Below are 142,945 nucleotides of genomic sequence, written 5' to 3'. Positions count from 1 at the left end.
TATTTCACATTCCTTTCAACCAGCAGGCGTTGTCTGTTCCAAGCGCACTCTGTTCCTGGGAGCAACAACTGTGTCTCAACTCAAAGCTGCTCTGATATTGCACCCTTTGAGCTGAAATTTGCAAAACCGTATTTCTCCGTTTTCCCCAATTTCAGTTATTTTCCCACTCCCCTGAGTGGAGGTTAAGCTGATGTAATGCTCTGATATGTTGAAGGATTCCTGATGTTTAGGAAGGCAAGTTTTAGTTAGAGGTCCTATGGAACAGGAGTCTGAATGTGCACCTTTCTTCTTGGATCTTTGTTCTAAAATGTTTGGCAGCAATACTTTGGGAAAGTAGGGCTTTATAAGACAAAAGAATGCTCTGAGATAACAGGTAACAAAGTCTTACTTTGTTGGAGAAATTTGTAAAGATGAAGCATCAAAACCATGAGCTTTGATCTTCAGGAAACATCATGAGACTAAACCTGCTTGTTTGCAGCAAAAATGCTTTGTAGTCTGTCTTAGTGTTTGTTTTTAATACAAGACCACTGAGTAATCTTTCTGCGAGGATGGGGTAAAGCCAGTCATTTTAGTTAGCCATATTTTTAACAGGCCACATATGTAAGTACGTAAGTGTGATATCAAGGGATCCTTTGAAGGACCAAATTGATCAGGTATTCTGTTTTCCATTTTGTAGTGTTGTCCTTGAGCAAAACCCACTTTCTAGAATTTAGCCCTCTTTTGAGCCCAAGTAGTTGGTTTCCCTCTCCTTCGTTACTTAAACCCCATGAAAGGCGTCTTCTAACAAGAACATTTAGTACTTCTGTATCCCTTTGTGAAGATGAATTGCATCTCAAATGACCAAAAATTTTTGCTAATGTTGCTCCTAAACTGGCTCTGTGCATTTAGAAAAGAAAGTAAGTAGCCTCTAAAATGGCTGGGTGTCCGGGCATTGATTTTAAAATGGGAAACGGAGTCGGCAGCCAGCCTGCGTTTCTGGATCTTTCATCCAGAGAACAGGCCCAAAAGGCATCTCTCAAATTTATTACGCTATACCAAGCATGCTTGGGGGGGGTATATTACTCAGTAAAGCATAAGAATTTGTTACTACAGGGAATTTAGTGATTGTTCACTGATTTACAGCTCTCAGGTCTTGTACCATTCTATATGACCCATCTGGTTTCTTTAAAGGGAGGATGAGTTCATCATGAGGTGACATACATGGTTCCAAAGTTCCTTTTTCTAAAAGTCTGTCAACTATGGGTTTTAAGCCTTTTTGACCCTCCATGGTTATAGGATATTGCTTGATTCTAAACAGGTGATGTAGATTTTAACGCTTATGGTGTCCATTTCTACTTTTCTAATTCCTTTTTCTTCATATTTGGGCCCCTGTATCTATTAAAATAAAACTTCCTCTTTATGGGGATTTATTAATAATTTTATCAAGGGCTTTGTTGATGTTGAAGTCCCCAGAAGATATAGCCCCTAACACCCCTATTCTTCTTTAAACTTTTTTTCTGTCTTGTCCCCGCTTACGGCAGCTCCTCTGAACATGTCACCTCTTGTTACAGTAGTAACAGACGGGAACTGTGAACCTTTCTCGAGAAGATTGTCCCTGGGGTGTGTGGTCTATTTTTTCTTTTCCTCTCCAGACGGAGTCTTATCTTTCTGACTCTCTTTTACTGCTGCTATAAAGATTTTGCTCTCCCTTTCTGTTTTTCTTCATCTTTCCTAACATCGACTTTCTGGGCTTCTCTAAGTAATTTCCTTCTTATATTCCCCCCCTCCAGGATTTAGCTACAAACTGTGTTCTCAGAAGTGCGGTCCCAGCCACTGTATCCGGATCAACTCCAGAATACATTTGTAGGCTTTTTCTTAACCTCAGGGAACTGCTTCCCTTATGCCCTGTATGATTAGTGTTCTCAGATCCCTCATATTCTGTCTCCCCTGAGGTTGTTGATGGTCCCAGTGGGAACCCACTTAGGCCTAGGACTAAGCTGGCCAACAAGGGGAAAGCGTCTCCCGGGCCAGCAGCCAAATAGACTTCCTCCTGGGGAAACCCTCTGTTGGAAATCGGGAAAGGAGAGGCCCCCACACCCACAGTTGCCTAAACACAATTGTACTAATACCAATCAAAAGCTGCGGTTTGATCTACAAGGGATAGATTAGGGGGGGAATTTTTATGAGAAAAATCAATAGCAGTGCAAAACAGGTAGGACATCTCAGTGATACCGAAATCCAGAAACTGAACGGCACTACACGCGCACTACAGGAGACTGAAGGGTGTCCAGACCCAGTCATTGTGGGATTCAATCGCAGCTTCCTGTATGAATACGTACCAGTCGGACTGCAGTGGCTACATGGAGATGGACGAGGCCGGAAATCCTGGCCCCAGTATCGGGAAGGAATCTATATGACGAGTTACCTTATACCCCCAGATAAGATGGAGAGTCAGACCGGCTCGTTGACTGGTACCTGGAGAACACCCCGCTGGAGATGCATATGGCAAATGCTAAATCCTCTAGTCGAAAAGGGTACTGGTTTCCACGGTTTTATGAAATGGCTAATTCCTTTGTTAGGAACAAGTGAATTGGAAAAAACAATGGTTAACATTTCGGCCACATTGCAACAAACGGAAAAAATCCCACTCTCGGCACGTTGCAAGGAGTACAGGAGGAAGCAAGTTCCTTAAGTAAAGTGGGTCTACAAAACCGACTAGGATTAGACCTTTTATTAACTAAAGAAAGGGGAATACGTGCAGTTATTAACCAAAGCTGTTCTAGTAAGCCGGACAAACGAGTGGGAGCAGATTGGCAGAAAATATGGAAAAAGAATCCAATTTTACATCGAGTAGCTCAAGATGATACTTCCTTTAGTTTCTCTGAACTTTGGGAAAAGCTCACCTCTTGGTTACCCAATTTTGCCTGGCTAAAGCGGCTCTATATTATACTTATCACAATTATTATGTTATCATTATATATCGTATGCAGCTGATCGAGTGGTCAAATAGAAAAGATGAAGCTGCTGCCCTTTCCTTAAGCACCAATAGGAAACTTGTCCCTTCCTCATTCTCGCAAAAGCCCAGCTCCCAAACCTTAAACGTCCAGCGTATTCTTCCCAAATCAAAGGCGCCAGGAGGGAAAAATCTTTGCTCGTTCTCACTCGCCCTTAGCTCTTTAGTGAATGCACCAAAAGAAATGGGGCTCTGCTTTCTGCACTGTCTGTAGTCATACAAAGAATGCTTCATCCAAAGAATGCTTCATCCAAAGAATACTTTTAATTTCCTCATTGTCTCAAAAGCCCAGCTCTGCTTTATGTCATATAAAGCACTTTTCTCTTTCTCATTCACGCCAAATGACTGCTCCAAATTTTTAAACGTCTAGTGATTCCTCCGACAGCAAAAGTGCCAGGAAGGAAAACCTTGCCCCATTCTCAGTAGTCCTCTCACCTTTCAGTTTCTCAGTCACGAAAAAGCAGAGTTCCAAATGCTAAACATCCAATGATTTTTCTCACACCAAAGCTGCTAAGATGGAAAATCCTTGGCTGATTCTTACTAGTCCTTTGCCATCTAGTGAATGCACCAAGAGAACTGGAGCACTGGCCTCTGCACTTTCCTTGGTCTCCATAAGAAAGCTTTTCCGTTTCTCTTTTGCACAAAAGCCCAGCTCCAAATTCTTAAACGTCCAGTGTTTCCTCCCACAGCTATGGTGCCAAAAAGGAAAACCTTGGCTGGTCCTCACTATCCCTTTGCCCTCTACTGAATGCAGCAGAGAACTGGGGTTATAGCTTTTGCATTTTCCTGTGTCACCTAAAGCACTTTTCAGTTTGTCATTCCCGTAAAAGCAGAGTTCCAAGTTCATAAACGTCCAGTGATTCCTGCCATTGCAGCACATGGACTTGTCTGTTATGTCACAGGCGCCAGAGCATGTCACATCCTGGCGCGCCTCTTCACTGCCCCATGGGGTCTCATCCCAGTGATGCCACAGATGTCTAAGCACATCCCAGCGTGGTGCCCCAGGTCAGCACCCTAAGGAGACTCGTCTTGGTGATGTCACCGGCGCCAGAGCACGTCAAAACCTGACACCCCTCTACACTGTCCCACAAGAGCTCATTCTGTTGATGTCACAGACGCCAGAGCTCGTCTCGGCCTGGTGCCCCTGGTCATCACCCCAGGGGAACTCGTCCTGGTGATGTCACAGGTGCCAAAACACGTCCCAGCATAAAGACCAGGTCACTGCCCTGCGGGGACTCGTTCCGGTGATGTCACAGGCGCCAGAGCACATCACAGCCTGGCACCCCTGTTCACCACACCGCAGGGATTCGTCCCAGTCATGGCAAAGGCGCCAGAGCATGTCCAACCTGGCACCCCCTGGTGAGTGTGATAAGCGGACTGGTTCTGGTGATGTCACAGGGGCCAGAACTCGTCCCAACCTGACGCCCCTTTCACCGCCCCACGAGGACTTGTCCTGGTGATGTCAAAGATGCGAGAGTGTGTCCCAGACTGGTGCCCTTGGTCACCGCACCACAGGGACTCGTCTCGGTGATGTCACAGGTGCCAGAGCATGTCACATCCTGGTGCACCTCTTCACTACTCCATGGGGCCTCATCCCAGTGATGTCACAGGTGCCAGAGCGTCTCCCAGCCTTGTTATCATTGTCACCACCCTGAGGGGCCTCGTCCCGGTGATATCACTGGCCTAAGAATGGGTCCCAGCCTGGTGCCTTTGATCAATGTACCACAGGGATTCATCCCGGTGATGTCACAGGGGCCAGAGCACATCCCAGACTGGCACACCTGGTCACTACCCCACAGGGACTCGTCCTGGTGATGTCAGAGGTGACAGAGCGCATCACAGACTGGCAATCCTGGTCACCGTCCTACAGGGACTCGTCCTGGTGATATCACTGGCACCAGAGCACGTCCCCGCCTGGCGGCCCTGGTCACCACCCCACAAGGACATATCCTGGTGATGTCACAGGTGCCAGAGCGCGTCTCAGCCTGTCGCTCCTGTTCACCGCCCCACAAGGGCTCGTTCTGGTGATGTCACAGTATTGTGGGTTAGGCCAAATCCCACACACAGCCCGTCACTCCCCCTCCCCCACCCCCAGGGATGAGGGAGAGAATTAAAGAATAAATGGGATGCCCGTGGGTTGAGATAAAAACAATTCAATACAGATGATTTAATACACAGTGTAGGTGCTCACCACCCCCTTGTGTGCGAAGCCCGTCTTGTCCCGAAACTGCAATCCCAGACGAACGCGAGGCCCCGAAATAGAGAGGGGCAGAGGGAGAGAGATAGTACTCCGAGAGTGAGAGTGCTGGAAGAAAGAGGGAAAAAAAGGCAATAGAGCAAAAGCGCAGCAAGCGCGAAAGAGCAAAAATGGTGAAAGAGCCAAAGCGCCAAAGCCCTTCTGTCCGGCTGCCCCTCACTTTTATACTGGGCATGACGCTGCATGATACACGAGATAATAGAATTCTCAATTCTAGGGGAAGTTAGGAGAGGGAACACTAAAACGGCCAAGCTGGACTTTGGGCGAGCTGACTTTGGGCTGTTTAGAAGTCTGGTTAACAAAGTCCAATGGGAGACAGCTCTCAAGGGTAAGGGGGTGCAGGAGGGATGGTTACTATTCAAAAAGGAGATTCTGGAGGCACAGGAGCGAGCTGTCCCTGTGTGCCAGAAGTCGAGCCGCCGGGGTAGAAAACCAGCTTGGATACCAAAGGAGATTTGGGAACATCTCAAAAGAAAAAGGGATGTCTACAAGTCTTGGAAGAATGGGCAGGCATCCAGGAATCAATACAGGGAGGAAGTTAGGGCATGTAGGGAGATAATCAGGGAGGCAAAAGCCCAATTGGAACTTAGACTAGCCTGCTCCGTAAGGGACAACAAAAAGTCTTTCTATAAATATATTAATAACAAAAGGAGGGCTAAAGATCACCTCCAGCCCCTACTGGACTCAGGGGGTACGTTAGTCACTAGGGATGAAGACAAGGCTGAGGTCCTTAATGCCTTCTTTGCCTCAGTCTTTAATAATAAGGTCAGCAGTTCCCAGGTGAGCTGGCCTTCGGTGTCTGAGTGCAGGGAGGGAGAGCAGATTGAAGCTCCTGTGATCCAAGAGGAACGGGTCAAGGATCTGCTCCTTCGGCTGGATGCCCACAAGTCTATGGGGCCTGATGGTATCCACCCGAGAGTCCTGAGAGAGCTGGCGGATGTCATTGCCAAACCCCTGTCCATTATCTCTGGGCAGCCTTGGCTCACTGGGGAAGTTCCGCTGGACTGGAGGCTGGCGGATGTTACCCCCATTTACAAAAAAGGGCGGAAGGAGGATCCGGGGAACTACAGGCCTGTCAGTCTGACCTCGGTGATGGGCAAAGTCATGGAACAGGTTATCTTGAGTGCTATTAATGAGCACATACAGGTTAACCGGGTGATCAGGCCCAGTCAACATGGGTTTATGAAAGGCAGGTCTTGCCAATCAAACCTGATCACCTTCTATGACAGGGTGACCCGCCTGGTTGACGAGGGAAGGGCTGTGGATGTAGTTTTCCTGGACCTCAGTAAAGCCTTTGATACAGTTTCTCATAGTGTTCTGGTGGAGAAACTGGTAACTGCTGGCCTGGATAGGCACAGCCTCCTTTGGGTTAAAAACTGGCTGGATGGCCGGGCCCAAAGAGTGGTGGTAAATGGGGCTAAATCTGGCTGGAGGCCGGTCACCAGTGGGGTTCCCCAGGGCTCAGTGCTGGGTCCAGTTCTGTTTAACATCTTTATCAATGACCTGGATGAGGGGATTGAATGTACCCTCAGTAAATTTGCGGACGACACCAAGCTGGGAGGCTGTGTCGATCTGCTCGAGGGTAGGGAGGCCCTTCAGAGGGATTTGAACAGACTGGATCGTTGGGCTGAGGCCAATGGCATGAGCTTTAATAAGGCCAAGTGCAGAGTCCTTCACTTGGGGTATAAAAACCCCAAGCATCGCTATAGGCTCGGGGAGGAGTGGCTGGAGAGCTGCCTGGCGGAAAAGGACCTGGGGGTGTTGGTTGACTGCCGGCTTGATATGAGCCAGCAGTGTGCCCAGGTGGCCAAAAAGGCCAATGGGATACTGGCGTGTATCAAGAATAGTGTGACCAGCAGGAGCAGGGAAGTGATCCTGCCCCTGTACTCGGCACTGGTGAGGCCGCACCTGGAATATTGTGCCCAGTTTTGGGCCCCTCGCTTTAAGAGAGATATTGAGCTCCTGGAGCGAGTCCAAAGAAGGGCAACTAAACTGGTCAAGGGGCTGGAAAATAAAACTTATGAGGAGCGGCTGAGGGAGTTGGGGCTGTTTAGCCTGGAGAAGAGGAGGCTGAGGGGAGACCTGATTACGGCCTATAAATACTTGAGAAAAGATGGTGGGGAGGTAGGGGAAGGGCTCTTTACATTAGTGATGGGAGATAGAACAAGAGGAAATGGGCATAAGCTTAGTCAGGGGAGATTCAGGTTGGATGTTAGGAAGTATTTCTTCTCTGAAAGGGTTGTCAGCCACTGGAATAAGCTGCCCAGGGAAGTGGTTGAGTCCCCATCCCTGGATGTGTTTAAGAATAGGGTGGATGAGCTACTTGAGGATATGGTTTAATGGGGATTAGGGATGGTTGGACTCGATGATCTCTAAGGTCTTTTCCAACCTAGAAATCTATGAATCTATGATACGGAGTACTAATCGGCCAGATTGGCCTCAATCCTAAGTTCCACCACAAATCACAAGGGGAATCGTGGCCCCCTTGTCCCAGCTATGCCCCCCCTTATCCCGCCGTGCTTCTGCACTCCGGCACACTGAAAAGTCCTTGGAGTCTCAAGCATCAGCTTGCTATCAACATTCTTCTCAGAGCGAGCCTCTGAATAAAACCAAAACATGAAGCTCTTCTAGCTGTTAAAAAGAAGAGCTAACACTGTCCTAGCTAAAACTAGGACACACAGATGCCAGAGCGCATCTCAGCCTGGTGCGCCTGATCACCACTCCATGGGGACTCATCCCGGTGGTGTGACAGGTGTCAGAACAGGTCCAAGCCTGGCGCCCTTGGTCACCAACCCACGAGGACTCATCGCAGTGATGTCACAGGCTTCTAGAGCACATTACAGCCTAGCATCCCTGGACACCGTCCCATGGGCATTTGTCCTGGTGATGTCACAGGCGCCAGAGCATCTCCCAGCCTTGTTAACATTGTCACCACCCTAAGGGGACTTGTCCCGGTGATGTCACTGGCCTAAGAATGAGTCCCAGCCTGGTGCTCTTTGTCACAGCACCACCGGGGCTCATCTCGGTGATGTTACAGGTGCCAGAGTGCATAACAGACTGGCGCTTATTTTCACTGCGCCAAGGGGACTTGTCCCGGTGATGTCACAGGTGCCAGAGCACGTCTCAGTCTAGCACCCCTTGTCACTGCCCCGTGGGGACCTGTCCTAGTGATGTCACAGGTGCCAGAGCATGCCACAGCCTGGCGCCCCTGGTCACCGCCCTATGGGGACTCGTCCTGATGATGTCATAGGCCTAAGATTGGGACCCAGCCTCGTGCCCTTGGTCACCGCACCACAGGGACACGTCCCAGTGATTTCACAGGCGCCAGAGTGCATCCCAGCCTGGCACCCCTGGTCACTGCCCCAAGGGCACTCGTCCCAGTGATATCACAGGCACCAGAGCGCGTCTCAGCCTGCCGCACCTTGTCACCGCATCACAGGCACCCGTCCCGGTGATGTCACAGGCATTAGAACGGGTCCCAGCCTGGCGTCCTTGGTCACCGATTCATGGGGACTTGTTCTGGTGATGTCACAGGTGCCAGAGCGCGTCTCAGCCTGGCGCGCCTGGTCACCGTCCCATGGGGACTCATCTCGGTGGTGTCACAGGCACCGGAGCATATCACAGCTGAGCTCGCCTTGTTACTGCAACAGGGGGACACGTCTCGGTGATGTCACAGGCGCCAGAGCGCATCCCCGCCTGGCACCCCTGGTCCTCACACCACGGGGACTCGTCCCAGTGATATCACAGGCGCCAGAGCGCACCACAGCCTGGCACACCTAGTCACCGTCCCACGTGGACTCGTCTTGGTGATGTCACAGGTGCCAGAGCATGTCACATCCTGGTACCTCTCTTCACTGCCCCATGGGGCCTTGTTCCGATGATGTCACAGGCGCCAGAATGCGTCCCAGCCTGGTGCCCCTGGTTAGCATCCAAAGGGGACTCTTCTCGGTGATGTCACAGTCACAAGAGCGCATCCCAGCCTGGCGCCCCTGGTGAGCACCCTGCGGGGACTAGTCCAGGTGATGTCAGAGGTGATAGAGCGCATCACAGACTGGCATCCCTGGTCACCGTCCCATGGAGACTCGTCTTGAGGATGTCACAGGTGCCAGAGCGTGTCATAGACTGGAGCCCTTTTTCACTGCACCTCAGCGACTCGTCCCAGTGATGTCACAGGTGCCAGAGCGTTTCCCAGCCTGGCACCTGGTCACCGCCCCGCAGGGACTCATCCCGGTGATGTCACAGTCACCAGAGCACATCACACACTGGCAACCCTGGTCATCGTCCTAGAGGGACTCGTTCTGGTGATATCACAGGAGCAAGAGCACGTCCCAGCCTGGCGGCCCTGGTCACTGCCCCACGAGGACATGTCCTGGCAATGTCACAGGTGCCAGAGCGCATCTCAGCTTGCTGCGCCTTGTCGCCACATCACGGGCACCCGTCCCGGTGATGTCACAGGCATTAGAACGGGTCCCAGCCTGGAGTCCTTGGTCACCGATTCACCGGGACTTGTTCTGGTGATGTCACAGGTGCCAGAGCGCATCACAGCCTGGCACACCTGGTCACCGTCCCATGGGGACTTGTCCTGGTGATGTTAAAGACGTGAGAGCGCCTCCCAGCTTTGTGCCCTTGGTCACTGCCCCACGGGGTCTTGTCCTGGTGATGTCACTGGCCGAAGGATGGGTCCCAGCCTGGCACCCTTGGTCAGCTCCTCGCGGGGACTCATCCTGATGATGTCACAGGCACCAGAGCTCATCACAGACTGGCACCCCAGGTGAGAACCCCACTGGGACTCAACCCAGTGATGTCACAGGCGCCAGAGCACATTCCATCCTGGTGCGCCTGGTCACTGCACCGCAAGGACATGTACTGATGATGTCACAGGTGCCACAGCACGTCCCAGCTGGCGCCTCTGTTCAATGCGTCATGGGGACTCGTTCTGGTAATGTCAGAGGAGACAGAACACATCACGGCCTGGCATTTGTGGTCACAGCCACACAGGGACTTGTCCCGGTGATGTCATAGGCGCCAGAACGCATATCAGTCTGGTGTCCCAGATCAGTGCACTGCGAGACTCGTCTCGGTGATGTCACAGGCGCCCGAGCACATCACAGGCTGGCGCGCCTGGTCACCGCTCCACGAGGACTTGTCCTGGTGATGTCACAGGTGCCAGAGCGCATCACGGTCTACCGTCCATGGTCACCACCGCATGGGGACACGTCCCAGTGATGTCACAGGAGCCAGAGATTGTCACGTCCAGACGCCCCTCTTCATCGCCCCACGGGGACTCGTCTCGGTGATGTCACAGGCACCAGAGCACATCTCAGCCTGGCGTCCCTGGTCACCGCCCCACAGGGACTCTTCCCAGTGATGTCACAGGTGCCAGAGCGCATCATTGCTTGGCGTTCGCAGTCAGTGTCCTACGGGGACTCTTCCCAGTGATGTCACGGGCGCCAGAGCGCATCCCAGCCTGGCGCACCTGGTCACCGTCCCACAGGTACTCGTCTTGGTGATGTCACAGGCGCCAGAGCGCGTCCCAGCCTGGCGTCCCTGGTCACTACCTTGTGGGCACTCATCCCAGTGATGTCACAGGCGCTAGAACACATCCCAGTCTGGTGCCCCTGGTCAACGCACCACGGGGACTCATGTCGGTGATGTCACAGGCGCCAGAGCGTGTCCCAACCTCATACCCCTGGTCACCACCCTGCGGGGTCTCATCCCATTGATGTCACAGGCGCCACTGACATGCGGAAACAGACTCCACAACTCAGAAAGTTGCAAAGTAGGTATGTGCGGGAGATGAATGAGGACACCTGACACGATCACTGTGATCAAACAAGTGAACCTATCTTTATTTACATTCAGTGTGTTTTATAACTTTGCAAGCAAATATCTCGCCTCTTAGTGTGATTGGTTGTACTGAAGGAAGCAGCGTCACTATAGTGTCCATTTCCTGTTCCGCATCCAGGAACATCCCCCTTCTTGTTTTTGAACAATCCAGACTTATTTTACAACCCGTTCAGTCATTTTCGTGAGCAAGTGTAACAGACAAAAGTTATCAAGAGAAACATCGTGTTAGCTACTAAAATGAATAGAAGGCTTTTCATTCTGGTGGAAATGTCGAAGCCTAAATTCTACTCTGGAATACACTAGCTATTACAAACATGCATGCTTTGCCTATTCCGGTTGTGCACATAAATCTTCCCTTATATGTGAAAAAAATACCTTGCCAAACTCTATCATAACCCTACAGAAACACTTACTGACATATTGTTTTGGTACAGCCTTGCAGAAGCAGTTGCTAACATTTTTTTTGGTACAGCCTTGCAGAAGCAGTTACTAGCATGTTGTTTCCGTTTCCAGGAGCCTTACTATTTCGACTATGCCCAAGATTCCGCTGAGCAGGAGAGTGTCAATCAGCAGGGTCATCGCGGAGAAGGGAGGCAGGCACGGCACCTTCAGGGCGTCCCCTGTTTATCCACACAGTGTGCTCTGCAGCCTCCTTCCGCCCCGCTCCGAGCCATCCCTTTTACACCCTCAGCAGAGTCCATGAAACAGACACTGACTGGGCATTGCTGCACGCGTGGCCAGTGCGTGCAACAAGGCTGCCCAGTATGTGCTCTGCTGGCCAACAGCGGATTTTGCGAATCGCAACATGTTGTTCAGTAACAATCCTCCCAGCTCCCTTTTTCAAAGTTACGTGCTCACAACTAAGTCCAGTTTGTAATTCTTTGTCATTAATTTGATACCAGTCAATTCTTTTCCTTCCAGCTGTTATGGGTGAAATCCATGCACCTTCCGAGCGGAAAAAACACACAAAGCATATATACAAGCAACTTTCACACACGTAATATACCAAAAAATGAGAAACATAAAAACAGTTGATATATTAACATGAAAACTTCTATTACGAGTCTGTCCATTTGAGCCATTCTCCTCATTTGGTGTTTCTGTGATCTCTGCTTGCTCTGCTAATTCTTGAATCTCCCCTTCTCTATCTGTAGTTTCAAAAGTCCTGGTTGGCTTTACATTTCTTGCTGGTAACCAGTATGGACCTGTGGGAAAGAGAACACAAGCACACCCTCTTCCCCATGTAAGCAGAGGCACAGGGCCATCCCATGAGTTGAGTCCAGTTTCTTATAATATACCGTTGTGTTTTTTGTACAAAAATGGCACTGGGTTTAAAATTATGATCCACAGCCGTAGAATGTTGCCTAGAAGCAGACAAATTAAGAACATTTAAAACATATGTAGCTTTGTCTAAGGATTCTTGTGGGGAAGTATACAGAAGACTGCCCCTTTTTTGTTCATCGAGCATTTGTTTTAACGTTAAATGAGTTTGTTCAATAACAGCTTGTCCCGTAGGCGAATGAGGGATACTGGTAGTGTGAGTCACTCTCCAATCCTGTAAATAGGTACTATACCGGACCACTGTCTGTCCCATGGTTTTCTCCAGTGTGAGCAGTAGCAACAACAAAGGCAGAAAACATATCAACAGTTACATACACCTATTTAGATCGATTAGACGATTGAATATAAGTAATATCAGTTTGCCACAATTCGTTGGCACATAAACCTCTTGGATTTACTCCTGCTGGAGCATTTGAAGGCACAATATGTTGACAGTCAGGGCAGACGTGTACAATCTGCTGAGCTTGATCTGCTGTCTGACCTGACGGAGAGCATCACCTACCACCAATTGACAAACTGTAGGAATATTCATCATTCCTCGAGGCAGTACAATCCAATGATATTGTTGCGTGAGTCGTTCATTGTTAAGCACTGGAACTGAAAAGGTAAATCTAGGACAATCGTTAGGGTGTAAATAAATAAAATAAAATTTTAAAAAAGTAAAAAAAAACCCCTAATCTTTTAAATCAATCACCATCAAATGCTAACATTCTCGAATCATAGTAGGATTTGATACACCCAGGTGGTAAAATGATTGCGTTAATAGCTCTTAAATCTTTTAACATAAACCTCCATTTTCCTGATTTCTTTGGGATAACAAATATTGGAGTATTCCATAGGGTAGTGGAGGGAATTATATGTCCTAATTTGAGCTGTTCATCGACTAATTTTTGAGCCCACATTCTGACACACCTTTATTAAATCTGCAATTGTTTTTGCCCAATTTCAGATAGGATCAAGAGCTCACCCGTGTAAAAAGTATTCATTTGATTCGTGTCAATATTGGACAATGGATGCGCAAACAGGTGGCGAGGAGCAGGGTGTGCCTATTCAAGATAAATGATTGTCTTAGTTTAAGATCTCTGTGAAATGCAAAAACGTAAACCTGTGAAATACCTCATGATGCTGCCGACCACCAGAGTGATACACAGAATGCTCTGTCACTGCAGAGCAGAGAGCTCTGGTGACAGTTCATCATGATGCAAAACGAGATAAAAGGAAATTGTAAAAAGTAGAAAAGGATGGAGAGCGTAAATGCTGGGAAGCTCTCTAGATGGTCACCTTCCGCTTCAGGATTTTTCAGTCATTTAAAACATCCTGTTATAATACTGTTAATAGCTACAGCTGCTTTAATATTGTTACTAACACTGCTGTACCTATGGGTTTGGCACATGTTTAAGAGGATATCTTCAATGCACAAAGTGTTCTATCAATCAGGAAACTTACGCAAGTAAAGGAATTTACTTGATCCAATAAAAAAGGGGGACTGATGGAGGGAATATAGGAATAGACATAAAATCACATAAGAACTATATATTAGTTATTGTTTAGATACTAAATACTAACTGCTACATTAACTGTTGTATGAATTTTGCTGTGAAATGTTAGAAGTTTTGAAATACTAACTACCCAAGGAGGAGGCTGGGGTAGATCCTGAGGCAGGGACTATGGAAATGATTTCCTGGGAGAGACTGACCTTCTGAGGGGGGTTATGAGTATGTTTGTACAAATACAAGAAAAACCGCTATGGCAGGTGTGCGTCTTGGTGGAGCAGAGACTCCCGGCGCACCCAGCGCTGTTTGCTTGCTTTTATTCGCCTAATAAATTGTAAACTTTAGTTGGCGTTCTGTTTGGGACTCATTTATCACACTGGCAGTCTGCATTAGCATCTTCAATTGCTAACTGGAATAGCAAGACATCTGCAGCAGCTGGATTTTCTACTTGTCTCTGAACTGCTGTTTGCAGCCGATCAAGGAAATGTTCATAAGGTTCCTGTGCTCCCTGCCGAATGGAAGCAAAGCAAGCCTCCCCTGTCCCAAAAATCAGGGACACGTCTTAATGCTCTCATAGCCAATTCAGTCAGTTGTTGGAAAGCCACTTGCTGTAACCCTGCCTGTGCCTGATTTTGACGTGTGACATTTTATCCATCACAAAATGTTTAGCTCTCGATTTAAGAAATTTAACACCTATAACACTTTAGCTATTGTTTCATTGGGAGATTTCCCCATCATTCCCCCTTTTTGTTTCAAAAGCATATTCTCCAAAGTGCCATGTGAGTATCCTATGATCGGTTGCCCAGCAGGATTGTAAGGAATACCAGTAACACACTCAATACCTCATGATGACAAAAATACATGTGTCTGATAAGAAGTGTATGCCAAAGTTCCTGGGAGCGTAAACCACGAGTATCAACACAATCCATTGGTGACATGATCATATTTTGACAGGTACTACACAATTGTACGATTGAGGGGGCTTGCTGTCGTGTTAAACTAAATTGTCACCTAATAGCGTCAGCATCCGGATGGTAGAATTCATGCGAGGTTTGTGCCTGCATTATCGAGTTTGGTACCAGAGCTGCACTGGTGAGAGGCTCAGCTCGCCTGTTCCCTTCTGCTACAGGCCCTGGCAGCGCGGTGTGCGCTCGCAGATGTGCAATGGAATGTGCATGTTTACGGTTTTGCAATGCTGATATTAACTGTTGGAATTGCTGGAACAGAGGAGGATTAGTTATTTCCCGCAATGCCAATCGAGATGATCCAAGTTAAGATGTGCTGTCTCGTGGTAAAACTTGGGCCACAGGTGGCGGCCAAGCGGCTGTGCTCCAGGCGCAGCCTGTGGGGCCTGGGGCGGGGGGGCTGGCGGCAGGGGGTCAGCCCTGCCTCGCCTCAGCTGTGCGGGGGGGCACGAGGGCGGCGGGGTGAGGACGACAACCCAGCCTCCCTGTGACGGCCACCGCGCTTGTTGTTGCTGTTGTTGTTGGTTTTGTTGTTGTTGTTGCCGTGGCTCTGGCTGCTCACGCTCCATAACTGCTGCCGACCCCTCCCGCCGAGGACCATCAGCTGCAAAAGAACCGGCACGCCAGAGGAGGGCAAAGCAGGGTTAAGTTTTGGGCGACAGGAGGCTCCTCCTTGGCCCGATGACAGCGATGATGAAGCCGTACAGTCACCACCCCCCGAATTCCCTTGGGCTGGCACTTCCGCTTTGTGCCCAGTTGGCGCTGGAGGGGCGGCGGGCACTTCCTCTGTTTTCCCTGAGCCAGCTGGGGGCCCCGTAGGCTCTTTAGACTCAGTTTTTTGTTCTGACACAGTTTCTCCCAGCCCCTCGGCTTGTTTCCACACCTCAGTGATAGTAGAACAGGTGGGAGCTCGCATGCCTTTTGTTGGGTGTAAATGTCCGACCCCAAAGAACTGCGCAATACTGGAGGGCGGCGGTGGCGGTTCGTGCGGCTCGCCAGAGGTGTTATCCGGCTGCAGGGCTTCTATGGCCGCAGCAGCAACTTTTCGCTCAGCTTTCATCTCTTGCAAAGTGTTAATTACGACACGCCACGTCCGTCCCACTTCTTTTGCTGTTTTTCCCTCTTTTCCTCCCACTAAGGTGGTCTCCCAGAGATGTTCCCCCACTTCATGCCATTCATCAACATTAAAGAGTAGCGAAGAGGTTTTACAATGTCCATTTGCTCTCGCCCACTTAACGAGGCTTTCTATCTCCTTAGGGCTAACCGTTTCTCCTCTCTTAGAGAGTACACTGGTTAACAACTTGATTGCTGCGTCCATTTCCATCGCGGTCTTACCTTGCAGAGGTTCGCTCGGCCGTTGCGAAACTACCAGGCTCCGGCGATTCTCTTCGTCCCGTGCCTCTCCCTGCTGTCTCATCTGCAGGCTCCCAATACCGTATTCACAATGTTATGGAGGCTTCCGCATTTAAGCGAGTTTATCCACGTTTAAGCAATTTCTTCCACATATAAGCAACTTTTTCAGGGTCCCTGCTCAGGTACCACTTGTAGCAGGATCCCTTCTGTGGACAAGACCCGAGTCATGACCGTACACCAATATGGTTAGAAGTCATGCTCGTTTATTACAACGGACACACAGGTTATATAGCAGAATATGGCATGACGCGACTACATTCTACAATTGGCTTGCTGTGATAGTTTGATGTGTGGGGGGGTGTTCTGGTGGCAGGGAGGGGATTTGCTCCCTGTGCCACCAGATCTGAGTCCCATCCCCCCCCGCCAGGGGGTTGAGCCAAATTGGCGCCTCTGCGAATGGCCCTATTTAAGTTGGGACAAAGGGGCGGGAAAGGGGCTTTTTGCTCAAGAGCGAGGAGAGAGCAGGAGGGCGCTGCCCTCGCTCCCGGCTCCCGGCCGGGCGGCTGCCCGGGCCCGGGCCGGCGCCATGTGCTCAAGATGGCGCCGGGGGAGCCGCATGGGGGGCTTGGGAAGCACCTCGCTCCCGGGGTGCCCGCCGGGCCGAGCTCCTCTAGAGGGGATTAAGATCTAAGAGAAGACAACCACAACGACCCGGTAAGTTAAGGATGGAGCAGGAGGAGGTGTACTGGAGCTGAGGTTTTCCCTTGCAATCGGTGTGAAGATGGCAAGCGGCCCCCCTGCAGCCAGGGTGTACTCGGCGGGGCAGAGACCCACTCGTGGCCTGTGGAGAAACCCACGTCGGGGAAGAGATGCCTGAGCCCAGGAGAGGTCGTGGAGCAGGGGATGCACGACGAGGTACTGTTAATAATGGGCATGGAAATGCACGACGAGGTCGTGGAGGCATCTGGAATCCGTGGGACGACCCACGCCGACGCGAGTGGCAGCAGCTCCCTAACAGGCCGAGACTGGTAAAGCCCGAACTGGTACAATCCATGGGGAAGGATTGCAATCCTGCGGGCAGGACTCACATTGGAAAAGTTTGGGGACTTTTTTCTTCATGAGTAGGGGATCCACTGAAGCAAGGGAAAAATGGTGTAAGGACTCCTCCTCCTTTAAGAAAGGAGCGGTAGTTAACAACATGGATGAACTGACCTGCACTCCCCCATTCCCTGTGCCCCTGCGCCGCTGGGGGGGAGGTTGAGCCAGGAACGAAAGGAAACGGGGTGGGGAGGTGTTGTTTTAAGATCTGGCCTTGTTTTCTCCTTTCTCCTCTCAAGTAACCGGTTTTGTTCCCCTGTGTCTCCTGTTAAGTAACTGTTAATAAATTGTTTTGTTTTATGAAGAAAGCCTGAGTCATGTTTTGCCCAGGACCATGGTTGGTGGGTGCTCCCTCTCAGTTCTTGTCTCGACCCTCAGTCCAAAAACCACAACACTTGCTTAACGTAAACACGCTCTCGTGGGTTATAGTGATAGGGCAGCGTTAGCAGACCACAGGTAATAAGCGCATCCCTTTAGTGTCCTCATTGCGGTCATCGAAGAGGCATCCAGGAGGCGTGCATCTTGGCAGGCAATCAATCTACATTTCCTTTTAAGGCCATTGAGTTAACTTGAAGGACAAAGGTAATCTAGTTGGTAACCTTGCGCTCTGGGGCCCAAACAGACACTGTCCATACCCGAGAGAATATTATGGCCAGTCTCGGAGAGGAACTCCTCCACAATGTTGAGCTTCGCATCTATAAGCACCCCCAAGTCCTTCTCTTCAGGGCTACTCTCAACCCACTCTGTGCCCACTTTGTATTTGTGCCTAGGATTGGCCCGACCCAGGTGAAGGACCTTGCATTTTGACTTGTTGAAGCTCATGCAGTTGGCACTGGCCCCTTTCTCAAGCCTATCAAGGTCCCTCTGGATGGCATCTCTTCCCTCAAGTGTGTCCACAGCACCACACAACTTGGTGTCATCGGCAAACTTACTGAGGGTGCACTCAATGCCGTCATCCATGTCGCTGACAAAGATGTTGAACAGCACTGGACCCAGAACAGACCCCTGAGGAACACTGCTTGACACTGGTCTCCATGTAGACATTGAACCATTGACCACAACTCTTTGAGTGCGACCATCCAGCCAGTTCTTTATCCACTGAGTGGTCCAGCTGTCAAATTTGTGTCTCTCCATTTTAGAGACAAGGATGTCATGTGGGACAGTGTCAAACACCTCACAAAAGTCCAGGAAAATGACATCCATTGCTTTACCCATGTCAACCAGCGCTGTAGCTTTGTCGTAGAAGGCCACTAAATTAGTCAGGCACTACTTTCCCCCAGTGAAGCCATGTTGGCTGTCACCAACCACTTGGTTATTTTTTATGTGCCTTAGTACAGCTCCCAGGAGAATCTGTTCCATGATTTTACCTGGCACAGAGGTAAGGCTGACTGGTCTGTAGTTTCCCGGATTGTCCTTGGTCCCTTTTTTAAAGAGGGGGGTTATGTTGGCTCTTTTCCAATCTGTAGGAACCTCACCAGACTGCCAGGACCTCTCAAATATGATGGCTAGTGGCCTAGCAACTTCAGCCGCCAGTTCCTGTGGATGTATCTCATCAGGTCCCACGGACTTGTGCACCTTCAGGTGTGGATACAAAAAGGCTAGAAGCAGAAATTTTCCAGCTACTGCAGCGTCCTGTGAAAGTTCTTTTTCCCACACAGGCTGGCTGAGAAACAGTTTGAGGTTTTTGTAAACTAAGGCTTTATCTTGCACCTGTAGCTTGTTATGCAGTCTTGTTTACGGCACACTGGGAAAGTTGTTTTGAAATGGGTGTTGTAGCATTTAGCCAATCACTCTGGGAGGTGGATGGTCAAGCGACCAATTGCCTTGGCCATCCTTGTGAACCATATTATATATATATACGGATTTGTAATTAATAAATGGCGGATGCTGCTGCTGCTGCCGCTGCTGCTCCTGCTGTTGGCTCTTTCTCCTGCACCTGAATTCTGTGTCGTTCTTCTCTCCGTCCCCGAGACGGCAGCGACATTCAGGTTCTCTAGGTGTTCCTGAACCTGATCTACTCTTACCCTGGGTGGTTCTTCACTCTCCTCGACCCAGCCAACATCCTCTGTGATTTGGGTGGTGTGATTCAAGTGGTTGCCAATGAAGACTGAGGCAAAAAAGTGGTTGAATATTTCAGCCTTCTCCACATCCTCAGCAACCAGGTCACCTGTATCCTTTCAGAGAGGCCCCACATTCTCTCTCATTTTTCTTTTTTCTCTCACACCCCTATAAAATCCTTTTCTGTTATTTCTAATATGGCTGGCCAGATTTGACTCTGTCAGGGCCTTAGCTTTTCTAACCTGGTCTCTGAGTATATGAGCAACTTCCTTGTAATCATCCCAGGTTACCAGTCCCTGCTTCCATGCTTTGTGTATTCCCCTTTTGTATTTGATTTTAGCCAGGAGTTCTTTGTTTATCCATATAGGTCTCCTGGTGTTTTTGCCTGATTTCTTCCTCTTAGGGATGTAATGCCTTTGAACTTGGAGGAGATGATCCTTGAAAGTCAACCAGCAATCTTGGGCTCCCAGTCCCTCCAGGGCTTTATCCCATGGCACACTACCAAGGAGGTTCCTGAAGCGGTGAAAGTCAGCTCTTCTGAAATCGAGGGTTTCAAGCTTGCTGAGCTTCCCCCTCTTAGCTGCCCTTAGGATCTCAAACTCCACCATCTCATGGTCGCTGCAGCCAAGGCTACCCACAAGTTCAACATTACCTACCAGCCCTTCCCTATTGACCAGAATGAAGTCTAACATGGCACCTCTCCTCATTGGTTCCTCTATCACTTGGATAAGGAAGTTATCGTTAATGCATTCCAGGAATCCTCTGGATTGCTTGTTCCCCACCATGCTGTTTTTTCCAACTGATGGGGTGGTTAAAATCCCCCATGAGGACCAGAGCTTGTGAACGAGCAGCAACTTTTATCTGCCTATGTATGGCCTCATCCACTTGGTCCTCCTGATTGGGTGGTCTGTAGCACCCCCCACTGTAAAGTCTCCTACCCTTCCTTTCACTCTGGCCCACAGGCACTCGGTTCTTTCATCATCACTTGCCAGGTGCAGCTCCATGCATTCTAGCCGTTTGTTGACATAGAGGGCAACATCCCCTCCTCGTGTCCCCTGCGTGTCCTTCCTGAACAGTTTATACCCCTCTAGTCCAACACACCAATCGCAGGAGTCATTCCACCATGTCTGTGATGCCGATCAGGTCATAGCACTGCAGGCTCATAAGCATCTCCAGCTCCTCTTGTTCATTGCCCAAGCTGCGGGCATTCATATAGAGGCATTTGAGTTGGGTCCCTGATGAGGTCCCCGGAGCCCCCTGATGATGCTCAGATGTTTCCACAGTAACCAACCCCTCAACAACTCCTGTGCTCCGTCCGCAACCTGGCATGACACCTTAATCCCTTGCTAATTCCCAAGACCGCACGATCTTGCCAGTGTATTCCTCCCCTACAAGCACTGGCATACTGTATTCTGGCTCCCTTCCAGCGATTCTGATTTCACCCCTCGTTACTGACTTTAGGAGCTCATCAGTGGTTAGCATCACAAATCTTACCAGACTGGGAACAAACAAACATAAGAGACCACAACATAATTGTAGACGCGATTGACAGGCTACAAGCTAATGTCTCGCTAGCCCTGAGTTGTGTTCAGGCCCAACTATGGATGCAATCAGTAACTGCCTCTATTATAAGAGAAGGAGAAGGGATATTTCCCACTGAAATCCAAAAGGTAGTCTGGGATGGTGCCACAAGTAAAGAAAGAGAGCTTCAATCCTGGTGGAATATGGTAAATTTTACTTATAACCCCACCACGCGCACAGTTACGGCCTTTGTACTAACCATTTGTAATGCTCTAGTAACTGTGATCCATCCCATCATAGCTTTAGGGATATACCATGACAGAACCCTGCTTTATCCTCTCGAACATAGAACATGGGCCCAAAGGGTAAGAGACAGATGGCAAACAGTAGATCTAAAATCCTGCATTGTGTGAGAACAACAAGGATTTCTATGTGAAAGTAATACCGTACTAGCACAAGATATCTGTCTTGATACTGATCAAAAGGTGTGTCATTTTGAAATGCACCCTGATGTTGGCTCAAAGACAATCGTAATATATGCAGGGAAAGGTCGTGCATGTCTACGAACAAAATGTAGCTCCATATTTATAGAAGGGCAGAAGTAGAAACTAAAAATCATTCAAACTCCTGCATCTGTAATTTCACTCGGATCACGGGATGTGACTTCCATTATTCTGCTCCCGTCACATCCCATCAAATTCTAAAGTCAGACTATACATTGATCTAGGAGTTATTACCCACACCTATAGGAACAAATATAACTGACAAAGAAATTGCTGCAATATCCTGGTTTATGCAAATACTGGAAAAAATTAGAAATAGTGGACAGAAAACTGGTGACAGTTCATTATGATGCAAACGAGAAAATTGTAAAAAGAGTAGAAAAGGATGGAGAACATAAATGGCGGGAAGCACTTTTTGGACAGTCATCTTCTGCTACAGGATTGCTCAATCATCTAATACATCCTGTTACAACACTGTTAATAGATACAGCTGCTTTGGTACTGTTACTAACTGCTGTACCTATGGGTTTGGCGCATGTTTAAAAGGGTATCTTCAATGCACGAAGCGTTAGATCAATCGGGAAACTTACACAAGTAAAAGAATTTACTTGATTTAATAGAAAAGGGGAGACTGATAGGGAGATAGGTATAGGAGTAAGCATAAGACCATATAAAACTATATTAGCTATTATTTCTATGGATAGGTATAAGAATAGGCATAAGAGTACATAGCTCTGTGAAACAGCTCTGTGAAATGTTAGAAGTTATCAAATACTAATCCCTGCTTTGAAACACCAACTACCCAAAAAGAAGGCTGGTAAGAGAGACAAAATAAATGCTAGCAAGGTGGTAACTTGTGACCCGTAGGGAGAAAGAAAAGTCAAACAGGAGAGATAAGGACTAACAAGAACTAACATTTGTCTTCAAACAATAACAAGTAGGAGACAACCAGATGTTCACTCAAGGTCAGGCCAGGCTGGGAACCAGTTGGGCTCTGCAAGCTCACACGAGTTCTCACAAGCTCGACACAAGTCCCCACGGGGCACTGACCGGGGCACCAGGCTGTGAAGTACTCTGGCACCTGTGACATCACTGAGATGAATCCCTGTGGGGTGGTGTCCAGGGGCACCTGACTGGGATGCACTCTGGTGCCTGTGACATCACCAGGATGACCCCCACAGGGTGGTGACCAGGAGTGTCTGTCTGTGATGTGCTCTGGTAGCTGTGACATCATCAGGACGAGTCCCTGTGGTGCATTGACCAAGGGCGCCAGACCGATGTGGACAAAATGCTGGGGAAGATGTAAGATGATGACAACTCAGGGAACAAACCCCTGGAAAAGCTCTCCAGAGTCCCTGGAGATAAGGCCTGACGGCAAAGCCTGAGCGAGAGCTGACGAAAAGGCTGAACGCACCTACTGCACTAAACCCGACCAATGGCGTTGCAATTCTACGTCATGCCACAAAGTGACATGGGCTCGATTGGCACCGTGCCAGTAACTCGAGAAGGAGACGCGACGCACAGGTACTGCCATCGCGGCGTGATGCGATAATGCTCGATGTGCCACAGGCGTGAAGGCTGAGACAGACATCAACACATGAGATGATCAAGAGACATACATAAACACACACTACACAGACTGCACAACTCTGTCCACTCACGCTAGAGCCACTTCGCCAGCGCCCGCATCTCAGTGTCTTTCGCTCCATCTACCTGAGTGAGGCCGACTCCCCGCAAACTACCCTCCCGTGACAATGTTTGCTCATGGACAGTCCCTGCCACGTGCCGCTTTGGCCCCGCAACTGAACTTTCGCGATGCCACAGGTCGCTGTGTCTTCGATGGCCGTCCTCGGTAGCAGCTGCCTCAGCTAAATGCGAGGTTTCCTTCGTCGCCTCGTGACCCTCGCTCAACTACAAATCAAACCACAAAGCAGATTAATACGCAGTTCATATGTGGGAGGTCGGCCCTCCAAAGCTCCATATGCCTCAAAAACAACCGTATGCTAAGATACTGCTCGAACCCTCGGCCTGTTTGTGGCACTTACTCTCTGCCACTATGTTTTTTTGTTTGTTTCTTCCCCCCTCTTCCCCCCCCCCCCCACTTCTCCCCTCTGCTCACCTACCACACAAACTGCTGCCCCAGGGAGCCTGGAATCCAGCCTCTGGCACTCACAAAACACTATGGAAATAACAAGAACTTGTCTACAGCTACTTGCCCAGAGATAGACTGTACGGTCTTTGCCAAAAGATTCTGAGTATATCAACATCTTACCTCACCGCTGTAAAGCTATGCTTCCCTTGTCTTTAGTATGGCTACACCCTGGGCAGGGCAGCTCTCACCCTGACACGCAGACTGATGCTGCACACGGACACTACAAAAAACATTGCCGTGAGATCTGAGAAGACTGGGAGTGAGAAGAATGACTCCCGTAGGGCAAGGGATGCTGACAGAGGACACCTACAGCACCGTGACACCACAGATGCTCTATAATGATGCCAGAAAAGAGATGCAATGGCTGCAGCCCATAAGAAAGCTACCGTCAAAGCCAAAACAATGGATGGATGCAGGAGAAGCTGAGCATCCAGACTTAAGATCATTAAGGATGTGGGGATGAAACCCCAGAAGAGAACTGTGCAAACTGAACTCAAGAATGGAGCTGTGCCTGCTCCTCGGCTCTCCGGCATGAGATGACCACTCAGAAACATCTAGGTTGTGACACATGCCAGACAGATTCGTGATTTAAGCTACGCTCGCAAGACACGAAGAGTTTGACGGGCGCTGTGCCGATGACGTGAGGCGTTCGAGACCTTCGAGAATGCTACCGAGGAGCCTCCTGATCACTGAGAGCTACAGAAACATCAAGACCTAACAAAGGTACAGGATAAGACACGAGACACTACAGACAACACACAACACAGACACAGGCTGTGACTACCCTGCCGGGCACACACTGCCATCATGCTGAAAAGTCACCCGCTTCCTGCACCTGCCCAGAGGGAACTGTTATTGAACAGCCTTCTCCCCTACACTAACTACAGAACTCCCTGTGATTCCCAGCCTCGTCCCCTCCTCCTGATCCCTCCTGCCCCTGGTCCCTTGACTTAGCTTTTGGGGGCCAAGCATCTGAGTCCATCCGCCACGAAAAAGCCATGTGGCCCGACTGGAACATTTGTGCGGTCGCCAGATTCCTCTTCCTCATATGCAATAAAACACAAACGGAGAAGAGAGAATGGGGCTGGCAGTCAGCATCACGTGGGAAGATGTCGATCTCTCAGGTGACACCCCCTTCCTCACAAGTCCTATGCTGTTCAGCTCACCTGCTCTGTGTCGATTCCAAAGTTGGATGTTGCAGCCAGCACTACAGGTGGCACCTGAGATAACAGGAAACATTGTGCTTCAAGAAGTCACCGGCTCCATGACTGCTCCTCACTATTACACAGCTCACCTCAACTGCTCGTCCGATTCCAAGCGTGGCCCACAAGGCCCCTGCAAAAGCAAGAGTAACTGTAAATACTTAAACCGATTGCCATGCAATACTTGGCTACTAGTCACCGACCCTGCCGATGACCACCTCACCTTCTCAGACCCCTCGTCAGTGTGTGGCTTCACTCCGCCGAGCCTGTGTGCGACACCTGTACAATCCAAACCAAGAAACACTTCCTGAGATACTGCCTGGAACTGCAGCCGGCCCACCACTGTTCCTCTTTCCCAACCCTTTACCTTGGCTGCTCGCTGGCCCCGCCTCTACCGGTTCCACTTTGCCACACTGAGGCTCAGGTACCACCTGTAAAATAAACAGGAAGGGGGGCTTAAAACAGCACCGACACTATGACACATGAAAACTAACTGCTACTTCACCCACTGGTCACTACTCACCTGCCCCAGTCAGCTCCGGTGCTGATATTCTGCTTCACTCATTGCTTCGCACCTTCAAAATAAAACAAAAAACCCAAACAGTCAGCAGTCACGGAGCCACCGGTGCCACCTTCCCTCTGACACCAGATGCTGACTCACCGTATCGCAGTGCTCCGCTCGACTCTCTGCGTTGCTCTCTGGCACGCGGCTTGTCCCTCTGCATTTGAAAACACAATATGGGACAAGTCATCCAGCTGCAGAGCGAGAGCTGGACCTTTTCACAGGTCTTCTTCCTATTACGAGAACACCGTTCAGATTCTAACTACAGCTGCCATTAAAAAAAAAGTTAAACTTCAAGCCCCACATGTTCAAACCGTAACATCTTTGAGATTCCATCTGCTTCACTGCAGATGAACAGTCCCTCCCAGACAGCTCCATCATCCCCATTCAAGCACTGTTGAAGTGTCTGTCCACACACCCTGCTGATGGCTGCTCCATCTGAGGGCTGTATGCACTCCTAGATCTCTGCCTGAACAGTCCTGGCATATCAACATACTAACCCCAGACTCTTACTGCTGTTCCACCTACCCCTGACACCACACCCCCAGGCAGAGCAGCTCCCAGACAGACACACATGCACAGACTGACACTCGACAGAATGCTACAGGCAACACAACTCCAAAAGGAAAAAAAAACACCTCTCGACAAGAACAATGACTCCCAGACCAGAGACCATGTGGGGCAACAAGACCTACGGGGCCGCAACAGCAAGGTAAGGAGGCTCCATGTCAAGCCCGGAAACAAGGCCAAATGTAACAGCCCACGATGAGAAGTTACTGCCAAAACGCAGACGATGGATGCACGAGAAGCCTCACTTCGAGTCAAGAACATCAGGATGCAGGCAAGAAGTCCCAGTCCTTGAAATGGACAGTAAGAGACCGGAGCTGCTGACACAGCCTGAAAGAACAATGCACACAAGGACCGACCGGAAACTTCCAAGATGCGAGACCAATCCGTGCTTTAAGCTTGTCCCGCCAGAGAAGAATTAACTGATTGATGCTCTGCCGACAAGTACAGGCATTTGAAACCCCAGAGATGGCACTCAGAAGTGCAAAGATCACCTTGAGACCTGAGGAAGGTCTGAGACACAGAAGATGGATGACACAAACCACGCAACACCAGACAAACCACACAATGAGGTGGAGCTGCCCTGCCCGGCACACACGAGTGTTGTGATGAAAAGTCACTGCTCCCTTTACCAGGACAACCCTCTCTCCTACACTGACTTGAAAACCTCTCCCTGCAATTCCCCACATTGTTCCCTCCTCCCAACCCGTCCCCAGCCCTAGTCCCTCAACTTAACTTGCAGAGGGCCAGGGGTCTGAATCCATCCGTGAAAAAAGCCACATCGTCCGACCACGATATTCCTCCAGTCACCAGGTTCCTCTTTGTCATCTGCAAAAAGAGTGCCAGCAGAAGACATCATGTTGGGTGACACTGACCTCTTCCACAACATCCCCTTCCTCAAAAGCACTGAGACATTCCACTCAGCTGCTCCATACCAATGCCAAAGTCAGATGCTGTGGCCATCGTCCCTTCCGGCACCAAAGATACTGAGAGACAAAAATTACTGATGCGCTTGTGAGAAATCACCAGCCCTGTGCTCCTCCTTACTCCCACCCAGCTCACCTCAAATGCTCATCCAGTTCCAGAGGTGACCCGCGTAGCACCTGCAAAACCAAAGAAGCGCTTTACTGAGTTGCCACAGGATACTTTGCTCTTAGAACCAGTCTGGCCAACACCTGCCTCACTTTCTCAGACTGCTTGTTGATGTGCGGCTTCACCTCTCCGAGTCAGCGTGCAGCACCTGAAAACAAGCAGACCAAAAGGCATGTGCTGAGATACTGCCAGAACCACAGCCTGCCCGCATTGCTTTGTCTCCTGCTCTTTTACCTCGGCTGCTCGCTGGCCCAGCCACTGCCATGTACAGGTTGCCACGTGGAGGCTCAGGTACCACCTGCAGACCACAAACAACAAGGCACGCTTACAACTTCACCGACAATACCACACCTGAAAAGTAACAGCTACTTCAGCCTGCCGGTCATTGTTCACTGCCTGAGTCACTTCTGCTGCTGTTATCCTCACTCGTTCCCAGCTTCCACCTTCAAAGTAAGAATAAGCAAACCAGAAGCTGCTCTTATAGCCACCAGTCACATCTTCCCTCTGACACCACACCAAAACTCACCTGCTTACAGTGACCGCTCGCTGCCCCTGTTGCCCTTTGGTGTACAGCTCGTCCCTCTGCATCTGAAAAAACAATATTGAACAAGTCACCCGGATGCTGAGCAAGAGGTAACCAATTCCAGAGGTCTTGTTTCCATTTAGGAGAACCATCTGGATTCCAACAACAGCCGGCCATAAAAAACAATCAAATATTCATCCCCACATGCCTTAACACCTTTGAGATTCAGTCTGTTCAGCTTCCACTCAATCAGCCTCTCCCAGATGGCTCCCATCATCCCTTCAACATCCTCACGTGCTACCGAGGGCTACTTGCTCTCAGTGGACTGTATGGCTAATAACTAAACAGCCTAGGCACATTAACGTTCACTATAGTCTCTCACTGCTTTTCTTCCCCTAACATTGCTACGCCCCTGGGCAGAGCAGCTCCAGCCCGGACACTCACACCGACTGACATTGCACACAAACGAGATTAACGACGAGACTCAGAGACCCGAGATGATGCTCGGCAAGAAGAATTACTCCTGGAGGGAAGACGTCTTTAGGCGAGAAGACTTAGGGGGCCGTGAGGAAGAATCTACGGCTGCTCCTGATCGGTGAAATGCCACAGCCGGTGACAAAGAGAGATGACTGCAACTGTGACGATGGATGTGTGAGAAACTGGGCTGTGAGAGCTCAGACCAAAAGGATGCAGAGAACACTGGAAAACAGCTCTGTGAGAATAGACTGCTTGACAGAAGATATGCCGATGCATCCTGGATCACCGCTGCGAGGCGACTGTCCCTAAGCTTCTGAGATGGGAGACACACAAGAAGTCTGAGTTGAGCTTCTAAGGCGAGAAAGGAAACGCTTCTTTAGCGATATGCTGATGAATTGAGGCACGCAAGACCCTTGGTACGGCTACCAGTGTGCCTACCCGGCACAAAGAACAACGAGAACATCAAGACCTGAGTAACATACGGTGTAGGACACAGAAAAATCAACACCACAAAATACATATTGACAAATACATGGGCTAGAACTGCCCTGCCCAGCACATGCTTTATGTTTTGTGTAAAGGATCCCAGACCTCCTCCTTACTCAAATGTGTCCTATTCTGAACTGCCCTCTACGCTACACTGAATTTAAAACCCCTCCTTGCTGCTCCACACAAAGATAGCGCTGGCCCCTCAACTTAGCTTTCGGAGGACTGGAGGTCGGAGTCCATCCTCGGCAAAGACCACCTGGCCACACTAGGATGTCACTGCAATCACTCCATTCCTCTTCATCGCCTGCAAACAAAGCACCATTGGTCACTTTCACAGCAGCCGACTCTGACCTCCTCTGCCATGTAAAACGTATAGAGAAGTAGAAACTTCGGAGCTCTGCAAGGTGTATTTCAGCGTAACTAATGCTTTCTGAGATGAGAATCGTCTGATGTTTAGCCCTACGTATTGTGACGCGGAGGCCCAGACGGTTCGTGCTGTGTCTCTTGTGACTTTGTTGCACCTCTTGATGGCTGCACGGACACTGAAAAAAGAACAGATCTTGTCAATACTCAAACCCAACAGCAAAACCCATCTGACAAAGGCAGATGAACCCACCACCACTTTCCCAACCTTCCCCCAGTTCTAAGACTTTAAAATCCCCTTTGCTTTCCTTGAACTATCAGGGAAGGAACACTGCTCCTTCCAGCCCTGTATTTGCACCCCTGAACACCTTGAGTCGACTGCTTCATGGGAATTGTTCTTCCAAGCCTTCCTCTGCATTCCACAGGCACAGCCTATCTTCTATCTTCCCACAGACTCTGAGCTCTGCTAGAGATTTATGTTAAAAGATTTAAGAGCTATTAATGCAATCATTTCACCAATGGGTGCATTACAACTGGGTGTACCAAATCCTACTACGATTCCAGAATGTTAGCATTTGATGGTGATTGATTTAAAAGATTGGGTTATTTCACCTTTTTACTTTTTTTATTTATTTACACCCTAATGATTGTCCTAGATTTGCCTTTTCAGTTCCAGTGCTTAACAATGAACGACCCACGCAACAATATCATTAGATTGTACTGCTTCAAGGAATGATGAATAATCCTACAGTTTGTCAATTGGTGGTAGATGATGCTCTCTGTCAGGTCAGACAGCAGATCAAGCTCAGCAGATTGTACGTGCCTGCCCTGACCGTCAGCGTATTGTGCCTTCAAATACTCCAGCAGAAGTAAATCCAAAAGGTTTATGTGCCAATGAATTATGGCAAACTGATATTACTTATATTCAATCGTTTCTTTGATCTAAATATGTACATGTAACTGTTGATATGTTTTCTGCCTTTGTTGTTGCTACTGCTTACACTGAAGAAAACCATGGGAGTACCAAAGAAAATCGGGACAGGCAGTGATTCAGTATGGTGCCTTTTTACAGGATTGGGGAGTGACTCACACTACCAGTATCCCTCATTCGCCTATGGGACAAGCTGTTATTGAATGAATTCATTTAACATTAAAACAAATGCTTGATTAAAAAAAAAAAAAAAAAAGGTGCAGTCTTCCATATATTTCCCACAAGAGTTAAATTTATTAGGATCAAAATTTGTAGGTAGTGCCAGCAACAACCATGTTACACAAACGTGTTGTTTTTAGCGACAAGTATGCCAGCATAGCAAGCCTCCAAAACCAAGCTGCTCAAATCTTGGGATGGCATTTTCCCTATAACGTCTTCAAAGATGGCAGCTGGACAGACGTGTCCCCAACTAATGATCAATACAAAAGTTTTGTGTTTAAGGTAGACGGATATTGCGGATCAGGCCTGGGAAAAATTGGATTACAGTCTAATCAGAAAATTAGGCTCGGCGCTTGTGGTGCCCCGTCGCTGTTTGATCGAGGCCAGCAAATTTTGCTGTTGCGGAATGGCGATGCTGCCAAGGAGTTACCCCCAGTGTTTTTCTGATTTGCGGTGACCGCGCTTGGCGGGGTATCCTGGGGAGTGCTTGTGGAGGGCCTTGCTGTCTTGGCCAGCTGGCAGTGTTGGCCCTAGTTGTAGGCGATGGCTGAATGTGCCGCGCCGATTGCGCCGAGCAGGGGCAGGTGCAGGTGCAGGTCCTGCGTCTGGCTGCGGCGATGGGGTGTGGCTGTGGTCTGTGGCAGCACGAGTCTCTGCATCTATGGTTGCGCCTGGAGTGGCGGCAGCCCAGGCATTGAAGCAAACTGAGGATCTGGCCTTCTGGTCAGAAGGACAAGCAGGTGTCACCGCTCAAATTTTGGAATGGCTACTACTAGACCAAAACAGCCTTAGGCACGCTATTTTACAAAATCGTGCGGCTATTGATTTTTGCTTCTGGCTCAAGGACACGGCTGTGAAGAATTTGAAGGCATGTGTTGTTTTAATCTAAGTGACCATAGTGAGTCCATCCACAAACAGTTGCAATGGCTTGGGGAGCATTTGGGGAGAACTGTGGTAGAGGATGGTTGGTTCGATTCCTGGTTAAAAGGCTTGCTCGGCAACCTGTCGCCATGGCTGTTAAGCCTAGTAAAAGAAGGCTTGCGATGGCTTATCATAACACTTTTATTACTGCTTGGCTTAGGAATTATACGGAAACTTATTCAGCGAGCTATTTCCAGTCTTGTGCACAAGGTTTTATTCATGCAAGAAAAAAAAGAAAAGGGGGAATCGTTGGAGCTTGGCTTATAGCCAATGGACATGGATCATTGGAGAGAATGCATGAAGAAAGCCATGCGTAAATTGTGTAAATGTGTAAAACTCCAGCGAAGTGAGATAGAGAAAGAGGGATCCAAGATTTGACAGATCAAACAGGGATGACAGAGACACAGAACGAGGAAAATGGTTCAAAAGAATTGTAATAGAAGATTGTATATTGATATGTAAACTGTCTTTATGTTTCTTATGATTTAGTATATTACATGTGTGAAAGTTGTTTGTATATATTGCTTGTATATATGCTTTGTGTGTTTTTTCCAATCAGAAGGGAGCTACTGGAAGGAGAATTAACTGGTACCAAATTAATGACAAAGAATTACAAACTGGACTTAGTTGTGAGCACGTAACTTTGAAAAAGGAAGCTAGGAGAAATATGTTACAACTTAAAAATCCGCTGTTGGCCAGCAGAGCACATACTGGGCAGCCTTGTTGCACGCACTGGCCACGCGTGCAGCAATGCCCAGTCAGTGTCTGTTTCATGGACTCTGCTGAGGGTGTAAAAGGGATGGCTCGGAGCGGGGCGGGGGGAGGCTGCAGAGCACACTGTGTGGATAAACAGGGGACGCCCTGAAGGTGCCGTGCCTGCCTCCCTTCTCCGCGATGACCCTCCTGATTGACACCCTCCTGCTCAGCGGAATCTTGGATATAGTGGAAATAGTAAAGCCCTCGGAAAGGGAAGTAATATGCTAGAAACTGCTTTTGCAAGGCTGTACCAAAACAACATGCTAGTAACTGAGGTTGACAGTCTCGTGCACAGGGTTTTCTTCGTGCAAGAAAAGAAAGGGGGAATTGTTGGAGTGCAGAAGAGACTGCACAAAGAAAACCCTGTGTAAATAAAGACTGGAGATTGAAAGTTAGGCCTCAAGGGTAGAATGCCCTTGAAGTTAAGGATAAGAAAACTATGCAGTATGATAAGGGAGTAGTGTTTGCTTAGAGCAGAGCTTCGCTAGGCGGGTGTCTGTTTGAAATAAGCTGTTAAATATGACAAGCGTATGTATCATCCAATAATGGTGTAGAAAAGGTGTGGTCTCAGGATTACTGGCAAATACTGTCTATATAAGCAATAAGAACTGCGCAATAAACGAGACTTCCTGCAGCTAGCTCATATTGAGTCGTCTCAGTACTTCTCCAAATCCCTTCTCCACAGGTCTGGTGGGATCTGGACATCTCAAGGAGGGGTCTAGGGGCTGTAGGAGGGGACTGAGGGCTCTAGGATAAGCCTGGGGAAGTGTAGAATGGGTCCAGGAGGGATCTGGATGTCTCTAGGAGGGGTCTGGAGAAGTGTAGAATGGGTCTGGGGGGATCTGGGGTTCTTAAGAATTGGTCTGAGGGCTGTAGGAAAGGCCTGTGGGCCATAGGAGGGGTCTGGGGGGGGCGTAGAAAGGGTCTGGAGGGATGTGGGGATCTCTATGAGGGGTCTGGGGGGGGCGTAGAAAGGGTCTGGAGAAGTGTAGAATGGGTCTGGGGGGATCTGGGGTTCTTAAGAATTGGTCTGAGGGCTGTAGGAAAGGCCTGTGGGCCGTGGGAGGGGTCTGGGGGGGGGGCGTAGAAAGGGTCTGGAGGGATGTGAGGATCTCTATGATGGTTCTGGGGACTTTAAAGGGAGTCTGGGGTGTGTAAACTGGTGCTGGGGGGATCTGGGGGTCTCTAGGATAGTTGTGGCAGTTTTATGAGGGGTTTAGAGGGATGTAGAATGGTGCTGCGGGATCTGGAGGTCTCTAGGATGGGTCTGGCAGCTCTAGGAAATGTTTAGAGGGATGTAGATTGTGTCCGGGGGAATCAGGACTATGCTCTGTAGCATAGGTCTGGGGTGGTTAGGTTTCACCTTTGGTGGTGTAGAATTGGTCTGGGGGATCTGGGGGCTGTAAGAGGGGTCTGGGGGGTGTAGAATGAATCTGTGGGGATGTGGTGGTCTCTAGCATGAGTCTGAGGGCTCTAAGGTTGGCCTGGGGAGTGTAGAATGAGTCTAGAAGGATCTGGGTGTCTCTAGGAGGGGTCTGAGGGTTTCCAAGAATGGTCTGGAAGCTCTAAGACAGACCTGAAAGGGTGTAGAAAGGGTCTGGGAGGGCGTAGAAGGGGCTCTAAGATTAGCCTGGGAGGGTGTAGAATGGGTGTGGGGGGATCTCAGGGTCTCTAGTAGGGGTTTGGGGGCTCTAGCATAAGCCTGGGGAAGTGTAGAATGGGTCCGGAGGGGAACTGGGGGTCTCTACGATGGGTCTAAAGGCTCTAGGAGGAGTCTGAAGAAGTGTAGAATGGGTTGTGGGGGATCTGGGGGTCTCTAGGATGAGTCTGAGGGCTCGAGGAGGCGTCTGTGGGCTGTAAGAGGGATCTGGGGGCTCTAGGATAATCCTGGAGGAGTGTAGAATGAATGTGTGGGCATGTGGTGGTCTCTAGGATGAGTCTGGGAACTCTAAGACTGGCCTAGGGAGTGTAGAATGACTCTAGGAGGATCTGGTGGTCTCTAGGATGAGTCTGGGTACTCTAAGACTGGCCTAGGGAGTGTAGAATGACTCTAGGAGGGGTCTGGGAGTCTTGAAGAGGGGTCTAGTAGCTCTAAGATAGACCTGACAGGGTGCAGACAGGGTCTGAGGGGGTGTAGAAGAGGTCTGGGGAGATCTAGAAGACTCTATGAAGGGTCTGGGGGCTCTAGGATTGGCCTGGGAGGGTGTAGAATTGGTCCAGGGAGATCTGGGGGTCTCTAGGATGGGTCTGGGGGCTTTAGGTTGGGTCTGAGAGCTCTAGGATTGGCATTGAGGGGGTAAAATGGATGTGGGCGTCTCTAGGATGGGTCTGAGTGCTCTGAGAGGGGTCTGGTGGCTCTAGGATAGGTCTGGGAAGGTGTAGAATGGGTCTGGGGTCTCTTGGACAGATATGGGGGCTCTAGGAGGGGTCTGAGGAGGTGCAGAATGGTTCTGGGGAATTGGGGGGTCTCTAGGAGGGGTCTGGGGGCTGCTTACCGCTGCACCAGGTGTGTGACACATGAACAGTCCCTGCTTCTTCCCCCACTACTCACTGACCCATCAGCTCCAGTGCCCATATTCTGCTGCGCTTGTTGCTTCACACCTTCAAAATGAACCAAACTCTCAACATCAGCAGTCACGGAGCCCCAATCCCATCTTCCCTGTGACACCCGACGCCAACTCACCATGTCGCAGCTTTTTTTTTTCTGCACCTGCTTTGCCTGCTTTTTACCAACCCACGTTAGCTGATGGAGGCTCCGAGCTCCCGGTGCTGTGTGCTGGTGTCCACTCTGTCAGGGACAGCTTAGGGAGATCCTCACTGCAGGGACTGCCTGTTCCTGACTGAAGCAGCTGCCTGTAGGACCCCAGGATCCACTCCATCAGCCCCCACGGACAGGTGTGCCCAGGCAGCCCCTTTTATAGCTACAGCCCCACCCTCAGCCTCACTGGCCACACCTGGGGTGCTCCCAGGCCCAGCTGGAGCCTGTTGGGACGAGGGGCCAATGCCTCTAGGATTTGCCTAGGGGGGGTCTGGGGGTTTCTAGGATAGGTCTGGGGGTGATGCAGAATGGGTCTGACAGAAACTGTGGATCTCTAGGATGGGTCAGGGGGCTCTATGACAGGTCTTGGGGCTCTACAATAGGTCTGGGAGGGCGTAGAATGCATCTGGGTAAATGTAGGGTTTTCTAGGATGGATTTGAGGGCTGTAGGAGGGGGTCTGGGAGTGTGTAGAGATCGGGGGGGTCTCTAGGATAAGCCTGGAGAAGTGTAGAATGGGTTTGGTGGCGAACTAGAGGTCTCCAGGATGGGTCTCTAGTCTCTAGGAGGGGTCTAAAGGCTCTAGAAGGGCTCTGGAGAAGTGAAGAATGGATCTGAGAGTCTTAAGAATTAGTGTGGGGACTGTAGGAAGGGTCTGGGTGCTGTAGAAAAGGTCTGGAAGGGGCATAGGAGGGATCTGGAGGGATGTGGGGGTCTCTACAATGGTTCTGGAGGCTTTAAGAGGGGTCTGGGGGGTGTAGAATGGGGCTGGAAGGATCTGGGGGTCTCTAGGAAGAGTCTGGGGGCTCTAAGAGGAATCTGGAGGCTGTAAGAGGGGTCTAGGGTCTTTAAGATAGGCCCGGAGGGTTGCAGAATGAATCTGTGGGGATGTGGTGGTTTCTAGGATGAGTGTGGGGACCTAGGAGGTGTCTGGGGCCTGTAAGAGGGATCTGGGGCCTCTACGATAGGCCCGGAGGGGTGTAGAATGAATCTGTGGGGATGTGGTGGTCTCTAGGATGAGTCTGGGGGCCCTAAGGTTGGCCTGGGGAGTGTAGAACGAGTCTAGGAGGATCTGGGAGTCTCTAGGAGGAGTCTGGGGGTTTCTAAGAGTGGTCTGGAAGCTCTAAGACAGACCTGAAAGGGTGTAGAAAGGGTCTGGGGGGGTGTAGAAGAACTAGGGAAGATCTACAGGCTGTAAGAGGGGTCTGAGGGCTCTAGGATTAGTCTGGGAGGGTGTAGAATGGGTGTGGGGTGTCTGAGGGTCTCTAGCATAAGTCTAGGAGCTCTAGGATATGCCTGGGTGGATATAGAATAGGTCTGGTGGGATCTAGACTTCTCTAGTAGGGGTCTGGGGGCTGTAAGAGGGGCCTGGGCACTCTAGGAGAAGTCTGGGGCTGTGCAGAATGGGTCTGGGGGAATCCGGGTGTCTCTAGGAGGGGTCTGAGGGCTCTAAGAGGGGTCTGGAAACTGTAGAATAGGCCTGGAGGTGTGTAGAATGAATCTGTGGGGATGTGGTGGTCTGTAGGATGAGTCTGGGGGCTGTAAGTTTGGCCTGGGGAGGGGAGTGTAGAACGAGTCTAGGAGGATCTGTGTGTCTCTAGGAGGGGTCTGGGGGTTTCTAAGAGTGGTCTGGGAGCTCTAAGACAGACCTGAAAGGGTGTAGAAAGGACCATCAGGAAAAGGAGATGAGGTGAGACAGAGAAAATCCTAAAGGCATCACAGGAAAAGAAAGAGAGAGAGGAAATTAAAAGTAGAAACGAGGAGCCTGGAAAAAGTAAAGAGAGAAGGAGAGTTTGGAAAAGCGACGGGGTAGGAGAAAGACGGGCAGGAATAAAAATGAATCGTAGAATTGTCTGGTTGGAAGAGACCTTCAAGATCATCGAGTCCAACCATTCGCCCTGCACTGTCAGGGTCCCTAAACCATGTTGCTCAACACCAAATCTACACAGTTTTTGAACACCTCCAGGGATGGGGACTCCACCACCTCCCTGGGCAGCCTGTTCCAATACTTCACAACCCTCTCTGGAAAGAAATTCTTCCTGATATCCAACCTAAATTTCCCCTGGCGTAACTTGAGGCCATTCCCTCTCATCCTGTCATTCATAACATGGGAGAAGAGACCGACCCCCATCTCCCTACAACTTCCTTTCAGGTAATTGTAGAGAGCGAGAAGGTCCCCCCTGAGCCTCCTCTTCTCCAGACTAAACAGTCCCAGCTCCCTCAGGACAAGTTCTCTAAACCCTTCACTAGTTTGTAGCTCTTCTCTGAACCCGCTCCAGCACCTCAATGTCCTTCTTGAAGTGAGGGGCCCAAAACTGGACACAGTACTTAAGGTGTGGCCTCACCAGTGCTGAGTACAGGGGCACAATCACTTCCCTGCTCCTGCTGGCCACACTGTCTCTGATCCATGCCAGGATTCCGTTGGCTTTTTGTCTGCTTGGGCACACTGCTGGCTCATGTTCAATCGGCTGTCGACCAGCACCCCCGGGTCCTTCTCTGCTGTGCAGCTTTCCAGCCACACTTCCCCAAGCCTGGAACGCTGCAGGGGGTTGTTGTGGCCCCAGTGCAGGACCCGGCACTTGGTCTTGTTGAATTTCATACAGTTGGCCTCAGCCCATCGATCCAGTCTGTCCAGGTCCCTCTGTAGAGCCTCCCGACCCTCAGGCAGATCAACACTACCTCCCAATTTAGTGTCATCTGCAAACTTGCTGAGGCTGCACTCGATCCCCTCATCCAGATCATTGATAAAGATGTTAAAGAGAACAGGCCCCAGCACTGAGCCCTGCGGAACACCACTGGTGACCGGCTGCCAGCTGGATTTAACTCCATTCACCACCACTCTCTGGGCCCGGCCATCCAGCCAATTTTTGATCCAGCGAAGCGCACACCCATCCAAGCCATAGGCAGACAGCTTCTGCAGAAGAATGTTATGGGAAACAGTGTCAAATGAGGTCAGGGAGAGGGAGGGAAAGGCAGCGGAAGAATGTGAAAGGGTTCAAGAAATATAGGCAGGAATTTAAAAACCCTCTAGAGCCCTCGAGAATCCTACAGAACCCTATAAAGCCCTCTAGACCATTCTAGAACCCTAAAGAAGCCCTCTACAGACCCATAAAGCCCTATAAACATGTATAGAAGCCCTATAGAGCCTTATAGAGCCCTACAGGCAGCTACAGAAACCCTATAGACCCTTATACAGCCATATAGAGTACTATAAAAAATCTCTAAAAGCCCTATAGAGCCCCATAAAGCTCTATAGACCCCTATGGAAGTCCTATAGAGCCCTGTAAAGCCCTATAGACTCCTATAGAAGCCCTAAAGAAGCCCCACAGAGCACTATACAACCCTAGAGAGCCCTCTAGAACCTTAGAGAACCCGAAGACTTTGCCCAGTCTTTCCCTTTTCCTGTCCTACCTGGAAACCGCACCCCGGAACTTTGATTCTTTTTGCGCTCTCCCCACCCCCCCCCCCCCAAACGCACCCCGGAACTTTGGTTCCGCGTCACAAAGGTTCCTGTCCATTACTGTTTTCCCTCAAACTGCTTTTACCGACTCTCCCATCTTTTTTTTTCTCCTGGCCTCCTTTTTATCGACCCACCCTGCTTTTTCTTTCCTCCTCACCTGCTTTTTAGGGACACACCTGTCTTTTTTTTTCTTCCTTGCCTGCTTTTTACCAACCCACCCTGCTTCTTTCTCACCAGCATATCCCCACCCTTGCTTCTTATTCACCCCGCCCATCCTCTCTAAACCGCCCTTCGCTCTGCGAGTCCTGCCCCCTGCTTCACCCGCACCCCGCCCTGTCGCAGCCCCACTGCCACCTGATTGATTGGCACCCTCCGCCCCACCCAACTGGGCCACCTGATTGATTGGCACCCTCCGCCCCACCCAACTGGGCCACCTGATTGATTGGCACCCTCCGCCCCACCCAACTGGGCCACCTGATTGATTGGCACCCTCCGCCCCACCCAACTGGGCCACCTGATTGGCACCCTCCGCCCTGCAAATGGCACTTTCCCCACCCGCTCGCAGCCCCGCCCAACCTAGCTCCCTGATTGGCACCCTCCGACCTGCAATATGCATACGCCCCACCTGCTCTATAGGGCTCTATGGTTTTCTATGTTGCTCTGCAGGGCTCTATGAGGCTCTGTGGGGCTCTATAGGACTCTCTTGGGCTCTGTAGAGCTCTGTAGGGCTCAGTGAGGATCTGTAGGGCTGTCTGGGGCTCTATAGGGCATAGTGAGGCTCTTGGGCTTTGTTGGGCTCTATATAGCTCTGTTAGGCTCTGTGCAGCTCTCTAGGGCTCTATGGGAATCTGTAAAGCTGTATAGGGCTCTGTCAGGCTCTGTGAGGCTTTATAGGGCTCTGGGGGGCTGTATAAATCTCCACAGGGCTCTGTGGGGCTCTGCAGGGCTCAATAGGGCTCCATGAAACTCTATAGGGCAATACAGGGCTCTGTAAACCTCTAAGGGGCTCTATAGACCTCTGTAGGGCTCTGAAAGTCTCTGTTGGGCTCTCTGGGGCTTTATAAGGCTCTGTTGGGCTTTGTGAGGCTCTGCGAGGGTGTCTGGGGCTCTATAGGGCTCTGTGACGCTCCATAAAGCTCTGTTGGCCTCTGTGGGGCTCTGTGAAGATCTAGAGGGCTTTTTGGCGCCCTGTAGGGCTCTATAAATCTCTGTGGGGCTCGATGGAGCTCTGCAGGGATGTCTGGGGCTCTATAAGGTGCTGTGGGGCTCTGTGGAGCTCTACAGGGCTCTGTGAAGATTTATAAGGCTCTATAGGGTTCTGTGGGGCTCTATAAAGCTCTTTTGGGCTCTATAGAGCTCTGTGGGTCTCTGTAGGGCTCTGTGGGGCTTTATAAATCTCTATAGGGTTCTGTGGGGCTCTATAGAGCTCTGTGGGTCTCTGTAGGGCTCTGTGGGGCTTTATAAATCTTTATAGGGTTCTGTGGGGCTCTATAAAGCTCTTTTGAGCTCTTTTGGGCTCTATGAGGCAATGTGGGACAACGTGGGACAACATGGAGCTGTCTGTGTCTCTTTAGAGCCCTATAGAGCACTATAGTATATTACAGAGCTCCATATTGCCCCACAGAGCCTCAGAAAAACTTGCTGAGCTTCACAAAGCCCCACAGAGGGTTCTGGGTGCTGTAAAAGGGGTCTAGGGACATGTAGAATGGGTCCGGGGAGATCTGGGTGTCTCTAGGATGGGTCTGGGGCTATAGGAGCAGACTGGGGGCTCTATGATTGGCCTTGGAAGGTGTAGAATGGGTGTGGGGGGATCTGGGGGTCTGTAACATGGGTCTAGGGGCTATAGGTTAGGTCTAAGTGCTCTAAGAGGGGTCTGGGGGCTCTAGGTTAGGCCTGGACAAATGTAGAATGGGTTCGGAGGGATCTAGGAATCTCTAGGAGGGGTCTGAGAGGGTGTAGAATGGGTCTGGGGAGATCTAGAAATCTCTAGGATGGGTCTGGGCTCTCTGAAAGGGGTCTTGGGGCTCTAGGAGGGGTCTGAGGACTCTAAAATGGGTCTGGGGGTGTAGAAAGGGTCTGGGGAGATATAGAAATCTCTAGGATGGGTCTGGGCTATCTGGAAGGGGTCTTGGAGCTCTATAAAGCTCTGTGGGGCTCTGTTGGGCTCTATAGGGCTTTATAAATCTCTATAGGGTTCTGTGGGGCTCTATAAAGCTCTTTTGGGTCTGGGTGGGACAATGTGGGTCTTTGTGGAGCTGTCTATGTCTCTATAGAGGCCTATAGAGCTCTATAGTGTATTACAGAGCCCCACAGAGCTCCACATTGCCCCACAAAGCCTCAGAAAAACTTGTTGAGCTTCACAGAGCTCCACAGAGGGTTCTGGGTGCTGTAAAAGGGGTCTAGGGACATGTAGAATGGGTCCGGGGAGATCTGGGTGTCTCTAGGATGGGCCTGGGGCTATAGGAGCAGTCTGGGGGCTCTACGATTGGCCTTGGAAGGTGTAGAATGGGTGCGGGGCATCTGGGGGTCTGTAACATGGGTCTAGGGGCTATAGGTTAGATCTAAGTGCTCTAAGAGGGGTCTGGGGGCTCTAGGTTAGGCCTGGACAAATGTAGAATGGGTTCGGAGGGATCTAGGAATCTCTAGGAGGGGTCTGGGAGGGTGTGGAATGGGTCTGGGGAGATCTAGAAATCTCTAGGATGGGTCTGGGCTCTCTGAAAGAGGTCTTGGGGCTCTACAGGGGGTCTGAGGGCTCTAAAACGGGTCTGGGGGTGTAGAATGGGTCTGGGAGGATCTAGGGGTCTTAAGAATTGGTCTGGGGGCTGTTGGAGGAGCCTGGGGACTCTAGGAGGAGTTGGGGGAGGCGTAGAATGGGTCTGGGGGGATGTAGGGGGCTCTACGATGATCTGGGGGCTTTAAGAAGGGTCTGGGGGCTCTTAGAGTGGTCTGGGGGTGTGTAGAATGGGGCTGGAAATAGCTGAGAGTCTGTAGGTTGGGTCTGGGTGGTCTAGAATAGGCCTCGGAGGGTGCAGAATGGGTCTGGGGGTCTCTTGGAAGAATATGGGGGACTCTAGGAGGGGTCTGAGGAGGTGCAGAATGGTTCTGGGGGATTGGGGAGTCTGTAGGAGGGGTCTGGGAAGGTGTAGAATGGGTCTGGGTGTCTCTTGGAGGGATAGGGGGGTCTCTAGGAAGGGTCTGAGGAGGTGCAGAATGGTTCTGGGGGACTGGGGCACTCTAAGATGGGTCTGGGGGCTGCTTACCGCTGCACCAGGTGTGTGACACCTGAACAGTCACTGCTCCTTCCCCCACTGCTCACTGCCCCATCAGCTCCAGTACTCATATTCTGCTGTGCTCATTGCTTCACACCTTCAAAAATCAACCAAACTCCCAACATCAGCAGTCACGAAGCCCCAATCCCATTTTCCCTCTGACACCCAACACCAACTCACTGTTTCGCAGCGCTGCGCTCCCCTCTCTGTATATCCAGAGCTGACACCACCCCGTCATTCCCAAGAAAGTTCGTAGTTCTTTCACAGTCTGTGGTCGGGGGGTCTGGCATATAGCTTCTTTCTGGGCCAGAAAATGCTGACCTGCACTAATTTCATACCCAAGGTATGTAACTTGTTGTAAGGTCACTTGTGACTTTTTCTGAGACACCTGGTATCCCTGGAGCCCAAGAAAATTTAGTAAACTTACAGTCCAGATAAAGCAGGATTCTCTGGTCTTGGTCGCGATAAGGTCCAGGTTTTTGCTAGTTGGTTCCCGAAGATTGTAGGGCTGTTCTTAAAACCTGGTGGCAACACTGTTCAGGTGAGCTGGGTCTTTCGACCACTCTTGGGATTTTCCCATTCAAAAGCAAAATTTTCTGACTGGCTTCATGGAGAGGGAGGCAAAAGAAGGCATCTTTTAAATCTAGAACTGTAAACCATGTCATATCAGGAATCAGGGTGGTTAACAGGGTATATGGATTAGCAACCACGGGGTATAGATCTTCCGTTATTTTGTTAATGGCTGCCAGATCTTGAACTATCCTATAGGTGCCATCTGGTTTTCGTATCGGGAGGATAGGAGTATTAAACTCTGATTGACATTCTCTTAATAAACCGAACTCTAGGAATTGTTCTATGATGGGATGAATCCCTTCCCTATCTTCCTTTTTTAGTAGGTATTATTTAATTCTTACCGCTTGTCGTGGTTTTAGGCTGATCCAGCAACTAAAACTCACACAGTCTCTCCTTCTCCAGTAAAGTAGAGAGGAGAGAAAAAAAAACAAAGGGACTGAGGGTTGAGACAAGAACAGAGGGAGCACCCACCAACCATGGTCCTGGGCAAAACAGGCAGAGCTTTTCTCAAAGCAAAACAGTTTATTAATGGTTACTTAGAAGGACAAAGGGAAATAAAAACCGATTACTTGAGAGGACAGAAAGAAACAAAACCAGATCTTAAAACCGACACCTTCCCCCCCCCCCTTCCTTTTCCTCCCGGCTCTACCTCCTCCCCCCAGCAGCACAGGGGCAGGGACTGGGGGAGTGCAGGTCAGTTCATTCCGTGCTGTTACTGCTGCTTCTCTCTCAAAGGAGAAGGAGTCCTTACACCCTTTTCCCCTGCTCCAGTGGATCCCCTACCCACGAGGAAAAATCCACAAACTTCTCCAGCGTGAGTCCAGCCCACTGGAAACAATCCTTCCCCACAGATTGCTCCGGTGTGGGCTATACCACAGTCTCGGGTACTTAGGGAGCTGCAGCCACTCGCTCCGGCGTGGGTCGTCACGCAGACTCCAGATGCCTCTCTGCCTTGTCGTGCGTCCCAACACGACCATCCTCAGGCTCAGGCATCTTCTCCCCACGGGCTGCGAGTGGGTCTCTGCTCCACCGAGGCCGTCCTGGTTGCAGGGGGCCGCCTGCCATCTCACCACCAGCCGCAGGGGAAACTCGGCTCCGGCACACCTCCTCCCGCTCCATCCTCACTGACCTGCTGTCGATGCGGCTGTTTCTCTCAGATCTCAGTTCTCTCCAGGTGAACTCAGCCCAGTGGGCACCCCGGGAGTGGGGTGCCCCCGAGTTCCCCAGCTGGCTCCGCCGCCGCCATTCTCCGTGGGCGGCGCCGGCCCGACGCAGGCAGCCGCCCGGCCGGGAGCCAGGGAGCGGGGGCAGTGCCCTCCTCCCTTCTCTGCTCCATCCTGGGCGAAGCACCTTTTCCGGTCCCTTTGTCCTGACTTAAATAGGGCAATTCGCAGAGGCGCCCTATTGGCTCAACCCCGAGGGGGATGGCAGTCTGATCTGGTGGCCAGAACTCAGCCTAACCCGGTTCCAAAACCGGGGAGGTCGCAGGGAGCAAAACCCCTCTCCTGCCACCAGAACCCCCACCCCCCCACATCAAACCATGACACCGCTCTGTGTTCGTTTTTCAAATTTATTACCACCAGCTGGGCATTTTTGGCCTGTCTTGGAACATCAGTTGCCCAAACTCCGGGATATACCTGGTCAGTGATTTCTGCGTTGATTTTTCCTTCTGTGGGAACATTAACTAAAAGCAAGCTCATTATTTTTAGGTACTGATGATCATTTACCTCCAGAGTAATTTCACCTTTTTTGAATTTTATCATGGCTCCCAATTGTTCTAATAGATCTCTTCCCAAAAGGGCTTTTGGGGAGTTTGGCACATACAAGAATTTATGAATGCCCGCTTGCTTACCCAGTTTATATTTTAAAGTAAGCCTTTTCACTCTGGCCAGTTGCTCCTTTTACTACAATGTAATCATTTCCTAAAGGCATCAAGGCCTGATTTAAAACCTAATATGTTGCCCCCACACGTATCCACGAGTGTCTGAAAAAGGTGTAATCACTGTTTCACACCACTAAGTGGAGTGAGAACGTTAGGGTTGAAGGTACTAACGAGCACAGCAAGTTGCTGGCTAAAAGCTGACATGCCTTAATGACTTCCAGTGCTGGAGATCAACAGCTTGTACAACTTCTTGCATAGTGCTTAAATTAACATGTAACAATATGGGAGGCCAAGGCTGGATTTGTTTTTTCTGTATATCAGATGTTAACAGGCAAGTCCTCTTTTCCTGTAACCAGCAGAGTTGGGTACTGCAGCAAACTCATCTAGAAAAATCAAAGCTTGTACGAGTGACAAGAATAACCCTGAACCTTCTACTACCCTCCGTGAAATAGAAAAGGAAGTCTTAGAACAATGGCATTTTATCTGCAATGTTTGTCTGGAGTCATTGTAAAAATGTATTTTTCCAATATGCATCACTCTGTTGTGTAATGATTCTACTTGTAATAAAATGCAGAACTAGATAATGCATTGTGAAGTGCATTATCTAGTTAAGATAGTATCTCCTGTAAAGACAGCTGCCCCTCTGCAAGCTGTCCTTTACAAGCCACAAGGAAAACTAGGGATATAACATTCAGTTGGGCATGACAACTTTTATTCTTTGTCCTGAAATTATTCCAGGTGTTCATTTTAATGTTGTGGAACTGCTACAACTGTTCTTTTGGCTGATAAGGTCTGGTGTTCTAATTTATACCATAGAGTCATCTTGAATGCCTTATACTACTTACAGACAATAATTACGAAACAATCCGAACTTCCTACAGGCCAGAGCTGGTTCACAGAATAAATCAGTTCTCAGCTCAGATGCACTTAAATGGACAAGCTGAGCTGACTCAAACAATTTGTGCATTCACTTGTATACTGGCAGGCAGCTTGGCCTCCTGGAAGAGCATGTATCTGCTGCAGCTTTACTTCAGGAAAAGGAGAGCTTCAGTGCAATAGCAAAAATGACCAAAACATCTTGGTGAGATTGTGATGCATTAGTCTTTTATTAATAAAACTTACTAAAGTACTGATTAACAGTCAGCTTTATTAGAGCAGTGTCTATGTTGACTTGACCCTATCACTATTTTCTTCCCACCCTTTTCTGCCATGGGAGAATCCAGCTGAGCTTTTGAATTAGAGTAGAAACAAGATAATTTTGGGACACTCCAGGTCACTGAGGGAGTCTCCTTGTTTGCTTGAATAGATGACTTATTCCTAGTGCAAGATGAACTCCACCACCTCACACTTCGTCCCCCGCAGTATTTCCAAACACTGAGAAATAAGCTGCAAATTGGTTTCCAACCAACTTTAAGTTAAAGCACTATCCCATCTTGCCTTCCTGCAGCAGCTTATTTGATTTTTGTGTAGCTCTTAAGATCAAAACCATCCCCTCAGCACTATTTGCTCCAGCATTCAGCAAGATGAAACTTGCTTAGAAGTTACATAGCTGACCCATCTTCACTAGGACTCCGACTTGTAACAATGCCTTCTCTTTTCAAACTACACTATTTAATAATCTGGAATTTGCCCCAACTTAAATACCTTAAAGCTTTTTTTTGAAGACACTTGCCAATCTGGTTTGACCTCTAAATGCAAGTTCTTGTTAAAGAAGGTATGTCCAAAAGCGAATGACATGCTGACATTTACAATGCCCATTAAGTTGTTGAGACTGACGCACTGTTTTGCCGCTCTTTCCTGCATATTTTAGACAGCTTTTTCTTTAGGATTGTTATGTGAAATGTGTAGCCCACTCCAGTCCCAAAGACGGCACAAGCCCATGGCCGAGTTTCAGTTCTAAAAACATGACTGCGGACTTGAACACTGTGTGATGGCTCTGCTGCTGCTCAGCTACACCTACAGCTTCCACTGATGACTGCAAGAGCTGGTACAGCTGCCTCAAAGTGCTTCGGAGGACTTCTCTTCAAGATTATGGTGGAAAAGGAACACAACAGGACCAGGTGGGGAAAAAAATATAATGACAAAACCCCGAAGTTTATTGCAACCACCAAGCACACGTTTAAATTGCTGTATGGCTCCTGTCCATGGCAGCTATGGCCTCACCTAAGCATCATAGGTGAAAAGTGCTGTCATGTGTCCTACTGTCACCGCACTGAAGGAACTGGCCTTGCTTTGAAGCAAGGCTGCCAGGCCTCCTGTAATCTCCCTAGTTATTAACTAATTACTTAGATTTGTGGGACTTTTCTTTGGAGGCGGTAGTAGCTCAAACCTAAAGAGTTTACAAAGGCCTCCCAGCTGTTTATAAATAGGTGGCAGCTCCCTTAAGAACCAAACACAGCTCAGCACAGGTCTATGCCACTGATGGACTGTGTAACCTGGGGGTGTCTCTTGATGCTGCAGCTACATCAGAAACTGATTCTAACAGTAGGCTCAGCTCCTGCTCCCCTGCAGCCTGGGATTTACAGCACCTAGGCCTTACGCAGGTATTCCCTCGTCCTTTTCAGCCCCACTCGGACAGGGCAGTAACTTGTCCTGCTCTACTTGGAGTTACTCATATGACTGAATTTTTGCCAGCTGTGATAAAATATGTACAGACTTTCAGGTAGCTGTGAGGATACATCCAGCCTCATGGGCTGATGGAAGTGTACCAGATGGGAGGAGGTCATATACCAGAAAGGAAATAGATTACAGCAGAGTGGTCACGTTGCCACATAACTCTTGTTATTGCCTATTTAAAACTACCAATTCCTGATCTGAGTAGTTTGAAAGTAGTGAATCACAGGACCAGGATGGGGAGGTTAATATAAAACAACAATCCTCGTAGATGGCTTCCACTATCTTCTTTGCACGCTATCTAACACAAACACTACATGAGGAAATACAGCTATGACCTTTGCCTTCTGTACTCCATGAATTTGATAAAGCTTGTGCATAACTGAACTCCACAAGTTCCTAGATACTACATACCTTAATTGTAGGAGAAATTTAGACTTCTCCCTGCTACCTTTAAACTCTTTGGAACACATCAGGTGACTGGGAAGGAGCACTAACACTACAACGCAGTACGCAGAGTTCAAGCGCCTGGAGGACTCCGCGTAAACTGAGGTCAGTGATGCTGCAGCAGTTCCTGTGCTCACTATCTCGCTGCCTTAAAACACGTGTTGCACCCACCACTGTGCAAACAAGCATCTATTTTCTGACTGCACAAGAAATCGGGTTTTAAATATAATTCAGGTTGTGTGTCCTACAGTTTGTTGCCAGATGTAAAAAAAACATAGGAATAAAGCACGACGAAAGTTAAGTATCCCATTTCTGATTTTTTAACCACAAACTTGGCTAAAGTGTTTCCTTCTTCTCTCATCTCCATTTCTGCACATTAAAAGTTGCAAATAACATGAAATTGTTATTGCTCCCTTTGCACAGATGGAAGGGAATGAAGCTGGAGCAGGCCACCCAAAGCACAGCGTTTCGTTGTAGGACTCTACGGCCCCCTCGGATCCAGCACTCGGAATCATGCTGTCAGGACACACTGCTCGGCCCATGGATGGCAGCCGTCGTATTCCGCCAGCTGAGGGTTATCCAGATCCCCTCTGTCACTGTGCTTGGTGGAGTCTGGCTGGCCCCACGGGGGACCAGTAGTCCTCACGCACACGCAGTGACTCCCCCTCGAACCAGGTCGGTACAGCTTCCGCGGCACTCCAGTCCAGTCTCTGTTCACTCCCCCACTAAGAATGGAAAATTAAAATAAATTACAATTCAAACCTGTGAAAATGCTTCCAGTGAATAGAGAATCATTAGATAAAAAACCAAAACAATGTGGGAGAGTTACAACTAACAATATATTCACTGAGGTAGACTTTGCTCCCGAGAGCCAACATCCATCCCATAGCTTTCTGACACCTTTTTATTGGCTGCGCTTCAGAAACCTGTGGCCTGAACCTGGTTTGATCCATGCAGCTATGTGCTCTCACCCTTCTGGAAGCAACTAACTTCTGCTTCCCGCGTTTTTCTTGCAGGAAAAGGACTCACAGCCCCGTGCAGCACAGTATGTTTAACAGCAAAACGCCTGTTCCAGGGAAAGCCAATTGCTCACAGATAACCACAGGCTGCGTTCTGTGCTGTGACTGAATACAATGATTTTGAGAACTAGGACAAAAGAATAAAAAAAGTCTCAATTACTTCCACAACTACTTCATAGTGCCTCTTTATGGGCCAAATCCTGCCTGTTCCCCTAACCACTGTATCTTTTAAACCTGTAAACTCTTACACAAGAGACTGCCACCCAACACCCAGTCCCAAGGCTGCACCCAAGCTCATTCACGCATAGAAGCGGATCCTCCAAAGTATGCAGTGCTACTGGTGTATCAAAATGAAGACTAAGCATTTTGCAATGTGGTCTGTGAAATTATTTCATCTTAAAACAAAACAGTTCCTAAACTGAGAGAGGTATACAACTAAATAGGCCAAGTAGGAAATTATTATTCAAAGCTCAACCTCATTTTTATGTGGCTTTAAATGAAAGCTGTTGTGGCAGTAGCCTGTGAGACAGGCTGTGAAACTGTCTGAAAAACATGAGCTAATCCTTGTGTGGGATATGACACCTTGCATTCCTGTTAGGTGAGAAAACTTGTTTGAATGCAGCAGATGGTCCTAGTGGGATTTCTGTCCTGTCTTCCTGAGAACAAGGCTGTGTGCACGTGGCAAATTCTGAAACCTGATTTTCATTCCAGTGTGACAGATTTGCCTCAGAAATAAAATTTCTAAAAGTATTAATGATTGGGATGAAACTTTATTTTCTGTTTACCTGCTGACCAGGTCAGTGAGCAGAGTTCCCTTCTGCTACCCTATGCTGAATAACATTTTCACTAGCCCAACCTACACCCCTGTGCAACACCAGACTGTGTGGAGCTGTCAGAGGTTGCTGGACTGGCAGAAAAAATCTAGGGACTCCGATTCACACAGCAGTAACAGCTCAACCCGGCACAGCAGAGAACGGCACCGCTGCTCCTTGCCCGTGGGCTCTGCCTCTGTCAGAAAGCAAAGCCCGAGGAATGCAGACTGGGCAAGGGACCATGCCTGACATATTCCAGCCATGTCAGCACTCAGCACATTAGGGCCAACTTATGCCCTTCTATGGAGAAGTCGGCTGACCTCACCTACAGACTACGGAGAGCAGTTGGCTGCAGGAGCCAGGACATCTTCCTATGCCACTCCTGCTAGGAGAGGCAACTACAAAGCTCAGGGCATCCAAAAAAAGGGCAGAAATGCTCTGCTCTAAAGGGTCCAAGCGTGATGGCAGGAAGACAGTGTTTACCTCTGTCTGGAGCACCAGAATCGGCTGCCCTTAGCAGAGCTCCACTCAGAGTTGCAGGGTGGAAACTGCTGCTTCCTCTGCTCGCTTTCTGCTTTGAACTTCAGAGCTTCCTCAATCGCAGCCTCCGCCTGCCTCAAGGCTTCTGTCGGTTCCCCATTTTCATCATAGAATCTGCCTACCAGCTTCCCTGGGAGAGAAGATCAATTAAGCCCACTGTGTTTTCAGGCAAGGAAAATGAATAGGGTTTGGGTTTTTTTTTTTAATTTGTTATTTAAAGAAAAAAAAAGGAGGATCTCACCATGGCCCAATTTTAAAACGGAACTGAGCTTACATCTCGTCCATTCTTAGATCACACAGCAATTTAGCCATATTAATAAATCCACGCGGGAGCAGCTTAGGCACACACTTGTTAAAGATCAGAAAGTCAACGCCACCTTCAGCTGCAGAACCCAGAATTCCTCCCACCCAGACACCTCATTCCCCAAAAGAGTTTCCCCGCGCTGCTGCTCCCACCGTGCCCCGAGCCCTGCTCGTTTCAGCACTCGCAGCGCCTTTCGCTCAGCAGACAGACACCAGCGGGGCAGAGGCTGCCGCGGGCGGCCGCGGGGAGCGGAACGGTCCAGCCCCGCCGCAGCGGGCGGCAGAGCTCAGACCAGGGCTGGCTGAGCAGCCGCTCCCGCTGACGGCTCACGGGCTGCAGCGCGCCGGTCTCCAGCGGCCCCCGCAGCCCCGGGGGGAGACCCCCGCCGGGGTGGGGTGTAGGCGAACCCTGGCGCCACGTCGCTGCCCGCCCCCGCCCACCCGTGCCGTCCCGGCCAGAACACGTACCCACGGGACGGTAGCGGTCCCTGTAGAAGTCCAGCCAGCCCTGGACGGCGAGCAGCTCGCCCGGCGACAGCCCCGAGACGTCGTCCACCAGCCCCGCCCTGGTGAAGTCGCCGGTGGCAAACGCTCTACTGGCATCTCTCCCTGCGGGCGGGCAGCGGTGAGACCCCCGCCAGCCCCCACCCAGCCCTGCCAGCCCCCAACTAGTTCCAAACCCGGCGCCCCGGCGGTCCCTCCCGCCCCGCTAGCGGTACCTGCGAGGCCGCTGTAGGCGCCGCCGGGGCCGTAGTGCCTGCGGCCGCGCTCCACATCGAAGACGCGGCCCAGCACGGCAAGGTAGAGGCCAGGCTCGCCCGCCGCCCCGCGGCACCGGGCCAGCTCGGCGGCGCGCACCAAGCGGTGGCGGGGCGTCAGCAGCCGGGCGCGGGGATCGAACCCGCGGCCCAGTAGGCAGCCCGCTCCTAGGCACAGCAGCGCCGCCGCCGCCGCCGCCGCGCCCCGCCGCATGGCCCCGCCCCGCCCTGCAGGTCACGTGTCCGCCGTGAACGCGGCCGGCTCCTTCACGACACTCTCCTCGCCGCACGGCAGCGTGGCCGGAGCGGGGTGTGTGTGTGTTTGCGGGTGGAACGGGACTATCTTTTCCACAGCTGCGCTTTACGGCGACTGTCGCGCAGCGCGATCGCGCCTTTCCGGAGCGGGGCGGGGCGGGACTTTGCGGCGCCGGGTGTCGCTTGGCGGCAGTGTGGTGCGGCCGCTGCCGGCCGCGAGCTGACAGGTGCGGCGCGCCGGGAAGTTGCTGACTAAGCCGGGCCGGGCGGAGCCGGGGCGGCGGCGGCCGCAGGAGGGGGAAGGAGAAGCCGCTCTGCCGAGCGTCGGGTCGCAGCGCCGGCGCCTCCGAGGGTCTCATGGGGACGGCGGCGAGCCACAGCAGCGAGGAGGAGGAGGAGGGAGTCGAGGAAGGCATGGAGGGGGCGGCCGCCGTGCCTCAGCCCGGCGCTGCCTTCCCGCCCGGCGCCGCCGCCAGCCCGGCGCCGCCACTTCCCCCGGCCGAGGTGCTGCTCGACCAGGCCCGGCTGCGGGAAGCCACGGCGCGGCTGCGGGAGGCGGCGCTGCCCGAGCCGCTGGTGTCGCGGCACCACAGCACGCTCGTGCGCTGGCTGGAGGAGCGCCTCAGCCGCGGCGACGAGGCCGTCAGCCTGGAGCAGTTCTGCGAGGTGCTGGAGAGCGTGTCCCGCCTGGCAGCCGGCTCCCGCGGCGAGAGCGAGGAGGTGAGGGGGCGACCGGTGGGGCCAGGCCGCTGCCCGGGCCGAGGGGCTGCGCGGGCGCGGAGCAGTGGCAAAACTAGCTCCTTCCGGAGAGGCCTGAGTGCGCGGGTGAGAGGGGGGGGAACGAGGAGAGGAGTGGGAGCACGACCAGCGGGAAGGGAGGCGGTGGAAACCCCTGGGGTGCTGCTGGAGGTGTGTCTCCCTGCGCAGGGGGCCCTTCCCGGGCCCTCGGTGCGGGTGCGCTCGCACCGGGTCCGTGGCATGGGGTTCGAGCGGTGCGGCCGTGGAGACCCCGGTCACCCTCCCGATAGCTGGAGCAAGGCCAGGCCGGAGGGCTCTGCAGCAAGGCTAAAGAAGGGGCTGCTGCTACTGGTAGGCAGGCTGTCAGCTCAGAGATCTCTTTTTCATTCGTGCCTGTCAGCAGTGACTACGCTCAGCAGCCACAGCGCATTAAACGGTTATTTACAACAATGCTTCTGCCGCTGCTACTAGTGCAGCTAGTGATAGTGCAGATAGGAAATTCTGTACTAGTAATTCCTCTGAGCTACTTCTTAGTGATATCAGCAAGTCTAAGTTTAGCAGGCTTAATTTTATTGTTGCTCTTCAAAATCAGCAGTGAAATTGTCAAATATCTCATTGGTGTCCCATTACTTATTGTAAAGTAAGAGTTTTGGAAGACTTATGAGAAAGTAATTTAACAGAGTTCCCTCTCCATAGACAGAAGTCTTAAGGTTTTAGGGGGTAGAAGGGAGTACAGTTTCCTTTCTGCTATGGGAAGGGGTATGAGGAACTTAACATCTAGAACATTTAATCTTTAGCTAGTGTCTAAAATGCAGTGGAATACTCTATTGGGAATTTCACACTCAGTTGAGAAAGTGGTTGTGTCTGAATTTCTTACTGCATGCAGTTCCTGTGTCTCGCCAGTGACTTCCTTCTGTCTTGTGTTGCTCCTGAGTAGTCAAATAACTTGGTGAACTGTTAAATCGCACATACGCTCCTTGAAATCAGTGCTGACATATTAACAAGTCTACTGGAAACTGGGAAGAGATTAATTTTGTTTTACAGATAGGTATGTTTATACCAGCCTGTTTTAAGTAACTTGCTAAAATGCTGTCTCCGTTTCCAGTTCCTTTATAAGAGCCAGTAAAGAACACTTGTCGTTTGCAATGGCAGTAAGAGCCAAATCAGTACATCAGGATTCTTTCTGTCAGCACATACAACTGAGCTTTGTAGGCTGCAGAAATATTGAGGATTGTCTGTATCGCACATCCTCCTCTGGATGAAAATACAGTTTGGTTATTCGATTTGTTTTGTTGTTTGGTTTTTTATTCCCCCGCTCTTGGTAGTGGGGAAGAAACTCGTCAAAGGATTTGTTGTGGTGTGGGTATGTGGTCACATCTTGTCTATCCTGTGAAGCTGAGATCTTGGGAGTTGTGTCGAAAACCTCGATGACGTCGTTTCTTTAACTGACATTAGCTCATTCACTGTAGTGTTTTAGATTTCCAGGATGTGTTTTACACTGATGAGACATTGGTTTGTGGGTGGCAGGTCAATAGGTTTCACTTCTTCATGTTCACAGAAACCTGTCTGACATAGGCTGAATTTTGATCTGCCCGTTAAGCTTTTCTACTCTCAGGGTGGGGCTTGTGAATCGCATACTTTGAATGCTTTATTGGCAAAATGAACCTCTGTTTAAATACAAAATCTGTTTTCTGGATGGACCGAACCTCTGAATCCTTTTTCATTCGTTAGTGCTTCAGCAGTTCTCATGTAACGTGTCCAAGTTTTGCTTGAAATGTTAGTGCTTCAGTTCTGCTGAGAGCGACGGGTGAAATACAGATTTTTCCTAAGTCACACTTCAGATATTCTGTCATGCTGTCTGAATCCTGAGCTGCCTGTGAAATGGGGGGGGTGATTTTTCCGTGTGCTGTGTTTCCTAGCGATCACCTTAGCCATCATTTCCCAGGAAAGATGTTTCTTTTACATTTCTTCATGTTCAGGGTTGAGCTGGGTAGGAAGTGCGTGGACTTAATGCTTTTATTTAGGATCAGAATACAGCTGGGTTGTGGTAAGTGTTACTGTATTTGTACCATGTCCCAGTCTTGAACACAACTCAAAAGCTCTGAGGACAGGTTTACATACTGGTTTGGGTTTTTTTTCTTTTTTTGCTCCATTGCACAGGGTAGCTTGCCTGAGCAGCAGAAACTGTATGTTTTGTGTCAAATATAGAGTTTAAGTTATATTGAACAGTCAAAAAATAATTTTAAAGTTCTAGGTTTGGTGTGATCTCCTGAGATTATAGTTAAAAAATAAAATAACAAAATACTACATTAAGACAAGCGTATGGGTGGTAATCTTTTGTTGCATGAAAGTACAAGGAATTTGTTTAAAGAGTTATGTTTGTTAAAATTAATTCTCTCTGTATGGTTGTCCTCGAGCAAAGGTCTTAGTTTTTTGTTCCAGTATCTACCTAATGCCCAGCATCAGTCGTCTGTACTGGCTGTGGCACCTTCTGGATGCCCAGCACTGGCCCTCTGTGCTGTTAAGAAAAGGGTTTTTTAAAGCTAATCGTTGTTAGCGTGGGTTCAGCTGTGTGTTTCACAAGAGTTTATAAAACTACTAAGCTAAAATTCAGCTCTGTGCTGCAGAAGTGCCGTTATATGAAAAAAATGGAGGTTCCTGAAATACTGCATTTCTTTTTGGGGTATGTTCATTTATTTTTTTTTAGCAATTAAACAGAAGTTTATTTCCAAACTAGATACAATTGTGAAAATACAGCTAGGGGTTTTTTAATAGCAGTATGTCACTGCATCGTGAATTCTCTGAAGTGGCTAGTTAAAAAAATGTACATTTATGATCTTAGTTCTGTTTCAGAGTCTTAGGTCAATAAAAATATCTTGTACTTTTGTTATTACAAAGGTGTGAGTTGTGGTTTAACCCGACAGGCAGCTGAACACCACACAGCCGTTCGCTCGGTCCCCCCAGTGAGAGGGGGGAGAGGATCGAAAAAAAGGTAAAACTCCTGGATTGAGATAAAGACAGTCCAACAAGACAGAAAAGGAAGGAGTAATAATAATGATAAAAGAACATATGAAACGAATGATGCAGAATGCAATTGCTCAACACCCACAGACCGATGCCCAGCCGGTTCCCGAGCAGCGGCTGCTGCCCCCCAGCCAACTCCCCTCAGTTTTATTCAGCGTGACATCATATGGTATGGAGTACCCCTCTGGTCAGTTGGGGTCAGCTGTCCTGGCTGTGTCCCCTCCCAGCTTCTTGTGTACCCCCAGCCTCCTTGCTGGCAGAGCAGTGTGAGAAGGTGGAAAGTCCTTGACTTATCAACATTATTCTCATCCTAGAAGCAAAACGCAGCACGATACTAGCTAGGAAGAAAATTAGCTCTATCCCAGCTGAAACCAGGACAATATGAAATGCAAAGCTGTGAGAGTTACTTTTCATACATGCTAAACACAAGTTTTTATATTAAAAATCTATAGTAAAGGTCAGAGTTAATAAAGCCGCAATGGTTCCCTTCAATAAGGGAAAAAAAGTCTTTTCAAACTTTCTCCATTGTTTTCACAAATACTTTGACAAACTATGTTTAACTGGTATTTTGTGTAGGAGGACAATAGATGGAAGGAAATACGCATTTTAAAAAATCTGATTCTAAGGACACTTTCTTAAAGAAAATATTTAAAACCTGAAATATTAGACTGGATGCAGTGTGAGATGGGTGCAGCATTAATGGGTAGTGGACAGTGTGGCTTTTAGAACGAACGCACCCTTTAATGGAAGAGCTTTTTAGTGTTCTTTTGTGAGTGCCTCCTTCACAGCCACGGGTGTCAGCGGATGGATACTGCTGGTTCACTGATGCAGATGACATGCTGTCTCCACCTAAGCATAACTACAGTTGACTTTTACAGGAAGGCAGTGCAATGCCTTCAAACTAGGTAAAGACTGCACATTTCCAACCAGGCTGTTTTCTGTTGTCATGAATTCAATACTACAGAAAATGAATTCTTTTGATTTTTATTTAATGGTGTTATAATGTTTACTGCTACGGTTTCTATGAAATACCTTGAGTTTCGGCTTCAGTAAAATAAAATAAATTTTCTTTTTTTGTTCCTCTTCAGGCCTTTGCACAATTTGATGCTGAAGGAGATGGCACCGTAGATGTGGAGAATATGCTGGAGGCTCTGAAGAACTCTAGTGGAGCTAATCTTCAAGGGGAGCTTAGCCATGTAATCAGGCAACTGCAAGCTTGTTCCCTAGTTCCAGGTATGAGAACAGCAACAAAACAAATGGTTTCCCAAATCCTGCCTTATATTAGGGGTGCTGCTTCAATAAATTGCTTTGATAGTGCTGCTTGTCCCGATCTTATCAAAACCATACTCCAAGGCATTCTCAGTTCTCTGGTATCAAACAAGTGAAGTTGCTGTAAATTAAAAATTTCCCATAATTGCATCCAGCTAACTTAATTTTGTAAATAACAAGTATTTTCTTCTCTGCATGACTGGGGAGCTGCTTATCCTTGTTTAGTTTATCTCACAGACAGAAAACAGTTCCTTGCAACATTTTGGTGAGTGGCTAAAGCAGTCTTGTACGTGGTAACCAGAGGAATAAATCCTCCATTGAGTCTGTTTCTGGTGATGAGTCATATACTTTATATCGTATTTAACATTTGAAATCCTGCTACAATATAAATCATGTTTTATAGCATATAGTTTGGAAGGTGTCAGTTTTCAAAATTTGATTTCTGGGATAAGTATCAGTTACTGGATTTCCTTCCAAGCTTTTGATGATAAGTGGCTAAAGGGGATTTTGCCTTAGAGGAACAGACAAGGAGTGTTGGAATTGGCTAACAGAGAAGTCAGAGGAGAGAACTTATGGGGTATTATTCTATGCATCTAAATGCACTGTGATTCGGAGTACTGCTGTGAAGGAGCTGAAATTTTTCACAAAGTTGGTGGAAAGCATTAGGCATCTCTTTGGTGCCTTTATTGGGAATAATCCACAATACCAAAGTGAGATGCTCAGCATAGTTCAAGGTGAGTGATGTGAGTACATCAACTTGTTAGTCATGCAGCAACTGTTTCGTGTTAGGTATTGAAGGTAAAGGATTGGAACTTTTGGCACAGCGAAATAAGCGTAGGAACTAAGATTTTTCGTTAATTGTTTTGAACCCCTTCAGGCATTTCAAGTGACTGGTAAAAATATTTGCCTGCACCTTTCACAGTCCTGTTGTAAAGGTTGCAAACTTGAGCTACTTCATACCGTGGAATGTACTTCCAATATTGACTCCCATGGTTAACTTGGATTTAACTAGTAGTGAGATGCAGAGGGAGAAAATGACGACTTAGTCAAGCCAGATGTTGCAACAAAGATAGAAATAATGTCTCTTTCTAGGTTTTATTGATATATTTTCCGAATCGAAAGAGCGTCTTGGTCTTCATGCTTCAATGATACTGAGATTCTTGCACCGGAATCGGATTTCTAGTACTGCCATCCCTTACCCAGTGTTGGAGTACTTCAACAATATCTGTACTATGCGGTCTTCTGTGTTGAAGGATTCCTTAGATAGACTTCTCCTAAAAGAGAGAGGTACGGAACATCTTTCTCTTTTTTTTTCAGGATGGTCATGTAACCGTAGCTTGAAGATAAACAGAAAAGAAAGTTTTTTATTTTAATCTTAACAGACATGACTTTTTGTGAAATTGATCTGCATGTTTATGTGTGTTTTTCTGAGGCACATTAATTGATTTTCTAACTGTCTAGCAATCTGAGTAACACACTGGGATGCTTTTCATCCTTCTCCTGACACGTTTCAGAATGACAATTACTAATTTACGGTATTCTCTGTTCAATCAAACATCTCTAATAGTTGCTGGAAACTTACTTTCCATGTAAAGGTGAATGTTTTCTGAAGTTGACTGTTCAGTATTAAAAAATAATTTGTTGTTTTGGAGTGGAGGTAGTGAATCTTTTATTGTATTTCAGATGAGACTGTCCTGGTGGCCTCCCTAGAGGGGAGGACTCCTTTTCTTCACAGATTGACTTGATATTTTCAGATTTCTGCACTTGTATTGAAACAGATCAAGTTACTTGGGGAAACTGTCTGTTTTGTCCCTTCTCTAGAATAGCTAAATTGAGGTTTTCTCCATTGTATTTTACTTTTTCTTCTCACATGTTTGTATTTTGGCATAGTAATAATAAAGCACTGATGAGGCAAATAATGAAAGGAGGAGATAAAGGCTGTTGAACTCCAAAGTAGGTGTTTTCCTACTGCAAGTGGTAGATGGAGATTATTGTGATTTCGTCTGAAATGAAACTTTGCTGTCTTCTAGTTTCTGTCAGAAACACTTCTTCAGGAGCTGTGCTCTATGCCAACAAGTTACTTTATATGAGATAGTTATTATAAAGGTATAACAATTCTCAGAACAAGCTAAAGAAGAATATTATGAGTGATTTCTTTTCTTTGCAGAATACCCCAGTGATTTGAATGGTAACGAGGAGTCGGACAAGCTGAAGTCTGTCACAAAGTGCTATACTCACATAGAAACCTCGTCCAATTCTGCTGATATTGACAAGATGACAAATGGAGAAACAACATCTTTCTGGCAGTCGGATGGGAGTGCTCGCTCACATTGGATACGGTGAGTGACACAGCAATATACTGCTGAGTGTTGGGGTAGTTAGTCCTTAGGTTTTACAGCCAGTGGGATGTAATTGAAAAAAATTGTGGAATTAACGAGTGACAGATGACTATAGTTGAAAGCAGGAGTCACTCACCTCTACGTAAAGTTTTACCAAGTCAAAGTGTTCACCTGTAAAATGCATTCATCTTCCACGCTGACACATACTCTTGTTTTGTAGTGAAGCTTTCCAAATGGTTTTACAGATGCAGTGGTCAATACTTGAATAGAAGTGCTTTGCCACTGTCTAGAAAGTTACTGCTCCATGAAACAGAAATGCTTAGTGGTTTTCGGTAGTAGATCTAAGAATGTGTACTTTAAAAAAAAAAAAAATCTCATTCTGAGACTACATTTTTATTACTAACGAATGAATTCTCAGTTGAAAAGCTGAACAGTAGAAAATTCTACAGTCTCACTATCAGAGATTACTGTCTTTTAGATCAATTACAAGTTTTCCAACTTGTCCACCACGATACAGGGTTGGTAATGCCTGTGAAGCATTAGGTAATCTCCAGTGGATTTATTTGTGTTTGTAAAAGTGGAAACTGAGTGAAGCTTAGCTAAAAGTGAAGTGCTTGACTTCTCTTTGCAAAAACTGTTTTATCTTCTTTGCTTTGCAGTTTAAAGATGAAACCAGATGTTGTTTTGAGACATCTGTCCATTGCGGTGGCAGCTAATGACCAGAGTTACATGCCACAGCAAGTTACGGTGGCAGTGGGAAGGAATGCCAGCAGTCTCCAGGAGGTCCGAGATGTTCACATTCCAAGCAATATCACTGGCTACGTAACACTGTTGGAAAACGCTAACATTAGTCAGATGTGTGAGTCACCAAAGATATCATTAGTATATTGTTTTGTTGCTTATTTGAAGGTGAAAGGTTGAGTAGATCATAGAACGATGTCTTGAAATGTCAATCATCAGAGTAGAAACTTTTGAACCTCGTCCTTGGGTCAGAAATTGTTTTAATTGTAGTTTAGTTTCTATCCTGTAAGAGAGTCTTGAAAGTCTTTCTCATGGCATCTGTCTGTAACATGGGCTAAGGGTTGAAGAGCTGGAATGACTAAAGATGCATTTTTAGCCTCTCAATTTGAAGACATGGGGCAATTTTAAAATAGCTGTGCTTGCAGAATGAAAGCATATATTGGATAATAGTATCTAGCAAAAAATCAGCTTCTGAGCAAGTTTTTTTTTTTTGGTAGCAAAACTCTGAAGTTGGTCAGATGATTTTTGTAAAGCAGGTTTTATGTTAAGGATTTTTAAGTAGTGTTATTTTTAAGTCTGTTAGATCTGTCAGTGCTATATTGGAATCAGTCAGAGGAAAGCTGCTCCTTCCTAAGATGGTTTCTGCAGCTTAAGGAATTTTGTCCCTTTAGTTCAAATAGGTGCTTTTCCCTAAGATGAACTTCCAGTGCCGCAGAAGCAGACAGCAAGGATGTTGTTCCTCAGAAGTAACTAGGACACTGTTATCTGTGCAAAATCACAGAATGTCAGGGATTGAAAGGGACCTCAAAGGATCATCTAGTTCAATCCCCCTGCCGGAGCAGGACCACCTAGATCAGATCACACAAGAACGCATCCCGGCGGGTCTTGAACATCTCCAGAGAAGGAGACTCCACAGCCTCTCTGGGCAGCCTGTTCCAGTGTTCTGTTACCCTTACTGGGAAGAAGTTCTTCCTCCTGTTTAAGTGGAACCTCCTATGTTCCAGTTTATATCCATTTCCCCTTGTCCTGTGATTGGATGCCACTGAGAAGAGCCTGGCTCCATCCTCATGACAGTCACCCTTTACATATTTATAAACGTTAATGAGGTCCCCCCTCAGTCTCCTCTTCTCCAAGCTAGAGAGACCCAGCTCCCTCAGCCTTTCCTCAGAAGGGAGATGCTCCACTCCCTTAATGATCGTTGTGGCCCTGCGCTGGACTCTCTCAAGCAGTTCCTTGTCCTCCTTGAACTGAGAGGCCCAGATGTGGCCTCACCAGAGAGAAACCTCTCTCAAAATGGTCAAAACTTATGTGAACATTTTTATGTAACTTAAAACTTTGCTTTTAGGCTTTACTCTTTTTCCCTATCTTCTCCACTGCCACTCCCTAGACACTTCCTATGTATGTAGGTAAAAAGGTACTGGTGAAAAAAATCTATAATCTGTTTTCCACTTTGAGGGTGTTTTCCTACTTTTTTCCTGATTTCTAGCCATACACTATGTAATGGCTGACATAGGCTGTTCAAAGTTAAATTTTCCAAATCACGGGATGCACAGTGAAGAAACGTATGTATAGTTGTCTATATGTGGGAGTACTGTTACATGTCTGCTGCTATTTTGCTAAGAGGTTTTGCAGTAATTATTGTTTTGAATATCTGGATTCTTCTAGATCTAATCCAACAGAAGAAATGGGGAAAAAAAATTCTATTTTGTGTTTTGACAGATGTACAGATAAACATCAAGCGTTGCCTTAGTGATGGATGTGACACTAGAATCCATGGACTCAGAGCCGTTGGTTATCAAAGAGTTAAGAAGGTGGGCGTCTCTGTGTGCGATGCTTCTGCTATCTGGTACTGGTCTCTGCTGACCTCTCTGGTAACAGCTTCCATGGAAACAAATCCAGCATTTGTTCACACTATTTTACAAAATACACAGTAAGTACCAAACTTTCATGGTGTGTGATTTTTATTTATTTTTTCAATAACTTCCAGCTTTAGTAAACAAATCTATCTTGCGTAACTGGTTACCGCTCCCTCCATTAGTGTGTTTAAACATCTTTTCAGCTATCACACTGTTTAAATTTTGATATTTCTCTTTTATCTGTTTGCACATATTGGAATAAGTATAATTCTTCTAGCTGTTTTATCTAATGTAGTTGTTAAGCCATGATTGAACAGACACTGAAAAATATGGTTTTTACCTATCCTTTGAATTATTATTTGGAGAAGCCTAAAATTGATGAATTATTTTCTGTGTTAATTTTATTGATTGTAAATATTGGACACCTTCCACTTATGAATGGAGCTTAATTTAGCTTAATTTTCAGCAAATTTTTGATTATGTAATGCCTTCTTATGTATGACAGGGGGATATAGTTGGGTACATGCAATATTTCTGCGCGGTTGTTTGCTTGTGGTGATGGGCAGTTTTCTGTGTAACATTTCCTTGTCTGACTGCCAAATGCTTCTGCTCGATGACTTGGAGGGTTGGAATCCCAGTAACGTTGCTACACACCCATATCAACGTTTATAGAGCTTAGTTAGCAGGATGGCACCAAATTCAGAACACTGCAGTCATTGGGTTAATGAATACTGCAGGCTAAAGTCCATTGAGCCTATCCTTAATTTGTGTAACCTATGGAACTTCTTTAAGGTTTAGATAACTCTATACATGCTTATGTCTGAGGAAAGTTCATAGTTCCAAGTTTTACTAAAACTGAGAGCCTTCAGTCTTGCTACAGTTTAGATATTTGTTAGAAGTATAATATGGATCCTGAGCTAATAAAGCCTAAAAAAGTTATGAAGGGGAAATCTTGACTGAAAACATGCGTTCGGGAATTAAAAATTCATTATTTGAAATTATAAAGTGAAAACCCAAACTTTAGTATTGGTTAGAGTGACTTTGATGAAACCACTTAAGAATCCCTGTTTTCAGGAATTATTACATTATCTTAGGAAACCAGACAAAAATTCTGATCTGAGTTAACTCTCTTAGTTTCTGTAATTGTTCTGAAATAATTTAAAAGCAATTTTCCCTTTATTAACGGACTCTTGCTCAATTCCAGAACTATTTAAAATGAAGCAGTACTTGGACACTAAGCTGTTTCTAATGCTGTCACAGATTTAACTCAAAACCAGTTGATTCGTCCCATTAAATCTGAGATTGAGGCCAAGATTCCAGACTACCTAGCAGTTGTTGAACTTCCTCTGCCTAGAATTTTTACCTTTTGAACAGATTCTTTGTGTAAATAGATCTTCTGCATTCAAAATCTATTTGTAGAGACCTGCTCATAAAATCATGAAGATTCAAATGCCTAATTCATTTTAGAAGGCTGTTTTCTCTGATTCTGTCTGTTTTTCTGATGTTATATTCTGTCCTTTTTTTACTAGGAAAGCACTGCAACACATGCCACCTCTGTCTCTTACACCAGGCTCTGCAGATTTTTCAAGCTTCTTATCTCCAAATGTTTTGGAAGAAGTCGATAGCTTCCTTATAAGAATAACAAGGTGAGATTGTGTTGATATCTTTTGATATAGTGCAAAATGGTTTAGAAGAATTTGTATAGCAAACATATCTCATTTTTACTCACCTGCTCTTTTTTAGTATCTTGAAAGATTCAAAGACATTAAGAAACAGGCACCTTAGATTTTTCCATGTGAGCATTATTTGTCTGTATTTAAAATAGTGTCTTGATTTTTCTTTTCATGCTGTTGTTTTTTCCCTCCCCAGTTGTTGTACTACTCCAGAGGTTGAACTTACACTCTTGGCCTTTGCCTTAGCCAGGGGGAGTGTTGCTAAAGTGATAAGTTCCCTTTGTACAATCACTGATCATCTGGACACTCCATACAAGGCTTCATCACTTATCGCTTCCATGGCAACAGTTAGACAGAACCTGCTGTATAAATATGGTAAATGAATAATTGCTGGATCCTTTTCTATATGTATTTAAGGCAATATGCAGCTTTCTGAGTTGTTTTACTTGTTGTTCTGCTGAGGTTTAAAATTATACAAAACTTCTAAATTAACAACTGTTACCAAGAAGATAGCCTGTGAAGCTGAACTGACCCAAAAGTTGGTGATTAGATCACCTTTCTGTGATCTAAGAATTGAATCAGGTGGCATCATCTTGAGGGAGAAAACATGAATTTTTAAGATAGTGCCTCCTATATCAAGATGGCGATAGTGGTTTTATTGTATAAAAGGCAAATGATATCAGATATTTTTATTTTTTCAATAACATGCTGAACTTTTTTCTATGTTTAGCCTCAGTAAGTGATCTCTCTTGCAGACATGCATGCGCATGAATTTAAGATGTTTTAAATGTAATGTCTTTAGCATCTATTTATAGTTCTTTTATTTTCACTTTAATCAATTAATCCGAATATGTCATAAGTGTAGAGCTGTGCATGGTCTGGCATAAGGCGTAAGATTTTGCTTTATTGACTGTACTTGTTTGATGAATCTGTATTTTCTCGAGTGTCAACTTCTGAGATTATCGTTAGTCTCTCATGAAGAATTTTTCCCTTTGTTTGCCTTTTAGTATGTTTTGTCAGGACATCTTGGCTTGTGCCAAAGAGTACATTAATCATTTTGTAATTATTATATCAGTGTTTACTTTCAAAAGTTTTGAAAATGGTTTTATTTTTTTCATAGTAGTTGCTGCTTTTTGCAATACAAGAGTGGTATTTCATGGATTGCGAATTCCAAAGTGTGCAAATAGTTGAGAGAACATTGGTTGCCATGATTTTCATTGTCCTTCTGTCCATGTCTAAAACTTTAGCTATGTTAGATTACCATATCTCTTACATTCCGATTTCTTCCTCCTTTTTTGTCCGACAGTGGTAAAAAGCTCAGAGTATTGTGTTTGTTTGTTTTTTTTTAATTCGTTTTCTGTGTGAAGAACTTAAAACTGGAAAATAGGCTTGCTATTTTATGACTTTGATAAACATGTTAATTTTCTTGTTTAGGAAAACCATTGCGACTAACTCTGCAAGCATGTGATGTAAAGGGAAAAGAAGATAAATCAGGGCCTGAAAACCTCCTTGTAGAGCCATGGACTGGGGATGGTAAGAACCTGGACTTAAAATCCACAATATTTAACCGGCACAAAGGCTCTTAACAAGGCTATGGTGCTGTTGCATATATCCTTATATGTATTTGGTGCTACTCAATAGTTTAGCGATGTGGAAGATCTGTTCAAACAAACAAACAAGCCAACAACAACAAAAACCTCTCTCCACAAAGCAATATGTAAATTCTATTTTACAAGAAGGTGAATTTCTCAGAGGCCGGTTTGTCAAAACAAAACAGCCGAAAAAAAGATTGGATTTTGAGGAGAATTATTGATATTCTATGTGGAAGTCAACAATGAGCTGTCACAAAGGAAATGATGCTAGAACCCATTTTGTAGGTCGAAGTCATGAGTCATTCACTGCTACTTTCCCAAATATTGATGGAGAGATGATAGAAATCATTGAAGTTTTCACTATTAATTCTCCTTTAAAGCCTGTCTTTGTTAATACAATGTTTTTATGTACTGAATACAACCTAAAGAAAGAGATTTGTATTTCTCGACCTCCTTTTTGAGTGAAATGCTACCTAACATTTTTTTTGAAAAGCTAATATGATAGAAAATCAGGCACATTCTAAATGCTTATTTGACGCCTTCTTTTGCTTGTGTTTGTTGTTTGAGTTCAGTTATTTTGTGGATTGTCTTCCGATGTTTTATGAATTGCAGTCTGAGGAGCAGTGAGTTGTGTCAGTGAACCATAAGCCAAAGTAATATTTGGGAGTTACTAGTAAGCGTCAATGGTGAAACACTCTTGAAAGAGCTGTAGATACTGCATTCCCTGGAAAGACACTGGCTGGAGACACATGTGTGTACTCTCCAGGAGCATATACTAACATGATACAATCTTTTTTAACTTGTCTTTTACTCTTTAATTTGGGAACACTTTGTTATGAGCATTGTGGGGTTTTTTCCCCCTTTAGTCCACAATCTTAGTGTTCTCTTTCAAACACCTCGTGCCAGCAGTCCGTCCAACCTCATTTTATTCCTACTCTTGCGTTAGGTTTTCTGACTGAAACTGGGAAAACCAGAGCAAGTATTATTCTTTCTACTGGAACTGAATCTTCATTTCAAGTGACACAAATTAGAATAAAGGTATGTAGTTCCTCTATGCTTTTGAAATAGAAGGCTTGCTTTTTTCCCTAGTGGTACAGTTGAATTAAAATATTTTTCGGTATGAACTGAAATTTTAAATTTGTCATGAAATAGTGTTATTTTAGAGTTTTACTTTGGTGTAAGTCTCGGGGAACTTAAGAAAAGGGAGGTCTTAAAACTGTTCCAGGGTGCCACAAGCATGTGATAAAGGCATTTGTTTTATATTGCTTTTGTCTGTATCTTGCAATATATTCAAGCCAGTGACTCTTAGGTATATGGTTTCTCTCTAAAGAGGATGGATTTGTTTGTAAGATCTTATATGTTATATTTAAAATAATTTTTAGACTTTGTGAATAGCAGGTTTCAAGACATATAGCATGTGAGTTCAGATTAAATGTAGAATCTTTCAAATTCTTTGAGACATCAGTGTAATTTGAACACCTGGTGTGATTTTGTCTGATTTAAAAGCAAGATCTTGTGATCTCATGGCCAGGACAAATCCTCACTGAGATTTCTGCAGCTGAATTTATTTAACGCAAAGCAGTAGTTTAATTCCTGGAACAGGGATACATATTTCGGTGTCAAAGAGAATTGAACATGGATGGACTTCTGGCAAATAAATTCTAACCAGAGCTGGAGAGACAGCTAAGCTGTTTTGTGTAGTGTAGTGATACCGGGATATATAGTTTTACTTTTGTTTGTTTTGTTTTGTTTTTTTTAAATAAAGTATACAAAATTAGAATGATAATTAATATGTGGAACTCTAGTTCATGTTAGGGTGCTAGCAGTGTGACAAATGTAGCAAATATTAACCACGTACATGATCCTGGTTCAGTGGAGTACAAGAGTTTTCATAATACTTCTCTAAATGTGTTTCATTTTTCTTTAGGTAAAAAGTGGAATTCCTGAGATCAGTGTTGTCAGTATCTAGTTACTTTCTGTAGCTTTTTTTTTTTTCTGTGAAAGCAGCACCTTATTTAACTGTCGGCTTTTTATTACATTGCTCTGGATTTGTTCTTTTAGGTCCGAAGAGGTGCCATTGGCGCCCAGTGTGGGCTGGTGTTTGCTTATAATAGCACTTCAGAAAAGTTCCATGCAGAGGAACACTTCAAAAGATTTGAAAGCTATGACAAATGGAAGCTGCAGGAATTCAAACAATTTTTAAAAAACAGGTATTGGTGGACTTTTTGTAACAAATTTGTGGAAAATGTTCTATTAGATCGTGTTGTAATGCACTTGAACTTCGGAGAATTGTTTCAAATGACTTTGAAATGATGCATCATTTACTTGTTGCTTGTTTGATTTTAATGAGCCTCAATTTGATGTGTTTGAGGAAATATGTATATTGTCGTTAGAATCATAGAATCATAGAATGGTTAGGGCTGGAAGGGACCTTCAAAGGTCATCTAGTCCAACCCCCCTGCAAGGAACAGGGATATCTCCAACTAGATCAGGTTGCTCAGGGCCTTGTCCAACCTGGCCTTGAACGTCTCCAGGGATGGAGCATCCACCACCTCTCTGGGCAACCTGTTCCAGTGTTCTACCACTCTCATAGTAAAAAATTTTTTCCTAATATCCAACCTGAACCTACCTCCCTCTATTTTAAAACCATTACCCCTTGTCCTATCATAACTGGCCCTCCTGAACAGCCTCTCCCCATCTTTCCTGTAGGCCCCCTTGAGGTACTGGAAGACCGCTATAAGGTCACCCCGGAGCCTCCTCTTCTCCAGGCTGAACAGCCCCAACTCTTTCAGCCTGTCCTCATAGGAAAGGTGCTCCAGCCCTCTTATCATCTTCGTGGCCCTCCTCTGGACCCTCTCCAACTGGTCCATGTCCTTCTTATGTTGGGGACTCCAGAACTGGACGCAATACTCCAAGTGAGGTCTCACGAGGGCAGAGTAGAGGGGGAGAATCACCTCCCTCGACCTGCTGGCCACGCTCCTCTTGATGCAGCCCAGGACGCGGTTGGCCTTCTGGGCCGCAAGAGCACATTGCCGGCTCATATTGAGCTTCTCATCCACCAAAATCGTTGTTTTCAGCCTCTTGATTTAAAGAATGTTTAAAAAGGGATATAAGAAACTTTCTACTTGAGGTGCAGATTGCTGATAACGGAAACAATTTATAGGAAGATCATATGTTAATCAGACTTTATTAAATTACTGTTGCTTAGGAATGAGAGGAGGTTAGGGACTATGACTAAAAAGGTTTCCTTAATTTTTTTGCCTCGCATGTGCTAGAGTGTGAGTATGTGAAAGTTTATATTGTCTCTCTCTCATCTTTAAAACATGCATAAAATATTTTGGTCGCGCATCAACAGCTTTGCAGTTTCTTTAAACTTTTTCTTTACAAAGTTCGTTACATTCTTTTGTACATAGAAGCAGTAGTTTGAGTGATGATTTGGGAGATGATGATCCTATTGGCTGGTTTGAAGTGGAGGAAGAGTGGGATGAAGTTGATGTCAAAATGCAGCGATGCAGAATATCCCAGGTAAGAAACCATGAAAATCCATTGGCCCTGTCACAGTGGTCAGAGGCTCCTCTCTGTGCTTTGTTGTAATGCCAGTTGAAATAAAAACAGCTCTTTTTTGTGCAGGGAGAACTCCTCTGGGTAGAGGTAAAAATCAATGGGCTTCTAGCTAAACGAATGTCTTGACTTTTGTCCTTTTGAGTTTTATTCTTTTTCTCTGTATAGCTGTAGTTAAATGGTGCTTCAGGATCAAATTTAATGCAAAATTATGTGATAATGTGCAGACTAGTGGTTTTATCATGAGGAAATATTTCTAAACAGGATTACGTGATTGTTGCTTTATTCTAAGACCTAGACGAAGTAACTATTGCATAGTTGCAGCGTTTATTCTTGCAGAGCCATGTTCTTCAACCCTTGTTTTAAGGGACAGACAGTTACTAAGTGGTTCCATCAGCTAGGTTGATTTCCTTGAGGAATGTGGGACTTTTCTGTTTCCAAAGTAACACAATATGGATTTTGATTTGTAGTGCTTAAGTAGGAAACTTTGCTTTTCAGACCCTGTGTTTATCTTGTTTCTGGAGTCAGCTGTTGTGTAGTTTCCCAATCCTGTTTTGTACTGTGGAAATTAGCAGAAGTGGTGGCACAGTTACAAGTCAACTGGGAATTTTTCTAAAACCGTCGCTGCTTGCTGAGACATTCTGCTGTTGTCTGTGTAAACCTTGGTCCCTTAGGCTTATGAGTGTGCAGAGTTACTAAGTTATGTTTGGATGGCAGAACTTGCTGTTCCCTTCAGCTTTGTGTTCTGTACCTAACTGTGGACAGATTGCATCAAAGCATGTTTTAAATATTAGTTATTGATCCTCTGCTTGCTTTTAAATGCAGCTAATAATTTTTTTAACCTGCAGAAATGCTGTAACTATAATGCCAAGCAACAGAATATGCAGAATGAATGGAACTGATAATGAATTAACTAACTTTTGAGATGCTTGTAGGTATCACAGAACCATCACTGACTTTTTTGGAAGTGAGGAGAGTTCAAGCATAGCCTGAATCTCAGGTTCAGTATTTTGAACTTATGGGGGTGACTGACAGAGAACAAGGCTTGCCTCCCCTACCTCACTTGCAGTCTCCTCACATATGTGCTCTCATGTCTTTTAAAAGCCAAATTTGTACTAACTTTTAAGACCAAATCTTGTGTTGTGTCTACATCCTTCTAGTACTTGATGATAAAGTTCTTGTGCACAAGACAAGACACAGCAGAACGGCTTGGAGTTCAAGGCCTGAATGTTCTTGGCTATCTTCGACCTACGCAAAACGAGCTCGATAGGAGCATGAACTGTTTGCAGTGCAGGAAAACTGATGATGATACAGTTTGTGGCACAACTCTTCTCCTGAAGACGCTTCATTTTATCCAGCAGCTGGCACAGGACTTGGTATTCTTACTTCTTAGTTATTTTTAAGCATATATTTACCATGCTAAAAGTAATAAGGCTATGCTAACAGTGATTGTGAATGGATAAAGAAAAGTCTTGCTACTAGGTACTAGTAACTGTTAAAGCCATGCTGTGGAGAAAAAAAATGGTTTCTGAAAAATAGCGTTCTCTGTATATTTATTGAAGTTGACTAGGAATATAGTCACTTTGGGCCCAAAAGAGAGTTAAGAGCTGTTTTTCAGCATCAGGTTACAATGCTAGGTGAAGTAGATGTAACAGAAGGATACTCTACTATTAGATAGTGTAGCTATTTCTGAAGCAAGCATGGGTGAAAGTGCTTAGAGAGATAGGTAGAAAAGTCGCATAAATTAAAACATGTCCTCTTTTTATATGAAATAATTTTGTAAATATCTAGGGTGAGAAGTATACAGTTAAAAGTTATGGCTGCTGTGTGCTGATGTATGTCAGCATGATGTACCCTGCTTCGGAGGATACCTGTCAGAATCATGTTTTGTTCATACAGTCCATGCATCTATGCCTTTTCAGCTTGAATTCTGAACCATGGGCAGTCTCATTTTGGCCATTACTTACTTTCAGTTAAATTAGATGAAGAGGTAGAGGTTGTAAAATCTTTTGGTGGAGGACAGGGATGAGGGACTAGACATCTGGAAAGAGGAGAATCCTTATTAGTAGCTCTGTGAAGGGGAAGGTTTCAGCACAAACTGTTGCATTTAGACACTGGAATATCTGTGAAAGAACTTACTGTAATCCATGTTAGCTGCAAGTTTATAGAAAACTAGGCTGCTTTAAGCCCGGTGCTTAGGGATTTACTTTTTATAAATGTGTTCTGTATAGAGTTAATTTTCCAATCCTCCATTTTCTTTGCCTTTTTAAGGTTCAACAGAAGGAGAGCAGATTAAAATACAAGTCATTTTTAGATTTCACAGGCCTTGATTTGCAGCTGTTCTGGAATTTTTACAATAAACTTCACCAAAAGTAAGTCACTTATTTACTGTGTGGTGAAGCACTAATCTGTGTGTGTATGTATAAATAAAGTATGTGAAGTTTAGTTGCAGCAGTTTCTTCTTCCTAAACTACTTCATTTACATAAATAACATTTTCCTGCTGCTGCAATGTGGGTTTTTAACTGTAATGTTATGTAGAAGCTTGAGATGTAGATTAATTTAGCTGGTAGCTATACTCTTTTTGGCTATGTGCTCTCTGCTCAGTTTTTTAATCCGTCTGTGATGGCAGCTTTCATAGTGTTGTCTATTTGGTGGAAATGAGCTTCTTTTCTAGTTTTAGCTTCTGTTTGGTTTATGCTTTCTTACAGCCCAAGGGAAGAATGCGTCTTTGCTCAAACACTGCTATTGCAGCTTCTTCAGAGGTGCTTCTCTGTACTTACTGGAGACAATAAAACTGCTAAACCTCAAGAAACTTCTCAGAGCAAAACATCTGGTCACGCAGAAGCTGCAGAAGAGCTTTATAGACATTTGTGTGAAGGTAATTTATATTGAATACATTAACTGTTTTGTCTGTTCTGGCTTACAGATGTGTTACAATAGTTACAATTTCGGAAAAGCTATTTATTCCTAGAGGCCAAGTCAGCTACCGTTCCTTTGTTTCTTCTTTGAGTCAGTGTGTGCTAATTAGTCTGTCAGAATGAAACTTTTCTTGATGCTGTGAAATGGTTTTATAGACTTTCTGACAACATGTGTTCTGGAAACAGCTGCAATAGAAAACTTCTTTTGAACGTGTCGCCTGCTTGAACCAGCAGGGAGGGTGGTCCTTTAACTGTAACGTTACTGGAGTTCGTTTATTTCTGATATTTCATATAAATATAAATGATCTTAAAAGGAGCCTGAAAAGTTTATTGAAACACAGGGAGAATTCTGGAGCCAGTGAAGAGAATGGGAATTACACATTAGACTTCATTGAAAGTAGGATGACATCCTCTTTATTCAAGTATACTTTTTTGTTAATTACCTAACAGTCTCCTGAAAAGCAAGCTAGAGGTAAACCAGTTCATATAGAATCTGTCACATCTTGAAAACTTTATTAGCTTTGATAGTTGTCAAGTCTTAATATTCCTAGAATTCATTTACTCAGTGAATAAATATATCCTTAGAAGAATCTTTCTTGCTAGAAATCAAAAAGTTTCCCCTCATTTTCTGTGTGTATAATGGGATTGCAAGGGCTTGATGTTGTGTAAAATAACATGTTTAATTCAGTTATGCCTCTAACATATTAGATGGAGTATTAATTTGAACTTGTAATTTTTTTTCCTTTTTGTATGAGCAGTAGTGGATATGGGGGACAGTAACTTCATGCCAATGAAAATGCTAAAAGAGGAAGTTAAGAACACCCTACTCAGTGGAGCAGCAATCTTTTTCCCAGATAGACAAACCAGGCGACATCAGCTCTTCACTATGATGGTAAACCATTACATGAGAAATTGATTGTTTAGTACTTACTTTCTTTATGCACAAAAGAGGACAAATCTGAGTTCTTGTTGTCAAATAATGTATACTTTGACCCGTTAAAGTAAAAACTTTCTTTTTTTTCTTTGCCTCTTTTTACCCTCCCCCTTCTCTCTCTCTCTGCAGCTTATCCAAAGAAAGAGGAGCTAACCTGCCTTTCTTACCAAAAATGAATAGTAGAACGCAGAAATTAGAATTCTTTCTCACAGAGGAGGGAAACAGAACATATCATAAAAGTAAATCTTTTTCCTTTTCTAGAAAAACATCACAGAGCAAGAACATAAGCAATCTGTGCATCTAGCCTTCAGATCCTTGTGTACCCACTTCAGGTAAGGGGTCCTGAAATTGAAAATAGTTGTCTGATACCCTATGTCTGTTAATAAGTTCATATTTAATCCTTTTTAGAAATGTTATTCCCCTGAAAAATAATTCTGCAAAAGAATCAACTGCCTTTGCTTTAGAAAGGAGAATACTACTATTTAATATGTTTATTGACTGAATAGCTGTATAAAACATGGTCCAAGGTTGGTACTGAAACAGTATATTGCTCTTAGGCTTCTCGTATGCTGTCTTCCTATTTTTCAAGTGATTGTTTGTCCATGGTGATGGTTAGTATTGATTTAATCAGTCTCGAGTCATCAGAACCCAAACTTTTGATTTTCATAGTAATTATACAGTAGGATCTCTACAGATTTGTCACAGGGATAACTAAATTTGTGTTTTGGAACTGTACTACTTGTTGTTGATTAGTAAGAAGATCTTTGTTTTGTAGTGATCAAGATCCAGGTGGACTCCTATTATTACCAGAGAAAGGAGTTTCTACAAATTTTGACATAAGTGAAGTGCTATCAGTCATGGATACCCTTCTGCTAGTGGCGGCAAGAGAGGTAACTGTCTTTATGCTGTTCCTCTTCCTACATCTTTGCCACGATTTTTGTATGTATTCAAACGCCAGCTGCGTGTCTGAGAGGTATGTGAAGGAACTAGCTTTCCTGTTCTCCTGATAAAACTATTCATGGCTATTCAAGTCGGTAGGATTAGATTTTCCAACCAATTGAAATATTTTCCTTTAAGCATTAACATTTCCTAATAGTAGAGTAAGTAATGTATAAGATGAGGTATTTTTCCATAGCATTGAAAAGACCTTATGGCAGCCTATCAACAGTAGGAGACAGAAGTACTCATCCCATATTGAGAGGTTAGAATTGGTCATGCTGCTAAGGGAGGTGTAAATGGAGGAGAGTCATTTACATGTGCAGAAAAAATGTGCTGAGAACATCAAATGACTCATATGTAGCTATTCCTACCTAAAATTGCGATTTATCAAAACAAAACACATCAGCTGCTTCATGGCTTGATATGCTGCTTGTCAGATGCATTTAATCTTTTTTTGTGGGGTGAATGGGATGATAATGTCCATCACAGTTTACTTAGTACATGTTGTATGTCATTCTGCAGCAGAAGAGGATATCTTTTTGTTACGTTCTTTGTTTTTCAGTGTGAAATGATGATGCTGGATGTTGCACAGCAAGAGAGTGCCACAGTCTTGTCTTCCTTATTCTGGTCTGTTCAAGGTAGCCTCCTTTCATGGTGCTACCTGCAACTTAAGGGTAGCGATAATTCAGCCAAGGATCTTGCTGTAGAAATACTTAAAAACTGTAAGTGTTGGCATTAAATACAGAATTAAGTGTGATGTAATACAGGACTTGAAAATGTGATTTTGCAAATTGCAGTATAATAAGGATTCACCAGGGTTTGCCTGAGGCATGCTCATGACTGTTATTTGTAGGCTTATTGAGCAACTTAGAGTTTTAGCCATGCTGATAATTTTATGTTGGGAGAATCTTCAGAAAACATTTCAGTGTTTTTGGGGGTCAAATACTGAAAAAAAACCCACCACCAACAACAAAAAACCAAACAACAAACAGTTACAGACTTTCATTTGAACATTTTGCTTTCTTTAAATGCCTCGTATTTTGACAAGCTCCTGTGTGGTTGTATATATTTTCCTAGATGTTTGTGATAGCAAGAAGAAAGGAACTTACTTAAGAAGTTGGGCGCTTGTAAGGGGTGTTTTGTTACAGTGAGTTTTTTGTTCGGTTGGTTTTCTTATTGAGTAGTTAATTGGGCCAAGTACTGAATGGAGTTGTAATTTTATGTAAAATTACTTAATATTTATGTTGTTTGTATATAAATAAGTTTGTTGTGTTCCTGTCTTTTGTTTAAAAATAGGGTAAGGCTATAGCTAAAAATTAGTAGCCTCACTTGTTACTTAAGCTGCATTTCTTAGTTGTGTAAGGAGGCTACTGGATATACTGAGATTGTTGAAACAATCTTGGAGTGTTTGATTAAATTACTCATCTTTTTTTTTTTTAATATCGTTGATAAGCATCACTTGTTTCCACAATAGAAATATCACAGAGAATTTCTCTGAACTGTTTTCACTCTTGAGCGTCACTGTCTTGGGCCAGCAGATGCCTTCCTGCTGTCTGTTGTCTTGTGGACATCACCATGCACTTGAGTGTTTGATAAAGTAAGTTGTGGTAGCAAGTCCTTAAGGTGGCTATTAAGGGTTTTTTTTTCTCTTTAGATGTGGGCCAGTTCCTGTCAAATATCAGAACGATTTTGCAGTCACTTTTATCTCAATATAGTGGCAAAAGAGTAGTAGAAAAAATAAGTAACTCTGTCTTTGCCATGGCAACTCGTCAGCTGGTAAGTGAACATTGGGATTTGTACTATTCCCGGGTAGCATGGCTATGGTTATGTGCATTTTCATGAGACCTATGTTTTCTCCTAGGTCATCTTCTTGTTGGATTTTTGCGCTTTAGACATTCCATACTGTACTCTACTACGGGGATTCAGCACTTTGATAGAACCACTGAAAAGCCTTTGTAGCGAACCTCATAAGGTAACTAAAGATACAGACACTATTAAGTACAGTGAAACAAAACTCCCCTAGACCTGCTGTTTGTGAACAGAGAAGGTCTTGTGGGAGATGTGAAGGTTGGAGGACGCCTGGGGCATAGTGACCACGAGATAATAGAATTCTCAATTCTAGGGGATGTTAGGAGGGGGAACACTATAACGGCCAAGCTGGACTTTGGGCGAGCTGACTTTGGGCTGTTTAGAAGTCTGATTAACAAAGTCCAATGGGAGACAGCTCTCAAGGGTAAGGGGGCGCAGGAGGGATGGTTACTACTCAAAAAGGAAATTCTGGAGGCACAGGAGCGAGCTGTCCCTGTGTGCCGGAAGTCGAGCCGCCGGGGTAGAAAACCAGCTTGGATGACAAAGGAGATTTGGGAACATCTCAAAAGAAAAAGGGATGTCTATAAGTCTTGGAAGAATGGGCAGGCATCCAGGAATCAATACAGGGAGGAAGTTAGGACATGTAGGGAGATAATCAGGGGGGCAAAAGCCCAATTGGAACTTAGACTAGCCAGCTCCGTAAGGGACAACAAAAAGTCTTTCTATAAATATATTAATAACAAAAGGAGGGCTAAAGATCACCTCCAGCCCCTACTGGCCACAGGGGGTACGTTAGTCACTAGGGATGAGGACAAGGCTGAGGTCCTTAATGCCTTCTTTGCCTCAGTCTTTCATAATAAGGTTAGTAGTTCCCAGGTGAGCTGGCCTTCGGTGTCTGAGTGCAGGGAGGGAGAGCAAATCGAAGCTCCTGTGATCCAAGAGGAAAGGATCTCTCCTTTCAAAGGGTCAAGGATCTGCTCCTTCGGCTGGATGCCCACAAGTCTATGGGGCCTGATGGTATCCACCCGAGAGTCCTGAGAGAGCTGGCGGATGTCATTGCCAAACCCCTGTCCATTATCTCTGGGCAGCCTTGGCTCACTGGGGAAGTTCCGCTGGACTGGAGGCTGGCGGATGTTACCCCCCTTTACAAAAAAGGGCGGAAGGAGGATCCGGGGAACTACAGGCCTGTCAGTCTGACATCGGTGACGGGCAAAGTCATGGAACAGGTTATCTTGAGTGCTATTAGTGAGCACATACAGGTTAACCGGGTGATCAGGCCCAGTCAACAAGGGTTTATGAAAGGCAGGTCTTGCCAATCAAACCTGATCACCTTCTATGACAGGGTGACCCACCTGGTTGACGAGGGAAGGGCTGTGGATGTCGTTTTCCCTGACCTCAGTAAAGCCTTTGATACAGTCTCTCATAGTGTTCTGGTTGAGAAACTGATAACTGCTGGCCTGGACAGGCACACCCTCCTTTGGGTTAAAAACTGGCTGGATGGCTGGGCCCAAAGAGTGGTGGTAAATGGGGCTAAATCCGGCTGGAGGCCGGTCACCAGTGGGGTTCCCCAGGGCTCAGTGCTGGGTCCAGTTCTGTTTAACATCTTTATCAATGACCTGGATGAGGGGATTGAATGTACCCTCAGTAAATTTGCGGACGACACCAAGCTGGGAGGCTGTGTCGATCTGCTCGAGGGTAGGGAGGCCCTTCAGAGGGATTTGAACAGCCTGGATCATTGGGCTGAGGCCAATGGCATGAGCTTTAATAAGGCCAAGTGCAGAGTCCTTCACTTGGGGTATAAAAACCCCAAGCATCGCTATAGGCTCGGGGAGGAGTGGCTGGAGAGCTGCCTGGCGGAGAAGGACCTGGGGGTGTTGGTTGACTACCAGCTTGATACGAGCCAGCAGTGTGCCCAGGTGGCCAAGAAGGCCAATGGGATACTGGCGTGTATCAAGAATAGTGTGACCAGCAGGAGCAGGGAAGTGATCCTGCCCCTGTACTCGGCACTGGTGAGGCCGCACCTGGAATATTGTGCCCAGTTTTGGGCCCCTCGCTTTAAGAGAGATATTGAGCTCCTGGAGCGGGTCCAGAGAAGGGCGACTAAACTGGTCAAGGGGCTGGAAAATAAAACTTATGGGGAGCGGCTGAGGGAGTTGGGGCTGTTTAGCCTGGAGAAGAGGAGGCTGAGGGGAGACCTGATTACGGCCTATAAATACTTGAGAAGGGATGGGGGGGAGGTGGGGGAAGGACTCTTTACATCAGTGATGGGTGATAGAACAAGAGGAAATGGGCATAAGCTTAGTCAGGGGAGATTCAGGTTGGATGTTAGGAAGTATTTCTTCTCTGAAAGGGTTGTCAGCCACTGGAATAGGCTGCCCAGGGAGGTGGTTGAGTCCCCATCCCTGGATGTGTTTAAGAATAGGTTGGATGATCTACTTGAGGATATGGTTTAATGGGGATTAGGGATGGTTGGACTGGATGATCTCTAAGGTCTTTTCCAACCTAGAAATCTATGAATCTATGAAAAGCAAAATTGCAAGAAAGACACAGAAAACTCAGGTAGTTGTATTGGTGAGTGTTTGAAAGGAACTGGAATGCTTCTGAAAGCATGGAATATGGAATGGAATGTTGAGTGAAGAACTAGAAATATACCTGTACTTATATGGAAGATGGGAAAAGTGATTAGACAGTGCAACTGAAATGAGAAGCCTAGAAAGTAGGAAGGAGAGATTCTGAGGATGAAGAGGAAAATAAATTAAAAATAGTATGTGCTTGATGTTTTTAGCTTCGTTGCTTGTGGTGATGCAAATAAAGTCTGTGAGTCTGTAGCATAGATGTTTAAATCTGCATTAATCATCCAGACTCTTTTTGTTGTCATTGGAGACTTGGAGGTGCTTCTGGGGGGAGACTGTCTCCTCCCACAGTAGACTAAATTAATTTTGCTTTAGAAGTGCTTCCTTACCATGATTATCAAGGGTGTTTAGGCGTAAATCAATGTGGTAGCCTTTTAAATGCCGCTTTGTATGTACATCTGGCAACTTGAAAGTATTGACACAAAAATCTAGTGTGGTAATTTTTAATTTTTTTTTAAATGCTTTACATTTGTATCTCAAGAATACATTTTTGTTCTACAGATGGAAATGGAAAGCTGGCAGCAAGAACAGCCTGTAGTATTGCGAACATGGACAATGGAATCACCTCATAACTATGAAAATAATTGCCATGAGGTCTCAGTCTTCCTATGTCATGGGGCAACTTATTTTGAGGTGGAATTTGATGAAAGATGTGAAACTGAAAGGAGGTAATTTAATCTTGTGCTGTGTTAGTTTCCAATATCTATTTGCAGAGGGGAAATTCATGTTTCAAAGTGCAAGGAATACTTCTTGCACTCCAAGCATGCTATTTCAATTTCTTCTTTGTCCTGTGTAATATACAATGTGTATTTTGAATGACTTCTCATGCTTAAAGCCACTTCTGGCAAATGTACAGGCATACTGTTCATATGAATTTTACTGCCTTTGCCCTTGATCTGTTTTGTAATATTAGTATGACCACCAGAATTTGTGCTTGTGGTGTTTATTTTGCCCTCTTTAGGCAAAACTATTGGCTTGGTTTGTCCTGGTGATGTATCAGGCTACTGCTTAGTGAAGGCATATGCCAGATATTAAAATTAGCACCCATTACCAATTCTGAAGGATTGGGAAAGTTCTGCAGGAAAGCAGGTCTATGTTTGCTGGGACTATTGCATTGAAACATAAAATAAATTCCTTAGCAGTCAGGTGAAGCAACGCAGGTGTGGTTCAGAAAGGTGTGACAGGGTACACTGAGATGTGGCACTTGTGAAAATCCAAAAATAAACATTTTCCCCCAAACTTAAGAAGTAAATTTGGAAGTAATGAGTTGCAATTTTCACAGATATGATTACCTGGAGTTTACCGATGCCAGAGGTGCAAAAACTCGTTACGATACAAAGGTTGGCACTGAGAAGTGGCCTAAGGTGAGCACCTTTTCAAATTCTGAACCAAGTGATATATACATTCTTAGGAAATTCATATGATTCTTGCGGGAAACATACTGTCTAAAAGGATGTGTGCTTTCTTGCACGTGTATGTGTGTGTTTATTCCCTCTCAAGGGTGGGGAGCAGCAGGTGAGGAAGAAAGTCTGCAATAATGCAAATAAAAGGATTGAATGACTAAAGAATCCATCTTTGTTGCTATTATTGAAGGGGCAGGCAGTCAAAATGAAAAAGTAATTGTCATCTTTAACTGCTAGTAACTAACTACATGGGTAAAACTTCCTCGTTGACACTGTGCCCTTGCAATTTTTCACATCGTGAGACAAATGTAGTGCTTCCTACAGCTATGCTCCTTCTTCAGTGACGCCTACTCAGATGGGATGCTTCTCTGTTGTTTTATGGCTCTGACTTCTAAAGCTCAATCATCTATAAAATTTCTCATTAAGCTATTGAATAGACATTTTACCTGCTTAGTATTGTGAGTTTCTTGTTCAGATGGTGGGGGTAATTAGACCTGTTATGGACAGAACATAATACTGAAAAAGCACAATTGCTGAAGGAAATTCATTACCCTGAAACATCTTCCTGTCATGTACATTTGGCAAAATGACTGTTTTGTTGCTCTGTAGAAAGTGACCTTTAAGGCTGGCCCACGGCTGCAGTTTCTCTTTCACTCTGACAGCAGTAATAATGAGTGGGGCTACAAGTTTTCCATCACTGCTTACGGCCTACCAGATGTTGCCGTTTCTTGGGGCTTGGATTTACAGCTTCTTGTATCCCGGCTGATGGGGCGCTTGGCTTCCCGAAGTATGGCACTGAAAAGTCTCCGAGGTGAGTGCACTTAATAGCTCCAGAAGTTGTGATGCCATATAAAGAGTAGATAGAGGGCCTTATGTTTCAAGTCCCCTGTGAAGATGGAGTTCCTTTGTGTTTCTCTCTTAACTGAAGATGGAAGACTTGCTGTGTTGCTGCTTAGCAAAGCTGGGTTGTTGAGCTATCCCCACTGCTTGTGGCAAGCCTGGCTGCTGTTCTGCAGGACTGCTCTGAGCGAGTACTCAGAGATCACTGTGATTTCTCTGGTATTCAGAAGCCAATGTTAGGAAGGCATGGACACCTGGAAGTAATCACAATAAGCGGAATTACATTTATGAAGTAATATCAGAGTTTGCCCAATCTTCTGTTCTTCCTGTTCTTTTTTTCTTGTAAAATGGTTCCCTAGTGCTGTGATCCACCCTATGTTGGTGGTGTGAATATGGAACCAGCAAATCAAAAAAAATGCAGAGCTTAGAACACAAATTATTTTAAAAGTTTTACATGAGCATTTGGTATTGATTTAAATTTTAATTCAAAATTAAGTTTGACTAATTCCAGAAGTTAACTACACTTAGGATTTGGGCCACTGAAGACGAGTAGAATGCAAAATATGAGATAGGTGAAATAAGGAAGAAAAAAAAAAAAGCACTGTTTATTCTTTTAGTTAAAAAGAACACTTCTATGTGGCTTCCTAAATCTGAATTCATTCGCCACTTTGGAGAAGTACTCACCTTGAAAAATTAGGAGGTACTTAGCTGTGAATTTAGGGAACTAACTGAAGTGTTCTTATCATAGAATATTTTCTTCCTTTCTGAATGTGAGCATGCTTACATATAGCAAATTATTAGGTCTTTAGTAGGAGAAGAAGCTTTTAAACTCTCTTGCAAATTGGGGAATTTCTATGGTTGTAAGTACAGTGAAAATTTTAGATTTAAAGTCCTTCCATAATGTAACATATTGTCCCTATAAGATGTAATATTGATGCTATCATTCAAGGGTATTTCGATTTTCTGCACCTCATTAGAGAAACAGAAGTTAGAGAATGTTGTTAAAACTTGTTCAGTCTACCTGCATTACCTTTTTTTCGCCCCCTACTGCATATTTAACATTTATTAATTTCATTAATCTGTAAAAATGAACAAAAATATTTAGTAACTGAAGTGTCTGTTCTGAATGTCTTGCAGAACTAGGTAGTGAAGCAGACTTGCCTCCTTTGAAAGTAACATCAGTTCTTAATTCTCCTCTGTGGAAACCTGTCTTCAGGCATCAGATGTGTCCTGAGGTACTCCGGGGAGCCAGTCAAAGCAGTAGACTGCACCAAGATAAAAGAGAGGTACTTACACCACTGCTCTTGTTTCATTGGCATGAATTCCCTATGTGTCACAGTTTCATTCAGACTTAATTGATTGATGTATCCTTAAGCATATGCTGTTGTGCTAAAGCTGTCATCACTTGCACTCTTTAATTCAAATACTGAGGAGAGAATCTGTTGTTCTGTGCCCTTTATTAGTTTCCATTTTCACAGAATTATAGAATGATTGGGAGGGACCTGCAAAGATCATCTAATTAACCCTTCCTGCCTTGAGCAGGGACATCTTTCATTAGACCAGGTTGCTCTACTGCAGTAGATATACTGCAAGTTGACTTAATTGTAGAAATGAGCTGCAACAATTTTTCAGATAATATTAAAGTAAATGTTTTCCAACGTTCTTTCCAGGCTAGGAGCTCTCACCAAGATGTCTGCCGTAACTTTCTTATCGACTTTGCAAAATCAGATCCTGCCCAGGACTTCAGTGGGCAAAAATCTGAACTTTTCAAAGGACTTACACAGGCATGTAAAAAACAGACCCCAAAGACAGATATAGTTGCTGGTTCTACTGTTGATCAAGCTGTGAACTCAACATTTGCTGCTTTGGTGTATCTCACTCCAGATTTATATGAGAAGCTTCAAAAATATGGTAACTCTAATATTAGACTGTCTTAATAATGAAGAGTTAAAGTTTGTAAAAGGCTTATAGTTCAGTTTATAAACTTTGAAAAATCAGTTTAGCATGACAATTTTTAAATAGATGTGTATAAAAAAAATCAGAATTTAGGTAGACTAGGTAAACCTTATCTCTAGAATGTTTATTTTTTATTAATACATGCTTTTATCTTCAGAGCTCTGTCCAAATATTAATAACCATCGGAATCTACTGACTAAGCTTTGTAAGGATATACCCAAAGAGACTAGTGGTGTCCTCTGGAGTTTTAATTCAGAACAGTGTGACTCCTGGTGATTAATGGTTCTTATATCATTTCACACTCTCATTGTATCTTTTCTAAAAAGCAAGCATCAACTTGTATATGGCTTTTAAATGTTGGAGGTGGAGAAGGTGTAAATTAACATTTTGGGAGGTACACTGTGGAAACTAACCTTGACATCCTCAAATACATATTTTTAATATTTTTTTTTAATAAAAGGTAATATTTTGCTATTAACTTGTATAATACCCATTGTATTACAGTGGATATATTTTCAGTAGGTAAAATGAACAGCTTTTAAACTTACACCATCCTTCTATTAAGCTTATTGATATATTTCAAGTATTGGATAATAAGGTATTACTTGGTTTTGAAGGGTTTCACTTTAGGCTTTCACTTTCTGTCACAATTTTGAAGTGAAACATCTTACATTTTGAGCTATAAAGTTAAGGGTAAAAATGATTGACACAAAACCTGACTTGATTACTAAAGTGCTTATTGCCTTTAGTCATTTTGTCTATGCCTGACAGTTGATCTGATTTTCTGAGTAAGATTGAAAACTGTGGAAACTCAGGAAAATATTAATGAGTGGATAAGATATGGATCCTACTATAATGTTAATAGCTTCATCTGTCGGTCTTGCTGGAGACTAATTTCAAGACTCATGTTGACCTGTGCCATATGAAGCATATACAAGTGGTGCTGAGAAGAAGAAAAAATAAAAAAAAATAAATAAAAACAAAAAGGGGAATGGGAGAGAGAGGACCCTGAATAGGAATATCTTTTTCTCCATAGTTGTTGTCAGGCCAGTTTTGATGGAAACTGCTTTGTCAGGTCTTTAATTTTTGTAAATTGATCTTGAAAGTGTATTCCAGAAATTCACAGTGGAAAACAAAAGGGAAAAAAAATTGGTAACTAAATACATCTAGAGAGCTTTAAGTTAATACTAAGCATTTATTGATTATTCTTATATCAGTTTTCATTTGTGATATTTGAATGTATGGGGAGAGGTTTTTATTTTCCATAACAGCAGGCATTAATTTTGGGAAGATACATAATTCGAGAAAGATACCATAATTTAATTTAGCAAATAACTTTGTCAAGGTGCAGTTATGTATTTAAGGTGTTTGAAAGCTGGCAGTTTTTATTCCCTTTTTCTTACAGGCATAATTCCAAGAATTGACTAAGAGACAGAGGGAAGGCTCTAGCATAATTTTAGTTAAGTAGTCAAGTTGTATAAAAATGGAGCTGTAAATAAACAGAACTCTTCTTTCTCTCATTTCCAGTCAACAGTGGAGGAAAGGTGCCTTTGAGTGATGAGTTTGCACAAGTATATTCCCTGGCTGATTCAATTAGAATATGGATGGTAAGATCACACAGGAAGATATCTGTTAATGTCTTTTATCTTAATATGCAATGTTAAGAAGTAGGGTGGAACAGTGTTTTCCTTCAGTGATTCTAGGTCAACTGTTTTTGCTTAGGAAGAACATATATTCACTTCTAAACTTTGAATTTAAACATTTAAATGCATTCCTTCCCTCAGCCCCAGATGTGTCATCATGAGCGTTTAAGACTGAATTTGACTTAAAATCAGTGTTATTTTTCAGCAGGAATGTGTGTTGTTTGTTAGGAATGTTCTTATACAGCAGTTGGGAATTCTTTTGAGGTTTAGCATAGGAAGAAATCTGTCTTAAACATCATTCTCACAGTAATGCAGTGCTGACAGAAAAGGAAATAATGGCTTCTTTGACAAGCAGGTAACTGGCTGCAGTTCAGAGTGTGTTTTTTTGCACATAATTTTCCTTGAAGCATAAGCCTACGTCAAGAGCTGGTGACAACCTGGTGAGATGTGTCCACATCATCACCTGCAGCTGCAGAGAGTCAAAATTTATTTAGATTCACTAGTCTGCAGGAGATTCTGAATGTTAACAACTACGTGGCCTTCAAGAACAGCTAATTCTTTCTGTAGCCTGCTGTTCTGCTACTCTCGCGAGCCTGTCAGATGCAGGCCGGCCAAATGAACTGTTCTAGTATCTTGTGACCTCCTCACTCCTCTTTCCTGCCTGCTAGAATTCCTGGCAACTTAATACACTAGAGCTGCAATAAGCGTAGATGCATGTTAGATGAATAGTTGCATTGTACCCATGGCTTGCAGGTGATGTTGGCATCTGACGGTGCTCACTAGTTGGATGACACGATGCTTTTGAAGAGTCTTATATCCTGACTAGATGTATATCTTTTTCGGAGTGGTATAGGGGTAAAGGGGAAGCCTTCTTTTTCTTGGAGGGCTGATGCACTTCCAGTCACAAGACAGGGAAGGGTCTCAGCCTACAAGCCTTGAGCATCTTGGTATGAGGCTGCGTTATCTCCTCTGATAGTTTAGGTACCGCTCTTTCAGACTACTAGGTGTTTTGTTCTGCAGTAGGGAATAAATACTGTCATCTCTTCCTGAGCTTAAATTTCTTTAATGCAATACAGTCTTCATACTGCCGTGCTGTGTAGATATACAGGGGGAGTCATATTTTAACTATTTTAACATCCTGTCTACAGTTGGAAATGAAGCAGAAATCCCTGATGGGTAGGGGAAATGATACTGAGGAGAAGCAGAACACAGAAGCAAGTGAGGTGAACCCAGAGACTCTTGGTAAGTGTTGCCTTTCCAAACGTGTAAGCATTCCAGGTAGTTTAGTAAAGCGTTGCTTTGTAAATCTTAGTCATTACCTTTGCTGTGAAAGATAAGTTAGCGAGTAGAGTTACTTTTTAATACCTGAAGAGATAAACTAGTATAAATTACATGAACTATCTGGGATCGTGTTCTGCTGTTCTTTGAAGAAAATAGTACACAGGGAAAATGCTACGGGGAGTGACCTCTCACTTGAGTCACCTGGTTCTGAACTTACATTCGTCTGGTTTTGTAGATACTTGTCACTACAATTAACTGATGTTAGAATAGTAGCTGATTGTTATTAGAATAAAATGTGTTCTCACTGATTACTGTGTGCTTCATATGGTTCAGTGTGCTTATTCAAAATTAGCATTTGGAAATCTAGCATTAAGTAACTGATAGCATCATCATCAATGTAATGAGAAAAATCTTTTCTAGCTGTTTTGGCTCAGAAGAAACAAGATAAATGACTTTCTTCCTAAGCAGAAGATAGCGTGTTTGGTGTTCTTTTGTCATGATTTTAATTCTTCCAATTTTTATGCTGCAGCAAAACTTTGTATGCAGAAGAGCCTTTTGTTACTGAATTTTTTGCCTGTAAGAGCAAAGACGAAAGATTCTGCTGCAGACAGTTTGGAAGACCAAGATATTGATGATAGCCAACAGTATGTCAGTGATAAATGCCAAAGAAAAGGTTCTGTTGTGGACACGGACTTCCAGGCAGCACACTCGTCATCTTCCGATGGAGTTACTCATCCTGTTTTGAAAGAAGGGGGCCAAATGACACAATCTGATATGAAGATTAAACAAGTTCCAGACCCCCTCCAAACAGAAGAAGCATCTGCATTTCATAGTAAGCCTGTTGAAAATACAGTTTCACAGCAAGAAGATGTATCATCACCTCCTTCCACTCCCACACGAAAATCTCAGTTCAGCCGTGGAAGACTAAGGCTGCTGTCTTTCAGATCAATGGAAGAGCCAAGAGCTGTGCCTACTGTGAAGGAGAAATACCCTATATTGAAAAACATACTAGACTTTATTAAGGATCAATCACTTTCACATGAAAGGTAAGCAAATTGAAAATGTTGCCAATTATGAAATACAGAAACTTGTCTCCAGACCTCTTCAGGTGGAATAAAACATCTTTTAGCTGCAAGATAGCATTGAAAATCATTTTGTACATAAACAGGTGTCACATTTACGTATCAAACTTCAGTTATTCACAGCCGTGTAGGGAGTTGTAGAGAGTATTATTTCCTTTGATTCACTTCCATCAGGTAGAACTTCTGAATGTGGAAAACAATTACTTGACTGTTTCTTGTCTTCTTGAGGTCTGTTTGCAGTGGCATTTCGCTTCTTATCTACAAACAGTGAAGACATGGTATAGCAGTACTAGAAATCCTTGACGCCAAATACAGAGTAGTTGCATCTCTTATTAAATTACTTGGTATTCTGAAAATGTAAATCAAAGGAGAGATTTCCAATTCTCAGCTTGTCTATTTTAGGCTCTAAAACTTGGACTGGCAGAGGAAGTGCTAAATTCTGGTTAAAGCTTTATCACTCACTCCAACTGCAATATCCCACTGCTGAAATACAATTGAGAATTTAGATACCAAACTCTTGTTTAACTAGTCAAGTAGTTATTGAATTACAATTTATTTGGATTATTTTAAGCACAGTGTTTTGAAGTTGTCATAGATTTTTTTTTTTTTTGCTCTTCTTAGTGTTTTAAAGGTTCTTGCTTTGAGAAAATCCCAAGGGCAGAATATTATGGAAGTGCTCAAGACAATCCGCCAGTGCCTAGACTCACTTGGACAGCCACACTGTTTTCACCCACCGTGTGTACTTTTTCTCTTAGAACTTCTAGCCTGTCAGAAAGATTTTACAAAGTAAGTAATTATTTAGACACGTCTTAGCCGTGTGATTTAATGTCTTAGCCCTTGTGTTCTCCCAGTCATGTATATTGAAAACAGTAGAAAGTTACTGGGTTTTAATCCATGTGGGTAATAAAAATATGATTTTAGGATTAGTTTTTAGTCTACTATGCATATCTTGCATGCTTCCTTTTAAAAGAAACAGTGATTATTTTCAAGTAGAACTTAGTTGTACAGCTGTTCATCATGCCAGTGGGCATCATGCAATTGAATCACAGCGTGGATACCCAGAAACATCTTTACAGATCCAACCAGATCACAACAAACTCAAAAAGACTGTAGAGACTTCAGTTATTGCTTTAGTTTAAGTTCCTTTCTAATTATAGATTGGTTTCTTTCTCATCCAGTAAAACTTTAGTGATCTAACCCATTTAACTTTTAATTACTTTTGTTGCATTGCATCTTTAGAATTTTTGTGAACTGACTTTGTAAATCAAAATAATACCTATCTGGCAGAAGAACTAACTTCCAAGAATGGTGCATGTTATGTCTGGTTAGTCAAGGGTTTGCTTGTTCATGATTTTTCGTAACTTCAGATGTGATGCCTGTACAAGACAAGTTTTATGATGGGGGTGATATATTCCACTCATGTGCCAGAGGCTAAAGTGATGGACACGCAAGCTGAGGTCTGCAGTGATATTAGCTATGGACCAGTTATAGGGCATGCGCACATACATACAAAAAAAAAAAAAGGCAAAAATATCCTATCAATTATATGCATGTGCAATGGTTCTTAGTAAGGAGAGATAATTTGGAAGGTTTTTTTTCCTTATTTACAGCTAGAAAGCACTATCTCAAAGCAGGAGCTAGTACTATGCTGTTCTGGTTCATGAGTTTAGGTCTGATTTCTATCGTGTGGCTGAACTCTGTCGGCTGGTTTCTCACTTGTCAAGAGCTTTTTATGGTCATCTTGAAGTACACTGATTTCCTATAAGATCTTGATTAGATTTTTGTAAAGCACCTTTTAAATTTTTAGGAAGGTTCTTTCCTTAGTGCCATGAGAATATTAGAATCATAGAATGGTTTGGGTTGGAAGGGACCTTAAAGGTCATCTAGTTCCAACCCCCCTGCCAGGGGCGGAGAAATCCTCCACTACACCAGGTTGACCAAAGCCTCATCCAACCTGGCCTTGAACACCTCCAGGGATGGGGCATCCACAACTTCTCTGGGCAACCTGTTCCACTGCCTCACCACCCTCTGAGTGAAGAATTTTCTTCCTTATATCCAATCTAAATCTCCCCTCTTTCAGTTTAAAGCCATTGCCCCGTGTCCTATCACTACACGCCCTTGTAAAAAGCCCCTCTCCAGCTTTCCTGTAGGCCCCCTTTAAGTACTGGAAAGCTGCTATAAGATCACCCCGGAGCCTTCTCTTCTCCAGGCTGAACAGCCCCAACTCTCTCAGCCTGTCTCCATAGCAGAGGTGCTCCAGCCCTCGGATCATCTTCATGGCCTCCTCTGGACCCCCTCCAGTAGCTCCGTGTCCTTCTTATGTTGGGGACTCCAGAGCTGAACACAGTATTCCAGGTGGGGTCTCACGAGAGCAGAGTAGAGGGGCAGAATCACTTCCCTCGACCTGCTGGCCACGCTCCTTTTGATACAGCCCAGGACACGGTTGGCTTTCTGGGCTGCCAACGCACGGTGCCGGCTCATGTTGAGCTTCTCACCCACCAGCACTCCCAAGTCCTTTTCCTCAGGGCTGCTCTCAATCCATTCTCCGCCCAGCCTGTACTTGTGCTTGGGATTGCCCCGACCCACGTGCAGGACCTTGCACTTGGCCTTGTTGAACTTCATGAGGTTCTCACAGGCCCACCTCTCCAGCCTGTCAAGGTCCCTCTGGATGGCATCCCTTTGCCTGTTTTATTTCTTAACTGCTGATTCCTGGTACAGGTTTCTTTTTTATTTGAAAGTGGCAGACTGCATTTTAAAAAAAACTAACATCCTTCCCACTTGGTGGGGAGTGTTTAAAAGATTGTCTGTAAAATTTGCACAAACCATGCTACCCAATATGTAGCAGTGAGTTCTAGACTACTAAACTGATTCTTTAATTTCTAGCTACTTTGGAAACTTGGAAGGCTGTGGTGCTGAGCTACACAAAGAGATTCGAGAGTCCTACTATCAGCTTGTTTTGTTCCTGGTAAATTCTGTGAAAGGGTTTAGTACAATTAATGACAGGTACAGTACATTGCTTGCATTACTTATGTGAGATTTATGGTTTTTTTCTTTTCTTCCTCATCTCATCCCATGTCATTTGTTGTTTATTGTTTAATTCCTTAATTAAGTTTGACTATACTTTGCATTATTTATAGAACTAAATGAGGAGCCCTAATCTTGTGATCAAAAATGCCAAGTTACCTTTTTATTAATACTATGCAGGAAAGCACGATAAATTTATCATTGTTAAAACCTTGACTTACTGCATATTGTAGTTATAATTCTGCAATGTGTTTCTGAAGCTTAGCAGGAAAATATTAAAATTAGCAAATATATTGTAGGATACTTTAGCAAGAGTGATGCCAAAATAGATTCTACAATTCTGCAGCCATGATTTAATGTTAAAGCTCATGTTTTGGTAATATTCCAGTTGGAATTCTTGGGATTTATAGCCAGGTGCCCTAAAGGGGTGAGAATTTTGTTACTATAGTGTCCGTTTCCCTACTACTAACTCCCAAATCGTTTGTCCGGTTTCAACTGAACATGGCAAAGGCTTCAAAGAGAACAAATTCCTGAAAATAGGAAGAGATGGACCCTCTTGCTAATATTCAGACTATAGCATAAGCTCTGTTTCAGCTGGATCCATAGAGGACAGGATATTTATTCAAATTGTATTGTCTATGCTTCTTGGTAAATTTTGTAAGTTTACGTGTTAGTAAACTTGAGTTTCTGCCACATGATTTAATGCAGAGTAAAGCCTGGAAATCAGTGTACAGTGATTATCCGCCCTTGCTCCCCAAATATGCTATTTTAGCTTCAGGTTAGAGCTGTCGTGTTTTATTGTCTTGTGTTTTTATTTAGATCGTTGCTTCCTGCCTTATCATGTGTGCAGACAACTCTCCTTCACCTTTTGGATATGAGTTGGGAACCAAGCGATCTTGCCTTCTTTGTTGAGATTCAGTTACCACATCTTCTTATGACTACATCACAAGAAAACATAAGTATTCATGACAGTGTGATTTGGTGAGTCAGGAAAAATGCAATTTTCACATGGTACTAACTATTGATCCCATTTTTACCAAGAAAGGCTCCTGAACTTTGGGCTGAAACAAGCAGCAGAAGTACTATTAACAAGTATAAATGCAATTTTCACATGGTACTAACTATTGATCCCATTTTTACCAAGAAAGGCTCCTGAACTTTGGGCTGAAACAAGCAGTAGAAGTACTATTAACAAGTATGACATAATTTTGGCCAACATTCAAGGGCTTTACTGAAGTGCTTGAAATTTTTTGCAGCATTACTAGTGCAAAAACTATTAAAATTTCATCTTTAACCTGATTACTGCTGGAACATTTCACTTGTTTAGCAGTGTAGCAGGAGGTAGATAATGCTGTTTCTTGTCTTGATAAATATCAAATGTTTTTAGCACCTGCATGTTGCAATTTTATAGTAGTTGTATTTCTTACGCGTGAGCAAACGTGAAGGCCAAAAAGCTTTAAAAATGTCTTATCTGACCTGCCAGCATTACCAGAAGCAGTTTTGTAAGTGTAGATTTTTCTGATTTTTGCATTATGGTCCCCATCTATATTTAAGAACTTGTCACAGAGGCAAGAAGCAGGTATCTATATGGCCCTTTATTAACCAAGTGAACTGGTTTTTATTAGCATGTTATAGCACTTTGTTCTTTAAAAAAAAAAAGTATCCCAATTTATGTTAGAGGAAAGCGTCATTGCATTCAAACTTAATTTTGAGCTTGCTTTTCTTTTAGTCAGTGGAGTGAAGAAGATGAAATTGCAGACTATAAGCAAAACTGTGAGTGGATGGATGAATGTCAAGATGTAATGTTTGAGACCTGGTATGAAAAGATAGCTCAAGCTGACCCAGAGAAGCAGAGAAAGGTGACGTTATGATTTGCTTATTTATCTGCAGAAGGGGTAAATAGGAGACTTTTAAAAGCCTAAAGGAGAGAAAGGAATCTGACTTAAACTGATTTTTCATGAGTTGGATCCCTGGCTCCCTGTAGGCCTTCAGAAGTCTAAAATGATGTAGAAATCCCCATCTTTTTTGGCAGGGGAAGTGTTCTGCTTTCTGTCTAAAAAGAGCTTTCTCAAAGTGATAATAATACTCAAAAAAATTGTGTCCATTTATTGCTCTAGATGCACATGTTTGTTGCTCGTTACTGTGACCTGTTAAATGTGGACATATCCTGTGATGGCTGTGATGAAATTGCACCTTGGCATCGCTACCGCTGTCTGCAGTGCAATGACATGGATCTGTGTAAAACTTGCTTTCTTGGTAAGAATCGTTAAAAACTCCTCAATACCCTATACTCGAAGACAAAATAGTGTCTTCTAAATTATACATAAAGTGAAAGACTTTTCCTCTGGATATTGTAGAAATGTTAAGCTTTTCTTTTCCTAATCCGAATGTGAACTTGAAATTAAGAAAGATCCTTTATCAAAAAGGATTTACAGGGAAATCTTAAAATATTTCTTTACAGGTGGAGTTAAACCTGAAGGACATGAGGATGACCATGAAATGGTTAACATGGAGTATGCCTGTGATCACTGTCAAGGAGTTATCATAGGTCGGAGAATGAACTGTAACGTTTGTGATGACTTTGACCTTTGCTATGGATGCTATTCTGCAAAGAAATACTCTGACAGGTATTAAACATGTGATTTTGTTTCCACTTCACTGCGGGGGTTAAAGTGATAATTAGCAACTAAGTACAATCAGTCGTTCTAGTGTTGATTCTTACAAGGTCGTTCCTGAATCAGAACATCTAGTTGATGTCCTTTGGGGAAATATAGCAAATATAGGACCAGTTCAGCAAAAATTTCTGCAGTTTGGAAAGCTGCCCCAACCTTTGAAGTAATTTAGTAGCAATTGTTTTCTAGCCATGGCTGTGAAAGTTGCAGGAGAGTTACCAACCCCAAATGAGAGGACAGAAGAAATGAACAGTGCTGTGGTTAGACAACATAGGTTTCAGTGCTTGACACCAAAGATCTTTAAAAACAGGTCTATAGTTTGAAACTCTGGAATGTGTTGGGTTTTCCATCGTTTCCTGTAATGGTGTCATGTGTTGCTAACGACATTGGTTAGCAAGAAAGCGGCTGAGTTTCAAAATTATATCCCTTCTTCTTTCAGTCACTTGCCCACTCACAGCATCACAGTGTATCCAATGGTGACGATTCGAATCAGTGACCGACACAGGCTCATCCAGCCGTATGTCCACAATTACTCCTGGCTGTTGTTTGCAGCTTTGACTCTCTACAGTGCAGATCTGGCAAATGGGGAGGAAGTAGAAGGAGAGAAACTAGATTCACAGGTCCTCACTCATGCCAGAGTTCTGCAGCATCAGTGCATACAGCTCATCGGAGACTGCTTGATGAAAGCGCAGCACGGAAAAGGTGAGTCAGCTCCTCCATCACTGAGACAATGATTTCTAACAAGTGTCAGAAAAGTCTGTGATTACTCACTTAGAAGTTTCCAAAGGAAAGGGGAAGCTACTGTGTACTTCACTGAGAATAACTGTTTATGTAGAAATGTAGAACGAGTGTTGTTCAAGATCACTAAAATATGGAATATAGGGTGCTTGAGAAAATTAATTTTATGCTTATATAAATATTGAAGACAACTTGGCAACTCTCTGGTTAGGGTTTTTTTCCATCTTAGATCTTGTAAAGCTATCAATCAATATAGCTTTATGTTCTGCTACTAACTGTTGCTGACAACTGAAGGACTTGAAGGAAAGCACATGACTTGGTGGAAAATGTTTTTTGTTCTGCATCTTTGGGCAAGAATTTTTTAACCTTATTTGTGGTATGAGATAAGTTTCTGGAGATGATGACCCTTTGCCTGGAAATGAGGATTTCTGTGAACTACTAAGACCTATTACAGAAAATAGAGTGATACAATAGAGACCTGTGTTGAGTGTATCAAAAAGTCTAGACTCAAGTTCGAATAAGTTTACTGGTAGGTTTTTTGAGTAGCTCCAATACAGCTGAAATGTCACCACCAAATCATTACGCATAGTCATTATTTAATCTGCTTGGTTTTTAATGTACAATTTTATTGTACAAATATTTAAGTGATGAGAGGATTAAAAGCTAAGACAGATTTCACTTACCTCCCAACAGTGTAAATTATGAAAAGTATCTCTAACACTTTCTTAAATTAATTAAGACTTCTACCCTGGTGGTCTCTTTGTGAGGTGTAAAATGTCACCACCTTTTCATCACTATTATTTAATGGAACTACATGATTAAGTGATCATGGTGAGGAACATCTTTTTGCTGGAGTTGATATTCAAAAGAAATGTGCGAGGGGAAGCTTGCAGTTCTCTTTCAAAATATTTCATTTCTGCTTTTTACGAATCATGTCACTCAACAGCTAAACAGCTTTTATAACTTTCTTGCTTTCAGGGCTGAAAAATTTAGCTCTCCTCTGCATGTTACCAGAAGGTGAATCCTTCTTAGAGAACGACACTGTTTCAGTCAGTCCTCCCACAGATGGTGCTCCAAAAAGCCATACTGGTGATACAGCAGTGAAGGGAAGAGATAAGAAACCAAGCACAGGCTCTTTTATGCATTGTAGTGTAAGTATCCATTATTTCCAAAACCCCTCATATCAATTAGATGCATGATCTTCAGAAGCTTCAACATTCTGTTCTGGATGTGTAACGTGTGAAATAATGGACAGTAGTGACTTCATTTGTAGGTAAAAGTTGAGGGGCAAGAGGAGAGGAGTTGGCTGGCTCATTTTCTTATTAGATCCAGCTCATTAAAGACAAAGGCATCACCTTATATTCTTACAGGCAACTGATTCATACAAGCATTGGAGGGAAGGGGCAAAAATTGTTCTTTCTAAAAGGGTGATCATTTCCTCTAGTTTTTAGCACTGTTTAGATAGGAGAATGAGTTTCCCACAGTTCAATACAGTGTATAAAACAACTAGAGTGTCATAATTTTATGCACAGAGATAATGAGTAAAATAGAAGAATATGTTTTCACTGTATGGAAGCTTAAGACATGTATACATCAAGAAATTCTTAACCAATAAAAGGTTTTGATATTTGAGGAAAAGTGTTTGTCAAATGCTGATGACTGCTTCTTTCCGTGGTTGTTTCTGCAAGTATTAAATTTAATTTATTAAATTAAATTATTAATTTAATTTATTATTTATTTAATCTTTTAGTGCCATTGTTTTATTTTTAGGGGAAAGGAGATGCTAGCAATGAAATTCAGTCTCCTGCAGAAGATAAAGTAGGAAAACAAGGAAGTGAAAGCAAAGCTGTCTTTGCAAAGAAAGCTGTTTTGAGACAAGAGTCAGACTTGTCTGTGGATGATAATGTTTCTTCAACAGGTAAAAAATTATTTCTCATTTTCCCTGTCACAGAAATAGCCATTCATATGCAAAGCAAACAGCTGGGGTTTTTTTTATTCCTAACTCATTTTTGAGTATTTGCAAATGTCTTTAATGCAAGCGAGCTGTCTGCTTCATAAAAACCTGCCAAGCATACTGCTTTGAGCAACTTCTACCTTGCAGATGGTTTAAAGGATTCTGTAAATCAGAGTAGAATTTCACCAATATATATCCATGTATAGAGATTATAGTACAAATACTTGTGTATTCGTACTTACTTGGAACCAGAAATTAAGTGTTTTATTCTATTAAAGACTAGTATTGTGAGAATTACAGTAGTTAAATGGATATGTCCATAGTATTCTCCTTTATATGTTTTTTTAATAGATGATGTAAATCTCTTTACCTACTATCTTTTATACGCTTTTTATAAAGACTTGCTTTTCAAATTTTAATAAAGTTTTTCCGTAGATTGTAATTATAAGAATGAAGCTATTGCTTCTTTCTTTTATTTTTAATGTCATTTTGGGGATTTTCATTTTTTGTTTTGATTTTAAAAAAGCAGATAACTACTTCTTGGAGGATTCTGCCCAGAAGCAAGCAGAGAAGGTTTTAATTCCTAGCCAGGAACAAGTTTTTGCTGAATGCTCTCAGAAGAGGATTCTAGGATTGCTGGCAGCTATGTTACCACCTTTCAGATCAGTTAGTTCTTTTTACTTTCAATCTGCATAGCGAATTAAATGTGGGAGATGGGCTTTTGTTGCTTACATGTCGTAAAATGCGAATCAGAACATTTTAAGATATTTCACATTACTAAGGAATGTAAGGGCTTGTTGATGGGTGCGGGGGAACCTTAGGAGGGAACTGGCTTGTTCATGGGTGTGGGGAGAAGGGAATTTTAATTTGTCTGTAAAGCACTATCTTAACTGTTCAACACCACCAAAGTTTAAATCATCAACTTAGGTTTATGTGTCAGGTCAACGACCAAAGTAAGAACCTAGTTTCTCATTTCCTTTCGTCCAATATGAAAGAGCATTAAAACAAGCTTTTGTATGTTCTGTAACATTGACTAAAAATCTTATTTTCTTTCCCTGCCTAACTGAGATTTTTCTTTTTCTGTAGGGCTCCACGATGTCTTTGATTAACCTGGAACAAATCCTTCCACTGATGTTTCAGGTTGTAATCTCAAATGCTGGCCACCTAAATGAAACTTATCATTTAACGTTGGGACTTCTGGGTCAGTTAATCCTGAGACTTAAGCCTGCAGAAGTGGATGCTGCGGTGGCTGAAGTCCTTTCAGCCAAACATAATTTGTTTGCTGCGGGAGATGGGTCTACAGTGCCAGAAGGCTGGAAGACAACTCATCTTCTGTTCAGTCTGGGAGCTGTGTGTTTAGACAGGTGCTTTTTACTTTAAACCTATTAGTCGCTCTCTGATGACTAATCCTAATTTTCTTCTATGTGTGCCTCATTGTCCTGGTTTTAGCTGGGACAGAGTCAGCTCTTCTTTTTAGCAGCTAGGAGAGCTCCGTGTTTTGGTTTTAGTCTGAGACTTACTCTGAGAAGAACGCTGGCAGTGCACTGATGTTTATAGTTGGCACTGAGGTCTCAAGGACTTTTCAGCTGCCGTGTTCTTGCCAGTGTGCAGGAGCACAACAGGATGGGGGGAGCATGGCCAGGACGGGGGGTCCACGACTCTCCTTACGATTTGTACTTAGACTTAAGATTGAGGCCAAACTGGCCAGTCAGTATTCCATATCATGCAGCGTCATGCCCAGTATAAAAGTGAGGGGCAGCCGGACAGAAGGGCCTTTGCACTTCCAGGACTCTCACTTTCAGACTCTGAGTGCTCTCTCTGTCTTGCTCTCTATTTTTGGGCCTCCCGTTCGTCCGGGATTGCGGTATCAGGATTTATCTGTTTCGGGATCGTTAGTTTCAAAGATGGGCCTCGGTCAAGGGGTGATGAGCAATTACACCGCACATCACTCATTTGTATATATTTATCATTGCACACAGCCGTGCACATATATATATTGATAGCGGTAGTAGTAAACTGTTCTTATCTCAACCCACAGGTCTCTTTTCTTTTTCTTCTTTAATTGTCTTCCTCATCCCTGGAGGGTGGGGGAGGGTGAGTGAGCGACTGCGAGGAGTTTAGCTGCTGGAGCGGCCTAAACCACGACACTCATACATAGAGGCTTTGTAAAAGAAAGTAAATTAAACCTGTAAGGTTTAGCATCTGCAGCCCTTGTTGCAGTGGGAATCTCTTTAATTTCCTTCTAAAAGAAGACTGTCTGTTGAAGAGTGGCTTAATTTCCTGTGCTTACCTACATAGCATGTTATGGTGGAAGAAGTAAGGTTTGGAAACTTCGAGGAAAACCAAAATACAGTCCTACACTTTTATATGACATGAATTCTCTCCCATTGAGTTACATATCTTTTGTGTGACTTGGGAAAGGCAGAGTATGTGTTGTGTGGTAACTATGACCAGTGCTGAGTTCTGGATCTGGCCCTTTTATGTAATAGTATTAGGGAGAGAGATTTTTGTTTAATAAAATTGCACTGGAAACAGCAAAGAGGGGCAGGGTAGATGTTCCATTTTTAAGATCTTGAGAAAGCTCTCAAGCATTTTAAGATTAATGTCATGCCTGTTAAATATGACAGTGCTGTTTTTCATTGTAGCTGTGTTTCACAGGGGCTGTTTTTCATTGTAGCTATGTTTCACAGGGAAGGCTCATAAACGGAAAAACATGAAATTTAAAGGCAAAATATGCAGAGGATCAGCTGAGGGCAAGGATTTTCTCAAAGACAGCAACTTTAGAGCAAGGAGGCTATCCTCTCTACATTATTTGTGTAATCTGCAGAGGGCGAGCAGGTAGTCACGTATGTGGGAAAGAAACCACTTGTCGTCGTGTAAAGAAAAACTTCTGAGCTCTAAACTAAAATTAGGAATTAAAGATGACAGCGTCAGGCACGCTTTGATTTGAGACTGTGGACCGTTTAAGAAAAGAGAGTAGTATTTATGCTCTGGTGATGAAAACAAAGCAGAATTCATGCTCAGCTGACACGAAAGCTTCAAATATTTGGAAAAACAGTTCTATAATGATATGAAAGCTATAGCTATGCCAGATTAACAGTGATACGCTGTCTTGAGGAAAAATAGTTTCAGGTAAGTCTGTAGTCAGCCCTCCTAATACAGACTACTCTTGCTTTCCAGTCGTGTAGGTCTGGACTGGGCAAGCTCCATGGCAGATATTCTTCGATCTTTGAACTCTTCTGCGCAGTGGCATAATGTGATCGCTGCTTTCACTGACCATTGCATTAAGCAACTGCCCTTCCAGCTAAAGCACACCAATATCTTCACTTTATTGGTGCTGGTTGGGTTTCCTGAGGTAAGTGGCCTATCAATAGTCAAGGAAACGAAATTGGTTAGTTTTTAGGTTTCTATTTCCAAATACTATGGATTTCATCAATTGGGGACATCTGTTATAAACTGTCAAAACGCGGTGTATGTCAGAGTTCACATCTTTCCACTTGCGCACAATTAAGTGTTTATCTAATGAAGAATAACGTAGCTGGTTTGGCCTTGCATTTCTTTGAGTGCTGCTTGTAACGATCACGAGAAAACCAGCATAGTGTGTTTGAGTATCAAAAAGGGCTTTTTATACAAACAAAACAATCCAGTCTCACTCTTGATAGTCATAACTCTGATATATTGCCTATGTAGCATTAAGTTGGTTGTTGTAGGTGGTTTTTTTTTTCACAGAAGTGAACTGCCATTTTCTAAAAATCAGCAAATACCTGGCAGCGAGCAGGTTGTTCAGCTAAAAGCTACAGTATTAAGTATAAGCAAATGTAACCAATATGAAAGACGACTGTGTATTTACAAGTAAGTATTTCAAATCGTAACTGAAACTTTTGCTGCAATTTCAGGTGCTGTGTATGGGGACGCGTTCTGTGTACGTGGATAATGCTAATGAGCCTCACAACGTGATCATCCTGAAGCATTTCACTGAGAAAAACAGGGCAGTCGTAGTAGACATCAAATCCCGAAAGAGAAAAACAGGTTCTGTGACACTTTTATTTTATCAAAGAATCACAGAGTATTTCCTTACAGTTGCTTATGGATACCCAAAAGCATATTTTAACTAGAACACTTTGTGCAGGTCTGCAGAGTTTGAACTCTAGTAAGTCACCTGATTTTCTGTTTGTAGCTTAAACCCAATTGTGAAGCTTCTGCAGTAAAGATTATGGAGACTCATTTTCTTTTTAAAACTCTGACATTTATTTTCAATCAGAAAAGGATTTAGGAAACCGTTGAGACCATCTTATTAGTTGAGAAATCTCAGAAATGGGCTTTTGATTAAGCGATTGTTTCTGTTTTGAGTTTTGCTTACTGTTTGTCTCTTATCCGTTACAAACATGTGCTTAAAGTTTTAAAACAATTGCAAATTTAAAAAATGTGCATGTTGCTTCTGTGTATTTAGATGCTGCTATATAAAGGAAAGATACTCAGAGCCTGAACATTTTTGGGATAGTCTGTTTTGTTGCTCAAAAAATACTCTGCATTTTTATGAAGTGCGTATTTCCACTGTGGGCAAGATGTGCTAACTACTAGCAAGTGAAAACCATTGAAGATACCCCTAAAATTTGAGACAAAAATTAAGAAGAGCTATACAGCCTGAAATAGCTTATAGTCCAGGAAACGTGTCTGGATATTTTAGAATAATCCATTCTAGGGCACAACAGTACAGTGTGTTGGCTATTATGGTGCCTAAAGGCTATTAAAAAATACCTCCAACAACAAAAACCACCAGAAAGCAACAACAAAACCCCAGAGCTGGATGCTGCCACCTGGGTCGCATTAGTTGTACCAGAGAGAATTTTCTTCCTGTGTTTCACCTTGTTTAAAAATTAGTCAGGCTAAACGTTTAAAATATAACAAATCAGTTGGATTTCTAGGAGCTTTCAGCTTTGGCGTACATGACCTAATATTGTAAAGTTAATAAACCATAGTTTGTCCTAAGATTTGACTATTGAAGTTGGTTAAAAGACACTTGGAAAAATCAACAGACCAAACTGCTTTTTGATATTGAAGGAAGATTTGAATACAAAAGCTTGCCTTTTTTTTTTTTTAACTGTTGACATTTTAAACAGTAAGATCAGCAGGATTTATTTCATCACATTGATTGCAGGTCAGAATTTTCCCCGCTTTAACTGTAAAATACAACATGCGCTGCTTTGTATGCTGAAATGTTTATGTGTAAATATGTGCAGACAACCAACTATTGCCAGAAGTTACCTAGAGGTTTTTTAACTTGCACTGAAAAATGAAATATTTTCTTGACTACTCAGTGAATCTGAGATAATTTTACAAGACTGTCATTGGAATGTACTTCATGTATGGATCATGTTCATGTCTCAGCCTACTCGTATCTCCTGGTAAGATGTGGTTTCACAACATTTTAAGATCAACCTAGTGAGCTGTGTTTTTTCACTCTTGTAGTGAAAGACTATCAGTTGATTCAGAAATGTGGACAAGAAGGCAGTGATTCCCAGACCCAGCTGAGACAGTACCTCCAGCACTTTGTTCTTATAGCCACACACCTTCTGCAAACCAGCATGGACAGTAGCTATGCTGAGGCAGTGGAAGCCACTTGGGTCTTGTCACTCGCTCTAAAGGGGCTTTACAGAACACTTAAGGTATCTATATTTATAATATAAATAAAAGTATTCTACCTTGTGCTACAGGAACTTGGGTATTGACTGAGCACATAGGGACTAACACGAGTTCGTTTCTCTCACAGCTGGCTCCTTTTATCTTCCCCTGTCTGTTGGGAGTTGAAAATGTTACCAGGCTTTAAATAGCATGTGTGAGTCTGAATTGAAAGTTGGATTGCTTTTCCTCTGTGGGGGCTGACCATTTAAGAAACCTGAAGAAGAAATTCATAGGGATAACACTTTACGGAGTAAAGCTCACTTGCCCCTTTTCTTACTCCTGAAGTGTTTGAAGAGGGGATCTTTATTTTTTTTTGAACTGTCAGAGCAAAACAGATATATAATTACTACTGTGTGTATGTCACAGATGATACCTTTAAGGTATTTGAAGTGGGATTTGTATTTTGAGATTTTTTTAGGGAAATGAAAGGAAAATATTGCCAACATAGTTCATTTGGGCTGGAAATTTATCTGAGGCCGTATGAGAGAAAATTTATCTGAGGCCTTGCAAGCATTGTGATGCCTTGTTCCGTTTTTACTTATTTGTTTGTGTCTGCCTGTGTGTGTAGATTCATGGCTTTAAGGAGGTCCAAGCTGCCTTTCTTCAGTCTGGTTTACTCAAGCTTCTAGTAAAGAAATGTAGTAAAGGAACTGGCTTCAGTAAGACCTGGCTTCTCAGAGACTTGGAGGTAGGAAAAGTTATGTTTTGTAAAAAGTCAGGCTTTACACAGTGGCATGAAAGGTGATGGCACTGCACTTCCCTTTTGTCAAGAAAGTCTCAAGAGTATTTCCAATTAGTCTTTATAAAAATGTTCACTTAACCGTATCTCTGAATCTGACTTCCTCTGTCCATCATAATTGCATAGATAATAGTCTAACTTCTTTAAAACAGGAGATGATTTTAATTAATCTGATTGTATTTGAAAGAAATTTGCATGATGAGGCATTCATCACCTAGTCAGTTCTTTTATGAATTTTATTTAGACTATTATTGAAAATTCCATTCTTCAATTTAAAAAATAGTAATTAGTCTTGAAGAAAAACATTCCTTGCATTACTCACTGACATGTACAAGGTATTACTGCACGCAATATGGGGAGATCAATATGCATGTGGGTACGTTCTTCCTGAATGTTTGTTAATTGCTGGAAGAGGAGTGTGGTTCAACTGTTAGCTATGTTTTATCGTAGTCAAGAGTTGTGTTAAATTGTACTTAAGATGGTAGCAATGAGAGAGGGAAAGAGTAAAGCACCAGAATTCCTCTAAAAAGTTGCCCCAGATAGTTGGTTAGAAATACTGCAGAATCAGATCCGGACTGTGGGATCTTTCTGCCTCCTAACCTACAGCCAGAGAACCAGCCCTGACTCAGAGGGGTGCCCCACCTTCCCCTGCTTTGGGCAGCATTGTACCAAATGAATGTTCTGCCCTGGGTACTAAAATGTCTCGCCATAGCTCTGCCAACATCACTCCTCAGAATGGAGGCTGACACAAAATTGTACAACCAAGGAAGTATGTAGCATTGTTCTCTTCACGTTAGTATTAGTGGTGTTGGCTGTGCTGAAGCTTAACATGAGCCGGCACCGTGCGCTGGCAGCCCAGAAAGCCAACCGTGTCCTGGGCTGCATCAAAAGGAGCGTGGCCAGCAGGTCGAGGGAGGGGATTCTGCCCCTCTGCTCTGCTCTCGTGAGACTCCACCTGGAATACTGCGTTCAGCTCTGGAGTCTCCAGCACAAGAAGGACATGGAGCTGCTGGAGCGAGTCCAGAGAAGGCCACGGAGATGATCCAAGGGCTGGAGCACCTCTGCTATGGAGACAGGCTGAGAGAGTTGGGGCTGTTCAGCCTGGAGAAGAGAAGGCTCCGGGGTGATCTTATAGCAGCTTTCCAGTACTTAAAGGGGGCCTACAGGAAAGCTGGAGAGGGGCTTTTTACAAGGGCGTGTAGTGACAGGACAAGGAGCAATGGCTTTAAACTGAAAGAGGGCAGATTTAGATTGGATATAAGGAAGAAATTTTTCACTCAGAGGGTGGTGAGGCAGTGGAACAGGTTGCCCAGAGAAGTTGTGGATGCCCCATCCCTGGAGGTGTTCAAGGCCAGGTTGGATGAGGCTTTGGTCAACCTGGTGTAGTGGCAGGTGTCCCTGCCCATGGCAGGGGGGTTGGAACTAGATGATCTTTGAGGTCCCATCCAACCATAACCATTCTATGATTCTATGAAGCTGAAGGTATGTTTTCAAAGGAGAAGAGGGTGTAAGGGCATTGCTGGCTTTTTGGTGATAGTCACCTCTGTTCTGCTCTTTTCTAACAATCCCCAAACCTTTGATATACCTAAATGGTTGAATAATTACTTTATCAATTTTTTACACTTTCAGGTAGTCACTTAAGTTGCCTTCATAGCAGCCTGGGAGGTGTAACTCATTTGCGAAGTGGCAAATGGTTTGGTTGTGTGTTTTGGTTTTTGTTTCCTTTGATTTTTTTAGATGCTGCTTCTTTTTAGAATGACATGTGTTAAGCAGTGTCCAAGTCTTATAATGTTCTTATAAAATACTGATTGCAGATACACTAATAATCTATGCTACCTTTTTTCCTCTGTAGATTTTGTCAATAATGCTGTATTCCTCAAAGAAAGAGATCAGTTCTCTGGCTGAACGTGAGGATACTGAACTGGAAGAAAGGGAACAGGATCAAGATGTGGAACAACCCATTGTTGGTCCTGTTGATTTAGAGCAAAACAAACTTGATCCTCTGGAGGGTTTGGATGAAGCCACCAAAATATGCTTCTTGGTACTTAATTTTACCTTCTTTGAAGTTATTGTGAATTTACTTGTGGCATAAAATATTTGGTAGTTTATATGGCTGTTTTTCTTCTAAATTTACAGAATACGGTTCTATGATTTCAATGTATTGTTATCTGAAGGAAATAAATTAGAACTACAGTAACAAACACTACAAAATAATTATAAAGCTTTTTGCTAAATTGTTTTTCATTCTTACTAATCCAGATATTAAGTTCATTAATTCTTTGTGTATACAATAAGTGGGAAAATAGTATGTAGGTTGTCCTTAAAGAAACTCATCTTTCTTTTTCCCCTGTAATGTCCTCGGTTTTTGTTCTTTTTTTTGGTCTCCTTGCTCAGATGACACACGATGCACTTAATGCACCTCTCCATATTCTTCGAGCCATGTATGAGCTGCAAATGAAAAGAACAGATTCTTTTTTCCTGGAAGTTCAAAAGAGGTATGTGAAAGACTGGGTCCAGTAGAAAAACAAAGTTACTAGACGTGGGTGATAACTTTAAAATCTAATAGGTGCCAAATAGAAATTATTCCAAAGATACAATTTGGTTTTCATATGTGAAAAAAAAAAAAAAAAAAAAAAAAAGAAATAAACTCTACTGAGTTATATTTACGGAAACAAGTCGCCATCTTCTGAAAGGCATTGCATGTTCTTTTCTGTACGATACCTTCCGTATGAAGATCTACTATGTCTCTAAATTATCCTAACTGAGGAAGAATGGAGAGAGCTTAGATGTGGCTTCTAGTAATCAAAGGATGTCATGGGGCCACTATGTTCTCACACCGATGAGCAATTTTATAACATTTAAAACCTTTGACTTGTTAGAACAGGGAAACTAGTTAACACAGTATGATGAAAATAGGTAGAGTTTAATGAACCTTTCTAAAACAGAAGGTGGGAGGATTCAGTTTGCATTTAATTGCACTAATTTAGTTTGCATTACTTCCGAAATACATTTGTGTATCTTTTTTGTTCTTTTGCCATTTCTAAGGTTTGATGGAGATGTAATTACAACAGATGAGAGAATCCGAACACTGGCTCAGAAATGGCAACCCAGCAAGCGTTTGAGGCTGGAGGAGCAGAGTTCAAAAGCAGTAGATACAGATATGATCATCTTACCCTGTTTGGTATGTGCATCTCCACAGAAAGGAGCAGTTGTGAAGTGATTAATTTAAGCATCGAGTAACTTCAGGTTTATTTAGTAACGTCAAACCTGAGATTTTTTTTAATTTTTTTTTTACGTCTGAAATAATCCATTGTTAATGTTTTATGTCAAAATGTGCAGGTGCACAGGCAGGTGCAACAAGAAGAAAGTATTTCTTCCTTAAGAAAGTAAGAGAACTTGACTCTCAGGTCAGGAGAACAAATTGTGATGGCGCGCTGTAATTTCCTCTCCTTACACAAGAGAGATTGTATCTAATTACTGTAAGCTTATGCCATGGGTTACTGTTTTCACATATTATTGTTATCTTACAGTAATTTCAGCAGAACAAGGAAGCAATGAATTTGTCTTGTAAAGTAGACACTACACTTGCAAGATTTAGGTTTTTCACTCAACAGCATGGTGCCAGAGCTCTTTGTTTTATTTTGAGTCCTTATTCCTGGCTGTGTGGTATCACCAACGCAGTTGTCTATCAGTTGCATAGAAAACCGGATCAAGGGCTTCCTGAAATAGTTTGAAATAATTATAACAAAAACAATAGGCCTTACAACAGCTTATACAGTTGCTGTGAAATATCCACTCCTGGAAATTCTACAAACTTAACTGGGCAAAGTCTTGATTTTGAAGTTGGCTCAGCTTTAAGTTGGATTCAGACCAAATGATCTCCAAAGGTTCCTCCCAACTTTCTTTATTCTGTGTCACAAATAGCATGGCACTTCATTGCTTTACCTCTGCAGGTCAGGTTAAATTAACACCTCTGGTTAGAATTCTAGCTGCTGTTTCTGCTTGTGTGCACAGTTGTGAATGCATCAGGGTATAATGAACTCTGGTGACAAAAACAGTCTTTTTGAGGAATTCTGTCCCTGTAGGTGCATGAGAGATCATACTTTTGTGGTTTTTGATGCACTGGGTTTTTAGTAGGTAAAGATAAATTAATTTGTAAATTCAGCTTGCAGTCTGATGGACTGGTCAGATATCATAGAATCATAGAATGGTTAGAGTTGGAAGGGACCTCAAAGATCATCTAGTTCCAACCCCCCTGCCATGGGCAGGGACACCCTCCCCTACACCAGGTTGCCCAAAGCCTCATCCAGCCTGGCCTTGAACACCTCCAGGGATGGGGCATCTACAACTTCTCTGGGCAACCTGTTCCACTGCCTCACCACCCTCTGAGTGAAAAATTTCTTCCTTATATCTAATCAAAATCTCCCCTCTTTCAGTTTAAAGCCATTGCTCCTTGTCCTATCACTACATGCCATTGTCAAAAGCCCCTCTCCAGCTTTCCTGTAGGCCCCCTTTAAGTACTGGAAAGCTGCTATAAGATCACCCCGGAGCCTTCTCTTCTCCAGGCTGAACAGCCCCAACTCTCTCAGCCTGTCTCCATAGCAGAGGTGCTCCAGCCCTCGCATCATCTCCGTGGCCTCCTCTGGACCCGCTCCAGCAGCTCCATGTCCTTCTTGTGCTGGAGACTCCAGAGCTGAACACAGTTTCCAGGTGTGGTCTCACGAGAGCTGAGTAGAGGGGCAGAATCCCCTCCCTCGACCTGCTGGCCACGCTCCTTTGGATGCAGCCCAGGACACGGTTGGCTTTCTGGGCTGCCAGCGCACGGTGCCGGCTCATGTTGAGCTTCTCATTCACCAGCACTCCCAAGTCCTTCTTCTCAGGGCTGCTCTCAATCCATTCTCCGCCCAGCCTGTAGTTGTGCTTGGGATTGCCCCGACCCACGTGCAGGACCTTGCACTTGGCCTTGTTGAACTTCATGAGATTCTCACAGGCCCACCTCTCCAGCCTGTCCAGGTCCCTCTGGATGGCATCCCTTCCCTCCAGCGTGTCCACAACACCACACAACTTGGTGTCATCTGCAAACTTGCTGAGGGTGCAGTCAATCCCGTGGTCCATGTCACCAACAAAGATGTTAAATAGCACTGGTCCCAGTACTGACCCCTGAGGAACACTACTCATCACTGGCCTCCTCTTGGACATTGAACTGTGGACCACAACTCTTTGAGCGCGATCATCCAGCCAATTCCTTATCCACCGAGTGGTCCATTCATCAAACCCTGTCTTTCCAGTTTAGAAACAAGAATGTCGTGTGGGACAGTATCAAATGCTTTGGATAAGGCCAGGCAGATGATGTCAGTTGCTCTTCTCCTATCCATCAATGCTGTACCCTCATATCCAAACATAAGGAAGTAAATTGTTCAGAGCCTATTTTCAAACTTGCATTTCTTTTTTGCAGTCGAAGCCTGTGCTCTGTGATAAAGCAACAGAAGAAACCAATCCGGTCGCCCAGAAACTGATAACCAACACAGAGAGTGATCTACAGCTTAGTTATGCCAAGCAACGTCGCACCAAGAGTTCAATACTCTTGCACAAGGAGCTGGACTCCAGAAGTAAAAAGGCTGTGAGGGACTACCTGTATCGCGTAAACGAGGCAACTGCTGTTCTTTATGCCAGGCATGTGCTGGCATCGTTGTTAGCGGAGTGGCCAGATGACGTGGCAATAAATGAGGAAATCCTAGATCTTAGTGGCCCAGCCCATATGACATACATACTGGACATGCTTATGCAGCTAGAGGAAAAGCAGTTATGGGAAAAAGTAAGTGGATTTCACTTATGCATGCAAACAAGCCCTGGGCCTACATGCCATGAGACTCTGACTAACAAAAATACTTGCAGTTCATTTTTTAAACTAAACTGAAACTCCAGAATTTAAATTAGTTCTGAAAAAGCAGTTGGAATCTGTCAGTGTCTTAATGTACTGATTTTGTTAACAGAAAACGGAAAAAACTAGCTCTGTGGAGACAGAGCAAATAAATCTTAGGAAGAAATTGGTAAAATAGGCAGTCCGTTTTGAAAGCTGCTTTTTGTTAGATCTCAATGTGTATATTGTGATACCTGCTATTCCATTGATGAGCTGACTGTTACCGTGGTGGAAGTGATCTTGAAATTATAATAGAACGATGTAATGAAAATGTCAGCTCAGTGCTTCACAGCGGTCAAAGAAAATCAAGTGCTGGGAATCTTAAGAGGGACTTAAGAATGAACCAGAAGGCATTGGTATGCCACTGAACCAACAGTATGCTCTCATCTGGGCTAGAGCTTGTGACCTGGTTCCCTCATCTCATTTAAAAAAAAAAAAATGCATTACAGTAGGAAGAGGTCTGGAGAAGAGTGGCAGGAGTTATTACAGCCATGGAATAACTTCAGTATGAGGAACCAAGTAGTTTTCTTCATCCTGAATCTTTGCCCTATGGGTGCATTTCTGTTCCTCTGTCTCTGTAGTTTTACAACAGTAAGCAGCATACAAAAGTTAACAGCAAGTATTATTCACTGGCCCTCCCAGTAAGAAAACAAAGGAGTGTCAAATTAAGGTAATGAGTGGCAGGTCCAAAACAAACCAAAAGAACTGGTCTTGACACAGTATGTCATTGAAGTTGTTGCCACAGGGTGTTTATATAGGTTCAGAAAAATGACAGGATGAACTGACAGAATAAAATATCTGTTAAGGCGTACTAAATACAAAAGTGTAGCCTTCGTCTTAGGCTATTCCGCAAGTGTGTGGAGGCAAATAATGCATTCAGGGAACTATGCTGCATACTGCCTTTGTTTTTTAAACTCCTTTTCCCCAAGAAATGCGTTCATGGCTGATTTGGAGATGAACCTTTTGGTCTGACTAGTATTACGTTTTATAGGAAGAGTTAGAAAATTGCAGGTGAAGAGGTGTAATAGGTTGCTGTAATGACCTGGAAAGGACCTCGAGTAGCAGGACTCCTGATTAAGAGCTTCTGTGCACTTTTGAAAAATAGGAAAAAGAGAGGCTAAGGTTGTTCTGAAATATCATTTAGTCTGTCCTGATAGCTTAAATGGTATTTATTCATATTTTTCAAGACAGAGCTCTTGCATCTAGTGCTTTCAAACACTGCAGCCACTTAAGTATACTTAATCATTTCTTTTTGTACATGGAGTCGTACATTTTGAAGGCTGAAACATATGACACATTCTGTTCAAATGAAAGCCTGTAGGTATAGAGGTAAAGATATCTGTTTGTTATGTTAACAAAGTTGTTTTAAAATTATGTTCCTTATTTACAGCTGTAGTTTACTGTTAATTACTTTATGGATTAGCCTTGATTCTAGCATTTGTGGAAAGGGATGTAGCTAATAGCTCTCACGTTTTTATCAGATAAAGACTGAAAAATCTGGAACAGAGGACAAAGTAAAATATTCTGCACTTACAGAGTTGGTGAATTTGTTTTGTTTCTTGCTAGTAGCTTGATTCACTCTTCCGAAATGATGTGCAGCTAGAAATGACTTGTGTCAGTCATCAGCATGTGAGTTTTAGTAAATGTTGGTTTGATAGCAAATTGTATTTACATGACATGTTGCTTCTGCCCAGATTCTACAGAAAGTACTGCACGGTTGCAATGAGAGCATGCTGGGAACAATGGCATTGGCAGCTTGCCAGTTCATGGAGGAACCCGGAATGGCAGTCCAGATGCGTGAATCTAAACATCCTTATAACAACAATACTAATTTTGAGGTAAGTTATACGTGTATTACAGTGCAGTGGATTTGCATTGCTTGAAGACCAGTTGAAAAACATTAGTACTCCATGTGTATACCCATGGGACTTCTGTGCTTGAAGCACCTGTGAAATGTCCTCTTTAGTCTTGCCTTTGAAGAGGCCAGTGCCAAATGACTGGGGCCTTGCCCTGTAAGAAATATGTCCAATAAGGCACTTCATTGTAGTCCTAATTTAATCATTTATGCACTTTAATCCAATGCATAACTTGAATGGTTTTACTGCACTTGTGTTTGAAGATCATATAATTAGATGGCTTCAGGGCCTCTATGAGCAAATACTTCTACCCTTTCATCCAAACATCTGTTTCGCTTGACCTGTTACTTCCTTGTGCTATTTTCCTAGATGAAAGCTAGGAGTGGAGTCGTTTTTTTCTTGTATTTCTCATTTTAAACTACCTTCTCCTGACACAAACAGTTGCTGATTTTTCTTTCCTTGGTATTGTTTGAAAGGATTTTTCTCCTATAGTTTGCTAAGTAATTAATGCCTCTGGGCAGTCTTGGGAATTTTAACTTCACTGCAGCTCTGACTCTTATGATTTTTATTTTTAAAATATGTATAAACCTTTAGGTTCTGGCAATGAGATCAATGTCAGCAACAATCACAGCTTTTAAAAACCCAAAGCATTGCTAGCAATTAATTTTTACATTCTTAACAGCTAATGCAAACAATAGACCATACTTTACATTTGTTAAATTAGCTCTCAATAAAAATAATGAAGACTTTTTTTCCCATGGAGATGCTGTAATATTTGTTATATCTCCCTTGTTTGTACGGTGGAAGCTAAGTGCCTTCTTGGTAATATAGTATTACAGTATACAAAGATCATGTATTTATTTCTCAGGATAAAGTTCACATTCCTGGTGCTATCTACCTCTCAATCAAATTTGACTCTCAGTGTAATACAGAAGAAGGCTGTGACGAGTTGCTCATGTCCAGCAGCAGTGACTTCCAGCAGGATCGGCACAGCTTCAGTGGGTCTCCGCAGAAATGGAATGATTTTGAGCTTCCAGGTGAATATGCAGTGTTTAGCAGTGCAAATGTATAGAGTATTGCTGGTATCCAAGACTCCTGAGAAATTACTGAAAGATGACAGTTAAATGTGGATGTTCCTGAGACGTGTGGGGGAAAAAACCCTCGTTTTCTTCTCCCAATCTGTTTGCTCTGACGTGCTGCTCTTGTGTTTGTTTCTTAAAAGTAGGCTTATCTGTTGTTCTGCTACTTGACCTTTTTTTTTTTTCCACTCCTCGGTCAAAGCATGCACTAACTGCTGGAAACAAATTTTGATCTTGATTCTGTTCCAACACAGTCCTTGTTCTGCACGATATTCACTTACATTGTTTCTGCCTTGTCTGTCTTTCCACAGGAAGCACATTTAAAAAAAAAATAAACAAACACCACCCAACGGAGATAGGCTTATCTCTTGTCTCTGTGCTATACTAGTGCTCAGAGCAAATAATGTGTGTCAGTGCCTTGTCTCCAGTTGTTGCCACAGACCATAGCTGAAAAAAAGTCAGTCGTTTGACTGACGGCGTCAGTCTGTGTTCTCTAAGCACGTTTTTGATAACACAGCAGCAAACGCCAGTGAGCCGAAGCACTGCATGGTCCCATGCTTCTTGTGTTAAGTTGTTTTAACCCACAGAGCTCCATAGCACTGCAGGAAGCTTTTGACTTTGAGTACTGCCAGTAGCTGTAAATAGATTTAGGAACTTCCTTAGCAAAGTAAGCTGGGTTACAAGGTGCTTGTTGGAAACAAATGTGTGCTCTGTAGAGATATTTTGGATTTTTATGAACTTCTTTCTGTCATCCTTTTCCTCCCAGATCATTGCAGAGGTTTGCCAAGAAACTGAAATTTGAGGCCCATTGTTTTGGAGCAGCCTTGGCTGTGAAACTTCATTTCCAGCCAAGGCTGTCTGGATTAAGGCTCTTGATATTGCTCAGCAGGCTTTAGCTGAAACCAGGCATTTGAAGGCTTCTGGGCTTTTCATTTGATGGCAGGGCTTTCTCAAGACTCCTCGGAGTAGAAGAGAGCAATGGCTCCATTTCATGATGAAAAGGGGAACAGGTTCCATTTCGTGATGAAAAAGGGAACAGGTTTTTTAGACTTTTTTTTTTTTAATCCTAAACAATGTTTTAAAAATCTTCCTTCTTCTTGAAACCTTGAAAATTCTGCTTCCCAGTGAAAACTAGTGTGCTTGTCCCAGGCTAATAGGATTTTCTGTGGAACAGAAGGAAATTTTAAGTTTTAACCAGATGTAATATTACAGAGCACAATAGGTAAGGATGGTTTTTGTTTAGCATTACAGCGTTTGTGAAGCTGTAGGTGCTACAATAACGAGAACTTCTTGAATGCTCCGCTACCTGATTGTAAAATGGTTAAACATTTTGATAGTTCTTCCACTTTTAAGTGGTTAAGTTTAACAATTTTCTTCCCTAGAGCAGAATTCCGCAATTTAATTTTCTGACCTGTAAGAGCACTGCAACTTTAGTTTCACAATTTTTTTACATTTTAAATAGTGGTCTGGGAACTTGGTTGCCTATGTAGAGGTTCTTTTTTCATAAATTATGGTTGATCCCTAACACAATGGGAAAACTGAAGTTTAACTGTGTACAGTATTGAATTTCTTTAATTCCCTCTTCTGTGTAGTTGACAAAAATAAGAGACGTTATCCTTGCAAGTATTTTTATACAGTGGAAACCATTCTGAGGGAACTGGAGTTTAGTCTGGAGAAAAGGAGGCTCAGGGGAGACCTTATTGCTCTGTACAACTGAAAGGAGATTGTAGTGAGCTGTTACTTCCAAGTAACAAGCAATAGGACGAGAGGAAACAGCCTCAAGTTGCACCAGAGGAGGTTTAAATTGGATATTAGGAAAAATTTCTTCACCGAAAGGGTTGTCAAGCATTGGAACAGGCTGCCCAGGGAAGTGGTGAAGTCACCATCCCTGGAGGTATTTAAAAGATGTGTAGATATGGTGCTTAGAAACATGACGCAGTGGTGGACTTGGCAGTGCCAGGTTAACGGTTGGACTCGATGATCTTAAAGGTCTTTTCCAACCGAAATGATTCTATGATTCTGTCATACTGTTTAGTGCATTTCGTAATTACTGAAAAGTAAACTATCACCTCTCTTGAATGACGATATCTAGGATTAATTGATTTTAATGACAAACTTTTAATTTGAATTGTATTTGTGACGGCCAAACTAACTCAGAAGGTGGTAATGTGGATTTTCTTCCTTCCCTTATACACAGGAGACACACTCTATTACCGATTTACTTCTGACATGAGTAACACTGAGTGGGGTTATAAATTTACAGTGACAGCAGGTCATCTTGGAAGGTTTCAGACAGGTAAGCTCTGCTCAGAATGTATCTGAAAGGACTCTTTGGAGATACTATACCGAGTTTTGACAGGCTTGTGGTTATCCCTTTTTTTGACTTAAAATTTGCTTTCTCCAGTGTTTTGGAAATAATGTGATTAGTCAAGTTTCAACTGGAACAAAACTAATGTCTCTTATTTGCTGTGACTTTATGCTAGAAATAACAAATCTTCACAGAGACTTGGAGATGATAATTATAATAATGTTATTTGCATTCAAAGTCTCATTATATGACAGTAATTACACACAGGATTTAGTAAACACTCCAAGGTGCCGTAATTGGAAGCAGAAATAATTGTAATTGTGTTTTTAAAAAGTGGTTATCCATTAAAATAGGCTAGTTCTGGATCTAATTTCTAGATATAGCATGTAAGGTTTTATTAGTTTATTTTAGAGTTTAAATATTTTTCATGAACTAGAGGCTGGTGGATGATTTGCAACCAGCAAAACTCTTACTGTGTATCACATAATAGTGAGGACCTGTTTTGTTTGCCTTGTTTAGGCAAAACTTTAATTTCAGATAGGATTCTTTCTAATTTTTGTCTAAGTCTTGCCCCAGAAAAGACTTGTGATGTCAGGATGTAATGTAGAATTATCTCAGATTTTTGTTTGGTATTTTTCTTTGATATTTTTCACTTGCCAGAGAAATACTTAGTCTATGGAGAAAAGGGAGTATATGAACAGGATGGGTCCCTACAAAAGTAACAGCTGTTCGAATTTTTTTTCTCCAGGGTTTGAAATTCTAAAGCAGATGCTGTCAGAGGAAAGGGTAATTCCTCACCTCCCACTGGCCAAAATCTGGGAATGGCAGGTCGGGGTAGCGTGCCGTCAGACTGGTCACCAGCGTTTGAAGGCCATCCACTTGCTCTTGAAGATAGTGCAGTGCAGCGCCCAGAGGTAAGTGCGCTGTTCTACATCGAACACTAGAAGGCAAAGGGCAGGAGAAAAAAAAGTGACTCAGCGGATATTATTTTGAAGCCAGAAAACTGTGATTTGAAGTAGGTATTCTTGATTTGCCTTCTGGACACAATTCACAGTGCCTTGATAGCAGAAACGTACTATAAGGAGGGTTTTTTTGAAAATATTTTCTCTTCTTTCTTGGCTTTTGAAAAAGGTCCAATGAATTCAAATGTTGTTGTAAAGAGAAAAAGTAATGCCCTGACACAGGACAAAAGATAAATTTCAATTAATTTTCCAGAAATTTATTCTCTTTGTATTAGTCGTACTTCAGAATTCAAGTGAGGTAATCAACTGGTGAAATGATGATCTGATTCTCTTATAAAGTAAATAACTTTTAAATTATTAATTTTAGTTGTACCACTAAGCCAGTAATTGAGTTTCAGAAGGGATAGGTGTGCTAATGCTTAAGTATGTATGACATAGGTTTTTCTTATGAAAATAAATGTTGAAAAAAATGTTGAACTTTTATAGTATCTTGTAAATGTGTACAGTTGCATTAACAGCACAGGACAACAGTGCTGGAATGCTGACACTTATCTCAGTTATGTCCTTTGATAGAATCGTCATAGAATCATAGAACAGTTTGGGTTGGAAGGGACCTCAAAGATCATCTAGTTCCAACCCCCCTGCCATGGGCAGGGACACCCTCCACTACACCAGGTTGCCCAAAGCCTCATCCAACCTGGCCTTGAACACTTCCAGGGATGGGGCATCCACAACTTCTCTGGGCAACCTGGTCCAGTGCCTCACCACCCTCAGAGGGAAGAATTTCTTCCTCAGATCTCATCAAAATCTCCCCTCTTTCAGTTTAAAGCTATTACCTCATGTCTTTTCGTTTCAGAACAAGTGAAATCATGAAAATAATAGCATCCCAATAGATTACTTTGATAAAGAGAAATGAAAAAGTATATTCAGATACAGTAATAAAAATAGACAATTATGTAAAACCATTGCTTGACTCTCTAAATTTTAGATGTACCACTCCGCATCCAAGTCTGAAAAACTAAATGTGGTGTTACTTCTAATAACTGATTTACTGTATCTTCAAGTTCCCTTTTCTTTTTCATCAGAAAATGTTTGCTTTGTCATGCGGACAACAAATTGAATTTCTAAAATGTCAAGTCTGTTGTGCTTATAATATTTAATATTTTTGTTGTGTTAATCTGGTGATAGATTCTGAAATAGTTTCCTCTCTTATCCCCTCCCACCGAATGGTATTTGTCATCCTGTCTGTATAAGTGACATTGGGTTAGCTAGCTTTAACTCAGGAGTAGGAAGGAGGCAGAGTTGGAATTGTTTGTAAAGCTATAGATCAGTTTTTGTCTGTCTGCCCTAAACAAGGGCATCACCCGCTCAATGCTGTAGTTTGGTATTGCATCATTTCAAGCAGTGGAGCTAGAGCATTTAACAAAGTGATGTCTATAGTTATTTTAAAGTCCTTATTTCAGGAGGCCACTCCGTTTTAGAAAAATCATTTAAATATGTTTAGGGATATGAGGTTTTCTCTACTGATTCAGAATGAAATTCATTGTGCCAAAATGCTCAAGTGAATTTAGATTTTAAAATACTACTTGTGTTTCTTCCTTCATTTATACATCTGTCAAAACAGTACGTTTTTGTTCTCTTAAATTTGTTTGGGTGGTTTTTGTTCCACTCCTCCCCCTCCCCACCCTGAAACAGGCCTTAGATCATGGTTACTCACTACTTCATCACTATTTCGTTTATTTTTTTCAGGGACTGTGACCTTACCTTGCTGAAGCCACTTTGGCAGCTTTTCACCCATATGGAAAACAACTTGTGTCATGACGTGACCAAGCCTGGTATTCTCCTTCCTCTTCATCGTGCACTTGCAGAACTCTTCTTTGTTACAGAAAACAGAGTTACTGTAAGCAGTTCCTGTGTTTAAATCCCTCCTCTCCCCAGTGCTGGGAACAATACATAGTTCAGTGTTAAACTAGACGCAGTTTTCCTTTTTCTTGGGAAAGCTCATCAGAGCTTTGGTATGCTTTAGAAACGTGGAGTCTGGTAGCAAATTCTAATAGAGGGGGGTACTGTTGCCTTATCCATCATGGGACCTTAAGTGGTAGTCATGACTCTTCCTTGTGTGATTAAGGCAGGTGGCCCTAAAGCCACTCTTTATTCTGAGAGGAATGCTGGTTTAATAATTAATTTTAAAGTATTTGATTGTGGTTCTCCTTGAGTCTATTTTAAACATTACATATGAACAATCTGTAATGAACTGATTTCTATGGTCACAAACTGTGTCCAGGAGAGCCTTGTGTGTAGTTCTGGTACCTTTTGATTCTTGGGGACTGCTATAATGATCAGCAGTTTAATGTTATTTAGTAGGATGATATCTTTGGTAGAAAAGTTGGTGTTCATTGAATGCTTTCTGGCTGCAGGAGCTTGGATCTCTACAGGAGTATTTGCTTGCCTTAAATACTGAAGATCATCTTCATCGCTGCACAGCACAGGTAATAAGGTTGCGCAACCCCAGAGATGTGTGCTTTTGTGATGTTCTTCTGGCAGACAGAGATAATGAATGATTTCTGATTGCCCAGTGGAGTTTTATAAAATAGAGATAAATGAGCTTGGGCTTTACAATACCATGACAGGCCTCTGAAATTTGTGAGTGAGCTATGCCCAAGTGCTGTTCTCCTTTAACAGTCAGCTGATGTGCCACAAACTGGCTGTTGGGTGTGATCAGGTACATCTGTTTTACCAAACTGATCTCTCAACTGCCAAAACCATGGAAATGGGGAAGGAGGCTAGTCTTTCAGCAACTGGAAATGCAGTTGCCTTGTTGAAACTGCCTGGATGCATGACAGTTACTGCACTACCAGGAGATGACCAGGTAGAAACAGGGTGGTTATTTATCTATTTCTGTTGAATTTCATACAAGGATTTCTTTACAGTTTTGGACTGGGGAGAATCTCTGACATGACTTTGTTTTTCCTTCTCTCTTCTAGGCCCTGAAAAACATTGCTGCTATCAGCCTTGCCATTAACTATCCAAACAAATCAACCAGTTTCTGGAATGTTTAATGCTGGCTCAGGCCGGAGTGCATGGGATAGAGTAGTTTGTCCATAAGAACCTTGGAACAAACATCTTAACTCCGTTCAGGAGAAGTTCCTTCAGCTTCAGTGTATGAGCACTCTGCAGCCTTCCTTCCTTCCACCTTGGTGTAGAATTTGTAAAAGTAAAAGCGCACTTCAATGAAAAAGCACATCTTGAAGTAACTCATGCGTCGCCTACAGTTATGTATGCACATATTGTAGCATGTTAGAGTAAACAGAACAATATTTTTTTTATTATTCAGAGGAAGTAAATAAAAGAAGGTAGCTGAAGTATGAGAATGGAAGACCCTCGCATTGGTATCATCTGCTCCCAAGGAAACTTGATTGATGGAATGTGACAGCTTTGAAAATATTGCTGAACTCAGAGCGATGCCGTCAGCAATATCTGCTATATATCATTGAAGTGAATACGCAAACCAGAATCTGGTGGGCTGATGCAGAAATGGTCCACACTTGAATCCTGTCATATTTGCTTTTGCTTTGAAGACTACTACCCAAGGAAAAGAACTTGTTGTAAAACGAATTCTGGGTGATTCACATAGCATTAAAGGATTCCAGTTTCAGAGCATCCTTGTTCTCCTGTTCTTTGATTCAATCAGCTGGATCATCTATTCTTACCTTAATTTATCTCCAATGTGTTATTCTAAATAATGCGTTACTCTAGTGCAGAGAGCAAAGACTGGCCTCCATTCACAAAGCAGTGGCAATATGAAGAACTGAGGAATTTCCATGTTTCTCAAAGATCACATCTTTACAAGAAATTATTCATGAGGATCTTTTCTTTTAGTTATTTCAATACTTGTGGCTTAGGAGGTCCTTCTCGGCAGTGTTGGGATCCCAGAATCCCAGCACTCAGGGTGGGGGTTAATGATCAATCCAGTCCTATCTTAACAGAGCAATAACTGCGTTACTGTTAGTGAACATGGAATGAATTGCAGAACTTCTATGCTGAAATAAATTGGCTTTCTTCCTGCTCAACTACGCTGGCTATTCCCTTTCCAAAGAGTTTAAAAGAAGATAAAAGGATTTGGGGATGTATTTTGTGTACTGTTACACCGTATGTAGGACTGGTCTTGTCAAGTATGAATTCAGAGGACTTTTTATGCTAATTATTTTCTTCTTTCCTTCTTCACCTCAACATTAGAGTACGAAAAAAAGGCAACCAAAAGCTTCAGTAGTGAAGTGCAAGTTGTGTAAAGGCAATGGCTCTGTCAGAAGGGAATATGCTTATTGACCTTGCCTGTCCAAGAGGTGAGGTGCCTAAATAGCAACGTGCAATGTGCATGGGAGCACTGCTTTGGGGGCTGACCTCTGAACTCATGGTCTTATCAGCTGGGGATGGAATTTTAAGGGTGGTTCAGTCTCCCTCTGAGAGGGAAATTTGCAGTAATACATCCCTTTTTTAATTTTGGATGGTCTCTAGTGCTGTAGTTAAAGATGTTTTGACTTCTTTCTGTTCAGCCGGGTGAGTGTAAAGTGAATGCTCCTTCAGGGGATGAAGTTGAATCAGCATGTGATTGTTCTGCCTTAAAGACTTAAAACTGGAGACCAAAAAGCACTACGCTGAAGCCATTGCCTTCAGGAATGGAGTAACCCTCTTAGCAAATGAGAAGGCCAGAATTCAGGAAAAATGTACTAGTTATCAAGGACTAAAAGGAGGCAGAGAGATACTGCTCTGAAACCCCTCCTCGAGTGTGCTGTGGGTGAAGGTTAAAGCCCTCTCTCCTTCCAGAATGAGATCACGATGGGAAGGGAATTATCAAAGTTGTGGCGTATCTTTAACACATGGATCATTTTGTTCCCACATCTGAGTAATGTATTTGAGTTTGCAGTCTCACTGCAAGGATGTCTGAGAGATCCCTGAGAAACCAACTGCTTCACGCTTTTCCTAATAGCGTGAACAGATTCTGAGAACGGGGAGTTGCTCCACCAAAAGGAGACATTCTTGAGTCTCTGTTAGGGAGTTGTATCAATGGGACAGGTGAGCATTTTGAAATTGCTCTTCTTGAGCAGTAGGACTTTCTATTCACTGCCTCAGTGTGAATCCATGGCTAAATGGTCAAGGATATGCAATGGGCTGATGCTAAGGCATGTAGCATGCTGCTGAGATCTACCTGGTTTAGTCAAAGAAGGCTTTTTTTGTTTTTCACATCAGGGATGAAGACTGTAAATAAACCATTCACAGAACCTGTCATGGCTCTATCATATTCATACTTTTTTCCATTGGACTGTCTTTTTGCTCTCTCTATGAAGATATGAGGCTGCAAGGATGACGCAGGAGTGGCTAGTGTTCCTTACTTGGTGTACCACTTAACTTACTCTACCAGCAGTTAACTGGCCTTGTGAGTCAGTGATCTTGCCCTGAAGGGCCTCTCTAGGAACCGTGTCCACTAAATAAAATTTCTACCCACTAGATGGAACTGAAGGACTGTGACCTGAGTTGACACTGAATCTGTTGCTGCCTTACAACTCAATCATTCATTATGGATTTTTTTAAGAGACAAGAAACACTGATTTTTTTTTTTTTTTTCTTCCCCTTCTGATAGTTTTAAAGAAAGAGGAAGAGAATACCATAGTGAATATTCATGATCAATCACATTTTGAAAATCCTGCAGCAGTTCCAAGTGGATGCAGATGATACTATTGAATAGTATAAAACTGTCTGGAAAACAGGTATGCTAAAAAAAAAATGTGCCTAATAGAGAAAAAAAAAAAAATTGTCCTGCCTGAGTCACCTATGATGTGTTTAAAACAAACCATATTGTTCCTAATGATGCATTTGACTTGCTTTCATTAAACACTTAACAAAGAGAGTTTTATAATTTCTTTTCTTACGGGTTTACTACTTTGCAATTTTTATCAGTTGTTTGAAATATATCAGACCTTTAGATTTGTTCCAGTTCAGTTCAACATGTAAAAAGAAAGCTACAGATGTGGGTAAAATATGCAAATGAAGAGAACTATATTGTAAAAATTCTATAAAAACAAAGCAGTACAACACAGTGTCTGTTTTTTGTTTGCTTTTTCTCCGTTCCTCACTGAATGTTAAATGCTTGAATTTGCAGTGAGATCAGGGTTTTTCTTATGGATCTTCATTTTCAGTGCCTGTAAGCAAACCTGCTTTTCCTCATGCGGGAAGTATGTATCTGATATTGTATCAAACTGTGCAGAATACATACTGCTGGAGTAGTCTCTTAAATTCTAGCCCGCTTTTTACATTCCAGTGGCCTTATCCTAGAAATGGAAGTTTTTCCATGGATTCCCGTTGGTTTCAGTACCTGTGTGTGTTTACTTTCAGACCTGAAATATGCATCTGGGGCACCAGACGTTGTCACATGTAAAGCTGAGATTTGTCTTAATATCTCTTGATTGTAATTAGTGGTGTTTATCAGTGAAGGTGCTTGTACCTACCTACTCCTTGTACCTAGTTTAGAGGCTTATTTACCTTAGTTTTGGCTCAAGGAAAGGGTTGTTCAGGAAAGCGTAAGCAAGGAAGTCAACATCTTTCCATGTTTACCCAAAGCTGCAAGTTGTTTCCACTGGTTCCACGTGCTCAGAGGATGGTTGATGGGTGATTAAATTAAATACAAATAAATAGCATGAATTGTGAAGTTGTGGGAGAGCAGGGACCGTACCCTGAGGCAACCAGCTTTGAGGTTTCAGCTGGTGTAAGCAAGGTGATAAATCCAGCAAATTCAGTTTAATCTGCTGTTAAATGTAGTGTGGTCCCAGGCACTGGAATGTAACAGGGGTCACAACCATAATGTTTGGGAACTGCTGTTCTTCAGATTAAATGAATCAAGACTGGTTTTCTTCCAGGAGGTCAATATTAGGTTGTAAGCTAACTTATAATTGGGTGATCTTTTTTTAACCTCTTTTTAGGAGAAGGCTACACTATGTTTAAAGCAGAACTGACCCAACGCCCTGAGTTTTCACAGCCTAGTTCAGACATAATGTTTCCAGTGGGTCCTGTGAATTTTATACAATTCATCTTTGCAAACATCAGGGCAAGACCTGCCCTTTCACACTGTTTGATATCCGGAGTGACCATCGCAAATCCATGAAAGTAACCCCGCAGTAAAATCTGGGCACGCTGGAGCAGCGCAAGGCCAAATAATCTGATTCTGTACTTTTTCCCTTTCTAATGATGAATGTTGTTTCTTGCAACCAAAACCATGGTGCCTCGTTTGCTCAGGAGTGGTGCCGGGTGTCTGCTGGGGAAGCCCCCGGCACAAGCATCATACCTTGCTTTCAGAGGACAAACAACAACCACAACCATGGGAGCCTATGAAAACCATGACCTGGTCCTTAGGTAAAGCTACTGAAACGTGGGAAAACAGATGCATGTATGTAAAAAGGATGCTTTTCAGCATTTGGCCAGTTAGTCTGTAGGAGGCCAGGCTGGATAATAACTGGAACAAGGAATGTACGTTAGTAAAACAGCCTGGAGAAACAGGAACTGGGCTGGGCTTTGTAGGGGAAAACAGAAATCTGGCCCACCTCTGAATTTAAAGCAAAGTCATCAATTCCAATTCAAGTGAGTAAGTGAAATCCACTGTGAATAGGGAAGGAATTAAGTAAGAGGTGAAGGAAGTAAGATTAAAGCTCATTCTTTCCATGATGGTCAGGTCTAATTTGATTTGGTCTATTCTGCAGTAATCTGTCCTGATTTTTACCTAAGAAAGCACAAATAATGAAAAGCTGGTACCCAGCTCAAACCCAGGCTGCAGTGTTGTGGTGGGGCTCATAAGTAGGTATGGGTATGCAATCTAGGGAGGAATAAATATTTTTTTAAAAACAACAACAAAAAAATATTTTCTCCAACTGGAAACATCAACAAGCATTCCTGATAAATAGATGGAAATCTCAAACAGTGTTGTAGTGATCTTTAGCATTTAGAGATTCATTCTTTTTATATTCAAGGGCTGAGAAGCATGTTTGGATTTAGGGAACTTGGGGAAAAAAAGTGCAAAAAGTGTAACTGGGCTGTCTTGGAGATGGAGTCTTTCCACCTAAGTGTTAGACAGTTTGCTGAGGAGTTTCTCCTACTAATGCTTTTCTGACAACTGTAATGACTTTTTTTTTTTAAAGCTAGTTTCTTGCTTCCATTCCCAACTTTACTGTCTGACAACATAAATCTTACTGCTTTTTTTTTAAAAAAAACATTTGCAGTGCAAATAAGAAATGTTTAAGCTTGCATGGCAAAAGTCAATTTTATGAAAACTAAAGAAATATAAAATGAAAACATCTGCAAATAGCACCTGCATCACCAAAGTGCTTACTCCGAGCCGTTTTGCCACCTGCATGTGCACACAAGTACATACTGGGCAAGATGCTCTGTTTTGTGTGCGCGGTGTGGACCTCACCCAGCAGTGCATGGCCTCGCCTCTCTTCACGAGTGTGCTGGGGACCGTTCCCCATCCCTGCTTGCCAAAGGGTGGGGTTTGGCTAATTGCAGTGAGCTTAATTGTCTTCTCTCCTCTGATGGCTCTGGGCAGTGACTGGGGAAGTAGGTTTTCATAGAATCATAGAATCATCTGGTTGGGAGAGACCTTCAAGATCATCGAGTCCAACCATTCGCCCTGCACTGTCAGGGTCCCTAAACCATGTTCCTCAACACCAAATCCACACGGATTTTAAACACCGCCAGGGATGGGGACTCCACCACCTCCCTGGGCAGCCTGTTCCAATACTTCACAACCCTCTCTGGAAAGAAATTCTTCCTGATATCCAACCTAAATTTCCCCTGGCGTAACTTGAGGCCATTCCCTCTCGTCCTGTCATTCATAACATGGGAGAAGAGACCGACCCCCATCTCCCTACGACTTCCTTTCAGGTAATTGTAGAGAGCGAGAAGGTCCCCCTTGAGCTTTCTCTTCTCCAGACTAAACAGTCCCAGCTCTCTCAGCCGCTCCTCACAGGACAAGTTCTCTAAACCCTTCACTAGTTCCATTGCTCTTCTCTGAACCTGCTCCAGCACCTCAACATCCTTCAGTTGTCTCTTACTTTTGTGACCTGCTTTAGTGCTTCTCTGTGCCTCGCTGCGAGTTCCCCACAAAGCCTTGTTTTGTGGCTTCTTTGCTTGACAGAGATGAGACACGTGGCGTTTCCTTGGGGGTGCAGAGAGAACTGGCGCTCGGGCTGTCTGGTGATTTCTGAGGCCCTTTACTCCTCTCCGATGGTGTCTGCTCTCCAGGAGGTGTTGGTAAGGTTGGTGTTGAACATCACACCTTCTTACTGCTTTGTGCCTTATATTAGACATGGAAAGTTCTCTTTGTTATGAGTCCTCTCTGTTAATGCATCTCTGTGGAAGTGGGCTGGGAGTTCAGCTTTCACCTCGCTGCCTTTCACACACCCAAAGATTTTGGCCTCCTTGACCATGTAAAATTTCTAGGAAGCAGTAAAACACCTTATTGGACTCCAAAGGAGCTGCTGCTGCTCTACTCATCTAGTGGCATCGCTGCTGCATCAGACAAACGTGAAATGAATGCACACGTGAAAAGAAGTGAAGTAGCATGCAGCGTATTTTTAACCCTTGGGCTTAATGCTACGTTGGTAATTAAATTATTTAGATATATTCCCCATGCTAAGCTGCTTTAAACTACACAACAGTTATTTCTGTGATGTTGGATTGCTGCTAAGCATTGCTGCGGGGGGTTGTGGGGCCGGGCAGGGGTTGTTGTGCAGTTACTGCCATTAACCACAGGTTATTGAAGCTCGGTCTGAATTTCTGGGTGACAGATCCCATGTTAATGCCTGAGGAATCACAAGACATCCTTCCTCTTATGACTTTTGTCCTGGTTTTAGCTGCGACAGAGTCAGCTCTTCTTTTTAGCAGCTAGAAGAGCTCCGTGTTTTGGTTTCACTCAGAGGCTCGCTCTGAGAAGAATGCTGATAGCAAGTTGGTGTTTGTGGTTGGACGTGAGACTCCAAGGGCTTTTCCGTGTGCCGGAGTGCAGAAGCACGGCGGGATAAGGGGGGGGGCATAGCTGGGACAAGGGGGACACGATTCCCCTTGTGATTTGTGGTGGAACTTAAGATTGAGGCCAAACTGGCCAGTCAGTATTCCATATCATGCAGCGCCATGCCCAGTATAACAGTGAGGGGCAGCCGGACAGAAGGGCTTTGGCGCTTTGGCTCTTTCGCCGCTTCTGCTCTTTCACGCTTGCTGCGCTGTTGCTCTATTGTTTTTCTTTCTTTTTTCTCTCTCTCCCAGCACTCCCACTCTCGGAGCACTCCCTCTCTCTCTCTCTCTCTCTCTCCCTCTCTCCCCCCCTCTCTATTTCGGGGCCTCGCGTTCGTCCGGGATTGCAGCTTCGGGACGAGACGGGCTTCGCATACGAGGGGGTGGTGAGCACCTACACTGTGTATTAATCATCTGTATTAAATTGTTCTTATCTCAGCCCACGGGTTTCCCATTTATCCTTTAATTCTCTCCCTCATTCCTGGGGGTGGGGGAGGGGGAGTGACCAGCTGTGGGGAGGGGTTCAGCCTAACCCACGACACTTTATACTTTCTAATCAATAAGAGCATCCTGTACAGATTTTTCTTCTCCAACAAGTTGTCTCCTATGGTACAACTCCTATGATAGGAGGACTTCAACATACATATGTAGATAGACATTTATTAGGGCTTCAGTTCATCACTTAACATCTTAGATTACACTTAATCTTAAGCACACCTAGTTAAGCATTTAAAGGTAGGGTTTAAATTGATTTCATTGCCTTGGAGCCTAAACAGACTGCACTGTTGATATGAAGTTCACAAATTGTACAGATTTCTCTTGCATCCTGCAAAATATGCAAAGGCAGAAAATAAAAAGATGAATTCTTGAGTCAGGAACAGCGTTGAATCAGGAGACCTTTAGTCTCATCGGCTTGCTTGAGAATAAGTCATGTCTGTGTTTCTTACCCTGCTCCTTTACATGAACCACCCACAGAAAACTCATTAATCAAAAATGTCAGTGGTTTGACAGAAATTCCCCCCCTTCTTACACCTTAGGTTTATGTTCCTCAGAGTAGCAGGTTGGGCTTTTTTCTCCCCATCAATTGTATTTTTCTATTTTTTTTTTAATGTTTGTGTTCCATCATACTGTGAGTGTTAGAGAAAAGTGGGGTCAATTTTGGATACACTGCTGGATTTTACACGAGATCGCTTTGCCTTCAGTAACTGTCCTTCTTGCGTTGCTCTGAAAAATTGGTTTTTCCTCCATTTATTCACTGGTCTCAAAATACGCCATGACGCCTTTGACCCTTGGCACCTTATTTTTCTGCAGAAGATGTCTCAGCTTCTTCAAAGCTGACGGCATCTCGCAGGACATGCTCTTCTCTCACCACCTTCTCCAGCACAACGGCTCGCTGCTCCAGCTTCTGCCTTCTCGTTCAGTTGAGGGAGGCAAAATCCCCATGGAGGCAGGACCCGGGGAGCTGAAAATAGTTGTTTTATTCACCAGAAACTCAAAGGCTCTCTGAGAGTAAAGCAAATCCCTCCTGAATTTTGGGCTAGTAATGCTTAAAACCCGCAGAGACTGCTGCTGAGAGGTTATAGCTTTGCTTTAAGTCTTTAGAGAAGTGAAGATGGGGAGATCGTTAGATGAGTGTGGACCCATGTCCAGGAGGTCTCACGGCCAGGCACTATAGGATTTAGAGGTGCTGCTCTGCTCCCCCAGGTCTCTTCACAGCCAAAATAGGGTTGGAAGGGCATGAGACAGATCCCTGCACTTCCTTGGGTGTTTTTGCCTGCCCGCTTGCTTTCCAACGCTCAATGTGCTTTCATGCCCCCTGGGCCAGCAAAGGCTGCACAGGGGCTACACAGAGTATGAGAGCCGTCGGTGCTATTGCCTGCTGCAGGGTGAGTGGCTGCTGCTGCTACAGGGTTTTTTCTGAAAAACAAATGATGTGTTTACTTCCCAGTTCGCTGCCTCAAGCACATCCCGAGCCCTCGCAAGGCAGCCAAGCTGGGAACAGCGTGTCCCGTCACGGGGACTGGAAAGCGCCTGTTCTTGGTACGGCGACAACCATGGCATACGGCCCCGACGGGACTGGCCGCCCCCAGAGCAGCTGCCGGCGGCCCCGCGCTGGGTGCACGCTGCCAACTCTGCCTGGCTCCGGCGGCCGCTGCTCACAGACCACCACGGGGAAAGGCGGGTGCCTGCCTGGGCTCCTGGGGGTCTGAGCGTGGGTCAGCTGGAGATAACACCAGCTTCCGTGGCTATAAGCAGCTCTACAGCTTCTCCGAGTTGCAAACTCCATGTGTGTCCCTGCTGGGACAGCTCTGCCCTTTGCCATACGTGTTTTATTCCTGCTCCTGAGCAAGAGCAGGAGGTTTCCTTCCCTGGGGGAAACTCCTGCTCTCCATTTCCCACTACGCCTCGCCTTGGAGTGCTGCACCCTGCACGGCAGCACTGGCCTGTCCTGGGCTTGTGTCCAGTTTGTTACCCCCTCGGGACATGGCTCCCGGCCACACGAGTGACCCACCAGCCAGTTATTGCCCGACGGACGTGGCCACGATGCCCCCGTGGCTGCCAATGCCTGCGGTCTGTTGTCTGTCCAAAACAGCCTTTGGCTTTTTTTTCCCTTTTAAGACTTTCTCTTCTTTGGGGGTTTCAGCGAACCGCAGAGCCTCACCTGGCTTAGCAAACCTTCACCTAGCTTGAGCTAATGGAGATTGGAGAGGGGTGATTGCTTCGCTTGCACAGGCATAAGCCGCAGGCGACCATCTTAACTCGACCGCTGATTTTTACATCACCCTTTGCACGAGGCCATTGGGAAGCTGCCGGGGGAAGGCGGCAGATCCCTGCTGCATCTGTGAATCTACCTCTGGTCTCCTATTTCAGAGACCGGTTCCCGCAATGTTCCTGTGGTTGCCCATGTAGCATCTTCTGGTGTTGAGAGCTGCCGTGCTCCAGGCAGCCCTCCGGCTCCCAGATCCTGAAGGGAAGGCATCACCCACTTGCTTGTTCTCTCGAATACCCCTCAGGCTCCCACACTAGCTCTGAAATAGAAAGTTTGCTTGCTGCTGAGGTCTGGGCTCCTCGTACCCAGGGCTGCCATGAGCTGCAGGCGTGTTCTCGTGGCATTGAGTGGCCGTACATGGAGTCACACGGTTGTCAGCGCCAATCCGTGGCTTTAATTACAAACTAATCTTTTGATAAGTCTCAGGTAAGTCAAACCAGACAACTGCAGCTCAGCCCCAGCTTGTGAGCAGTTCAGTCCAGTGCTCAGGAGCCCACATCTGCCCCAAAATTCGACCTGAGTGTGAATCTCTGGGCAAAGGCTGGTTTTGTGTCCTGCTGCCTGTTCCCTGCAGCAAGCCGCTGGCCCCCCAGGCCTTGCTCTGCCCTCATGGTGGTGCAGCTTGGCCCTCTGATCTTATCTTTGGTGGCACCGCCACACTCCTGGCTCCAACGTGCCTCCTGGGGCATCTGACACAGCCAAAGGTGGTTTCTGCTGAGCTGGAGCCCCAGCTTCTGCAGAGGCTGTGGGAGGGGGAAGACAGGGCAGGGGACTGCTCCCCCCTGGGTTGCCGCTCCCTGGATGCTGTGTGATGGCTCGGGAATTGCGTTCACTTGCTGTTGTTCCTGGGTTTGCTTTGGGTACTGCCATCGGGGCACTCTGAGCAGCAGCACGACCCAGCGCGAGCATTTAGCTTCTCCCAGTGCAGGTGCCTGGGATAGGAACCGGGGAGACTCGAGAACAGCACCCAGTAGAGCACTTAAAATCCCCTCCTAAACTTTGGAGACCTCTCAGAGCCAGCAAGTGTTAGCCCCAGGCTGGGACTGCAAATGGTGGTGCTGGAAGAGCAGTGTCCTGGTGAGCAGAGCTGGGGGATCTCCAAAATAAACCATGCCATTTGGGGTGGCTGATGCAGAGCCGGGACCCTGCTGTGGTGCCGGGAGCGACGGAGCAGCCCCGTGCATGACCCCTGAGAAACCCCACCCCAACTGGGGGGCTGCTGGAGGCAGCAGGTTTGTGCCTGGTGCACGTTGCCCCGTCCTGCTTTTCCAACTTCTGCCTCCCATGGCTGCGGTGGCAGCTCCGGCACCTTCCCAGGGAGCCCTGCCAGCTAATAAACCGTTTTTAATCTCTAAAGAAGGTCCTTTGTGCAGCCTTTTGTCAACAGGGCCTGTCCCATTGCTATAGCTACGGCCCCTTTGCTGCCGGACACACCTGTTTGTTTTTCCAGCTCCTTTCTGTTGCCATCAGATTTCTCTACCACCTGAATAAAAATACTGAGAAAAGCCCTGCCCTGGTCCTGCACCCTCATCACCCTTCCTGGTTAAGGAAACTCCTCCTTCCCCTGGGACTGGTGTTCTGCAGGTGACGGCCTCAAACCAGCCGGCTCAGCAAGGGCCCTTGACACCGCATTGTTTTTCTGCCTTTTACCCTGAAAACTGCTGTGCTCATGGTGGAGCGGGGCTGGGGACGTGGTTTGCAGCAAGGTCCCAGGCAAAGCAGGTGCCTTGGCAGGGGATGTGATGTCCTCATAGCCCCTCAACAGCAACTTTGCAGATATGCCACAGGGTTTTCTTGCTGAATACGTTTTCCCCCCATGCATAAAACCCCCCAAATTAGTGCTTTTGGGCTCCCAGCCTTGTGCAGCTGCTTGGGCAGCAGGAGCTGCCCAGGCTCCCGGGCTGCAGAGGTTTTTCTCCCCAGAGCACCCTGGCCCTGTGCTGCCCCTGGCACCAGGAGCCCTGGAAGGCTAAAAAAACCACTAAAACCCCAACATATATGCTGGCTTCAACATATACACTGTGGCTCTTGTGTGCCAAGAGGTGGAAACAATCATGGGTGAATCTCCCTTTGTTTGCCAACTTTTCCACTGCACAAGGTGCTTCTGCTGCACCAGGTCCAGGACAGCGATTTGCGATGGATCTCAAAAGTGTTTCCATGAGCAAAGAGGGCTTATCTTGATCTTTACTGGGGCAACCAGACCGTAAGGGTTCTGCCTTTCTCTTCTTGTGGTTCATTTATTCCCCTGCCAGATGCAGCTGAGGTTTGTCCCTGGCACCAGGGCCGTGGGATCCAGTGTTTCGGCACGGCTGAGCTGCCCCTATTTGCTTTCCCTGCTCTGTGCACCAAACCTCGGCGTGGCTGAGTCACGCTCTCGGCTGCCGGCTGACTCACTGCCACACCGAGATCACCCACCGGGAAAACTCTAGAGCCAGGCGAAGAAATCCACCCCAGGGCTGCGAGGTTTAATCTCCCAGGGCCAGAGCTCCAGTCCTTTCCACTGGGACCCAAAGCAATGCTGAAAAGGAGAAGGGAGAAGCCTGGGGGGAGACACAGCGGCAGCTGGCCCGAAGGCGCCGATGATCCCGGTGACAAAGGGCAGGGAGCAGGTTTCCAGGATTTGGCTTTACTTTTGTGCAAGCTGGCAACAAAATGATGAGGCGAAACCTCCTCCTTATCGCGCCTGAATGTTATTGCTATTTACTGGCCTGCTGCTTTTGCGCTGCTTCTAAATATTTAACGTGTGGGAAATTGCATTTTTGATCACTGCGATGTATTTGGTGTGTGATGTGTATGTTACCACTTGGAAAAAAAAAAAAAAGACTTTAATGATCTTCGTAAAACAAGGGTGGGTTTAGCAACGCTGCTAAGGCCCCATGCCTTGGCCGGCCCTGTGCTGGCCGGCCCCCCGTGAACGTGCTGACCCTGATGCCATATTGCATCTGTCAAAGCTTGCCTGAAATTCAAGCTATTTAGGACCTGCTACAAACCAAGCCATGTCCCCGATGCCAGCTCTGGGGCGTGACACGTGCGAGGGCTGCTGCGGACTTACACCCTGCACATCTGGAGCATGAGCACATCTGGGCAGCTGCTGTGGGAGGGATGGAGCCGTTTTGGGGGGTGTAAGCAGAAAGGGCAGGGGGAACAGCTGTAGTGTTTTAGCGACGGTCCCGCTCTGCTGCTGCTCATCGCCCCGCGGTCAGACAAAACCAAGCTGCTGTTGGGTGGAAAACAGGTTTTTCAGGAGAAATGGATCATGCTGGGTTGGATGTTTCTGTAAGTGAGGAGGGCTGTGGGGAGCGCAGCGTGGCAGCGGCTGCTGACATGCCCCGTGGTCAGATTTGTCTTTTAGAAAAACATCCAGTTTTGATATTTGAGATTTCCAGCAATGGAAAATTCACAGCAACCACGGGGTTGGGGAGCCAGGCGCTAATTGGCGGAACTTGTAGAAAAAGCGTCCCTCCAGCTCTTTTCCATTGGAAAATCCAAAAGCTTTCTCCAACTGTTGATTTCTTATAAAAACTAAAGCAAAACACACTGGGTGGGGGAGGCAGGGGTGAGGGAAGATCTTGACAATGTTGGAGCAGCCCTTTTCACTCCGTCAGGACAAATATTTACATTTTTTCATTTCCAAGTTACTCTTGTTTGGAAATTATTTGTTTTATATTGCGCTGTTACCACACTTTGAAAAATCACAAAGAAAACAAAGTGATTTTGCAGAAATACAGTGTTTTGGCCAAAGCAGAATGACTTTTTTTTTCCAAATTTTCCCTGGGAACGTTGACATTTTCGGGCTTTTTCCAAGTCAGAAATTTCAGAGCGATCTCTTGTCCCTGTTTGTTGTATAGGATAATAATTCCTGAAGGGTTAATAAATCATTTAATAATAATTTTTTAATCAATCCTCGGCCTCCGTCAGGCACTCACACTGCCTGGAGCTTGGGACTGGAGCCATCTGCAATGCTTCCTATCGCTGCTTAAACCCACCCGGAGCATCTGCTGCTCCCGTTAGTGGCGTTGCTGTAGTTTAGTAAATCAGTTAGAAATCGTTAATAATAGGTAGCACCTATAGATTGTGTAAATAGCATTTGAAAAGCAAATCTTTTCCTATTTCACCCCTGTCTGTCTGTGGGCAAGCGTGGGTGCGTTTTCTCCCTGGGTGGAGGCTGTAACGTCCCTTCTGGTGTGCGAATCACTGCGTTACTGTCCCTGCACTGGAGAGGGTGGGAGCGATTTAGGTAATTAGTGCTGAGAACACAACCACAACTAATGAGGCCAGGTGAAGGCTGCGTGGTTGTGTCCATGCCCGCGGTGGGGATACACACCATAGTTCTCATGGAGCAATGGATGGGAGGTGGAGGATGGGAAGGGTCCCTGGGAGGGCTGTGAGCTTGGAAACAGCTTTTAATCATGCATGTGGTATCACATAGAATCACAGAATCATAGAACAGTTTGGGTTGGAAGGGACCTCAAAGATCATCTAGTTCCAGCGCCCCTGCCATGGGCGGGGACACCCTCCACTACACCAAGTTGCTCAAAGCCTCATCCAACCTGGCCTTGAACACTGCCAGGGATGGGGCAGCCACAGCTTCTCTGGGCAATCTATGCCAGTGCCTTACCACCCTCAATGTAAAAAATTTCTTCCTTATATCCAATCTAAATCTCCCCTCTTTCAGTTTAAAGCCATTGCCCCTTGTCCTGTCACTACACGCCCTTGTAAAAAGCCCCTCTCCAGCTTTCCTGTAGCCCCTTTAGGTACTGGGAGGCGCTGGAAGGTCTCCCCGGAGCCTTCTCTTCTCCAGGCTGAACAGCCCCAACTCTCTCAGCCTGTCTCCATAGCAGAGGTGCTCCAGCCCTCGGATCATCTTCGTGGCCTTCTCTGGACTTGCTCCAGCAGCTCCATGTCCTTCTTGTGTTGGGGACTCCAGAGCTGAATGCAGCACTGCAGGGGGGGGTCTCACATCACAGCAAAATCCCATCTCAACTTGGGGTTTTCCTTCGGGAGGTGGTTTTGAGACCTGCTGAAGTGACTGTCCCCATAACCCTTCTGTGGTTGCAGCAAGGCGGACACAAGTACTTTGCATCCCCAAACCTGTGATGCCTCCAGCACCTGTCCCCAGGGCAGCAGCTCCGGCAGTGCAACGCTTGCCGTGCCTCTCCGTCCCCAAACCCCCTTGGCTCCTGCACACCCAAATTCCTCCCATCCCGACATCTCTCCTGCCACCACCAAAGTGTGTTGTGATGCCTCCAGCACCTGTGGGTGAGGAGGGGCTCCATCCCTTTCATGCTCCAGAGCCGTTCCCATCCAGAGCTTTGCCGCAGGAGGGCTGGAGGAGGGCAGAGCCCATGCCGAGGCTCTAGCTCCTTCTCAGTAGTGTGAACCTGCCTGTCCCCAGGGCCACACTCGACAAAAGCCATTGGGGTGCTGGGCCCATCCCACAGCCAACAACGGGCATGGTGGGGTGTCACGGCCAGGGGGCAACCCCGCACCCCCGGGGTTGCCCTGTTCCTGCCAAAGCTCCTTGGCCATCCCCTGCTCCAACTGCAGGGAAACCAGCCCTGATGGCCATCGGTGGCTCCCAGCTGATGCTCACCCCAGGGCTGGGGGTTTTGCATGGGGACCAGGGTGTGGATTTGGGGACAGGCAGCTCGACGGCACTGAGCTTTCTGCTGGAAAAGGTCCCTTTTGGTGAAAACGTTCCCTTTGTGCAGCAGGTGGGGGAAGTTAATTTGGGCTTGCAGGTGCAGGGAGCTGGTCCAGGTGTTGGGATCAGGGTTAAGCCCTGCATAATCAGTAGGGATGGAAAAGGGCTGTTCCACCCTCCAAAAGCCCTTTGCAGGGAGCCCCCATCCTGATGATGTCCTGCCTGGGGTGGGATGTGCAGCACTGCCTTGTGTGAGCTCTCCTGCCGCTTCTAGTGGGTCCGGCATTGCCTCCCACCACCCGCTCCCAATTCCAGCTCTCCTGGTGAGCAGGTTTTCCAGACCTCTGGTTCTTTGTGCAGCTTTTTGGGATGCTGTCCCAATCTGACACTTCCAGACAGGGACCCACCCTGGGGTGGTGGGTGCAGCCACAACCAGCACCTATCCTCTCAGGAGCCCAGTGGTGCTGAGCTCCTGGGGGCACAGTGCATGGACAGGGCGTCCCACCATGCCCCCCACATTGCTGCAGGACACCCCCATGTCCCTGCCCCATGGCATGAGCTGGGCACCAGTGCTTGGGGCAAGTGTGTGGACATCCATTTCAGCACCCATTTTAGGGATGCTCCAGGGAAAAGGCTCAGCAAATGCCAGGGGAGGCTGGTGGGTGGCACCTGGCAGCACTGTGGGGTCTCAGCTGACACGGGGCTGTTGCTGCCTGTTCCCTTCTTCCCTCTGACACATCCCTTCGCTCAAGCACTTCCTTCCTCCCAGCCTGTTTTTCCAGTGATGCTTCTCTGCCGGTGTCTCCTGTCCCGGCAGCTGTTTTGTAGCAGCAGCTATTTTGACTACTCAGTTAACTATTTATCCAGATGGAGCGGGTCTGTCGTCGTGTGCCTGGCATGTTTTTTCCATATACAAATTCTGCGCCGAAGCAGAGAGGACGAAACCCAACAGGCCCTGTGAGTCGTCCCAAGCACCAGGTGGGTTCGCCTTGGCTGCCGTTCAGCTCCCCGGGTCCCAGCCCTGACCCAGGCCCTGCCCTCACCCCTCTTTACTGCAAATTTGGGGTTTTTGTTCCTCCCCACTCTTTTCCTCGTGCCGTCGGACCTCGCCCTGGCCTGGCTACAATAAGGAACTGACGTGCCTTTATTTTTCTAGCATTTAATTTTAATCAAATGCAAATCCCAAACACTTTGCAAACCCAGCCACCCGTGCAGATGTTAATTGCCAGGGCTGGGGATGCTCTTTGCCACCCTGGGGAGGGGCAGGATGGGACCCCTGTCCCTGCCAGGGTGCTGTGGCCATGCCTGGCTCTGCCCAAAATCCAGGTCATGACAGGTTCCCAGCCTCCAGCAAGGGAGCTCAGGGGGAATTTGGGGACCTGTGCATGGTCCCAGGCGCCCAAACGCTTCACTAGGGCTTTAGGGCTGGGTCTGCTATCAGGGAACAAACCCACCACAGAGCTCAGCTCCTAAATATGCTGCTTTTTCACCCATTTCTGCTGCTAGGTACTCTTGGCTTAAAACAGCCTTTTCCCCAGCAAGGTGGTATGGTCACCTCTCCAACCCTCTCTGCTCCCTGTCTTCCTTAGGGATGAGAAACGGCTTCATCCGAGCACCTCCCTGAGCAAATTCCTGGGAGGATTTTCACCTCCATTCCCAGGCTCCAGCAGCACCAGGGATTTCCCCATGAGCAGAACCCATGGCCAGTGACCAGCAGAGCCAGGAGACCCACAGTCAACTTGGCCCACGGCAGAGCCCAGCTTTGGCTGCTCAGCAGTATTTGCATTGAAAATCCCAACTTTGAAATGCAAAAAAATCCCCTGGCTGTGATGGGAGATGCAGGGAGTTTATGATAAAGCTCAAATATTTACACAGGAACTTTGTGTTTTCCCTTGGCTCTTGAATTTCACGGTTTCTTTCCTTTGCTCCCTCCTGGGCTGGGAACAGGCAAGGGCTCAGTTGCACCAGAGAGGTCGTTCCTCACCATCTCGCAGCAAAACTAGCTGAAACTCCGAAAACCACGCCAAAACTCCTTCCTTTGGCAAGATTGTTTTTTTTTCCTTTTCAACTCTTTTTCATTGCAGAGAACCTGAACTTTCCGAGCAGCACTTGTCGCTCAATGCGTGGAAGGAAAGTTGGCAGCTCCCTGAGCTATTGTCAGCCCTCCCCTTAGGAAACTCAAGGATTTTGACTACATTTCCTACCCGCCGCCCTTATCGTAGTTTCGCATGTTCTTGGCATTTCTTCATGCCAATGGGATGGGTTGCACGGGGCAAAATGCCGCCGGCCCCTTGCAGAATTTCATCCCCTTGCTCACGGGTATTATAAAGGAGAAAAATGACTTCCCAGCACAATTTCTTCAACCAATTCCCCACTATTTCTGTCCATGAGTCACCAACCAGGGTTGGCCAAGCAGTTTGCGCTTGTTCGTTGCTTACAGTTGGGTCTCAAGATGTCCTCAAGAAAGACCTCGAAAGTGTGTGTCGGGGTCTGCTGGCATCCATGGGAAGCCATGCCATGTTGGGGTGACCTGATGCTACAAGACAGGACCAAACCCTCCAGGCTTCACCCCAAGCTGTTGGAGGCACAGTCCATCTTTCTTTCTGAGTGAATTTAATGTCACAGCCAAGTGCTATTGTGTGCTCAACTATATTCTTGGCTATATATTTATTATATAAATACTAATCTGATTTCCCAGGAAGGTTTTTGGGCTCAGGTTGGACATTTATGGCAAGTATGTGGCTCCTGTGCCAGGAGATCAAGATCAAGTCTTGCTTTTCAGGAGCAGGGACTTGGCATGTAGTTGAATCCCATCAACTGCAGCAAGGGCCATACGTGGGCACGCATCCCATGGGCTGCCCGAGGTTTGGGTCACGCTGCTGGACCTTTGTCAAGTGGGTTGTCGAGCTCATTAGTGGGAGATGAGGGACATGACATGGGCTGGATCATCTTCTCCTCCTTGAGAGCAGAAGCGAAGCCCTGTGTAGCAACGAGAGGTTTAACACTTGAGGGCTGTTTGGGGCTTCGAATGTGCCCCGGGTGTGGGTATCACTGGGGACCCCACTGCATCCCGGACACAGCAGTGGCACTTTGTGCTCCAACTATGCCCTGTGGCCATTGCTGACATCTTCTGGAGTGCTTGTGAGGAGGTGACCAGGGAGGGACCTGGTGTGGGGAAGCGACAGAGATGGAGACACGACACTACCTCTGCCAAACTGTGAGCCCCACGCCGCCCTGAACTGCGTCCCCCAAAGGCTCTCCCCAGGAGATTGCTGGGATCTGCAGGGCTGAGATGGCTGGGTGCATGGCGACAACGTGTCTATATGGATTCACGTGATGTAAGAATGAGATGAGGTCAAAAATACTCATCTTTGGTCTGTGCTGCCTGTGGGGGCTTGCTGCCGTCCCAGGCCACCGCCGCCGCCTGAGCCCCGCGAGCTGTGCCCGCGGTGGGGGCCACTGGCCCCGCCGTGTTTGTGTGAAACACGAGTGCACCCTTGGCCGGCGGCCACTGAGCAACAGCGTGAGGGTGTTCAGCTTCCTCAAGGCCGCCTGGCCATGGAGATAAGCGCCAGAGCAGGAAGCCGCTTGGGCCGTGCGGGGCTAGAGCGAGTTTTGGCTCCTTGGTGCAGGGGGGCCGGGGCCGCGAGCCAGAGGGCGGCACCAAACTCTTCACCGGTGGGATGGCGGTGGTGGGGATGTCCCTGAGGTTTGTCTCCTGCTTTCCTGTGAGGTAATTCTGCCCCAGGGATTGTCCCAGCGTGGGAATGGTGGGACCGGAGGATGCAGTGGGCAGCAGGAGCTGACAACATCCCCATCCTACAGCCGCGTAAACATCCAGGCTGTGACCCCGCAGGTAAAACACAGCATGAGCACCCCGCGGGCTGCGCCGCACCTACTCCAACGAGACAAGTCCCCCCCATTCCACAGGGGCACGCAGGCACTGTGCTGACCAGCTATGGAGATAGGGACATCTCCGTGCACTCAGTGTCTGCGGCATCGTTGCCAATGGTCGACCTGCCTGGGGAAAGGGCATATTTTGCAGGCTTTGCACAGGTTTTGAGTGATTCCCTAACACCCAGCCGGCTCTGGCGCCAACGTCGGAGCGAGGCGTCGCAGCCAGCATCGGGCACCGCGCGCACCCAGCGCGGCTGCCGTTGAGCTTTGTGGTGCGCTGTGTTTTGCCAACAGCATTTAGCAAACAGCTCCGTGCGGTGTGCACAAGAAAGATCTGGCTCAAAAGAAAAAGCAAAACAGGGCAAAGTTATCTCCCTGGGCCAAGCCTGCAAGTGCAGGAAAAATTCCTGCACCCTCTGCAAACCGGCATCTGCCTACTCCCTGCCCCAGGGAATTGCTCCGTCTGCCCTCAGCCCCTCCTGGCAGCGTTGGCCGGACACGGCGTCCCAGGGACCGGCTGCTGCCCGCGGGGCTGTTACCGCCGTCGCAGCCACCTGGACATTTGCTCGCTGCAAAGATGGGACGGGCTGGAGACGGGATTTGGTTTTCGAAGGGAGCAGGATGGAAGGGTCACTGGGGCTAGGGGCTGCAGGAGGGTTCACAAAACAGTAGCTCTTATTGAAAGACCTTGCTATTTGATGTGAGGCCTGAGTTTTTTTTTTCTCTAAAGCGCTTTTGCACACAAGCTTTTCTGGAGGGGAAAAAAATGAAAATTAGTTGGCGTAAAAAATTAAATTAGTTGGGAGTAACAAACAAGGGATGCTCGCAGGGCTGAGCATCAGCTAACCCCAGCACACGGCATGCCCTGGGTGGCAGCTACGTGTTTTCATTTCTTTTTTTAACGCAGTGGAGGTAGGAGCAAGGGCTTGGCTCAGCGGGGCCGGAACGAGCCCTGCGGTGCCTGAGCTCAGGTCTGCTGGAGCTCCAGGAGAGGGACCTGACTCATGCAGTCACCAGCAGATCATTTAGAGGTTTTATTTCTTTATTGGTGATTAATGGCAATGTTTCATTTCTAATGGAAGGAAATAGGGAGGAAATGGTTTCTTGCCTCCATTTGTCACAGCGTTTGTTTAAACGACCGCTCGCATTCCCTGGAAATAGGTCACGGTTGTGTATTTTTGCAGAGGAGAAGCGGTTGGGCAGGGGCTGGATGTCAGCCGTTGGGACGGCACAGCGCTCGTGGGCTTTCCTGTGCCAGCCCCTTCCCTCACCTGTTCCAGCCCTGTCTCCTCAGCCCCGTGCCAGACACCCTGCAGCCTGCTGCTGGTGGACAGAGCGAGGTGCTTCGCCGTTCCCAGCCGACGCAGCCTCTGGCTGCTGCTCCCGGGCTGCAGAGGGGATCGGCAGTTAATTAAGCGGGAATTAATTTTCCTGGCATCTCCCTGCAGCGGGTCTCTGCCACGGGCAGCAGGGTCTGGCACAGGGGGTGTGAATGGCGGGGTTCATTGCCTCTGGAAGATGTGTGCCCACCATGAGTGGTTTTGGAGCTGGTGGTCTGTCAGGTACAGAGCTTTTAAAAGAGAAATCCCATTTCCAAGTGGAGTGATGGTGCTGCCCACAACTCCCCCTGCAAAATAGGGACTGGAAAGGGGAGATTTAGATTAGATCTAGGGAAGAAATTTTTTACATTGAGGGTGGTGAGGTACTGGCACAGGTTGCCCAGAGAAGCTGTGGCTGCCCCATCCCTGGAAGTGTTCAAGGCCAGGTTGGATGAGGCTTTGGGCAACATGGTGTAGTGGAGGGTGTCCCTGCCCATGGCAGGGGGGCTGGAACTAGATGATCTTTAGGTCCCTTCCAACCCAAACTGTTCTATGATTCTATGGTTCAAGCCCCAAAAATACGCAGACGCCCTGTGGATCCTGTGCAGGTGCTTTAGATGCTTAAAGGTGGAGCACTGTGAGCCTCATAGCTGGTTAAACAGCCCTGAAACGCTGGTCCTCAGTGTGCCCAGAGCCCGGGACTGTGCATTGGACCTGCTGGCACGGCTTTGCAGGGTGGGGGGTGTGGGGAACACCAGGCTGCCTGTTGTGTCACTGAAACCCTGGGCTGGCAGGGCAGTGCCTGCTGGCCGCTGCTGTGGTATGGCAAGGAGGAAAATAAAGAACTCTTCAGCCAGCTTCACTTGTCTGGCTTTGGATGACCTGGGGGAAATGGTTGGATTTTTGAGCAGAATAGTCAAAACCCATCACTGCAGGTGCATTTGCCTGTTGGAGCCTGCGGATGTGGGAATATGCCTTCACAGACACCCTGGGAAAGCTCGGGTGGGGGTGAGTGGTGCAATGCCAGGGACACCACCTGGGGCGGCAACGTGGGCAGGCAATGGCTAAGCCACTGTTCCGTGTGTCCTCATTGCTGCCGGGGTGGCAGCAGGAGACCTGAGATGGGGTCACCACTGCTGGAGCGGTTGCCTGGTACCAGGTCTTGAGTGTTGGCCACGCAGTGGGACGCAGTGGGGAGACATGGGGGGTTTAATGGGGCTTGTTGCTGCCCTGAGGTTGCGTTCGGTCTGGCGCTGGGGAAGAGTTTCAGGGATACACAGGGATGCCTGGTGTTTTATAAATACCAATTTCTGGTCGTTTCGTGCATTGACAGGGCTAGGGCTGAGCAAACCCAGGGCACTGAGTCACTCCTGGTGGCTCTCGCTGCCATTCCAAAACTTGCAGCAGACCTGTGCTTTGATGTTCTTGAGGCCCATGGAAGACAAAATCGTTATTGATAACAGATCTGAGCCATTTAAAAAATGCATTTGTGCAGTGAAAGGCCTCAGCCTTTGGAGGAGTTACTCATCTTCCTCGTCATCTGAAATACCACCATTCCTCATGGCCACGCTTCCCCAGCATCAGCGTGCGCTATCAGCCTGGCTGGGCAGCCGGAGCCCAAAAATCCTAGCAACAATGACATTGTTTTCTATATTTGCATCACTTGTGGCTGAGCAGAACTGATGACACACCGTGGAGCTGGCACTGAAGCTGCTGTTGATGCCATCTGCAGAGAGCCACCTCCTCACCATCTTAAAATTAGATTTGCTTAACTGTTTGGTTGATGCTTCTCTGGGGCCGGGTACAGAATGCCCGTGGTGGGCACCGCTGTGGTGCCCAGCAGGGAGCCCAGGGCAGCCCCAAACTGAGGGATGTTCTTTGTGTCTTGCACCGAGCACGGATGCTGAGATATCGTATCTCATCCCATTCCTTGGCACACATTGTGTGCCCAGGCTTCTTCCAGACACTGTGCCCTTCCCAGGAGCGGTTTCCAGCAGCGAATGTTCTTGTGATTTTTTTTTTTCCCCTTTTCTTTTCATCACAGGCTGCTTCTGATGTGGGAGACAAGGGCTCAGCTCCGCTCCGTCTTCAGAGCCGTGCAGGCTGGGTGACTTGCAAACCCTCTGGGGCTTTACGCGCCTTTGGATGCTTATGTTTTAAAAGTCAATTTGGCTCTTTGTATTTTACTTAAAGTGCACTTGGGCACTCATGATCTTCTGTGATCAGGTTGACTTGGGGGGAGAGAGCTTCTGGCCTCACAGGGAAGCTTAAAAATAAGCAAGTGTCATTTAACTGGCTGGGAAAGCGGAAAGGAGACCCCACAGCCTGTGCTGTGGAATTTTGGGGGTGTTTTGTTGCACAGAGCCCTGTGCTTTTGAAGGCCTGTGGAGAGCAGAGTGGTGCGGCTGGGGCCAAGCAAACGTCTTGCTGCTGCCTTAAACCTCCACAGGGAAAATCCCTCCAGTGCTGGACAAACCTGCACCATGCCTGCAGTGTCCCTCCCAGCCCAGCTTCGTGCTGCCGCTGCATGAAGTTAAGAGGGGTCAAGGTTGGGTTCCCAGCAATCCGTTGGAGATGCCTCCAGTATGGCCGAGCTCCAGCTGTCCAGGGGGGGCGAAGGAAGCCAAGGCCTACTGCTGCATCCTGCCAGTCACAGGAGATGCCCTGAGGTGGTCCTTCCTCCAGAGCTGGGTGTTTGGGCCTTAGAGCAATGAATTTGGTGTGGTTTTGGGTTTTGTTTGTAAATAAATGTTTGATTCTAAATGCCTGAATTCCAGCTTTTGCATTTGGAGAGCACTCACTCTGTGTCTACAGCTAGAAACTCGGAGGGTAAAAATAGCCCTGATAGAGTTAAATCTGGCCAGGGACATCAAGGGCAACAAGAAAAACTTCTATAGATATGTCAGTGATAAAAAGAGACCTAGGGAAAATGTGGGCCCTCTCCAGAAGGAAATGCAGGACCTGGCTACCCGGGATATGGAGAAGGCTGAGGTTCTCAACGACTTCTTTGCCTCAGTCTTCACTGGCAAGAGCTCCAGCGGCACAGCCCAAGTCACAGAAGGCAAAGGCAGGGACTGGGAGAATGTAGAACCGCCCACTGTAGGAGAAGATCAGGTTCAAGACCATCTAAAGAACCTGAAGGTGGACAAGTCCATGGGACCTGATGAGATGCATCCGCGGGTCCTGAGGGAGCAGGCAGATGAAGCTGCTAAGCCACTATCCATCATATTTCAGAAGTCGTGGCAATCTGCTGAAGTTCCAAATGATTGGAAAAGGGGAAACATAGCCCCCATCTTTAAAAAGGGAAAAAAAGAAGACCCAGGGAACTACAGGCCAGTCAGTCTCACCTCTGTGCCTGGCAAAGATCATGGAGCAGATCCTCCTGATGACTATGCTAAGGCACATGGAAAATAAGGAGGTGACTGGTGACAGCCAACATGGCTTCACTAAGGGCAAATCCTGCCTGACTAATCTGGTGGCCTTCTATGATGAGGTTACAGCATTGATGGATCGGGGAGGAGCAACTGACATCATCTGCCTGGACTTATCCAAAGCATTTGATACTGTCCCACACGACATCCTTATCTCTAAACTGGAAAGACATGGTTTTGATGGATGGACCACTTGGTGGATAAGGAATTAGCTGGATGGTCGCACTCAAAGAGTTGTGGTCAACGGTTCAATGTCCAAGTGGAGGCCAGTGACAAGTGGTGTTCCTCGGGGATCAGTACTGGGACCAGTGCTATTTAACGTCTTTGTTGGTGACATGGACAGTGGGATCGAGTGCACCCTCAGCAAGTTTGCAGATGACACCAAGTTGTGTGGTGTTGTGGACACGCTGGAGGGAAGGGATGCCATCCAGAGGGACCTGGACAGGCTGGAGAGATGGGCCTGTGAGAACCTCATGAAGTTCAACAAGGCCAAGTGCAAGGTCCTGCACGTGGGTCGGGGCAATCCCAAGCACAAGTACAGGCTGGGCAGAGAATGGATTGAGAGCAGCCCTGAGGAAAAGGACTTGGGAGCGCTGGTGGGTGAGAAGCTCGACATGAGCCGGCACCGTGCGCTGGCAGCCCAGAAAGCCAACCGTGTCCTGGGCTGCATCCAAAGGAGCGTGAGCAGCAGGTCGAGGGAAGTGATTCTGCCCCTCTGCTCAGCTCTCGTGAGACCCCACCTGGAATACTGTGTTCAGCTCTGGAGTCCCCAACACAAGAAGGACATGGAGAAGGACATTTAAACTGAAAGAGGGGAGATTTAGATTAGATAGAAGGAAGACATTTTTCAGTGGTGAGGCAGTGGAACAGGTTGCCCAGAGAAGTTGTGGCTGCCCCATCCCTGGAAGTGTTCAAGGCCAGGTTGGATGAGGCTTTGGGCAACCTGGTGTAGTGGAGGGTGTCCCTGCCCCTGGCAGGAGGGCTGGAACTAGATGATCTTTGAGGTCCCTTCCAAACCTAACCATTCTATGATTCTATGAACATAAAAGCCGAGATTGGTGCGAGAGACACCCAGGAGGAGAGGCGGGGGTGCCCGTGGTGCACCACAGCTCCCATGGGACCGCCCATCCCCTTGCAGAGGACCCAGCGCAGCCCCAAAATGCCATTGAGGCTGCAGCGTGCCAGTGGGGATCCTGCACTGCCAGCCATGGCATGGGGCATGGGAGACACACAGAGCGGCCAAAGCTGGGGGACATGGGGGCTGTGGGCAGAGCACGGCCCCGCGCCCCACTCCTGCCTGGCCCCAGGGTAAGCCAGGGCCAGGAACAGCCCGACAGCAACAGCCAGGGGTGTAAGCAAAGCAGGGGAGGGGTGAGGCCGGGCTGGGCTCTGTTGATGCCCGGGGTTGTGCTCGGCAGCAGCAATGCTGTCGGCAAAAGAAGCAGCGGGATACTTCTACTTAGTAAATGACAAAGACCTACAGGTACTAAAACCAAAGTAAACCACACCAATTCCGGCCCCCATGGCCCCCACCCCTTGGCATCGTGCCGGCGCCAGAGGAGCCCTTTTCCTTCAGTGGCGTTTTTCTTCTTCCTCAGTGCGGGACTGATTCTTTTCCCGTCATTGACTTGCTTTTCTTCTTCGCAGCTTTGTGCGGGAATAAAAGCAGCAGCAGTGGGAGATGAGTTATCCTATGGGTCTCATCTCTTTCCCTTGAGCTTTGGGGTTTCTTTCCCTCTGCGTGCCTGGTCCTGCCCAGCCCAGAGCCCAGTGCAGAGCCGGGCTGAGGGGGAGCGTTTCCTGTGGCCGTCGCTGGCGGCAGAGCCCAGCCCGCGGCAGCTCTGGCCACGTGGCATTTTCAGCATCATCAGTTTTGGCTTTCTCACCCTACCTGCTCCCACTGGCAGCCACCTTCGCCTCGCATGCCTGTGCCCGGCACCGGAGCCGCTCAGCATCCTCAGCCCTCTCCGACTGGCTGTGTTGGGGTGCAGCAGGAGCAGCGGCATCCTGGGGCGATGGAGAAGGGTTTCTGGGCGACGGGCGCTTTCGCTGCCCGGGCTGAGCATGGGAGAGCGCCACTGGCTCTGTTTCAATTGTCAGGAGTTGATTGGCCCCACAAGTGCTGGGCTTTATTATCGCTGCCAGCGTTTACGAGAGGGTACGTTTTCCACTCTCGCCGAGAAGGGCAGGAGCCAGGAGAAGCCTCCGCAGCTGTGCCAGGGCTGAGTCACACGGGGTTAGGAGGAAAGGAGCATATGCAGGGGGGGTGGGTGGGGGAATTAAACAGTCAATCATGCTTTCAGCAAGCCTGAAATCATGTGTGATATTTTTATTTTCAGATTCCCGGCTTCGATTTTTGTGGCAAAGTTGTTCCCGACGTCCCAACCGCAGTGATGCCACACTGGTGCCAGGGACGGCAAGCGAAGCCTGGCTCCAGCCCGCTGCCATCCCAGAGCCCCCGCTTGCCCCTGCCCAGCCAGCCGGGGGCTGGGGGGAATGTTTCAGCCCCTAATTTGCTTTGCAGCCCCTCATCAGTCCAGGGGAAGATGGGCATCTCTTCCTCTCGGCTGCCAGCTCCCCTCTTCCATCCGTGCTCTGCCTCAACGCCACAGGCCACAGGGATCCCCGGGAATTCCCACGACAGGGAATTGTGTGCAAATGTCAACTATTTTTGGGGAAAACCTGGCAATGGAGGGAGCCTGCTGTCATATGATCCTCTGCACATGGGCAAGTGAGAGGAGGAGAGCAAAGCAAGCCATGCCTTTGTAAAAAAATATATATAAAAAAAGTAAAAAGCAGGCAGAGTTGACCCATGGTTTGGGAAGGACGAGATGCGGCGTTGCCCCTCAGTGAAGCCACAGCAGCTTTTGCACGAGGTTTGGGGTGGGCAGGGGGGCTGTGTTATGGCCTGAGCCACTGCCAGCAGCAGCGTCCCCAAGGGTGGTGGTCCTGGCTGGAGACCCGTCCCAGACCCATGCAAGCAGGGCTGAGACGTGGCTTGGCTTGCGAGAAGGCTCATCCCAGCTGGGCTCCGGGCATTGAAGCAACACCAAGGCCATTGCTCATGGCCTTACTGTACAGCTCAGGGATGCATTTGCTCCGAAACGCCAGTCCCCGGAGCCATGTAAAGAGGAGAATTTCAAAGGGTTGGGGTTTTTTGGGTTGTTTCCTTTATTTTTACCTCCTTACCCCTTGATTTCAGGGCAGAGGCACAGCCCGAACCCTCCTGATTCAAGCCCAGCGAGAAGGTAGGTACAACTGCAGCGACTTGATTTGGGGAGATGCTCAGGTGTGATGTCTGAGCTGGGAAACCATCACCAATTCCTCGAGCTGGAAAAAAAACAGACAAAAAACAGTGGGGGAAAAAAAACCTTTACACCTCCCCCAAAAGGCCACCGCCTTCGGCGCGAGCAGCCATCGGCATTTCTGGGTTTGGCATCCAAACCAAAACAAACTGAGCAGTCGCGCGCATTCTCCCCTCGCAGATCCGAAAGCTCTTCCTCTCACGCTATATATTTGCTCTCTGATTAACATAGGATTTTTTTTTTTTTTCAGGGATGAAAATTGGAGAAACCAACAGCAGTGTGTTAAGTATTTGGCAAAAAATTTCTTTTACATTGCACGTAGGTAGCGCTTGATACATTAGTGGGCTATATATAGCTAAATACGTATATATCTCCTTCCACATTATGTTTCCACTTTTTTTTTTTGCAGACTACCTGCAAAACACAGACTCTCTCAGGAGCTGGAAATAACGGCTGTTACACCGGCGACTGATGGCCAATTCTCTAAAGCTTTTTGATGCAAAATATTTTTGTGTGTTCCAGGGAAAGACAACGGGATTTGGGGTATTGATGTTTCAGGGTATCGATGCACCCAGAAGAATGAGGTGTTCTGAAGCAGGTAGGGGTGTGTTGATAATTCACAGCAAATTTTCAGAGGTTTGAGAAATTTTGGTGGTGTGGGCATCGAATCAGGGTGGTGGTGACTTTGGCTTCTCCTTCCAAGACAAAAAAATCAAGTAAAAATTTTGGCAAAGGGAGCTACAGCAAAGGAAACCTTTCATTTTTATCATTTTGGATTCCTCCCCTTCTTAAACAGAGCTAAATCTGTATCAGTTTTAAAGGGGAAAATTCCGTTGTTTTTGTTGTTGTTGTTTAGGAAGTGTTGGAACAAGACCCTGGGGCTTTTGGGGGAAGAAAAAAAAATTGGAAAAATAATGCTGCTGCTTTCTATTTTTCCTCTGTTGACCCCTCTAGTCAACCTGGTCCCTTCTACTCTGGGTGTATTTTT

General features: G+C 45.4%; 2 protein-coding genes across 7 annotated transcripts; one reads left to right on the top strand and one right to left on the bottom strand.

The window, feature by feature from the left end:
* Positions 1 to 45,687: 45,687 nt before the first annotated feature.
* On the bottom strand, positions 45,688 to 50,328 carry CYB5D2 (cytochrome b5 domain containing 2). The gene is made up of 4 exons (XM_086624604.1): positions 50,076 to 50,328; positions 49,825 to 49,965; positions 48,997 to 49,183; positions 45,688 to 47,407 (listed from the first exon to the last, which is right to left on the bottom strand). Exons 1-4 carry the CDS (start codon positions 50,326 to 50,328, stop codon positions 47,194 to 47,196), a joined length of 795 nt encoding a protein of 264 aa, XP_086480730.1. The 3' UTR covers positions 45,688 to 47,193.
* A 398-nt stretch (positions 50,329 to 50,726) lies between these two features.
* Positions 50,727 to 117,607, top strand: ZZEF1 (zinc finger ZZ-type and EF-hand domain containing 1). Of its 6 annotated transcripts, none has more exons than XM_086624807.1 (55): positions 50,727 to 51,089; positions 55,220 to 55,364; positions 56,493 to 56,687; positions 57,568 to 57,739; positions 58,399 to 58,598; positions 60,200 to 60,410; positions 61,866 to 61,982; positions 62,206 to 62,384; positions 63,444 to 63,542; positions 64,548 to 64,639; positions 65,663 to 65,811; positions 67,015 to 67,126; positions 68,323 to 68,538; positions 69,434 to 69,534; positions 69,872 to 70,041; positions 70,840 to 70,973; positions 71,277 to 71,347; positions 71,791 to 71,905; positions 72,517 to 72,676; positions 73,609 to 73,730; positions 73,816 to 73,926; positions 76,898 to 77,064; positions 77,679 to 77,760; positions 78,409 to 78,610; positions 79,777 to 79,925; positions 80,310 to 80,550; positions 82,123 to 82,202; positions 83,387 to 83,480; positions 84,049 to 84,565; positions 85,223 to 85,387; positions 87,485 to 87,604; positions 88,445 to 88,606; positions 89,355 to 89,484; positions 89,743 to 89,881; positions 90,087 to 90,252; positions 90,737 to 90,999; positions 92,014 to 92,186; positions 92,806 to 92,953; positions 93,516 to 93,655; positions 94,076 to 94,353; positions 96,170 to 96,344; positions 96,886 to 97,018; positions 98,459 to 98,655; positions 99,240 to 99,359; positions 101,263 to 101,451; positions 101,805 to 101,905; positions 102,456 to 102,591; positions 104,866 to 105,225; positions 107,025 to 107,168; positions 108,055 to 108,223; positions 110,463 to 110,561; positions 111,322 to 111,487; positions 113,285 to 113,435; positions 113,953 to 114,024; positions 114,520 to 117,607. In XM_086624807.1, the coding sequence occupies exons 1-55, from the start codon at positions 50,727 to 50,729 to the stop codon at positions 114,592 to 114,594; spliced, it is 8,937 nt and encodes a 2,978-aa protein (XP_086480933.1). In that variant the 3' UTR covers positions 114,595 to 117,607. The 6 variants fall into 6 exon arrangements, with proteins under 6 accessions (XP_086480933.1, XP_086480935.1, XP_086480934.1 ...); XM_086624809.1 differs by lacking the exon at positions 50,727 to 51,089 and adding an exon at positions 54,032 to 54,099 and having other exon boundaries at positions 93,519 to 93,655; XM_086624808.1 differs by lacking the exon at positions 50,727 to 51,089 and adding an exon at positions 54,032 to 54,099.
* The last annotated feature ends 25,338 nt before the right edge of the window (positions 117,608 to 142,945 follow it).

Source organism: Tauraco erythrolophus, chromosome 21 (genome assembly GCF_009769465.1).
Source record: "Tauraco erythrolophus isolate bTauEry1 chromosome 21, bTauEry1.pri, whole genome shotgun sequence".
Taxonomy (NCBI): domain Eukaryota; kingdom Metazoa; phylum Chordata; class Aves; order Musophagiformes; family Musophagidae; genus Tauraco; species Tauraco erythrolophus.
The sequence above is the reverse complement of the archived record's forward strand: the minus strand, read 5'-3'. Positions and strand labels throughout refer to the sequence as shown.

What these genes read in the sequence shown, in the direction of transcription:
- CYB5D2 (XM_086624604.1), bottom strand. Translation starts at nt 50,328, where the DNA reads ATGCGGCGGGGCGCGGCGGCGGCGGCGGCGGCGCTGCTGTGCCTAGGA. An exon ending in CGCCTACAGCGGCCTCGCAG is followed by an intron (nt 49,966 to 50,075) that starts GTACCGCTAGCG and finishes GCCCGCCCGCAG; the next exon opens with GGAGAGATGCCAGTAGAGCG. An exon ending in GGACCGCTACCGTCCCGTGG is followed by an intron (nt 49,184 to 49,824) that starts GTACGTGTTCTG and finishes CTTCTCTCCCAG; the next exon opens with GGAAGCTGGTAGGCAGATTC.
- ZZEF1 (XM_086624807.1), top strand. Translation starts at nt 50,727, where the DNA reads ATGGGGACGGCGGCGAGCCACAGCAGCGAGGAGGAGGAGGAGGGAGTC. An exon ending in TGTAGAAATACTTAAAAACT is followed by an intron (nt 72,677 to 73,608) that starts GTAAGTGTTGGC and finishes TTTTCTCTTTAG; the next exon opens with ATGTGGGCCAGTTCCTGTCA. An exon ending in TTTGTAGCGAACCTCATAAG is followed by an intron (nt 73,927 to 76,897) that starts GTAACTAAAGAT and finishes TTTGTTCTACAG; the next exon opens with ATGGAAATGGAAAGCTGGCA.